This window comes from Oncorhynchus mykiss, chromosome 13 (genome assembly GCF_013265735.2).
Source record: "Oncorhynchus mykiss isolate Arlee chromosome 13, USDA_OmykA_1.1, whole genome shotgun sequence".
Taxonomy (NCBI): Eukaryota; Metazoa; Chordata; class Actinopteri; order Salmoniformes; family Salmonidae; genus Oncorhynchus; species Oncorhynchus mykiss.
This window is the reverse complement of record NC_048577.1, coordinates 42,688,682-42,809,843: the sequence shown is the minus strand read 5'-3', so window position 1 is coordinate 42,809,843 and position 121,162 is coordinate 42,688,682. Positions and strand designations below refer to the sequence as shown.

At 43.3% G+C, this 121,162-nt stretch overlaps 9 protein-coding genes across 19 annotated transcripts in view; 2 read left to right on the top strand and 7 right to left on the bottom strand.

The window, feature by feature from the left end:
- The first annotated feature begins 723 nt into the window (after positions 1 to 723).
- Positions 724 to 8,274, top strand: LOC110486438 (transcription factor Sox-10). The gene is made up of 4 exons (XM_021558042.2): positions 724 to 869; positions 4,596 to 5,455; positions 6,961 to 7,226; positions 7,348 to 8,274. Exons 2-4 carry the CDS (start codon positions 5,013 to 5,015, stop codon positions 8,127 to 8,129), a joined length of 1,491 nt encoding a protein of 496 aa, XP_021413717.1. The 5' UTR covers positions 724 to 869; positions 4,596 to 5,012; the 3' UTR covers positions 8,130 to 8,274.
- A 4,207-nt stretch (positions 8,275 to 12,481) lies between these two features.
- Positions 12,482 to 15,236, bottom strand: LOC110486436 (DNA-directed RNA polymerases I, II, and III subunit RPABC2). Its single transcript, XM_021558039.2, has 5 exons — positions 15,057 to 15,236; positions 14,674 to 14,743; positions 14,253 to 14,383; positions 13,404 to 13,475; positions 12,482 to 13,297 (listed from the first exon to the last, which is right to left on the bottom strand). Exons 1-5 carry the CDS (start codon positions 15,074 to 15,076, stop codon positions 13,207 to 13,209), a joined length of 384 nt encoding a protein of 127 aa, XP_021413714.1. The 5' UTR covers positions 15,077 to 15,236; the 3' UTR covers positions 12,482 to 13,206.
- Positions 15,237 to 15,672: 436 nt separating this feature from the next.
- LOC110486433 (MICAL-like protein 1) lies at positions 15,673 to 22,205 on the bottom strand. Of its 2 annotated transcripts, none has more exons than XM_021558033.2 (15): positions 21,550 to 22,205; positions 20,710 to 20,758; positions 20,430 to 20,571; positions 20,226 to 20,320; positions 19,938 to 20,062; positions 19,301 to 19,830; positions 19,076 to 19,118; positions 17,853 to 18,984; positions 17,436 to 17,537; positions 17,215 to 17,341; positions 16,985 to 17,075; positions 16,789 to 16,862; positions 16,537 to 16,651; positions 16,385 to 16,428; positions 15,673 to 16,222 (listed from the first exon to the last, which is right to left on the bottom strand). In XM_021558033.2, exons 1-15 carry the CDS (start codon positions 21,690 to 21,692, stop codon positions 16,101 to 16,103), a joined length of 2,934 nt encoding a protein of 977 aa, XP_021413708.2. In that variant the 5' UTR covers positions 21,693 to 22,205; the 3' UTR covers positions 15,673 to 16,100. The 2 variants fall into 2 exon arrangements, with proteins under 2 accessions (XP_021413708.2, XP_021413709.2); XM_021558034.2 differs by having other exon boundaries at positions 17,436 to 17,534.
- On the top strand, positions 22,205 to 28,323 carry LOC110486434 (ADP-ribosylation factor-binding protein GGA1). 2 transcript variants are annotated; one of them, XM_021558035.2, is made up of 17 exons: positions 22,205 to 22,493; positions 23,077 to 23,161; positions 23,754 to 23,829; positions 23,974 to 24,072; positions 24,162 to 24,285; positions 24,391 to 24,491; positions 24,638 to 24,718; positions 25,066 to 25,203; positions 25,338 to 25,419; positions 25,528 to 25,641; positions 25,779 to 25,922; positions 26,018 to 26,091; positions 26,265 to 26,455; positions 26,744 to 26,949; positions 27,039 to 27,208; positions 27,293 to 27,403; positions 27,544 to 28,323. In XM_021558035.2, exons 1-17 carry the CDS (start codon positions 22,328 to 22,330, stop codon positions 27,652 to 27,654), a joined length of 2,073 nt encoding a protein of 690 aa, XP_021413710.2. In that variant the 5' UTR covers positions 22,205 to 22,327; the 3' UTR covers positions 27,655 to 28,323. The 2 variants fall into 2 exon arrangements, with proteins under 2 accessions (XP_021413710.2, XP_021413711.2); XM_021558036.2 differs by having other exon boundaries at positions 22,211 to 22,493; positions 27,324 to 27,403.
- Positions 28,324 to 28,601: 278 nt separating this feature from the next.
- LOC110486435 (probable ATP-dependent RNA helicase DDX17) lies at positions 28,602 to 47,424 on the bottom strand. Its single transcript, XM_021558038.2, has 13 exons — positions 46,941 to 47,424; positions 43,029 to 43,185; positions 42,651 to 42,747; positions 42,328 to 42,461; positions 41,711 to 41,776; positions 41,437 to 41,578; positions 41,140 to 41,300; positions 34,320 to 34,492; positions 34,067 to 34,177; positions 33,862 to 33,923; positions 33,676 to 33,735; positions 30,347 to 30,574; positions 28,602 to 30,165 (listed from the first exon to the last, which is right to left on the bottom strand). Exons 1-13 carry the CDS (start codon positions 46,994 to 46,996, stop codon positions 29,699 to 29,701), a joined length of 1,914 nt encoding a protein of 637 aa, XP_021413713.1. The 5' UTR covers positions 46,997 to 47,424; the 3' UTR covers positions 28,602 to 29,698.
- A 12,070-nt stretch (positions 47,425 to 59,494) lies between these two features.
- On the bottom strand, positions 59,495 to 74,531 carry LOC110486431 (transmembrane protein 184B). Of its 3 annotated transcripts, XR_005035736.1 has the most exons (11): positions 74,048 to 74,531; positions 71,092 to 71,328; positions 68,826 to 68,991; positions 63,862 to 63,952; positions 63,577 to 63,652; positions 63,390 to 63,481; positions 62,849 to 63,018; positions 62,493 to 62,687; positions 61,997 to 62,023; positions 61,227 to 61,576; positions 59,495 to 60,252 (listed from the first exon to the last, which is right to left on the bottom strand). XR_005035736.1 is itself a non-coding variant. In XM_021558031.2 (10 exons), exons 2-10 carry the CDS (start codon positions 71,326 to 71,328, stop codon positions 61,350 to 61,352), a joined length of 1,281 nt encoding a protein of 426 aa, XP_021413706.1. In that variant the 5' UTR covers positions 74,048 to 74,531; the 3' UTR covers positions 60,287 to 61,349. The 3 variants fall into 3 exon arrangements, 2 of the variants coding, with proteins under 2 accessions (XP_021413706.1, XP_021413707.1); XM_021558031.2 differs by lacking the exon at positions 59,495 to 60,252 and having other exon boundaries at positions 60,287 to 61,576; XM_021558032.2 differs by lacking the exons at positions 59,495 to 60,252; positions 61,997 to 62,023 and having other exon boundaries at positions 60,287 to 61,576; positions 74,048 to 74,524.
- A 731-nt stretch (positions 74,532 to 75,262) lies between these two features.
- On the bottom strand, positions 75,263 to 84,590 carry LOC110486430 (casein kinase I). Of its 5 annotated transcripts, XM_036942458.1 has the most exons (12): positions 84,439 to 84,590; positions 83,668 to 83,935; positions 81,140 to 81,230; positions 80,794 to 80,904; positions 80,344 to 80,492; positions 79,723 to 79,951; positions 79,341 to 79,511; positions 79,051 to 79,199; positions 78,502 to 78,691; positions 77,948 to 78,087; positions 77,561 to 77,627; positions 75,263 to 77,432 (listed from the first exon to the last, which is right to left on the bottom strand). In XM_036942458.1, the coding sequence occupies exons 3-11, from the start codon at positions 81,213 to 81,215 to the stop codon at positions 77,595 to 77,597; spliced, it is 1,248 nt and encodes a 415-aa protein (XP_036798353.1). In that variant the 5' UTR covers positions 81,216 to 81,230; positions 83,668 to 83,935; positions 84,439 to 84,590; the 3' UTR covers positions 75,263 to 77,432; positions 77,561 to 77,594. The 5 variants fall into 5 exon arrangements, with proteins under 5 accessions (XP_036798353.1, XP_036798354.1, XP_021413704.2 ...); XM_036942459.1 differs by lacking the exon at positions 83,668 to 83,935 and having other exon boundaries at positions 84,439 to 84,588; XM_021558029.2 differs by lacking the exon at positions 84,439 to 84,590 and having other exon boundaries at positions 83,668 to 84,039.
- Positions 84,591 to 85,467: 877 nt separating this feature from the next.
- LOC110486429 (trinucleotide repeat-containing gene 6B protein) lies at positions 85,468 to 109,239 on the bottom strand. Of its 3 annotated transcripts, none has more exons than XM_036942433.1 (21): positions 109,054 to 109,239; positions 106,786 to 106,873; positions 106,488 to 106,509; positions 104,583 to 104,942; positions 101,764 to 104,439; positions 101,522 to 101,677; positions 101,242 to 101,426; positions 101,052 to 101,114; positions 96,564 to 96,722; positions 96,177 to 96,311; positions 95,785 to 95,934; positions 95,483 to 95,581; positions 95,089 to 95,284; positions 94,622 to 94,771; positions 94,327 to 94,491; positions 94,062 to 94,205; positions 90,126 to 90,218; positions 89,780 to 89,995; positions 87,928 to 87,998; positions 87,499 to 87,638; positions 85,468 to 87,208 (listed from the first exon to the last, which is right to left on the bottom strand). In XM_036942433.1, exons 2-21 carry the CDS (start codon positions 106,840 to 106,842, stop codon positions 86,662 to 86,664), a joined length of 5,784 nt encoding a protein of 1,927 aa, XP_036798328.1. In that variant the 5' UTR covers positions 106,843 to 106,873; positions 109,054 to 109,239; the 3' UTR covers positions 85,468 to 86,661. The 3 variants fall into 3 exon arrangements, with proteins under 3 accessions (XP_036798328.1, XP_021413703.2, XP_036798329.1); XM_021558028.2 differs by lacking the exon at positions 109,054 to 109,239 and adding an exon at positions 108,393 to 108,696; XM_036942434.1 differs by lacking the exon at positions 109,054 to 109,239 and adding an exon at positions 107,676 to 108,370.
- A 3,022-nt stretch (positions 109,240 to 112,261) lies between these two features.
- The window catches only part of LOC110486428 (caspase recruitment domain-containing protein 10), an 11,906-nt gene continuing 3,005 nt past the window's right edge, over positions 112,262 to 121,162 (bottom strand). Inside the window, exons 3-24 of the mRNA XM_036942447.1 lie at positions 120,550 to 120,687; positions 120,278 to 120,464; positions 119,821 to 119,959; positions 119,430 to 119,618; positions 119,204 to 119,323; positions 118,892 to 119,017; positions 118,382 to 118,552; positions 118,087 to 118,185; positions 117,494 to 117,530; positions 116,769 to 116,806; positions 116,406 to 116,494; positions 116,161 to 116,207; positions 115,923 to 116,043; positions 115,601 to 115,778; positions 115,378 to 115,501; positions 114,957 to 115,197; positions 114,666 to 114,732; positions 114,478 to 114,580; positions 114,212 to 114,370; positions 113,924 to 114,036; positions 112,826 to 112,941; positions 112,262 to 112,680 (exon numbers count right to left, since the gene is read on the bottom strand). Coding sequence (XP_036798342.1) covers positions 112,473 to 112,680; positions 112,826 to 112,941; positions 113,924 to 114,036; positions 114,212 to 114,370; positions 114,478 to 114,580; positions 114,666 to 114,732; positions 114,957 to 115,197; positions 115,378 to 115,501; positions 115,601 to 115,778; positions 115,923 to 116,043; positions 116,161 to 116,207; positions 116,406 to 116,494; positions 116,769 to 116,806; positions 117,494 to 117,530; positions 118,087 to 118,185; positions 118,382 to 118,552; positions 118,892 to 119,017; positions 119,204 to 119,323; positions 119,430 to 119,618; positions 119,821 to 119,959; positions 120,278 to 120,464; positions 120,550 to 120,687 — 2,810 coding nt within the window. The 3' untranslated portion in view covers positions 112,262 to 112,472. The remainder of the gene's footprint in view (positions 112,681 to 112,825; positions 112,942 to 113,923; positions 114,037 to 114,211; positions 114,371 to 114,477; positions 114,581 to 114,665; positions 114,733 to 114,956; positions 115,198 to 115,377; positions 115,502 to 115,600; positions 115,779 to 115,922; positions 116,044 to 116,160; positions 116,208 to 116,405; positions 116,495 to 116,768; positions 116,807 to 117,493; positions 117,531 to 118,086; positions 118,186 to 118,381; positions 118,553 to 118,891; positions 119,018 to 119,203; positions 119,324 to 119,429; positions 119,619 to 119,820; positions 119,960 to 120,277; positions 120,465 to 120,549; positions 120,688 to 121,162) is intronic.

The window sequence follows — 121,162 nt, the reverse complement described above, 5'->3', positions numbered from 1 at the left end:
ATCCCTCTCTAATACATTTAACATGACAAATATCATAGTCAACCTTGCTCTTTTATGATTTGAGCCTTATATTTAGTATATGCCTACATTTAGAGATGGAATCCCTAATTCTAAATCAATAATATAAAACATCAAGCACATGAAATCATTAAATCAAAATCTGCTACCCAATCTGTAATGGCTATAATGACGTATGAGAATAACATGGATCTGAAAAATCACAACTTTGACAAAATTATATTTCTTACTGAATTAATAAATGTTTATAGAAAACTGATATTTTTGTGTTCCACATTGGAATTGCCCTACTCTGATCACTACAAGAGGGTCAAAAAGTAGCGCACCCCAAATATGGACAATATCACATACATTTTCCCAACAGAAGGGATTTTCCATAGGCTAGATATTGCTTTTGAGAAGTCTGAAATACCCAAACCCAAATGCAGCATCTCATTCCACAGAATCTGATGGCACTGCAGCCTAGAAGTAGATCAGTAGCCTACATAACCAAAACAATCTATGCGTTTCCACATTATTCAGGTAGGCAAAATATTGGCATAATATTGATGCTAATTTTGTCAGCGAGATCTTGCCCTGCAGGAAACTGAGAAAAAAAATTATCGACCAATCACATTGATTGCCGGTGTTTCATGCGTGAAAGTTTGCTGCTCCTTTAAGACTTTTTCTCCACGTTTTTTCTCTTTCCTCACACAACGGAGCTCTTTAAGCACCAGCGCGACACAGAGCAGGCATTCATAGAAAGGCAGCGCGAGCGAGGGGGCTAGGGAGTGAGCGCGAGCGTCACTTTGGAAACTCGGGAACACACGGACTCTCGTGCTAAGCGGGCGACCTCATTTTTCATTACTGAAGTAAGGCGCTTAGCTTTTGAAATACTTTCCTGTCTCTGCTGTTCTCTCTCTCTTTCTTTCATTTGTCAAATAATCAAGCCATAAAGTTCATCTAAATTGTGCAGTTAGAAATGATGTATTACACCTGCATCTTTTCTAAATTATTGTTTTATTTAAATTATTAGACTATTATTATTAGGCTATTATCATATTACTATTGTTACATTTAAACTGTCTCTTCGGATAATCCTGCTAAAGTGGGCATCGCCTGTTCTGTTATAGCAGGAGATGATTATCGTGACAGGCAGGAGAAATACATGTTTAATACGCATCCCAGCAAGATTAGATAATTTTTTTTGCAAGTGTATGCTACGGACTATACAGGTTAATACAAATAGGCCTACTGACGTACAATTTCAATTATGAACCAGCTTCAAAGTTATGTATTTTGTTTAGGTTTGCCTTGTCGTTAACGGTCCTTTCGAAGTTATACAATTATTTTTAGACCAGTGAAAAATATAGTTTTAGCTATAAGGTTGAACGATTGATCGAGTTCAAGTTGAACTCAACGAAACTTTTCCCATTAACAGCAAACTTTGACTCCTTAATTACATCTATTGACTATCCCAACATTCATGACGCATGGAACTATTTTCAACGGGCATTTGACAGTATTAGGCTTATTTATTCCTGAATATTTACAGGTTGACTAATATACTCATTCATTGAGAGAAAGTTAGTCAACAAGATCATCCATTTCATAATGCGTTAAAAGCTGGACGTGTTCTCGTCATCTCTGATCAGTGGTTAGTGCCAACAACCTGTTCAATGCATACAATATTCTAGACCTGCATCAGAACACAAACTCAAAGGCCAAATTCACAAATAGGTCATAGAATTGTTACGTTTTATTCAATTGTTTAGAGACAATTGTTTTGGAATAATAAAAACAGATTCAGATAGGCTATGCCACATTTCTGGATATGTTAAATGTTTTTTATTTTATTATAATAAATGAACAGTTACAACTAACTAAGGGAAAGAGACTACAGCATCAATCATGGGAAAATATCGTAAATCAAGGGCAATTTATTGTTAGGTCAAGCGATAAGAAGGGCTTTGGAGTCCAATTCTTTCATGTAAATTAATGACGGTTGCTAAAGAAAAAGCCTAATTGATAGAAAGTTAGACATCATAAACACAATTTAAGAGGAATGTAGAGAATAATCAATATACCGTTGGCCTCACAATACAGTTAGCCTATACTGACAATACATTAGATAAAAGTTTTCAATGTGGACGAGCATAAATTGGCATTTAAACTGTTGCCACAAAGTTGGAAGAATGTAATTATATTCTGTAGCGTTAAGATTTCCCTCACTACAATTAAGGGGCCTTGCCCAAACTATGAAAAGCAGCCTCAGACCATTATTTATCCTCCACCAAACTTTACAGTTGTCACTATGCATTCGGGCATCTTCCAAACCCAGTCCATCGAACTGCCAGATGTTCAAGCGTGATTCATCACTCCAGAGAACACGTTTCCACTGCTCCAGAGTCCAATGGCGGAGATCTTTACACCACTCAAGCCTATGCTTGGCATTGTGCATGGTGATCTTAGGCTTGTGTGTGGCTGCTCGGACATGGAAACCCATTTCATGAAGCTCCCAATAAGCAGTCCTTGTGCTGACATTGCTTCATGAGGCAGTTTCGAACTCCGTAGTGAGTGTTGCAACTGAGGACAAACTATTTTTACGTGCTATGTGCTTCAGTACTTCGGTGGTCCTGTTCTGTGAGCTTGTGTGGCCTACGACTTGTTGCTCCTATATGTTTCAATTTCACAATAACAGCACTTACAGTTGATCGAGCTGGCAGAGCTGACGTTTGAGGAACTGACTTGTTGGAAAGGTGGCATCCGACGACAGTGCCACTTTGAAAGTCACTGAGCTCTTCAGTAAGACCATTCTACTTCCAATGTTTGTCTATGGAGATGGCATGGCCGTGTGCTCGATTGTATACACCTGTCAGCAACAGATGTGGCTAAAATAGCGAATCCACTAAATTGATGGGGTGTCCTCATACTTTTGTATATATAGTGTATAAAGCCTCAATATTTTATTCTAAGTAGCCCGTGTGAGTGTCCTCCTGTCATAAGAAAAGTAGGCCCATAGCCTCATATGCGGACGCGCAATTGGAGATCGTTTGTTGCGAGCGCAGTTACCCATACGGACATAGGCCTATTCAGATTAACATACGTGCCAGAGACGTATTAATAAGCTTCAACGTAACAGACATATGGTCCAGCTATTCGAGAAAATACTAGTAGGCGCTCTATTGCTGGATGAGAGCCACGAAAGGCAACGTCTAACCTGCATTTTGGTATTAATCAAAACCTTATTGACTAAAACGCACCAGTCAAATCTCTTTGCAAGATCACGGCGTTGCAATGCGATACATTAGGCCTAATACGGCTGTAATGAAACACTGTTGGGCCGTGGCAAAGGAAGCATTATCACCCCCACCCCATGCTCTTCTCCCTACTGACCAATGTAACACTATCATGGGGGCAACAGCTATGTGCGTGGACAGGATAACAAATCGGCGTACAGAAAGGATTGGGGGGGGGGGGGTGACCACCAGGTGCACAACTGGACGTGGTTGAGGTACCAGATGAGATGGCACAGTCCCGCCAATGCTCTGATAATTCACCACCATTGCAGTGTGCATGTCAGCGGCATGACATGTTACAAAGGATCAATTGGGAAGTAGAGAGACAACCATTATGAAGTTAACTTCTACAATATGACTGATTCAACGAGTAAATCAATTCCAAAACAAACAGCCTATAGTTTGTTATTACAGTTCACAAGTTCGCTTAATCAAAACGTTAAGGCCGTGTTGGCCTACACAGGCAGGCGTTGATTCTATCGACAAACTACACATTTGACCCCAATAGGTCGCATACAGACACATAGCCTGTACTTTTTCAAACAGACAGTGTCCAATTCACACACGCGCATACACACGCACCCACGCGATTTATATTTCCAGCGCCAGCCCATGTTTATCTAAGAGCTCCGAGGTATAAATCGAAGCCCTGTGCTGGTGCGGGCTCGTATTATTCCAACACTTTCTCTCTGGGGAGCTTGCAATAAGTGCCAAACCTTAAACAGTAGCTTGTTAGCAGGAGTCGAGGCCTGGGCTCGAATAACAGACCGTCTGCACTAACTGTATGGGCTTCGGATTCGCTTCTGTATGATTGCAATTTTGCACTTTTCCTAATCATTTCTATTACATCATTTATATGCTAATTCAATGAAAGTATTCCGAGCAAACAAGCTGCAGCCTAGCCCTATTAGCTACCTGCATGTCCATAGCCCAGCCTACAGGCTATAATTAAGCAATATCTTATGAGGGGCTGTGGTATATGGTGAATATCCCACAGCTAAGGGCTGTTCTTGCGCATAACGCAACGAGGAGTGCCTGGATACAGCCCTTAACGTGGTGTATTGGCCATGTACCACAAACCCCGAGGTGCCTTATTGCTATTATAAACTGGTTACCAATGTAATTAGAGCAGTACAAATACATGTTTTGTCATACCTGTGGTGGTATATGGTCTGATATACCAAGGCTGTCAGCCAATCAGTATTCAGGGCTCGAACCCCCCAGTTTAATAATATGTTCTATATTTCACTCACTAGGGTATTGTTTTCTAATACATACTCTACTTTATGTCCTTTGCAGTATTTAGCTAAAGGACTAAAGGACTACAATTTCAAAGACTGCAAGGGAGAGGACACTGTTCTACTGGAGCAAGAGGTGGGAATCAACAGGTAAACTGGGATCCACAATACGCGCTCAGCGTAAGATACCAGCAACACGGATGGAAAGAACTTTGATGAGGAATCCAAACAGAATTTTAGAACGTAGACTGAGAGTTGAGACTGACTGGGAGTTTATATAAAGGAGACCTCGAGTGACAGAAGCAATCCTTTCGTTTTAAACAGGCATAGTTTATATTCCTGAAAAAGGGTGAACTTCTTCATTAGTTCAGACATAGGCCTATGATTAGTAGTTGAACACCCATAGGCCAAGAAACTATACCCTGTACACGTTCTGTTACTCACCTGAGGGAGGAAGCTTTCTTGGAAGAGGGGAAAGATGTCGGGAGAGGAGCAGAGTTTATCTGAGTTAGAAATGAGTCCGGGGGTCTCAGACGACGGTCACTCCTTGTCACCGGGTCACTCATCCAGTGCCGCAGGCGGAGGAGACTCACCCCTGTCCGGTCCGCAGCCCCAGCTAACAGGGATCGGCGACGACGCCCTATCCGATGTAGCTGGCGGGATTTCCATCAAGTCCGATGAAGACGACGATCGCTTCCCCATTGGTATCCGCGAGGCAGTGAGCCAGGTGCTGAACGGCTACGACTGGACACTCGTGCCTATGCCTGTGCGCGTAAACTCCGGCAGCAAAAGCAAGCCGCACGTGAAAAGGCCTATGAACGCCTTCATGGTGTGGGCACAAGCAGCACGGAGAAAACTGGCAGACCAGTATCCCCACCTCCACAACGCGGAGCTCAGCAAAACCCTCGGGAAACTATGGAGGTAAGGGAAAGCGTTTATTACAGCGTCGGTCCGCTTTGATTAACAACAATAAACATCCAGGGTTACACAAGTTCAAATGCGTTCTTAGTCACAACATTCTGGGTCAAAAGTTCAAAGCACACTTCATGCTACAGTAGCCTTGAATTATGGACCCATAAAACATCAAAACAACTTAAAAAGTCACAGATCTTAGATTTTTCAAGGCAGGTTCCCTTCTTTACAGCAATGAGTTTCTCAAATTAGCTGAGGTATGTTGAAATAATATTCTACCAGCCCAGAATAAAGCTTGTTAGAGAGTTGCCCTACCAAGGAATGTTGATTAAAGTCCTACAATCTAAAAAAAATATTATAATAATTATGTTGATTATGTAGCCTACAGAAAACCAAAAACATATAGTTATGCGTTTTTTTGTAATCACATTATAGTGACTGGATATGCCCAATTTCATAACCCACTTAATTCATGGTGGTTTAGGAGGGAGATGGCTGCAGTGGGAATCACTAAGGTTTTTGTAATCCCCTCATCTATATGTTTTAAAGCACAGACCATTATGGCAGATATACACTTTTACAGCCCTCTCATTTGTAATTGAGAGTGCCATATTAAAGAACCTACTATGTAAAAAGATATCCAAGATGTTACTGGTCAACGGGTTGAATGGCTAGTTCGGTCAGCCTTTAAAACACAGATATGGAGGACTGTTGCTAGGTCAGACGAGTACGTGCTGATTGGAAGGCCCAGAGAGGCTAATTCATTAACCTTATAAGGAGGCAACATTAATTAGATAAAGACTTGACCTTGAGCCTGATTGTATAATTGGCCAAGAAACATGCTGAACTGGGAGTCTCAAAGGTCAGTGTTTTCTCATGCCAGTCCCTCTGACAGGATGCATCTTTAGCCTGTGTCTTAATTTCGTTACAGTCCAGCCGAAAATCCCCTGGTGTGGGCAGGGTTTCTGATGCAGCTGGGCAGATGGTGGATCCGATTTAGAACGAGATGAAAATCAAGTGAAGGTTTCAGAGGCAAAACGGATGGTAGAAATAATCTCCACAGTAGAAATATTGTCAATTGTTCGTTTCTAAAAATGCTTTAATGCTCAACAAGGGGAATAGCAGCATTTCCTATGAGTGTGTTGCCATTACACCAGTTAGACGTTAAAAAAAAAGTAAAATACTAGAATACTTAGTAGATTGAATATAAAAGGTGATGTGTCCTAGTTGACACAGACCACCTGGTAAATAAAATGTCATTATTCTTCTATTGGAGTTGGACAAGGTTATTGACCTCTGGGATGTGGAGGTGTCAAAGGAACCAGCACTGTGTCGCTGTTATCTTAACACACATATTATGGTCATCATGTTATCAAAATACTAATGGCTGACTGCATTAGAGTTTGACACATGCATCAAATCAGCATCACGACAACATCTCTACTTTAAGTACATCCTGGCTGAATTTAAAATGTTCTATCATTGTTATTTCAAAACTATTTTCTCCCTCATAGGCTCTTGAATGAGAGTGATAAGAAGCCTTTCATCGAGGAGGCGGAGAGGCTGAGGAAGCAGCACAAGAAGGACTACCCGGAGTACAAGTACCAGCCACGCCGCCGCAAGAATGGCAAACCCGGCTCCGGCTCTGAAGCTGACGGCCACTCTGAGGGTGAGGTCAGCCACAGCCAATCGCACTACAAGAGCCTCCACCTGGACGTGGCGGCCCACGTCAGGGGGGCGGGGTCTCCTCTGGCTGATGGACACCACCCACATACTGCAGGTATGCCACAGGGTCTGACCAGCCCTATCGATGCAGTTTGTCACACATCCCCATTCTAAATAATATACCACAAGCCAGGCTGACAATAACTCTGACATCTCTGCTTTGTGTCTCCCCACAGGCCAGAGCCACAGCCCTCCTACACCACCCACCACCCCCAAGACGGAGCTCCAGTCTGGGAAGTCGGGTGATGGGAAGCGGGAGGGCGGTGGAGCAGGGGGCTCCCGTGGGGGAATGGGGGTAGGAGCAGAGGGTGGCTCTGGATCAGGGTCAGGCAAACCACACATTGATTTCGGCAACGTGGACATCGGTGAGATCAGCCACGAGGTGATGGCCAACATGGAGCCCTTTGATGTGAACGAGTTTGACCAGTACCTGCCCCCCAATGGTCACCCAGGGATTGGACAGAGTGCTGGGTCAGCGGCAGCAGCAGGGTCCTCTGCCTCTCCCTATGCCTACGGTATCTCCTCTGCCCTGGCCGCGGCCAGTGGACACTCTGCAGCGTGGCTATCCAAGCAGCACCAGCAGCATCATGCCTCACCTCTGGGCTCCGACCCCTCCAAGGCTCAGATTAAGAGTGAGGCCGGCTCGGGGGGACACTTTGCCGAAGCATCCTCAGGGGGTTCCCATGTCACCTACACTCCCCTCAGCCTGCCCCACTACAGCTCTGCTTTCCCCTCACTGGCCTCCAGGGCCCAGTTTGCAGAGTATGCTGACCACCAGGCCTCGGGATCCTACTACGCCCACTCCAGCCAGGCCTCAGGGCTGTACTCGGCCTTCTCCTACATGGGGCCCTCGCAGAGGCCCCTGTACACAGCCATCACTGACCCGTCCAGCGTGCCACAGTCACACAGCCCCACGCACTGGGAGCAGCCGGTCTACACCACCCTGTCGCGGCCCTGACAAAGACCGGGAGCAGAGGGCTCTGGTGCAGATTTGGCCCCAACGGCAGACCCACAGAGCGGAGGAGACCTGGGTTGGAGGCAGTGGGGAGATGGAATCCCCTCCTGGTCTGGCCCAGATGCAGGAAGACCTGTAGGGTCCAAGGAGGAATGGAGATCAGATGATTTTATGGGGTAACTTGTGGTGTATAACATCATTGTTGAGTACTCAGAGGGTTGGATCCTAGTTTTTAGGGTCAGAAAGAGAGAATAAATCAAATCCGTATTTAAATCTAGAGGCTTATCTTTGAAATGGTTTTATGATGTAAAGATGTCAACAGTACAGAGTGACAAACTGTTTGGCTAGCCCATCCATCCACATCTCAGGCATGTTGAAAACAGATTAATTACATGATGTAACATAATATGTAACATAATATCCAATATATAATGATACACATATACAATGACATATTCTGTGATTGGCCCAGAGGCATATTTCTTACGGTTTCCACGTGCATACGTAAAATGTATGCTCACATGACAGTAAGTCACTTTGGATACATTTGTCTGCTAAAATGACTTACAGAATGCGCAACATAAGTTGCCTATGTTGTAATTGGAATATACTGTATAACTGTATACTGTATACTATATAACAAAGGGCATACAGTCCAGAAAATCTGTTTTATGAATTAAAATGACCAAAGTTTTGAAACCAAAACTTTAAAGAAAGAGAAAAATATTATTTAAGTTGTTTCTCTCTGTATGACACTGTATTACAGTACTACATTGATGTTGAATTAAGTACAACACATTTTTTTCTGACCTGATTTACAGCTCTTTGGTGACATACCCTCAACACTATATTGATTTATCAATCTCAATATTTTTTTTCCATGGCACTGACTATTATGTTGATTCAGCATTGTCTCTTTAACACAGAACATTTCAAAACGGTATAGCGAATAAGAAGACAATACTACACAATGATTTTATATAATCATCTTTTATGAACCAAAATTGAGGTCATTAAGTATGCATCTTCAGTAGACATAATACATTATTTTCATTGTTATAATCTTTACTATTAATGTCATTATATTGCCAATGTTTTGCCATTACTACACTGAAAGTCTGCACCACTGCCCTCACATTTTAATTCATGGTTTGACATTCAAAATGTGTCTATACACTGAGTGTACAAAACATTAGGAACACCTGCTCTTTCCATGACATAGACTGATCAGGTGAAAGCTATGATCCCTTATTGATGTCACCTGTTAAATCCACTTCAATCAGTGTAGATGAAGGTAAGGAGACAGGTTTAAGAAGGATTTTTAAGCCTTGAGACAATTGAGACACGGATTGTGTATGTGTACCATTCCGAGAGGGTGAATGGGCAAGACAAAATATTTAAGTCCCTTTGAATGGGGTATGGTAGTAGGTGCCAGGCGCCCTGGTTTGAATGTGTCAAGAACTGCAACGCTGCTGGGTTTTTCATGCTCAACAGTTTCAGTTTCCCGTGTGTATCAAGAATGGTCCACCGCCCAAAGGACATCCAGCCAACTTGACACAACTGTGGGAAGCATTGGAGTCAACATTGGACAGCATCCCTGTGGAACGCTTTTTCAACACCTTATAGTCCATGCCCCGAAGAATTGAGGCTGTTCTGAGAGAAAAAGGGTCTGCAACTTAATATTAGGAAGGTGTTCCTATTGTTTTGTACACTCAGTGTACAGTATTCAGTGTAAAATGTTAGATTTGTAGATAGTTGTTGTAACATTTTTGCTACCTGTTTATGGCTTTTCTGAAATGCCATCATAGAAACACAGTTGCCTGAGATTGAGTGATTAACAGCATGCATGAATGAGTTCTCGAGTCTACAGAGGGTAAGATCGCAAACTGGCCTTTATGTCATGAAATACCAACCCCTTGTTTGCAACAGAATAGCAACAATCCAAGGGGTTATTTTCTAAAGAGAGGTAACGAGAGACAACTCCAAAATAACAGTACCTGTAGTTAATGTTGGATGCCCCTTCATCTTGTAATGTGAAATAATACCTTGTATGTTTACTTTATTCTAATATATGTGATTTCAATATTATTATTTTAAATAATGGTAGTGCTTCCTTTTGGCCCAGAACTACTTTTGGGCCATTTTTGTACATTATGTCTTGAGTGTAAGAAGCACATGACATTTCATTTTAGATCCTACGTCTTGCTTTAGGAATTGCTTGTTCTTATGAATATTACAAGTATTATTTATATTTGCTGGTATTGTGTTTTTATGAGCTGTTAACAGGTTTTCTTCACCGTGTTGAAAAATCTGTTATTGTTGTTTTGGTGTTTTCTCAGTAAGTGTTGCCAGCAGAACAAAACAACCTGTAAATACTATCGGAAACAAGACCTTAGCGACATGATGACTAATGAATTTCTCTCACACTAAATAAAATTGTATTCTTTCTGCTTTTGTAAAAGTCTGTCTCCACTTACATAATTAGGCTAGGGTTAGGGCTTGGGCTAGGCGATGCAACAACAGCAGTAATCACAGCTTGCAGTGACTCATTCATTGTGTTGTAGACTTAACAAAAGTAATTTCAGCGAATGGATCATGGCTAATTCAGTTAGGCTGAGTATGATTACAGAATATTGAAAACCATGGCAGCCCTCATCCATGAGCTCTAGGCACAGAACACTTTTGCTGGATATTGCTGTTCTTTGCACAGGCTATACAGCACCATACAGACAACACTGAACCCCACTATGGTCCACTGCTCTGACTGGTCCCACTACACGCACCTCAGCAGTTTAAATCATGTATGTATATGCCTATGTCCGTGATTGTGTGTTGCGGGTTAAGCCTGACTCTAATTCCCTCTATTTAATCGGCTGTGTGATACTTTGGTAAGACAAAGAGAGCCATTGAGAGAGGAAGCAGGGGGTGGAGGGAAACGGGGCAATGAGGGAGCCATACCCATAACTGCCTGGCCTGTAGCTTCGCTGGGATACAAAGGGACTCTCATACTGGCTGCACAGTCTCTGCACCCCCACCCATCCCCAAACTCCCCTCCCTGCTCAGGTTGGGACTGTAATGGGATTAAAACATTCCAAAACTGGAGAGAGATAGAGATGTGGGCAAAATGCTTGTATGATGGAGGTAAAGAGGGAGGCTGCAGGAGATTCAAATGGTGTCATTTCATGGAATGGGCATAAAAATGGACAGAAGTTTCCAAGCAGAGGTGAATGGGGGGACAAGAGAACACAGAAGGAGGGTGTTAGGTAAGTGTAGGCCCAGGGCAGAGGACAGACATTATGCACGTACGCCATCATCAGAGTGGATCTACCCTAGCGATGCCCCCTTTTCTGTGGTTGAGGAAATGGTCATGTGAAGATCTTGGGTCCCATATGAAAGGAATGTCATGCCATCCTCAGGCAGGGAGTCTTCCAAATTCGTTGCGATCCAAAAAAACAAGCAAAAAGTTACCGCGAATACCATTCCCCATTGTGGACCTGTTAAATCACACAAAATATAGCTAAGAAATAAATGTGGATGGTTTCCTATAAAAAGCGTGACAGGCCAGAAACTGCACGGCAATGGTTGACTAAGGCAGAGAAGATCTATTTTCTTCCTGCTTGACCTGGGCATATCCCTCACTCTTTCCAACAGCTTTCTTTCTTTCTACTCCTTTGGCCTGTAGGAGAATGTCAGCCCACTAAGGACTAGAGTAAAACTAGACTGGGGTGTCATGGCCCTTTACACCAAATCTGCTAATTGGGCAAGGGTCCCTCTTCAGCCCCCTCTCCCAACCTTGGTTAGTGCTCGTTGCCTCAGTAACAACCCATTTCCACTAAAACAATGAACTGACTGTGCTTGTCTGTTTGAGTGTATGTAGATAGAACAAGTGAGAGGGTGAGAGCTATGTCAGTATCTGTCCATCATGGGGAGGTATGGGTACAACTTTCACAATAATATTTTAAAAAAAAGAGCTGTTTGACTGTGGAACTCGAACTGGAGAAAACAAAACACGGACTCTGTTGTGAAAACATATCCATGTGATTTGGGGTGTTGGGTTGGATAGGTGTTTTATCTGTACAATTCAGAGGAACTAGGTGCAAGAGCTTTGTACGGTAAAGGACACCCAACTGATACAGTAAAATCCAGCGCAACACACATTCCTTCAGTCTATAATTATGCTTGGGTCATGTCAGTGTGACTCAGTACTTCAGCCAGCCTCCAAGAAAAACAAATGTTGAAATCTAAGAAATATGACACAGAGCTCTTAGAAATCTTAGTTCTTGGGAGGATTATTTAAAGACGTTTTGCTCAGAGCATAGGTGAAACTGTTCCAGCAAGTTATTCACTCAAATCAATTTGTGAGTTGCACCATTTGTAACAGATATTTAATTACAGATGTTTTGCAATTAACTCTGCATGGAAAAAAAAAGCAAATATTTTTTGGCTCTAAATCTTATAAAAAAGTCACATGCATGCAAAAAGCCAATTGTGTTGGTAAGAAAAATTATACAAAAGTACTTTCTTACAAAAGAATTTAATCACAACAATAAAAGAAAGAGCTCTTCCACAGCAACTGCTCTTCCCCGTCATAAAACTATTCATAAACACAATTAAATTTTTACCTAACACAATGTAAATGTAGACATGAGTTACAGTTCTCCCTTGTGAATGACAGCTGTAATAAAAGTACATAGCTTTTAGAAGCCCTACTTTCACTTCATAGATTGTATATGCGTCAATGCTTTCATGGCGATACAGTGGGAGAGGTCACAGGCCTAAAATGTAAAAAGTCTAACACCCCAGTCTAGGACTTCACTCTGCAGGTTGCTCGTAGAGCTGGTTGGCCCAGTGCAGGGGTAGGTGATGTTATAGCAAAGGACCAGTATGTATGCAGGCTTTTGTTCCAGCCACGCAGTACCACACAAGATTTGACTAATCAATTATTCATAGTCTTAAATAGACCCTGATTAGTTGAATAAGGTGTGTTAATGCTTTGCTGGAACAAAAGCTTGCACTCACACCAGCCTAGTGGGTTGCGAGGTGGTATGGCCCTGCCTCTGCCAGTCCTGTTTGGTCTGGCTCAGTCTGTGATGATGAGCTCGTCGCAGCCCCAATCTTCATAACTGCCATCAGGAAGGTACCGCCGGATGATGATGGGGATCTTCCTGCACCTGTAACGGTCACACACTCAATCATATACTGAAGAGTAACAGGCACTCTCCAAGTATCACACTTCCACCATAAACTAGAAAAAAACTGAGATTAAGCATAGCTTACTTTAGCTCTTTCATGGCAATTTGCAGAGGGTCTGTCTCTCCCTCCAGCTCCACCATGACTGGGGCACACATGCTATATCACAGAGAAAGTTATGAATAGTGACAGAGACAACATGACAGAGATATCAGACTATACATTCCTTCACATACTCAGCAGGTTACTTGTCACCAACTAAACCAACAGTTGACACCTGAGGTAGAGAATATGGCAAGAGCACAAGGTGAGTGGTACCTGTACTAGTGGCAAAAATAAACATCTGTTGTAATATGCTGGGAACGCGGCATTCCCCTGGGAGGAAATGTATGTTCCGTCTCCACTGCTGTCATTTCTTCCCTTTGTTGTACATCTTGTCAGACATGCTGTAGACACTGAGCTCCTTCAAACATTACGGTGTAATGTGATTCACGTTGGCTTTGGAATGTTTTGTTGTAATTCTTTACCAAAACAGCTAGCTTTATCTTCATATTTGATCTTTTAGAATGCAGTCAGTTGTCATGTGTATTATGGTTGTCTTTTTAGCTAGTTGAGTCCTAGTTTCTCTTTTTCTATGTTGATATTCACCTTTAGACAAATTATTGTCTTGAGTAAAGGCAAGACATGGGTGGACTCATACATATGCATTACAGCCATGTAGGCGATAAAGCGCATCTCTGTATCGTATTATAATTCACTTCCGAAAATCTCATTTGAGAAACCCATAGATGGTTACTAGCTCTCAGCTAAGAGGCTTGACATGGGCTCTTTTTAATAGACCATATTCACAGGGACTCAAGGGCAGAAAGACATTTCTGAAAAGATGCGGGAGTATCACTTCCCTAGCGTATTGCAACACTGCTGAGGTGTACTCACGCTATCTGCAGGGCACGTGTCCCCAGCACCCTGGCCCTTTCATATTTGGTCATGTATTGGGTTGTGATCCTCTTCTGGTTAGCCTGTGACCCCTCCCCTGCAGGCAGGATCTTCACATTCTCTTGGTCCTCCTAGTAACAGGTCAGGACAACAAAAAACAGACAGAGAGAGCAAAGAGGAAGCAGGTGGGAGAATTTCTATAAATTGAGTTTGAATTGGTGATGAAATCGTTGAACATTGAATAGGTGATAGACAGTAATGGATTGATTGTAGTGAAATAAAATGCATCAGACAAATATGACAGATCACAAGAGATTACTAAAACACTATAAATCTGTCCAGATACAATGAGGCTTACTTTAGATAACATTAAGAGTTAATACCTTGCTAACAAGTAAGAACAAATAGGTGGAAAACTCACATCTTCAACGTTTTCCAGGTCATCCAATCCCTCATCCTCTTCAGCGTCATCAAAGTCTCCATCATCAAAACTGCAGAGGTAACAAGAGAAGTAAAGTGTAAAGAATAATACACTAAAAGGTGAACAGTGGAGTGTTGTTCTTAACCAATCTGTGTGTCGTATGTCTTTATAGTCTCTCAACGTGGGAACCTTTCATGTTCTCCCAGTAATTTCATGTTCACACAGGAATTTCATTTTCTCCCAGTGAGAACATGAAAGGTCACAACGTTGAGCTAAAAATCACTGGGGGAACATGGAAGGTCCCCACCTCGAGTCTAAAAAGACATGCGACACACATTGTTGTACTTCATTTTTTTTTAGGTAACAATATCCTATATACTTACTCTCCTTCGTTGTCGGACATGTTCCCTTACTTTAGTTTGGTAAAAAACGAGTGTTTTCAAAAACAAAGATAGCGAACTTCAAAACGCTGTTGTTAACAGCTAGATATAATCCGTTTAACCGACTTCCGGTTGCGTGGTGCGTCGATTTGATTGATAGACTAACAACTGCACCATAATATATGGTTCCGCAAAGCGACTCAACACATGAACGAGATATTAAAAAAAATATATATATAGATAAAAAAAATATTATTTTTCCAAATGTATTATACTAACTAAACATGTATTTTTAGATCGTATAATGTAGTTTTGAGCATGATAAAATACCTATCATCAAGAAGTGGTTAATTCCCACATTGGTGAGACATAAATAACAAAGATCTGAATACAGTGTGAATCTCAATCTCACAAAGAACTTGCCCAATAAATCAGAATGTACAGGCAATGGAAAGCATCGCCACAATCTGGAGTAGCAAATACCCTGATTAGCCTGTACAATTTTTTTTTAAATATACATTAGGCATGTGAGGTATGAGGTACATTTAAAAAAAACAAAAAACCATTAATGACATTTAAAATCGAAACATTATCAAAATATTATGATCCTACAAATGCATTCTGTTCATACAAAGTACAATGTTTTATTAAATAAAATTTAACAAAGTTGAACTGCAAAACTAAATGTTTAAAGGAGTTATTTTTCATCCCATTAGTGAATGATTCTTTGCAGCAATTCATTTTAGGCTGACTAAGGCTTTACGGATTACAGGAGCAATCACATCTTGTACAAAAAGTGCAGTGTAATGGGGAGGTGTAATGGGGATAGTTTTTTTCACTTGGGAAGAAAATTCATATCCTCTGCATCAGAGGCTTCTCTTAATTCTTATCCACTCTCATCCACAGTCCAAGAGTCTCCATCTCTTACCCGTAATCTTCATTCATTTCTTTGTACAATTATGAGACATTCCATTGTGGCTCAATGTGTATTTGTTAACAAATATAGACCTATTTGTTCCTTCCTTACAGGGTGAGCCCGAGTCCAACTCAGTTCTTCTTTAGAGAGCCTTTGCTCTTAGAATCTTTATGACTCAGCATCTTCAGCATCTTCATGGACTTGAACTTTGCTCTTAACGTCTTCAGGTCTTTCCCAGACTCTTTTCTTAAATCTGAGGTGGGAGAAATAGTGATACCATGATCAAATTCTGAGAAATTAAAGAGTCTGAGGTGTAGTATTGAGGGAATAGGAATGAAAGAGAGTGTGAACAGACATGAGAAAACAGGAAAGACAACAACAAAATAAACACTCTAGGAAAATACTTTCCCCTCACCTTTCTTCTTGATCATGGAAAACAGAGCATCTTCTTCTTCTTCCCTGAAAAAGACAAACCATTGGTAGGTATGAGCAAGAGCATCATATCTGCTTTATGAAATTTGTCTGAATCAACGGCCCTTGGTATTCATCTATGAGTTTTTCATGCACCTTTGCCTGTCCTGATCCAAGCTGTTGATGATATGGTTCCTCTGTTCAATGATGGTGACAAGCTCCTCCATCAACTGCTGGTCCCTATAACGGTCATCCTTACTCCACTTACACTCTGGGTGGATGATGATTGAGGAGGAGATGAGAGACAAACAATTAGATTAGTCAAATAACAACACGTAATAGCAGACTGATAATTGCTGAGGAGTAGTAGATACTGGAGAGAGGGTCGTGTGAAGACTGGCCACTCACCTGGTTTGTTGAGGAGACATCTCAGTTCATATTCCACGTCTGCCTGTCTCTCCTCTAAATTCTGTTGCTTGGCCCTTGGAGTGCACATACAAATACATCAGGTCCATATGTTGGGAATGATAAAATAAGCAGAGATAATAAAGGTGTTATGGAGGCGCCGTCTTGCTTTGATATCATTTCAGGTCAGTGCACTTACATGTATACCAGCTCTGCGTCTCTGCGCACAAGCATGTGTTTCTCATGTATTAGAGTGAACCAGTCCACCAACATGTCCTCCTCTTCCTGGTCTGAAACAAACAGGTGGATGACACTAGTCTGATCAATAACAATTAATCTCTCACAATAACAATTTATATGATAACCGGAATAATTATTTGGATGTTAATAATAAGCACACCACAGACACGTACAACTACAGACACTCACCATTCTGGCAGTCTCTCAAGCTTCTCTCCATCTCCACCCCTCTCAGCTCCAGCCTGTCCATTTGTTTCTCCAGCTCCCCCAGCTCCCCCTGCAGCTCCTCCACTGGGGCATAGTTGTCTGTCTGCACCTGAGGAGACATGCATGTGTACTAGGGGACTGTTCTGATTTGGAGAAAACACTGGATAATGGGTTAATTCCATTACACTGAGATATCCTCTCACCTTCCTCTTGATGAGGGGGAAGCCATGTCCAGGGGCAGGCTTGGATTTGGGGAACTCAGAGGGGGAGACTTTACGATTGAAAGGGTTCTCCTTGCACACCTGCTAAATTGGAGATTGAAGACATTTCTGTGAAATCCATAATTGTAATATTCAAGCACACACAGTCCAAGCAGCTATCTCGAGTAGGCTATAACCTACAGTATAGGGACGATGTTGTTATGCAGGAATATTAGAAAAACATGTTGTCTTTTATGTTAAACATATTGGAAAATAGTTTCAGTCTGAAACTCACTTAACCTGATATCTTTGCATAATACTTATGTGTTGTGTAATACAAGCCCAAATGTTCTGTATTTTGGGCAGGTTGAGCTGTGACATAGATATCAGTGGAGACTAAAGAGCAGCATTATACCGTACCTTACTGTAAGAGGGGGTGGGCACCTGGCCAGAGTCCCTCACTTCAGACACACTAGGGAGCGATGGGGGTCTGAGCAGGGAGGGACTGGCTGCTGCTCCATTGGTTGACAAGGTTGGTGGGGGGTGACTTTGAGTACAGATTGCGGGCACAGACACACTTTTGGGCAAAGAGAGGCTCTGGGCTATATCTGATTTGCCAAGAGCCTTTGGTGCTCCAGTTACACTGCATATGCTATCAGCTCCAGCTAAATTAGACACACTAAGTGAACCGGCAGAAGCTTCAGAAACACCATATGAACTAGCTTCTTCAGTTAAATTAGATATGTTAGGTGCACTAACTGCTCCAACTAAACCTCCGAACCCACTAGCTCCAGCTAGACTAGATACACCAAGTGATCTGGCTACTTCAGCTAGATTAGATACATCAAGGGAACTAGCAGCCTCAGCCAAGTAAGATGAACTTGTGGTTTTAGCTTCAGTCAAATTAGACAAACAAAGTGAACTAGCTGCTTTGGACAAGTTGGTTGATTTTCCAACTCCAACATCTGCTAAATTACATACATCAAGTGCGCCAGCTGTTTCAGCCATGTTAGCTATCCCACCAACATCAGCTGACTCAGATATACCAATTGAACAAGGTTCTTCAGCTAAATTAGATACAGGAAGTGAGCATCCTGCTTCAGCTAAACTTTCTTTCTCTGGTGCATTAGCAATTTCAGGTAAATTTACTGCGTCATCCGCTCCAGCAATACTAGACTTGTCAACTTCTCTGGATGTGTCCTCTAAATGAGCTTGGCAATGTGAGCTGGCTGCTTCAGCTAACTGACTGGTACCACACCATGTCTGGCTGGTTACCATTGAGGGCTGTGCTTGGCCTTCAGCACCACTCATTGTGTTCTCTTCCCCGGTGTAATCATCATCAGCCTCCTCATCCTCAAACTCCCCAAAGGGGTTGGGAGGGGGTTCTCTCGCTCTGTACCAACTCCCTCTGAGGGAGGGTATAGAGCCTGAGCGTGGGGGCTTGGGCATACTAGGGGGCGGGGCAGGGGGAAGCTTTGGCCAGGGCCCTGGCTGGACAAGCTCCAGCCACGGTGGGTCTTTGGGTTTACGGGGCCCACTGGGTTGGCCAAACCTGATGTCAAAAGTGAAATAAACAAATAGGCATTAATTGGACAATTCTACTCAAAGTTACATCATGTGTTATGTCTGATGAACAAACTTACCTGCGAGAAGGATTGGGTAAGGTTTTATTATCAACTGGGTAACCTGCAGAGAGAGGGAGATGGATAGTGAAACATTTCGTGGATATGTTTGAAATGAGGAGAAGATGGGATGTCTACACAGAATTGAGTGTACTGAAATATTCTGATAACAAGGACATACTCTTCATACAGTCGTAAAGTGAGGTCAGAATCGAGAAGCTGGAGTCGGTAGTTAGTCTTACTCACTAGAAACAAGGGGGCTGTCCATGGTTTTAGGTGGACGGGTTCTAGGTGCAGGACGAGGAGGGGTGGAGTCTAACACCCGCCTGGGTGCAGGAACTGGCCGTCCAGGGCTTGCAGAAGCCGAATCGCTGTCTGGTGTTACAATGAGTGTTCTGGTTGTTTGAATGGGCCGTGTCCGTGCTTCTTCAAGCTTTCCCTCTTCTACAGTGGGCTTTGGAGGACGGGGTGGCATTGGCTTCTTGAGTGTGTCATGCCTTGTCTTTCTCTCACCTCCCTCCGTCTCTGTCCTTCCTCTTCCAAAAATAACTGTCTCATCTGAGTCTGTTTTTCCAATAAAATGAGAGAGATCGGGGTTGTCTGTTAATCCACCCTGCTCATCAAATTTGGGCAGATTCTCTATTGATCCAGTTTGTTTACTGTAGTCGGGGTGGGCATTTTGACTGGCTGTCAAGTGGTGGGTGCAGACCAAGGAGCCAACTGCACTCCCCTCTTTGTAAGACCCTGGTAAGAGAGTGCTGCTGCACACACTGCATCTGAAAGAGAAACACAGGATGACATGAGAGGGACACAAATCACAGATTATATTTCACTGTCTGCAGATAAGGATAAACTAGCGTTGCCTTCTGAGCAGTAGTGTTACCTGAAGCAGCTGCGGTGGTAGAGTTTCCCCTCAGTGAGATGTCTCTGCACCAGGTGGACGTGCTTCATGCAGGAGGCACAAACGCTGCATGGCCTGCCACTGTTGGATCGCTCCTCTGTCCTTGACTGTTGAGCAGGGGAGGTCAGCCAATGGCAACAGTAAAGAGGAAGAAATGTGAGAATTTGGGAAGAAAGAGGAGATTGAGATAAATAACTTTGTGCACAGAGTTGAGATTAAGTAATAAAAAATTCAAATAAAAATGGCTTCATAACAACTTTATTACATTACCTTGGCGGGCTGCAAACCTCCAAGGGAGTCAGGTTGTGTCTGGGAGTGACTGGAGCACTCTGCGACATATGGCGTCTTCAAACTGGCTGGACCGGCTGCTTGGTAAAAATGAACACTTTGAATACACACATATTTGACAAACACAGGTGGAACCAACCATGTGCTGTTTTCCCAATTTGACTATGACACAATTTAGCCACACACCATGAGACTTCTTGTTGAAGCAGTGGTGGTAATGGGAGAGGTAAGTGATGACACTTAGCCGGTCTGGCACCTCTGTGGACACCATGTCCTTAGCATCCAGCAATGCAGGGATTCCCAGCTTTGACTGTGCAACCTCAAATGCCTGGTAGGAGAGGGGATCAATAATGAAATGCCAGACAGATAGGACAATATAAACAGATGTAGTGCAATGTATGAACATAAACATGCATTGAGACAGTTATGCATGCTTGCTGGTAAAACAGAATTACGTAAAACTCACCAGATGGTTGTTTTCATAAATGTTATCTTTGGAGAGGGAGTTGAAGTCTCTGGAGAAAAAGCAGAATAGTACTATGTGATACAAATGATGGGAATCAATATGTTTTGACCATGACCGTTTACAATCCAAGGTAACACCAAGTAATTGAGTCCCCTCAACTTGCTCAACAACCACATGAATCATTATCAGATTCAGCTGAGGTCTAGAATTTATGGAGTAATTGGTACCAGATACAATGCTCTTAGTTTTAGAGATGTTCAGGACTAGTTTATTACTGGTCAACCATTCTAAAACTGACTGCAAATCTCTGTTCAGCGTTCCAGCGATTTCACTATCTGCGGTTGCTGACGCATGGTATCGCATCCCCATACATAGACACACAGACTTTGTTTAATGCCAGTGACAGGTCATTAGTAAAAATATAAAAAAGTAGAGGGCCAAGAGAGCTGCCCTGCGGCACACCACACTTTACATGTTTAACATTAGAGACGTTTCCATTAAAGAATGGAGGGGGGAGAGGAAAGGATAGAGGAAGATTAAGGAGAGTTAACTTGGAGCTTAGGCCATGCTGTGGTTCTGTGTATCAGGCCAGACAAATTCACTGTGACAGGATTCAGGTCCCTGCTACAGCCACAGATTAGTTTGCCAGCCGCTCTGGATCAGCCTAAAGACAGGCAGGAACTGAGTCCTATAGGCCTACTGTCAACAATGTACTCACATACAATACACTGACTGGGGCTGTGGGAGACTGGGTGCCAGTGTTGGCCCACAGTAGTAAAGAGGATGGGGAAGCTCACAGGGGAGTTCACATTCTTATTCTAATTTATTTTATATACTTACATCAAATCAGGTCGGTGTTTGTGGATAATGGCACAAAACGCCAATCCATCTCTGAATGAAGAAGACATGTTCCTTATCTCCACATTGGGGTAATTTTCGCATTTGATGCGACACCATTCTTGTAAAGCTTTCAATGACCCCATGATAGAATTTCATTCTCCCATGTTAAATTGAGAAAGTCAACAACCACTTCAACCTCAACCTGTCAGATCCTGGATATTCAACCCTGTTTAGCACACTCACTAGCTACGTTAGCATGGCTATATTTTGTCGACCAAGTCCAAAACTTATGAGACTTCACTGTAACTTGCTTCCAATGTGTTGTTCCCCAAAAGTCTCTAATCTCAGCGAAGTAGATCCTTGAAGTAGAAAATAGCGAGCAACGTCCACTTTCGCGGGTTGATTTGCTGTAAAATGTTGACACAACAATAAATCTCTTCACTCAGGTATTTTTTTTCGTTCGAATCACTTTTGGGTTACATTTTCATAAATGTATTACGTTGTTTAGCGATCTTGGCTTTCCGAGATTAATGTACTACCCCGAAGAGTTGATCACACAGAATAAACACCAAAACAAATCCGTTACTGTACCACACGGTAACTGTACTGACTACACACATGTACAGCAGTACACCTTTGTGCCGCTAGAGGGTAGAGAAAACCGGTAGAAATCTGAAACTGCTTGCACTGTCTGCACAGGTTTGCAATAAACAACTACAGTATGATCGAGAAGGTTCATTAGAAAGTATGATAACCTTTTTTCTGTGTTTTATATTCTATGCGCCAGTGCCAGCTGCCATCGTGTCCATCATCCACCCATCACTGTCGGGGAGGTGAGAAGGGGAGCTCTCAAAGTTGTTCCTCGCGAGACACGTTCATGGTAAAGAGAATTCCGGTAGTGATGGCGGCGTCGCCTGACACGGACAGTTTGGAGGCACGTATCAGTAAGTCTTTTAAAAAGTTATTTAGGTTGTATGGAGAGCTATTGGAGCATGCATCCTTGGAAAAACAACCGTGTTGCAGTTGACCGAGATGACAGTTTAAGCAAAATCAAGGTGCAAACTGAGAGGGACTGTAACGTTAGACCTCTCATAAACAGCAAGCTAGCCAGCTGTAAAGCTAACTAGCTAGCCAGATAGATTCCCAGAACCATCTAGACTAGAGAGAATGCATCTAACTCTTGCTAGATACGGGAACCAGCAAGCCACCTATCGTGAATTCATATCCTGCCAGTGACTATACGCTTAGCTATGTGACAGTGTGCTGTCAAATGCAGGAAGCCTAGCTCACTCGGTCAGTGGGAGAACTGGAGTTGGAGTCCCTTGCAAAGTCGTGTCCAAAGTACTGCTGGAAAGCTAAAGTACTTGCTATTATCTGTTTTTAAAACAGTTCTGCAACATAGTTGATTGATGTTCATCTCCATGTTTGACAGTTCCCTGAAATAAACATGGAAATGTGTCACTATCGAAAAATATTCAGATTAACCTTAATTTCCCCTTCCCCCAATTTCCTTAATTCTCCCATTAGACAAGGCCACAAACCCACTGAACAGAGACACAGATTGGGACAGCATCCAGGCCTTCTGTGACCAGCTCAACAATGATTTGGAGGGGTATGTCAGTGTCTCATAACATGTACACATCTTAACACTATGTTTTCCCCTCCCAGGAGTAGCTGTACTGAGTACATGTTTGTTACTTAAAGCTGCAATATGGAACTTTTTGGGCTATCTCCAAATGCACATAGGAATGTGAGTTATAGATCTGTCATTCTCATTGAAAGCAAATCTAAGAAGTGGTAGATTTGTTCTGTGTGTGCTATTTCTATGCGCCCCATTCCTAAATTTTTTTGCATCTTACTTTTGGTTTTGTACACCAGCTTCATACAATATACAATATTTGTAGTTCTTGAAAATATATTTCATAGATGTTTAGATGGTATAATGATTCTCTACACTATACATCGATTGTTTTGCCACCTAAACTGAAGTTAGGTAAACTTAGAATTTTTGCAACCAGGAAATGGCAGAGCGATTTCTTCATATTCCACCTTTAAGATTTCTGACACTGACCCTGTGCTGACATCTGTGTCAATGTGTTGTCTAGAGTAGAAGGAGATGTAAAATTGCATGTCATACAATAGTCAATGGTAGATAGATCTGCTGCCAACTTCAGCCACATCAAACTCTTTATTTTCCATTTCAGACCCCAGCTGGCCACCAGGCTACTGGCTCACAAGATCCAATCACCTCAGGAGTGGGAGGCCATGCAGACACTCGTGGTGAGTTGAGTGATGGCAGTGTGTTGTAACATGAATCAGAGCCAATCCAATTGACAGCCTTCTGTGTAGTGTGTGTGTGTGTGTGCCTACATTCATATTGAAGAAACTAATTGTGTGACTCACTTGTGATGTGTGTACAACCAGGTGCTGGAGACTTGCATGAAGAGCTGTGGGGAAAGGTTCCACAGTGAGGTGGGCAAGTTTCGCTTCCTCAATGAGCTCATCAAAGTGGTCTCTCCAAAGGTAATGATTGTCTCTCTGTGCCTTTCACTGAGCAAGTCTGTTAAAATTGGATAAGCTCTCACTCAGCATGCTCCTGCTCTCTCCCTCAGTACCTCGGCACCCGGGCTCCAGAGCCAGTGAAGAAGAAGGTGTTGGAGCTCATCTATAGTTGGACACTGGGGCTGCCTGACGAGGCAAAGATTGCTGATGCCTACCAGATGCTTAAAAAACAGGGTGAGCTGCTCTATACTTAGTGACTGCAGTGTAGCTATGATGGTGATGGACGAACAGTTGTTGTTAATGTTATGTTTACCTTGGTTTGTGTTGTTTTTTATCCAGGCATTGTCAAACAGGACCCAGTTCTTCCAGCTGACAAACTCCTCCTGCTTCCACCTCCCAGACCAAAAAATGCCATATTTGAGGATGAGGAGAAGTCAAAGGTAAGGTATTGTTAAACAAAAAAAATGTATAACTTTTTTTCTCTCCAAATTTTGCATTACAAATGTGATTCACCATGCATTCTCCACTCCATTTACTACCCCTCCCCCTAACTTTAAATTCTTCCTCCTCCCTGGTGTCTTGGTAGACACTGACTCGCCTGTTGAACAGCACTCACCCTGAGGACCTGAAAGCAGCCAACAAACTGATCCAGGAAATGGTGCAGGAGGTACAGTCTCTTTTCTCAAGCTCGCCTAAATGTATGAATAATTTAGATCTATAGGCTGTTTCATTACAGTAATACGGAGATGTACATCACATCGGACAGTGTGAACTGTATTATCTGGTCTGTGTGTGTGTTAGTATGGGAGAGAAAGTGAATGCCCAAGTGCTTTAGTACTCTTCTAGTCATGTAAGGGGACTGAGTGAGAAAGTGGGCGCTCTGCCCTGAGGGGTGGTCTCCTTGTCAGAATCATTCAGTGCTTTCACGACTCCTTTAATTTAGGGACAAAGGATACTTTTCTTCCCCCTCCTCCCTCCCTGGTTTCTTCTTCCTGACCTGTGTGTGTGTCTCAGGACCAGAAGCGGGCGGAGAAGTTGTCCAAGCGTGTGAACGCCATCCAGGATGTGAATGAGAGTGTCAGCCTACTGACTCAGCTGCTGGAGGACTATGACCGGACCACCAACCCACAGAGCAATGCAGAGCTCATCCAGGTCTGTGGCACCTTTACACAAGCCAGAGACCAGAGACCCCTCCCACAGTGCCATAACAGCATCACCTATATATGATGTATACAAAGCACTGCATGCAGATACAGACATTTGATAGTGTGTACTTGTGTGTTTAGGACTTGTACCAGCGCTGTGAGAAGATGAGACCCACATTGTTCAGACTGGCCAGTGATACAGAGGACAATGATGAGGCTCTGGGTGAGGTTTCAGACACTCCTCAATGTGTTTAAGTGTATGGTAAACAGAGGGAGAAGAATATGTGGGTGACAATATACAGTATATTACAAGTGTGTGTGTGCTTGGCAGCGGAGATCCTCCAGGCCAACGACAGCCTGACTCAGGTCATCAACCTGTACAGGCAGCAGGTGAAGGGAGAGGTGGTGAACGGGAACAACTCAGCTAATACACAAAGGCTCACAGGTGAGCAACAATGGGTCAATGACACTTGCATCCATAGGGACGATAGCGTCACTTGACACAACCTTGGTAGGAGGGGACTAGAGTATATGATTACACGCATGGGTTAAAGATTTCCTCTGTACACTTATCTCTTCCAGGAAGTAGTGTGGCGCTACTTGATCTATCAGGATTGGACACGTCACCTCCTTCCTACCCAGAATTCCCCACTCCAACAGACAGCCTAAATGCTCCCTCTCAGGAGATGGGCATCAGTCTTCTTGACGATGAGCTAATGTCACTGGGTAAGGGCAGACAGCATATTACATCAAGTCTTCCAGGACCTCTGCTACTTCCATGTTGTGTGTGTTAATTGTGGGTGACTGCCTAATTTTCCCAGGTTTGAGTGAGGGGACCCACACCTCCAACCCGGCCTCCCAGCCTGAGGACTCTACCGCCTGGGACTCTTTCCAGGTGAGAACTGAGGACTCCACACAGTGAGACATGATGCATAATATTCAGTTAACACCAAATCCATTGAGTCCCTTTTAGCTTGATAGATTACCATTACTTAGGCAGGTTCATGATTATACTTCAACAAGTGTACCGTCTGTGTCTTACACGTGGTGTCGCTTTCTTTGCAACAGTCTTCCGACAGTGTGGATATTACTGATATCCCAGCAGCGCCTAGTGTACTACTGAGTCCAGATCGGCTCCCCTACACCCAGCCTCTTTCTACTGGAGCCACGTCTGGAAGCTCAGCCTTAGATGAGTTGGATCTGCTGGGGAAGAAGCTGCTACAGCAGTCCCTACCTCCAGAGGGCCTGCAGGTCAAATGGTAACTAACCCTTCACTATGGGATGGTTTTACACCGCAGGTGATGTTTGTGTCAAGTATCCGTGTTAGTCTGCCAGTTATGTTGTTGCTAAGTACAGTATTGATGGACCACTGTGTTCATTACGATTTGAAGTCACTTCAAGTGCTGTAGAAGCAAAACAATATATGAAGAAGCGAAACCATATATGAAGGATCATGAGGTGCTGACCATGCCAACTTGTTATAATAACATGACAGACACTCAGCAACATTATTCAACCTTTTATGTAGTACCTTTATCTATTTTCAGGGACAAGCCTCCGTTCAAACCTACTCTACGAGATCTCCAAAACAAATCTGGAACTAATCCAAGTCCTATCCCGGCCTTCTCCCCTGAGCACCCGGTGGCTCTCCTCGGTGATAGGTTGTTGGACACCTCTCCGGTTCACACAGTCATTCCCCCTATAGAAATGACCCTGACAGATGTTTTTGTGCCACTTGAGTCCATTAAGCCCAGTAAGTATCTATAATATTTGTATTATCTACTTGCTATGCTAATAGTGCATCACATTTGAACAGTGTTTTAAACTCTTTGTTGTATCTAGGCAGCCTGTTGCCTGTGACGGTGTTTGATAGACACAGTTTGCGGGTGCTCTTCCACTTTGCACGTGACACTCCGCCCTTTCTTGCTGATGTGCTGGTGGTGATCATCTCCATGCTCTCCTCCGCCCCGGTTCCAGTCAGCAACATCCTCTTTCAGCCCTCTGTCCCTGACGTAAGACCTCTTCTCTCTTAATCTGCCTTTTTCACCTTCAGTTCCATTGTCAGTGTAGAGTTGACATCATGACCTCTGTTGTAGACAATGAGAGTGAAGATACAACCCCCATCAGGTACAGAGCTTCCAGCCTTCAACCCAATCCTCCCACCTGCTGCCATCACACAGGTCCTGCTGCTGGCCAACCCTCACAAGGTACTAGACTGTGTAGGCACTCATTGAAGGCCTGTTATATACCTCTGTGGCATCCCCTACACCTACATGAACATTTTCTTGTAATTATAAACTATGAAGCCAAATAGATTTCTGCAACCCTCAATTCTCTTCTTTTCCAGGAGAAGGTGCAGTTGCATTACAAGCTAACCTTCACGCTAGGAGAGGAAGACCATGATGAAAGAGGAGTTGTAGCCCAGTTTCCACCTTCAGACACATGGGGCAATCTGTAACATTCAACAGATTGACAAGATGTGGCATCTCACTCACACTGCAGAAACCTTGCTTTTTAAAAATGCTTCTATTGATTGGCTAAGCACGGTCATCTCAACTGGGTGTTTGCTTTATGATTTAGAGTATTGTCCTCTGTGCAGCTTTACAGAACTTTATTTGTCTGCTTTCAAACGTACCTAGAACTATTGCACAGCAGACCGTGTGTCACAGCTATGTCTTGTTTTTAACAAATAGGTTGTCCTTCATTCATAGAATTTATACTATTTGTTTACTTTCATGCTCCGGGAGACATGCAATGGACCCTTTGGGGAAGGCTCATTTTTTATCTTTGTCTCATTCTTTTTATACAGCTGTAGGCTATCCTGCTGAATTACTGTTGAGGTTGTGTTTACCCCACCATGCTCCCAGGGTTTCTTACTGTGATAATGATAATGCATGGAGAATGGTTTGCCTGATATCCTTGTCATGTAGAATTAGACATTCTAAGTCCTATTTAATCTGCCATTTGTGCCTATTTAAGGTTTGTTTTCACTATCATGTCCATTTGGATGGTTTGTCGGTTTTATCTGTTACTCTTTTGATCCATTGCATATGTCTACTCCTTACTGCTTCATAGATGACCTGTTCCGGGAAGAAATCTGTTTTAAAGAAAGATGAATGTCTGTCAAGTTGTCTTGCTGAATCACTCTTTCCTCAAAGGCTTGAGTCTCCCAAGCACATTCCACCAGGCATCTCCAATACAACTCTGTAAATATTGGAACTTATGTACATTTGCAAAGAGAATATTATTGAAAACGTAGTAAGTTATTTTTCTTGGGGTTTAAACTGTTGTCATTAAGATGTAGGAGTCTGACAATCTTAACCAAGCTCATTCACACAATGGTAGTTTTAGGAGCACCATCAATACCTCACCTAGTGGAGTGCAGAAACAAAATGTTAGACACACTTTAAACATTCAAAAGCTTTATTGAAACCTGAAACAAAACCAGACAGTAATGTGATTTTACAGGTTGGTCTTGTCTACATACTAGAATGATTCAACTACAGGTGCAAAGGACAGATAAGCACTAACCTATACATCTCTACACTAGGAAGAAACAAGCATGTGTGACAGGTTTAGAGTTCAATAGAGAAACAATAATCCCAAGACCATGAAACTATTTTATTATATGCTCCAGCTACCGAGGGGTTTAACGATCCCACAAAATAAACCATTAAAATAACCTACATAAGTGTATATAAAGGTTTGAATGAACAAACTAAAGTCAAATTTTCCTCATGACAGGAAATGTCTCCAGATTTCAAAATACTGTCCTGGAACTGATTTACTAATCACCTTTTTCAGAGAAAGTCTAAATGGGAAAATAATCACTTATGTACAAACTAGCTAAAGCTGAAGAACAAAAAGCACATCTGAATGAGCTGAGAAAAAAAAGTTGTTGAGAAACGGTAGCACCTGCCTCGTACACCGAAAGGCAAAATAACACATTCATACACTGAAAAGACTCATTCGAAGCTCACTATACTAAGAAAGCCGGTTTGTACAATAATGAAATAACCTTTACGTTGGAGGACAATATGCTGAAAAGGTTAACTGTTGACAGCGCTGGATATGTGTTTTGTGGGAAAAGCAACATGAAACAAATTAGACGGCACATCAATGAAAATGCTTTCATCACCTACAAACTATTACATTTCAGCGTATTCCACTTCAATTGTGGTCTAACTACTCAAATGACAATCTGCATTTGTACAGCTATTTTAATGCTTAAACAAATCCTTTCAAAGCACTGATGTCAAACTGCTTGTTAGTCAGGCAAGTTAATTATTGGAATGTTGAATGTCCACAACAAATCATCTGACTTCTTATTTTTAACGCTCACCAATCTAACGAAACACTTCTGGATTTATGTCAGCTAAAGCCAAGATTTCAAGCACAGTACTCCAGAATCTCAAAACCTGACGAGCTAAATCCTAACACAACTGACTTTTCTGGTTGATGTTGGGGATTGTATGCATGTGTGGTGAGGGCTAGCCCCAGCTTTACTTCCTTTGTGAGGTTGGAGGGGGTGGGGAAGCAAACTGGAAGGGCGAGTGCCCCATTAATCCCATCATGGGCTTGGCTGGGGTAAACTTCTGGGCCATGAGGGGCTGCGGCCCTGAGGAGGGTGGAGGGGGCTTACTGGACCTGCTGACTGAACCAAACTGCCCCGCTGACTGATCTTGCCCCCCATTGCTGCTCCCGGACTTGTACTGGCTGTAGGAGGAGCTGGAGCCATAGCTGCGGCTGTCTCTCCTGTCCCTGTAGGAAGAGGACGACCTGTCCCCGGCGCGGCTGCTCCCTCCATCTCGGCTGTCGCGGCTGAAGCTGCTGCTGCTCCCCGTGCCGCTGCTGCTCCCCCGGCTGTCCTTGCTGCTTACGGTGCGCATGCGCCGGTTGCACTCATCCTGATACATCAGGTTGGGGTTGCTGGCGTTGGAGCCGTTGCCACGGAAACGTGACCTGCCTCCTGCATTCCAAAGAGAGAAGATGAAGTCAGTTATAAAATGCTGCAAATACCTGGACACACTGACACGTACTGTAAAAAACTAGCTTGTTCAACGTACAATGAAGAAACCTCAAGTCAACAGCCCACTGTCAATCACTTCAACAAATATCTAGAGGGGCAACTCTCTCCCTCATTCTCTCACCTCCTCCACGGCCAGTGTTGACCAGTTGCAGCAGCTTGGGGTTTATGGCCTGCCGGGCCTCCTCTAGAACACGGATGAGCTCACGGGCCTGACGAAGGTTGCCCGGAGTGAAGAATGTGTAGGCTGTACCCTTGTTGGTGCTACGGGCCGTACGGCCGATACGGTGGATGTAGTCCTCAGAGGAGTTTGGGTAGTCATAATTGATGACAAATTTGACATCCTCCACATCTTGGGTTAGGAGTTGGGTAGGGAGGGAGAAGAGACAAGGACAAGTTAGGAAAAGCAGCATTGATTGATAGAAACATTTCACAACAATATGCCACCTGTGGAAAGGTCAGGGAGAGGAATGGAGAGGTCATTTATTCCTATTTTAAGATATTTGCTTTGTGCACCAAGCAAAACTAGACATGTACTTGGTACAGACAATACCCATAGACAGATCTAACTCTGAAACCTCGCTTACCTGTCTAGTGAACAATGTAATCGGTACATAATGCAGAAACACAAATCCTACTTACCCCAACATAACTACAATACTTTCAATATTATTTGCTAACCAATACACTATGTTCCTCGAAAAATACAATGGGCTCCTCAGTATTCCAGTCACTATATATTTCAAATGCTTTTTGTCAAGCACTGAATATACCGCTTCTTCATGACCAAAACGTTACAATAAGAGCCAACCAATACCAGATAGACTAAATCATTTACAAATAGGGTTTGAACATCCCCATTTTGAGTGGGGCTGAAACTCCAAATAAATAAACGGGGTACATCTGTATCCATTGACAAAACGGGCAACGGGTAAGATTTCTTTAAAGGGTGGAATTTAACTTTTTTTTAAAAGTCTGTTTCTCATTACAGTTGACATAGGGCTCTGAAAACACTGCTGTGGGTTAAAAATGTCTCTTTCTTACGGACCGATGAGGTGGATGGGAACAGGGAAGGTGGGGTGAGGTACTTACCCTGTATTAGAGATGACTTACAAGGTTAGTGCCCTCTGTCCCCCCCGACCAGTCCTGGGAGGTCTGTAGGGGTAGGAGAGTGAGGAGGACAACATGGGTCCTCCCCCCTCCCATCACTCCTCCACACATCCCTCCTAACTGGAGTGGCAGAGCCAGAACCCAGGCTGGACTGGGTCTGACACCACCCCCTTGCTCTGCCTCTTCATGTCATCAGGGGCATGAATAGGGGAAATTGGGCTACTGTTTCTGTACTGTTGGGTACTTCAATGTGACTTCAGGGGTCTAAATATGGACTTCCTGTAACTACCTGTATGGTAAGCATCCTCTCCTGTTTCTAGCAAATACCTGATGTTTAATTCTAGTTTGGGGGATATTTTCTGGGGTTGTTGTTGAGATTATCCAAGGTCTTTGGTAGAAATCTGTTCAGAGGAGACAAATGGAAGAGACCCAGGGAAGTCCCCCCGAGTCCTTCCCAGACTGACAGCGTGTCCAGGAGCCCAGGGGTTCAAGTGCAGTAACAAGAAACAGACACTGGGGTGGCGATGTGGAGGTTTTGGGGAGCTAAAATACTCAACATTAAGGGGCTTTGCCAGGGAAAATGAGCATTTGTAGAGGGGCGAATATAGAGATGTTGTCAGGACATGATTCTGACTGGGGTTTGCTGAGTGCAGGTAGAACGTTTCCATTTTTCTGAATCATTTCTACAGGTCTGGGTTGTCTTTGCATGATGCACACAAAGAGTCATTTGATATTTGAAGTAAAGAGATGAAAGCATGAAAGATTTGGGAAGAAGGCCAAGGGATCACATGACCAAGGTCAGAATAAGCATAGGTTGAGGTAGAAAGAGAATGCATCTCTAAACAGTGGACTATGAACAGGTAAATGGACAGTGTAAAGTGAGATAGATTAAGGGGTGGGCAGAGAGAAGGCGGAATAGAGAGAGACAGCGAGGGGGGGGGGGGGGGGGGGGGGGGGGGGGGTACAGAGAGGCTCCTTCAGGCCAGGACTCCTGCCAGCCAGGACCAGACATGACGCCCGCAGAGGGAGAGGCCGGCACAGCCAGTGGTGGGGGTGTCAGGCTGCATAGGGGGCTGCAGGGGCAGTTTAGAGGGGAGCCTCCAGCAAAGCGACAAATGCTCCGGCCTGCCGCCTTTTACTGTCTTCTTGTAACGCACCACTGTATCTATTAACCTCTGGGGAAAGGATTTGTCTACATTTAAGACTAGCTATACTGTATGCTAGAATTACTCGAAGAATGTTTCTGGCAAACTACTTGTCAATCAATTGATCTCCAATGATGCCAAGCCTCATTTAGTATCTTCAAATATGGCTAACTAGGGCTTTTTGAAAACGCTCCATATTAGCAAAGGAAATGGAGAAATCCTCTGAAAACGTTAAAGCTGTTTAGTGAAACAAACCTGCTTAGCATTGTGTATCTATATTAGTGTCATTTATGAAAGGAACTACATATGGCGCGTTACTGTTGCAGGCTGGTGGCATAGCTTGTGGGAGGCCGCCCCCCTCTTGGCCCTCTGAGCTGACCGCCCCGCCCCAGTTTAAAATTTGGAATCCCAGCAGAACCCTTCCTCCCCCCCCTCTGTCGTCCAGGCAGTCAGTTTGCTGGAAGGGGGAGAGTTTTTTTGAGGGCTCTGTTCTGGGTTTTCGGAGAGATGTCTGTGTCTGTGATTGATAAATCAGGCCTCCTCTCCCCTGTGTTTCTCTCCGCAACCCAGGCTCGATTAGTCATGCCTAGGTCCGGCTGCAGGCTCCAGTGGGCCTGTGCGCTTCTAGTGCCGGAAGAGAGACTTGGAAACAAAACAAAAACAAAATGAAAGAAAATAAATGAACACAGAAACAAAACAAAATTTGGTTATAAAAATTGATTGCCATAAGGGGGTGCATCACTCTCCATACCCGTTATTTTAAGTTCATACTTCACACACTGACAAAAGGTATCTCAAATTACTATATGTTTTTAGATCTACTGAATGGTTGGATTTTCTCTAGCCCTGTTATTCAAGGGACCTGGCATTCCACAAAGAAAAATTAGTTCCAGAAATAAGGCATACTTCTTAAATACATACTCTGTATCTAAGAAGTACTACTGACAAGAAAGTCTCACTTCATATTAAACAAAGTGGCAACAGTACTCACAGAAATCTGCTTCAATGTGTTTTGTGGAGGCCATTTCATGAATTCAATAAATCTATACATTTCTTGGGTTTCTTACATGCAATGAGGCTAGTATACTGTACATCTAAGAACAAGTAGGTGTCCTACTCATAGCCCATTGAGGGAATATGTCTGTGTTTGTATTCATGCCGAGAGACTGTGCTTTTATTCTGAGCACACAGTACATACCCAAACCACGTGAGGCCACATCAGTAGCAATAAGAATAGGAGCCTTGCCACTACGGAACTCTATAGAAGGAGAGAGGAAATGCCAAGAGATCAGCTGAGGGACACAAAGGAAGGCGTCACGGAAACAACCAATACCAATTAGCCCTATAGTAGCCCATATAATACACCTAATAAACCACGTCTTACCTGTCAGCACCCAGTCTCTCTCTGGCTGAGTCTTGTCACCATGGATACACATCGCTGGCCACCTGAGGAGTAAACCAACCTGTCAGCTTGATGATCAGAGAACTGGGAATTGTTATGAAGTAGTACAACCCCATGACCAGAAGTATTTTATATTCAATCAATCAATTAATTACTCCCCGAGTGTGTGTTCCTTTCCCTCGCTCACCCATCACGTCTCATTCTGCGGGTCAGATCATCGCAGCGTTTCTTGGTCTCCACAAAGATGATGGTCTTGTTCTCCTTCTCAGCCATGATCTCCTCCATCAGCTGGAGCAGCCTGGGGAGAAGGAGCGCGAACATGTTAGCCAATGGAGAGTTAGTTACATCGGTCTACGACCAAGCCTCATCAGTCTACATCAACACAGTCCCATTCACTAACGCTAATGTTTCAGTGGAGTAGAGTGAAGTCTTAGCCTCACTTGTTGTCCTTCTCACTCTCCGTGCACACATCCACAATCTGCAGGATGTTGTGGTTGGCGCTCAGCTCCAGGGCTCCCACGTTGATCTGGACATAGTCCTTCAGGAAGTCCTCTGCTAGCTGCCGCACGTCCTTGGGCCAGGTGGCACTCCACATCAGGGTCTGTCTGTCAGGCTGGGATGAGAGCAGCATTAGAAACTCTTGATAAAGAACATTTTGCAGTAGCTAGCAGCAGTATCAGATGTTTTATTACAATATAGCAGCAGTTTGGGGATATAGACTAGGAACCACTAGCCATTTGGAATAAAGAATTTGTAGTAGTCCATCTACAGACATATACACTCAGTGTACAAAACATTAGGAACACCATCCTAATATTGAGTGGCAACCCCTTTTGCCCGCAGAACAACCATAATTCATCAGGGCATGGACTACAAGGTGTCGAGACCGCTCCACAGGGACTCTACTGTGTTAAGTTGGTTGGATGTCCTTTGGGTGGTGGATCATTCTTGATAGACACGGGAAACAGTTGAAAAACTTAGCAGCGTTACAGTTCTTGACACATTCAAACCGGTGCGCCAGGCACCTACTACCATACCCTGTTCAAAGGCACTTAAATATTTTGTCTTGCCCCTTGAACCTCTGAATGGTACACATACACAATCCATGTCACAATTGTCACAAGGCTTAAAAGTCCTTCTTAAACCTGTCGCCTCCCCTTCATCTACACTGATTATAGCGAATGACATCAATAAGGGGTCATAGACTGACCAGGTGAAAACTATGTCATGGAAAGAGCACAGTCCATCACTGTAAGATGTGATACTGATATTGTACATGGTTATACTATGTAAAAGATAATGGTGCAACACTAATAAATCTAATATTATTTTATAACAAATGCTCTTTCTCCCGCATTGGATACAGTCGCTGTCCGCGGTTCTGAAACAATCTTCAGTGTGCTGTAGAATTGGCAACTTTCCCTATGTTGCTATGTGCATAATAGCAAGTTAACCAGCATATTGGGATTGAGAACAATACGGCAGAGGCAGCAGCAGCAACGAGGAAACAGCCTTAACCTGATTGTCTAAGAAAATGGAGGAAACCCCAACTTAATTAGTTCTATAATCAATATCCTAACTGTTAAATGTGCCTGGCTTTATAAATCATCCGTACATAACTACAGAAATAAGACCGATCTTGCTTCTGTTGCCTGTTGGAGTGTTTGTTTCATAGCCTAATGATTCCATGAGCACCAAGCCTCATGCAATGGCAACATGTCGGATAAAGCAATTTCACAGATTCGGCTGTTTTTATTCTTTGCTATGCTACAATAAAGGCGTTACAATTGTTTTCCTGTTAGAACAGACTGGTATCACTTATTTAGTGTGGTTTACACTGTTCCAACAGGCAGAAAAATGTGATTGTAATCTCACAGCACCTGTTTGTCACACATAATATGCACACAGCTCTCGCTCCTATACCCTCCTTTTTATTGATCTCCTTCTTATTGATATTACAATTATTAGTAATGTCGTTATCATTAGTAGGCTTAACCACTATCGAGCTGTAGGCCTAAGTGTGCATACTGTTTAGTCTTAACTTACTTAACCGTAACTTACTTAGGCCTGTATTTCAATATATCAGTCAATCAATCAATCATTCATTCATGTCATCACACAGCATACAATACATTCATGTTTTGAAATGCAATCAAGCATTTTAGCTTTCAAATTAAATAACAACGGGAGCTTTCAATGATTAGTCTAAACAATAAATGAAACGCAATTTACGAATGCATGAAACCGGTTTTAGTCTGCTGTCATAAAGGCTTTATATATTTTTCCCCCGTTAGATCAGTTTCTGTTTACACAGTTCCAAATGGTCAGGAAAGGTAATAATATTGTAATCTAACAGCAACTGTTATAGCCAATTTATTGATGTGATTATGATAGGCTATAGGTCAGGCCCTATTGGTCACATGCATGCGATGCTTACATGTTTCACTTAAACTTCTTAGGGATCGGCGCCCCGTCAATAGGACAGTTGTAAATCATGCAGCGCCTTGTGTCGCCATTGCAGATTTTAGAGAAAAACAACAAATGTCGGTACATATAAGTGTCTTATATCGGCTGAAAGCTTAAATTCTTATTAATATAGTACAGTATATTACTGCGGGAAAAAATGCCATGCTATTGTTTGAGGAGAGCTCCTAACAACAAAACACTTTTTTCACCGCGATAGGTTTGATAAATTCACCTCTGAAGGTGAAATGTGTACTTCCATTCTGAAATCTTGCTCTGGTTTATCATCCAAAGGGTCCCAGTGACAACATGAAGTGTAATTTTGTTAGATAAAATCATTTTTCATATCCTAAAATGGTCCATATAGCATGTATGATTGATTTTGTATTTCCACTTGTTTAATTTGCAAAGAAAGGGATCTGTGAAAATCTCATCCTAAACGTTGTTTCAACCAGTCAAATCGCGTTAATATGTATTCCTCAGAGATCCTACAACGTAACAAGACTTCACTATATTATTAGGGGTGTAGTATATCCTATAGGACACCATATTTGGTCAGAGAGCGACACCTTCATGGCACGCCGATGACACGGGCGATCTTCACTTGAACGACTCTAACTTTGTCAAATAAGCACCAATCGGAGTCAAACAAAGCTAGCTAGATAGCCAATGAGCTGGGCTTTATGGGAGTACCATGTATCTGTCGGAAAATGTAGCTACAAACCTTGTACGACAGCATGCCTTCTCATTTTGGACAAAAATGATAAGAATATTCAGAGTTATGAAGTTATGAAAACTGGTTGTTTTGCAAATGTTGAACTTATAATATGGCTACTAATACTGGAAAAGCTATATCAAAGTCCAAGTATACAGATGTTATGATATTCTTGCAGAAAAATGTCATATGAAAGCAAATGTCTCCTTCACGATTGGCCCAAATGTACCTGGGTGAATTCACACTAAATGTCATTTAGTTTGCTCATACTTCAAGTTATCCGTCTGAAAAACTTTGCACATACACTGCTGTCATCTTGTGGACACCATCGGAATTAAAACCAGAGTGATGGCTGGAAGTGCGACCTTTCTGTTGCATTTCAAAATGGTGGTAGATTTTTTCTTTGTATTTTCTTTTACCACATCTATTGTGCTATATTCTCTTACATTCAATTCACATTTCTACAAACTTCAAGGTGTTTCCTTTCAAATGGTACCAAGAAAATGCATATCCTTGCTTCAGGGCCTGAGCTACAGACAGTTAGATTTGGGTACGTCATTTAGGCAAAAATTGAAAAAAAGGGGGCTATCCCTAAAAGAGTGAGGGTTGAGGGAATATTTTTCCTACACAAATTAGGGATTTCGGTAACAGAACTTTCGGTCAGAAACTAAATTGCTGAAATTACATTACAGCTTCAGCATGGACAGTGCAATTAACACTTGCTGTGCTGTGGTGCCTTTTTGCTACATTAGGGAGGAGAGCGAGACAATGTGCGCCAGTCATGTGTCTTAATTATTTAATCAAACAGTTTACTTAAAGCATCAGACAAGCTCAGTGCATACAGTGCCTTGCAAAAGTATTCATCCCCTCCTATTTTGTTGCATTACAACCTGTAATTTAAATGGATTTTTATTTGGATTTCATGTAATGGACATACACAAAATAGTCCAAATTGGTGAAGTGAATTGAAAAAAATTACTTATTTCAAAGAATTCAAAAGAACACAAAACAGAAAAGTGGTTTGTGCATATGCATTCACCCCCTTTGCTATGAAGCCCCTAAATAAGATCTGGTGCAACCAATTACCTACAGAAGTCACATAATTAGTTAAATAAAGTCCACCTGTGGGCAATCTAAATGTCACATGATCTCAGTATATAGTCTCCAAAGCCTACAACACCACTAAGCAAGCGGCGCCATGAAGACAAAGGAGCTCTCTAAACAGGTCAGGGACAAAGTTGTGGAGAAGTACAGATCAGGGTTGGGTTATAAAAAAATATCAGAAACTTTGAACATCCCACGGAGCACCATTAAATCTGTTATTTAAAAAATTGAAAGAATATGGCACCACAAGAGGGCCGCCCACCAAAACTCACAGACCAGGCAAGGAGGGCATTAATCAGAGACAACAAAGAGACCAAAGATAGCCCAGAAGGAGCTGCAAAGCTCCACAGCTGAGATCGGAGTATCTGTCCATAGGACAAGTTTAAGCAGTACACTCCACAGAGCTGGGCTTTATGGAAGAGTGTCCAGAAAAAAAAAATCTTAAAGAAAAAAATAAGCAAACACGTTTGGTGTTCGCCAAAAGGCATGTGGGAGACTCCCCAAACATACTCTGGTCAGATGAGACTAAAATGTAGCTTTTTGGCCATCAAGGAAAACGTTATGTCTGGCGCAAATCTCATCACCACGAGAACACCATCCACACAGTGAAGCATGGCGGTGGCAGCATCATGCTGTGGGGATCCTTGAGGGAAACCTGTTTCAGTCTTCCAGAGCTTTGAGACTGGGACGGAGGTTCACCTTCCAGCAGGACAATGACCATAAGCATACTGCTAAAGCAACACTCAAGTGGTTTAAGGGGAAACATTTAAATGTCTTGGAATGGCCTAGTCAAATGCCAGACCTCAATCCAATTGAGAATCTGTGGTAAGACTTAAAGATTGCTATACACCAGCGGAACCCATCCAACTTGAAGGAGCTAGAGCAGTTTAGCCTTGAATGGGCAAAAATCCCAGTGGCTAGATGGCCAAATCCCAGTGGCCAAGCTTATAGAGACATAAGAGACTCTGAATAGTTATGCACGCTCAAGTTCTGTTTTTTGGGGTCTTATTTCTTGTTTGTTTAACAATAAAACATATTTTGCATCTCCAAAGTGGTAGGCATGTTGTGTAAATCAAATTATACAAACCCCCTAAAAATCAATTTTAATTCCAGGTTGTAAGGCAACAAAATAGGAAAAATGCCAAGGGGGGTGAATACTGTCGCAAGCCACTGTATATAGTTGAGTTTATTCAAACACAGTGTGTGTATCTACACTGCACAAAAAAATAAAGGGAACACTTAAACAACACAATGTAACTCCAAATCAATCACACTTCTGTGAAATCAAACTGTCCACTTAGGAAGCAACACTGATTGACAATAAATTTCACATGCTGTTGTGCAAATGGAATAGACAACAGGTGGAAATTATAGGCAATTAGCAAGGGACCCCCAATAAAGGAGTGGTTCTGCAGGTGGGGACCACAGACCACTTCTTAGTTCCTATGCTTCCTGGCTGATGTTTTGGTCACTTTTGAATGCTGGCGGTGCTTTCACTCTAGTGGTAGCATGAGACGGAGTCTACAACCCACACAAGTGGCTCAGGTAGTGCAGCTCATCCAGGATGGCACATCAATGCGAGCTGTGGCATGAAGGTTTGCTGTGTCTGTCAGCGTAGTGTCCAGAGCATGGAGGTGCTACCAGGAGACAGGCCAGTACATCAGGAGACGTGGAGGAGGCCATAGGAAGGCAACAACCCAGCAGCAGGACTGCTACCTCCGCCTTTGTGCAAGGAGGAGCAGGAGGAGCACTGCCAGAGCCCTGCAAAATTACCTCCAGCAGGCCACAAATGTGCATGTGTCTGCTCAAACGGTCAGAAACAGACTCCATGAGGGTGGTATGAGGGCCCGACGTCTACAGGTGGGGGTTGTGCTTACAGCCCAACACCGTGCAGGACGTTTGGCATTTGCCAGAGAACACCAAGATTGGCAAATTCGCCACTGGCGCCCTGTGCTCTTCATAGATGAAAGCAGGTTCACACTGAGCACGTGACAGACGTGACAGTCTGGAGACGCCGTGGAGAACGTTCTGCTGCCTGCAACATCCTCCAGCATGACCGGTTTGGTGGTGGGTCAGTCATGGTGTGGGGTGGCATTTCTTTGGGGGGCCGCACAGCCCTCCATGTGCTCGCCAGAGGTAGCCCGACTGCCATTATGTACCGAGATGAGATCCTCAGACCCCTTGTGAGACCAATGCTAGACCTCATGTTGCTGGAGTGTGTCAGCAGTTCCTGCAAGAGGAAGGCATTGATGCTATGGACTGGCCCGCCCGTTCCCCAGACCTGAATCCAATTGAGCACATCTGGGACATCATGTCTCGCTCCATCCACCAACGCCACGTTGCACCACGGACTGTCCAGGAGTTGGAGGATGCTTTAGTCCAGGTCTGGGAGGAGATCCCTCAGGAGACCATCCGCCACCTCATCAGGAGCATGCCCAGGCGTTGTAGGGAGGTCATACAGGCACGTGGAGGCCACACACACTACTGAGCCTCATTTTGACTTGTTTTAAGGACATTACATCAAAGTTGGATCAGCCTGCAGTGTGGTTTTCCACTTTAATTTTGAGTGTGACTCCAAATCCAGACCTCCATGGGTTGATAAATTTGATTTCCATTGATAATTTGTGTGATTTTGTTGTCAGCACATTCAACTATGTAAAGAAAAAAGTATTTAATAAGAATAGTTTATTCATTCAGATCTAGGATGTGTTATTTTAGTGTTCCCTTTATTTTTTTGAGCAGTGTATATATGGAAAATTAAGTTAAAACATTTCAACCAATCAATTGGTCGAAGGAACACGACAACTCTCGGTCAATCAATATTTTTGATGTAGTGAGGGACAGCTCTACTCTGTGTATATGGTCTTAGGCAGGCCTGAAATGCGTCAATGTGTAGCTAATGCATTGGAAAGAGGTGAGGTAATAACAGCTGTAAAATGAGGGTCACTTTGCTTGAGTGACTAGAGAACCCTGCTCACCCTAATCTGGTCAACAATCTTGCGGATCTGAGGCTCAAAGCCCATGTCCAGCATCCTGTCAGCCTCGTCCAGCACCAAGTAGGTGCAGCGCCGTAGGTTGGTCTTCCCTGCCTCCAGGAAGTCAATGAGACGACCCGGGGTGGCGATGCAGATCTCAACACCTGGGAGGGAGAAAGAGAGCAGGGTAGATTTCTCTGGTTTAGACAGACATGCGCAATGGAAAAGAGTATGGATTTTCTTCAGCATATAGGTTATAGTGACTAGTGTGTAGGCCTTTTTCCAGAGGAGCCTCGTTACCTCTCTCCAGGTCACGGATCTGGGGTCCCTTGGGAGCTCCCCCATAGACACAGGTGCTCTTGATGCGTGACGACTTGCCGTATTCATGCGCCACTTGCTGAACCTGCTGGGCCAGCTCTCGAGTTGGTGCCAGAACCAAACACTGCACAGAGACAGGACAGGGATAGAAAAAAACACTCCCTGAATATAATACATTTTGGAAGTGGCTGATATCCATACATCTAAACAATTATAGGAAACATGCTGTAAGATTCATCCAAAATGGATTACTTACGATTGGTCCGTCTCCTCTTTCTAGGTAGGGCTGGTGGTTAATGTGCACAATGGCAGGCAGGAGATACTGAGGAGATACAACAACAAGGGTATAAACGCCCCACATCAAGCAGGAGAGATGAATAATTCCACCGTAACCAATATTCAATGAATAGGATGAAAAAAGGAACACTTGTGGACATTCTCATGATGTGCCATTACTGTCACAATGTAAGAAATCAACATTTGCAGCATATTTCTTAGACAATTACTCTTTTGGATGGCCACTTCTAAAAAGTCAGTATGGAAAATGTTCACATTCATTTGTCCACTGTAAAACAGTATATCTGCAGGTATATCATATTGGTACGTTTTGCCCCCTCAAAAAATCTTAATCGGTATCGGACCCCCAAAAACACATATCGGTCAGGCTCTAGAATGCAGACAAGATAACTGAGGATATTGTATGGCAGTCAACACAGGGGTATGTGTAAAAATGAGCAGAAAGAAATTAATAAAAATGTCTACAGATATGAACAGTGTGCATGCTACTATTGTTCCTAAGTGTTGCTGTAACTTTTTGTTCATCCTGTTCTGTTAATGTGAATGTATGATGACGGAGCTACAGCTGCACCTCACCGATAAGGTTTTCCCAGAACCTGTCTGTGCGATGCCCACCATGTCCCTGCCACTCAGGGCCAGAGGGAAGCCTTGTGCCTGGATAGCTGTGGGCTCCTTAAAGTTCTGCTGCATCAGCACATCCATCACATACTCTGGGTGAAGTGGATAAGAACATCTTATAAGCATAACTAAATAACTATAAATTGCATTGGTTAACAAATCTAAGGTTCAGTTGTCCACATCACCAGCCAGAATAGATTTTTCCCCAGAGGTGAAAACGATATGCATACTCACAATGACGCCAGGGCAGTTCAGTTGTACTGAAAAGATGTTGTACTTACGGGGAAAATGGGCCTGGGAGAAGCTACTGACAGGCTTCGGGCAGCCTGACCCCCTGATAGTGATCTCCTTCTTCCTGCGAAACTCCTCCAAGTCATACTGAAAGACAGAAAACAATATCTGTCCACCAATAGTGTCAAGGGTGGCACATCTGGCAACAACTGCAGAATAAGTCAATAAGAGCGTAGGGCAGTGCTGTTCAATCTTAGTGGAGACCAAGAGTGTGCAGACTGCCCAGCACAAATAAAACAGATTCACTAAACATCGAACCCTTGATTAGTTGAATCAGATGTCATAGTTGGCCTACTGGAATGTTCTGTAAGAAATGCACAAACACTTGTGGTTCTCCATGACTGAAGCACACTGGTGTGGGGAAATACCTGGCTCATGCGCTGGACATCTGGATGTTCATTGTAAAAGTTCTTCTCAAACTTTGGAAGCTCGTTTAGGTCCCATTTCTTCTTGCGCAAACGCTCCCCTGGGTTCCCAAACTTCTTGTTGGGAGGGGGACCTCTGCTAGACCCAAAACGAGGACTCCTAACAAGATGACAAGCACATTGATTAGTATTTGAATACCTCAAGCTAGACTCACTGTACACAACATTTGCCAAGGACAGAAAGAATTGGAGGGATCACATTTTGTCCATTGGTCCCAAAGGGTATGAAGAGGATTACATAGCAAGCTAGCTAAGTAGCTGGTCTTTATAGATTAATTGTAGCTATCCATCTTTGGTTAGATATTCTTGTTAGCTAAAGTGAATAGAGATATACAGTGCCTTGCGAAAGTATTCGGCCCCCTTGAACTTTGCGACCTTTTGCCACATTTCAGGCTTCAAACATAAAGATAGAAAACTGTATTTTTTTGTGAAGAATCAACAACAAGTGGGACACTATCATGAAGTGGAACGACATTTATTGGATATTTCAAACTTTTTTAACAAATCAAAAACTGAAAAATTGGGCGTGCAAAATTATTCAGCCCCTTTACTTTCAGTGCAGCAAACTCTCTCCAGAAGTTCAGTGAGGATCTCTGAATGATCCAATGTTGACCTAAATGACTAATGATGATAAATACAATCCACCTGTGTGTAATCAAGTCTCCGTATAAATGCACCTGCACTGTGATAGTCTCAGAGGTCCGTTAAAAGCACAGAGAGCATCATGAAGAACAAGGAACACACCAGGCAGGTCCGAGATACTGTTGTGAAGAAGTTTAAAGCTGGATTTGGATACAAAAAGATTTCCCAAGTTTTAAACATCCCAAGGAGCACTGTGCAAGCGATAATATTGAAATGGAAGGAGTATCAGACCACTGCAAATCTACCAAGACCTGGCCGTCCCTCTAAACTTTCAGCTCATACAAGGAGAAGACTGATCAGAGATGCAGCCAAGAGGCTCATGATCACTCTGGATGAACTGCAGAGATCTACAGCTGAGGTGGGAGACTCTGTCCATAGGACAACAATCAGTCGTATATTGCACAAATCTGGCCTTTATGGAAGAGTGGCAAGAAAGCCATTTCTTAAAGATATCCATAAAAAGTGTTGTTTAAAGTTTGCCACAAGCCACCTGGGAGACACACCAAACATGTGGAAGAAGGTGCTCTGGTCAGATGAAACCAAAATTGAACTTTTTGGCAACAATGCAAAACGTTATGTTTGGCGTAAAAGCAACACAGCTGAACACACCATCCCCACTGTCAAACATGGTGGTGGCAGCATCATGGTTTGGGCCTGCTTTTCTTCAGCAGGGACAGGGAAGATGGTTAAAATTGATGGGAAGATGGATGGAGCCAAATACAGGACCATTCTGGAAGAAAACCTGATGGAGTCTGCAAAAGACCTGAGACTGGGACGGAGATTTGTCTTCCAACAAGACAATGATCCAAAACATAAAGCAAAATCTACAATGGAATGGTTCAAAAATAAACATATCCAGGTGTTAGAATGGCCAAGTCAAAGTCCAGACCTGATTCCAATCGAGAATCTGTGGAAAGAACTGAAAACTGCTGTTCACAAATGCTCTCCATCCAACCTCACTGAGCTCGAGCTGTTTTGCAAGGAGGAATGGGAAAAAATGTCAGTCTCTCGATGTGCAAAACTGATAGAGACATACCCCAAGCGACTTACAGCTGTAATCGCAGCAAAAGGTGGCGCTACAAAGTATTAACTTAAGGGGGCTGAATAATTTTGCACGCCCAATTTTTCAGTTTTTGATTTGTTAAAAAAGTTTGAAATATCCAATAAATGTCGTTCCACTTCACGATTGTGTCCCACTTGTTGTTGATTCTTCACAAAAAAATACAGTTTTATATCTTTATGTTTGAAGCCTGAAATGTGGCAAAAGGTCGCAAAGTTCAAGGGGGCCGAATACTTTCACAAGGCACTGTAGCTATCTTGACTGGAAACACGATGATGAATTGTATTGAATTCTACATCGGCCAAAAATGTGTGTTTGGATCAGGAAAGTTTCCACTCACAACCTCTACAAACCAGCATGTTGAATAAAATGACATTGAAACATAATCTACCGGTTACCACTGTTGGTCCATTTTACAGTGGGAATGCAAGACAATGGAAAGTATTCAGACCCCTTGATTTTGTTACGTTACAGCCTTATTCTAAAATCAATCTACACACAATATCCCATAATGACAAAGAGAAAACTGTTTTTGAGAAATGTTTGCTAATTTAGACAAAATAAAAACAGAAATACCCTATTTATATAAGTATTTAGACCCTTTGCTAAGAGACTCGAAACTGAGCTCAGGTCAAATCAAATCAAATGTTATTTGTAACATGCACCGAATACAACAGGTATTACAGACCTCACAGTTATTATTATAGACCTTAGTGAAATTCTTACTTACAAGCCCTTAACCAACAATGCAGTTTTAAGAATACACCTAAAAAAATTAAGAGATAGGAATAACTAATAATTAAAGAGCAGCAGTAAATAACAATAGAGGAGCTATATACGGAGGTACTGGTACAGAGTCAACGCGCGGGGGCACCGGTGTCGAGGTAATTGAGGTAATATGTACATGTAGGTAGTTATTAAGGTGACAATGCATAGATAATAACAGAGTAGCAGCAGCGTAGAAGGGGGGGCAATGCAAATAGACTGGGTAGCCATTTGCATCCTGTTTCCATTGATCATCCTTGAGATGTTTCTACAACTTGATTGGAGTCCACCTGTGGTAAATTCAATTGATTGGACATGATTTGGAAAGGCACACACCTGTCTATATAAGGTCCCACAGTTAACAGTGCATGTCAGAGTAAAAAAAAACAATCATTGAGGTTGAAGGAAATGTCTGTAGAGCTCTGAGACAGACTTGTGTTGGGGCACAGATCTGGGGAAGGGTACCAAAACATTCCTGCAAAACATTCCTGCAGCATTGAAGGTCCCCAAGAACACAGTGGCCTCCATCATTCTTAAATGGATTAAGTTTGGAACCACCAAGACTGTTCCTAGAGCTGGGCGCCCAGGCCAGACTGAGCAATCGGGGGAGAAGGGCCCAATGGTCACTGACAGAGCTCCAGAGTCCCTCTGTGGAGATGGGAGAACCTTCCAGAATGACAACCATCTCTGCAGCACTCCACCAATCAGGCCTTTATGGTAGAGTGTCTGGACAGAAGCCACTCCTCAGTAAAAGGCACATGACCGCCTGCTTAGTTTGCCAAAAGGCACCTAAAGGATGCAGCCCATGGGAAACAGGATTCTCTGGTCTGATGAATCCAACATTGAACTCTTTGGCCTGAAGTCAAGCCTCGGGTCTGGATGAAACCCGGCACCATCCCTTCGGTGAAGCATGGTGGTGGCAGCATCCTGCTGCGGGAATGTTTTTCAGTGGCAGGGACTGGGACAAATCAAATCAAATCAAATTTTATTTGTCACATACACATGGTTAGCAGATGTTAATGCGAGTGTAGCGAAATGCTTGTGCTTCTAGTTCCGGATCACTAGTCAGGATCAAGAGAAAGATGAACGGAGCAAAGTACAGAGAGATCCTTGATTTAAACCTGCTCAGGTGAAAGAAATCTGAACGCACTAGCAACGCTTTGAAAAGTTAGCGTAAGCTTTCCTGTGGATATATTGTCGACTCTCACATTCCTACCTGCAAAAGAACCAACCGGTAAAGTAAGCTAAAATATCATTTCATTCAACATTCTGGCTTGCAGAGGTCGTATGAGGAAACGTTCCTGATTCAAACGCTAATTTATGCCGACGTAGAAATCAATGCAACTAATCTTCGGGTTTCCAGGTAAATAGCGAACTGCCTGACTTACCCCCTGTCGCGACCACGGTCCCTGTCTCGATCTCCATACGATGAACCGCCCCTCATTTTAGAAACCACTTGATTTCTACCTAGCTAGTTAGTTGGCTAAATATATATATAATATATTTCTCCGCTGGAACAGGGGCAAGTTTTTGCAGGCAAGCCTTAGATTCTCGCGTTCAAAATGTCAAGCGATCAACGTTACAGTAACTCTAGCTAGTTAAGGCCCTTATTGTGTTAACATTAGCTGGCTAGCTATACAAAAATGTGAAACTGAGACATTTCTTTAAATATTATTGAACGAACGTGTATAAAGTGTTATTTTTGACAAATGAACAAGTATCTAGTTTTTGTTTTTACTACAAACCAACGCAAACAGGTGATAGCTAAACGTCTCGGAAACTGCAGCCAAATATTTATATACGCTGAGGCGAGTGTTGTTGTTATTAGCTTGAGCTAGCTAGAGTTCTCCTTCTATGGTATTACGGCGGTCCACAAACAACGTTGGAGGTGCATGCCTGCACCTACTGGATGGGGTGAAAACTGATAAGCTTTAACGCAAAAATAATATGGAGAAGGGAAGGGTGAAAAAAATATACTTATAATATTCAAATGTAAATAAAACAAACTGTACTCCTTCAGTCTGATTCGAATGTATATTCAGATCCCTACAAAGGTTCAGTATATTCATTCAGTATTCCCTGTAACATTTAGGCTGTAAAGCCTTGGAGATCCAGAAATATGTTTGCCGTCATCACAATGAGGTCTAGTTTCTTCAAATTGTTTAAAAAAAAATGTATTTGTTTGTCCAGTGCAATTTATCACTTGGGAAATAAACGCAACAAAGTCCACCTTCTTCACTGTTAGTGTTTCGGGATCCTTCTCCTAAACTGCATTCACTGCAGGCTGTGGGGCATCCACTGCCATCTTATCTCCCCTCTCTCTTTCAGCTAATTTCACTGCTTCCACATAGGAGACCTCCTGGATAGCCCTGATCCTAGCTACTGCGACCTCCTTCATCCTTACAGGGCACTCCAGGAACTTGGGAACATGATTCCCATCACAATTACAGCAATGTGCTTCATCTGACTCTTCAACTACAACATATTTATTCCTTCGACAAACACTTGTCATGTGTCCATTTTTTTTTTTTTACAATTGTAACACTGTAGCAGCTTCTTCTACAGTCTCACCACATGTTTCACATACCCAAGTTTTACATGAGTCTGGAGAAACGCTTGATCAAAAGACAATAACAATAGGCTTTCCTTTCTTTCGATCTATCATCTGGGTCAGACGATGTGCATCTACCACTTCAGATGTCCTACTCGGAAAATCATAGCTTTCCACATCATACGTTGACAGTTTGTAGAGCAACAGCGCTTCCTCCCTTTGTTCTTGTGACACACACAAAATCAACCAAATCAAATGTATTTATATAGCCCTTCGTACATCAGCTGATATCTCAAAGTGCTGTACAGAAACCCAGCCTAAAACCCCAAACAGCAAGCAATGCAGGTGTAGAAGCATGGTGGCTAGGAAAAACTCCCTAGAAAGGCCAAAACCTAGGAAGAAACTTAGAGAGGAACCAGGCTATGTGGGGTGGCCAGTCCTCTTCTGGCTGTGCCGGGGGGAGATTATAACAGAACATGGCCAAGATGTTCATAAATGACCAGCACGGTCCAATAATAATAAGGCAGAACAGTTGAAACTGGAGCAGCAGCATGGCCAGGTGGACTGGGGACAGCAAGGAGTCATCATGTCAGGTAGTCCTGAGGTATGGTCCTAGGGCTCAGGTCCTCCGAGAGGGAGAAAGAAAGAGAGAATTAGAGAGAGCACACTTAAATTCACACAGGACACCGAATAGGACAGGAGAAGTACTCCAGATATAACAAAAAAAACAACATACCACTTCTGGTCACGCTGACCGACTCCACTTTTTCCAATACGTCCTTTACCATCTTTGAGACCACAAACGGGTTACCCAAAAAACATCCTTGCTGGTGAAACACACTCCAACAATAAATGTATCCAACTAGCCCTTTTAGCTCCATTCTTCTTTCTCACCGTTGTCCACCTATCATTCTCACCAACAAAATCAAACATTGCATCCGCTTCTGGCATTACACGACTAGGATAGATTGTAATTCATCCATCCACCTTCAGTATTCCTCCTCCTGTGTTTCCGCCTACTGTTCTGGAATGTGATTCATTACACTTTGTGACACGAAAAGGGAAGATAAATTGCCCTATTAACTAACCCTACTCCCATTAACTTGACCACTATTCCACTACTTGGCCCTATCTGATCCTACACTAGGCCTGCAGCATGTGTGGACGGGACACTTCTGCAGTAAAATCTCGTACACTGAAGTACTTCTCTGCAGCTGCCACCACAACATCTATTTTCTGTGATTAACGCTAAGAAACCAACCGTACTGAAGCACGGTATTCCTATCACTTTGTATAGGCCTCGGCCTACTCGCAGGGACTCTCTTAGGATCACTCGCCCCGATCCCTTTCTCTCCCCAGACACTTCTGATCTCCAGCACCATGTGTACCCTTACAGGTAACACACAGCTTTTTCCACCAATACGACACATTCCTTTGTTTCATGCCCTCCTGCACACTTTTCACATCTAGGAATCTCCATCCTACACACTGCTGCAATATGACCATGAGTTTTGCACCTAAAACACCATAATGGGTTTGGGAGAAAAGCTCTCACGGGATAACTGACACATCCTAACTTGACTTTGTCAGGTAAAGACACTGCTTTAAAACTCAGCAAGACAGACAATGTCTTCTCTGTTTCACCATGCTCTCCACTGGGGCTGTGTTGGACAAAACGGTGGCCATTACAGACACCAGGAATCTTCCATTTCAGTTGATCCTCCTCAACACTTAACGCCACCCCAGTTATCACTCTTTTCAACAGTGCCCTGCTCCGGAGAGCAAAGCAAGTCGCCGTTCTTATCCCGAGGAGCGGAACGCCCCATCCCTCTGGGCGGAAGACACACAATCATCACGAGTCCACTTCGAGTTACTTTCACCGATTTCAAGTCCCCGACCTCTTCTCCACCCAACTAGACACCACATATGGATCAGCCGGAAGGCAAGGATACATTCTCTCAAGATCTCACTTCCACTAGGCCAGAATACCCTTTACCATCATCGGACAAGGCTAGAACTTGCCGGTCTTCACTGCACCCGCCACCGCAGGTAATTCATCCTCATTCTAGTCAGGTTCAATGTCTTAGCTACCGGAGTGTTTTTAGTTTTTATACTTGACGCCAATCTTCCTCACCACACCGCTTCCCTCAGCTCTTTTTCGTCTTCCTCGCTGTCCACTTCCACATCTCCACACTCTTTCCTCTCCTTCATCTGCTGTAGTAGCAAACTGTTCAAATTATTCTTGTATCTTAAACTCCATCCTGGGGTTTTTCTGAAGAGGACTATAGACTACAACATTTTGGGGTTTCATACTGGGGGGTTTTCAACAACCTTCCTTGCTGGTGATCATACTAGACCAGCTCCATCTCTGCTTGATCTGCTGGGCACCTCCTTGGCCAGGGAGATGACCAAGAACCCAATGACCATTCTGACATAGGAGAACCTGTCAGAAGGACAACTGTCTCTACAGCACTTCACCAATCTGGACTTTATGGGAGAGTGGCCAGATTGAAGCCACTCCTGAGAAAAAGGCAAATGACAGCACACCTGGAGTTTGCAAAAAGGTACGTGAAAGACTGACAGCATAAGGAAAAAGATTCTGTGGTCTGATGAGACAAAACATTTACTTTTTGGTCTGAATGCAAAGCGGGGAGCCCAGCCAACAAAGAATTGCAGTAGTCTAGATGGGAGATTACATGATTCCTGGATTAGGACCTGCGCCGCTTCCTGTCTGAGGATAGGTCGTAGTCTACGGATGTGGTAGAGCATGAACCTGCAGGAGCGAGTCAATGTTTGCAGAGAATGACAGGGTGTTGTCCAGGGTCACGCCAATGTTCTTTGCACTCTGGGAGAGGGACATCGGGGAGTTGTCAACGTGATGGAGAGGTCTTGGAGTGGGCAGGCCTTCCCTGGGAGAAAGAGAAGCTCAGTTTTGTCGAGGTTGAAATCAACTGTAAAGTGAATTTACTTATTTTAAAAGATTGGCTTGCATGTTCTTGTTTGCTTGTACAAAGAGTCAAATACAGTGTTACAAGATGGTATATTCTCAACCACAAGGGCATTGGACTGTACAAAATGCAATAGCCCTCTGCTATCTCTGCCATTCCTCATGCCCTGCCTTATTCCCCTCTTCATAATTTTCCCTTTAACCCTCATGACTCCAATCACAGCAGATTTTGCAAAATATGTACACTCTTTTGCATCTCTACCCAACTCAACTGCTGTCTTTCCCATTAGTTTTCCTTCATCATATCCCTCCTGTTCCCCTTCCCATAGCCTACCTGATCATCCCTCTTAATAAATCTAGTTTCCCTTCCTCCTCTCCTTTCTGATACTCTTCTTATATCCCTCCATTTTACCCTCCTCTCCCTTCATAAACTCTTCCTTCTCCCCCATCTTAATTCCCTGCCCTGCCTCATTCCATCCTTTCCTCCATTCTTATACACCTCCCCCATCTCTTCTCTAGCTTTTGCAATCTCTTTTTCCAGTGGAGCACAATTATTTTTTTGCTTTCTTTCTTGCTGCTCTCTCTCTAAAATATTCAGGTCTTTTATCTAATTTTTCATGCATTTATTTTAGAGGCAAAACTTTGCTATTTCTCCTCTCTTTGTTTTCCTCATCAAACATCTGTTCTTTGAGCTCCTCTTCGAACTTTATTTTCTTCTCCTTCTCAGCGTCTCTTAGCTTCAGTATCTCCTGTTCCCTCTTTTTGAATCCAGCTCCCCTTTTCTCTCGCTCTCTCTGATTTCTCTCACTTTACCTGTTTCTGAATGGTTTCTTTCAACTTAGCAATTTCTGCCTCCTTGTTTTTGTCTCAGCTCCTTCTCTCTTTTTATATTTTCCTTCCTCTCCTTCAGTATTCTCGCTTGCTCCCTTAGGGCTGCCTGTACTTTATGGAACATCTTAATGGAATAGCAACTCCCTCCATTCACTTTCACCATGATGTTTATCTTACCCAGAAGCTCTGTGACCTGGGCGTGGTGTCTATCATTGTTGTTAAGTAAATGGTACACTACATGACCAAAAGTATGTAGACCCCTGCTTGTCAAAAGTCTCATTCCAAAATCATGGGCATTAATATGGAGTTGGTCCCCCCTTTGCTGCTATACCATCCTCCACTCTTCTGGGAAGGCTTTCCACTAGATGTTGGAACATTGCTGGGCTTCCATTCAGCCACAAGAGCATTAGTGAGGTCGGGCACTGATGTTGGGCGATTAGGCATGGCTCGCAGTCGGCATTCTAATTCATCCCAAAAGTGTTCCATGGAGTTGAGGTGAGGGCTCTGAGCAGGCCAGTCAAGTTCTTCCAAACCGAACTCGACAAAGCATTTTTGTATGGATCTTGCTTTGTGCATGGGGGCATTGTCATGCTGAAACAGGAAAGGGCCTTCCCCAAACTGTTGCCACAAAGTTGGAAGCACAGAATCGTCTAGAATGCCATTGTAGGCTGTAGCGTTAAGATTTCCCTTCACTGGAACCAAGGGGCCTAGCCCGAAAATTCAAAACAGCCCCAGACCATTATTCCTCCTCCACCAAATTGTACAGTTGGCACTATGCATTCGGGCAGGTAGCATTCTTCTGGCATCCGCCAAACCCAGATTTGTCTGTCGGACTGCCAGAGTGAAGCGTGATTCATCACTCCAGAGAACGCATTTCCACTGCTCCAGAGTCCAATGGCGGTGAACTTTAAACCCCTCCAGCTGACGTTTGGCATTGTGCATGGTGATGTTAGGAAATGTGATAAGATACAATGTTTACTAGACATGCAGTTCATACTAGCTGAAGATTATGAGATCGCTGTGGCAGAAATATTGGTAATGTTATGTCTCTTTATGGAGCAAGTTGTCTGAATTGTCTGAACTGAATTATAATAAGATGAGCCATGCAAGCTTATGACAAGTCTTACAGTCCATTTTAACCACATCATAATGATACAATATGGTCAATGAAACGTTTGCCTCTTATACAGTATATACACAGCAATGTACTTTTTGACAAACTAAGTTGATAATGATGCTGATCAATATTATCAACCAATGTATGGCCATCTATTAATAGCCTTCCTTCATAGACCCCAGATGCGCGCGACTTTTGACTGCAGTAAGAAATCCATCGCTATCTGTGCCCATTCAACATTTAAAAAATGAATTGCTCCTGAACAAAATACATTTCGTAGCAAACGCTAGCCAAAAATACACGTGTTTTTCAAGTATAATGCAGTTGATTTGCGATGAGGACGCACACAATAGATTAAGCAGGACATTCATACGAGTCTTAAAATCCAATTATAATCCAAAAGTAGTGTGAAATGCACTCATAAGCAACATGTAAATAGAGCCGTTTTTTTCTGGCGTTCTATAAGAACTTCCCCTTCTTTTGACACCAACTTGCACGCATCGCCCTCATGCGGCAATGTTTGCAAACACACAAAGGGGTCTATTGTTTGTGTGATCAAAATGTATCAGTGCTTGAAGCCCCGTACTTTGTGCTTGCCATTCCATATAGACATTTAAAATACTTACGAAAATATATAATAGTTTAAAATGTATGTATTTCTTGACATCTATTTACCTGTTGTTTTGAGCATCTCCTCCAGAGATCTGATGGTCATCCTCACATTCTCCATCTCTGTGTTACAGTAAAGTGATAGATGTTTTGGGATTTTTGGATTGTCTCCTGACTGCTCTCTTCAACATATTTTCTCTTGGCTCTCTGTTTGGTTTTGTGCTTCAACACAACCATAAAGTCATTGACCTTTGAACTCAGTATATTCTAGATAGTCTCTTTCTTTCTTTCGTCTTCATCAGTGAGTTGAGGCACTCCATACAGAACAGGCAGCTCCACCAGAGTGACTATCTACCTTACCCTGTCTCTTCATACACACTGAGCAGGAGGTTCACTCTGGGCTCGACTTTGTCTGACCCAGTTGGCTGTGTAGAAGTCTTCCAAGCTCCTCTTTTCCCACACAGCACCAAGTTCACTATTGGAGACATTGGGAAGAGAAGATAATCAGATCATATTTCTAATTTACACACTTCCTTTGGATTACTTTACATGCTACTGAAACATAACTAAGGGTACCGAATAAATATTGCTCAGACAGTCTTAGAGATTGTAGGCCCTTTTTAATAAATTGTTGGTAACCACTATTGAAGTAAATTTCCAGTGAGCGAATCTGCTGGGTTTGAATGGTAAACTTCTTCAGTTAGTTGCTCTCTAGAATGCAGATCTGGTTATGATAATACCAAAGACTTGTGCTGCAGTAAATGAGGTCATCTACATTGTGTTAAAGGCTTCTGAATGTACTGTATAAATACTTTAAGATGCATCTGTATAGCCTACTTACTGCTTGGAGGATCCAATTCCGTGCTTTTGGATTGCTTGCTTCTTTTCAAAGTTCCCTCTGTTAACAAAAGGCATCAGTTAAATAAGTAATTGTGTTAAAAAAAGACAATATGAACAATCAAGACACCATTGCTATCTGTGGAGGACAGCTCATAATAATGGCTAGAATGGAATGTCATCAAACACATGGAAACCACGTATTTGATACTATTCTGCTCCAGCCATTACCACGAGCCTGTCCTCCCCAATTAAGGTGCCACCAACCTCCTGGGATTGCTATGGCTGACTCGTGCCTGATGTCCACTGCATATGAATGCATAATGTACAACCTCATCTATAAATAGCACTGCTCAGTCCTTTGACCCAAAAGTCAGTAAATATTCCACTAATTATTTTTCCAAGATTTGAATCAACACAGCGGACATGCTTATCTTATATCAGTGGCATTCTTTCCTGTCATTACATTCGTTGTCTTCCCCTTTTGATTCTCGGTAACAACTTTCTTAGTATCATCTTCTCTGCCTGGTGTCATGGTACAGTATCTTATGTGTTTTTGTTTTAGGTAAGATATCCTCATTTGTTGTCAGTCACCATCTTTGCTAAGATCTACACTCTTTGGTGAGACAGTGCTTCACAAAGTAGGTGGGGCCATAGTATCCTTTTATCTCTCTATTGGTATGTTTTCTAAAATGTAATTTGCTGCTTTTTGGAGACTTACTGACGATGTCCCCTCTTGTGGGGTGTATATGACACTTTTAAAAGGTTTGGTTAGTGTTTTTCCAACAAGTATAGAATAGTCTACACAAACTCATAGCTATGAAGAACAGTTTCATAGCAGCCCTACTCTAGTCCAGGGGGTATGTGGATGAGGTACTGCAAGCCAGATCAAAAATAAATAAAAAAATAAAATAAAAATTACAATTTTAAATAAATATTGCTAGCAAAAACAGATGAAACGAATTTGGCCAAGGTTCTGTGGAACAAGTTCAGAGGATACAATACAATATTATTCATCTACAATATAGGCTACCCTGAGATGCACAACGTGACCTGTGAGGCTCACCAGGATCCACAGTACTCCATCAATGATAGTGTTCAACTCAATACTTATTGTATTCCTTAAAAATGTGGTTTTTCATTGTAATTTAATCTTTAAAACTGTTCAAATGTTTTTCTGCCCCATGGGAAAATGTGTAGAGTTGCAGGAAGTTAGTTTTAAACATGCAAAATGTTCTGATTTTGAGGGGGTCCCTGATGAATTTGCTTTCGCAAAGGGGGTCAACAGCTCCAAAAAGTTTGGGAATCCATGATCGAGTCTACGCAATAGATTTCTTCAGCGTCGAAAACAGAACTGAAGTACAATATCTTAACGACACATTAAAGGATTGGCATGGTTGACTGAATAAGTCCTGTATGAAATACACTCACCATGTAAAGGGCTTCGGGAGGCCATATCTTAATGTCCCCAAACTGCTATTCAACTTCTTTGCTAAAACTGAACTTGAACTTCAGTTCTTATTCCCTCGTTCTCAGTTTTTTTTTTTGGTACATCAATCCTTAATTTCATGATAGCCAGCTATAAATGCTAACCGATACACAGACAAGTTTCTTTTCAAATCAAAGTTACCAGGACCATAGGGAGAATATTTATTTCTAGCTTCCTACAGCCTTTTTTTCTGAAAAAGGAAGATATTCATAATTCAAACCACTGTTACTACTACTGTTACTTTTTTTACATAATACCATAGGAGATGAGACTTCCCTCAGGTGTTAATTTACATTATTTTCTCTGAGGCAACCGCGATGACTTACCGCCCTGTAGCACTTGCATATAAGGTGCTTTGAGAGGCTGGTTATGGCAAACATCAACTCCATCATTCCAGAAACCCTAGACACACTCAAATTTGCATACTGGCCCAACAGATCCATAGACAACGCAATCTCAACTGCATTCCACACTGCCCTCACCCACCTAGATAAGAGGAATACCTATGTGAGAATGCTGTTCATACAGCTCAGTGTTCAACATCATTGTCCCCTCCAAGCTTAGGACCCCTGGGACTGAACACCTCCCTCTGTAACTGGATCCTGGACTTCTTGAAGGGCCGACCGAAGATAGTGAGGGTAGGCAACACAACCTACACCACGCTGAACCTCAACATGGGGGACCCACGTGTGTGTGCTTAGTCCCCTTCTGTACTCGCTGTTCACCCAAAACTGTGGGCCACGCACGACTCCAACACCATCAAGTTTGCTGACGACACAACGGTGGTAGGCCTGATCACTGGCGATGATGAGACAGCCTACAGAGACGAGGTCAGTGACCTGGCAGTGTGGTGCCAGGACAACAACCTCTACATCAGTAAGACCGGGGGGGGCACACGCAGGTCAATGGCTTTTAAGTTCTTCGGGATTCAAATCGCTAAGGACTTAAAATGGTCCACACACACGCACACAGTCGTGAAGAAGGATCGACAGCTTCCCCCTTAGGAGGTTAAAAAAGTTTAGCATGGGCCCTCAAATCGTTCTACAGCTGCTCCATTGAGAGCATCTTGACTGGCTGCATCACTGCTTGGTATGGCAAGCAGTGAACAGCGTCTTTCCCCCAAGCCATAAGACTGCTAAATACCTAACAAAATGGCTGGTCAGACACAGATCTGAATTGACCATTGTATTTATTAAACATTTTGCACTGTCTCTATGCACACTCACGCGCCAACACACAGAACATGCACACACTTTTATACTGACTCTACACACACTTCCATACAATCTTAATTTACACTGCTGCTACTCTGTTTATCATACATACTGATTGATGCCTAGTCACGGTATCCCTGTGCATACAATATCTACCTCTATCACTACAGTATCCCTGTATATTGTAAATATGGTATTGGCACTGACCCTGTATATAGTTTCTTACTTTATCGTGTTCTTATTTCTATTTCTCGTGTTTTTGTTCTACCCTGTTATTTTTAGTACTACATGGATACTGATTACCGCATTGTTGGGTTTAGAGCTGGCAAGAAAGGCATTTCACTGTACTTGTGCACGTGACACAACTTGGCGTCTAAACAGAACAACTATATTGCCTGGTAGCATCATACATCTCTGAACCAGAAGACTGTAGCTTCTCTGTATAGGGAAGTGACCAGCTCCAAAAAGTAGTACTTTAAGCTTTTTATGCAGCCAACCTAAAAATGAACAAATGCAATGTCAATCAATCCCACTGACTCTCCTCTCACTCAACACACACTAAATTACCAAATTAAAATATTCAATTTGATCTGTCTTTTTATTCTGCAGTTGTTTAAACACCACAAAGACAAAACATTGCATCAGAATCTTTAAAGCAGAATAATACCAATATACAAATGAACACAAAAGTATGAAACAAAATAATATAAGGAATATGGAGCAAAGACGATACAGAAGTAAGCATTCTGTGCTTTATCATTATTATACCCACCAATAAACATATTCCATTATCTAGTTCAACTTTATATACAATATCCTGTCTTTTCAGGAATAATATATTCATTTGAATCAAGACACAGCATAGGGCACATCATTAAAACAATCACTTAAGTGTATGTAGCCTATACTTAACATTAAAACCTATGAAATTTACAGTACCAGTCAAGTTTGAACACACCTACTCATTCCAGGGTTTATCATTACTTTTACTATTTTCTAAATTGTGTAATAATAGCGAAGACATCAAAACTAATGAAATAACACATACGGAATCACGTAGTAACCAAAAAACTGTTAAACAAATCAAAATATAGCCACCCTTTGCCTTGACAGCTTTGCACACTCTTGGCATTCTCTCAACCAGCTTCATGAGGTAGTCACCTGGAATGCATTTCAATTAACAGGTGTGCCTTGTTAATTTGTGTAATTTTATTTCTTTCTTTAATGCGTTTGAGCCAATCAGTTGTGTTGTGACAAGGTATTGGTGGTATACAGAAGATATTTGGTAAAAGACCAAGTCCATATTATGGCAAAAACAGCTTGAATAAGCAAAGAGAAACGACAGTCCATCATTACTTTAAGACATGAAGGTCAGCCAATCCAGAAAATTTCAAGAACTTTGAAAGTTTCTTCAAGTGCAGTCGCAAAAACCTCTCATGAGAACCGCCACAGGAAAGGAAAACCAAGAGTTAACTCTGTTGCAGAAGATAAGTTCATTGGAGTTACCAGCCTCAGAAATTGCAGCCCAAATAAATGTAACAGACATATCAAACTCGACTGTTCAGAGGAGACTGTGTGAATTAGGCCTTCATGGTCGATTTGCTGCAAAGAAACCAATACTAAAGGACACAAATAATAAGACTTGCTTGGGCCAAGAAACACGACATTAGACTGGTGGAAATCTGTACTTTGGCTCTGATGACTCCAAATTGGAGATTTTTTGGTTCCAACCGACGTATCTTTGTGAGACGCAGAGCAGGTGAATGGATTGATCTCTGTATGTGTGGTTCCAACCGTGACGCATGGTGTGGGGGTGCTTTGCTGGTGACACTGTCAGTGATTTATTTAGAATTCAAGGCACACTTAACCAGCATGGCTACCACAGCGATACGCCATCCCATCTGGTTTGCACTTAGTGGGACTATCATTTGTTTTTTAACAGGACAATGACCCAACACACCTCCAGGCTGTGTAAGGGCTAATTGACCAAGAAGGAGAGTGATGGAGTGCTGCATCAGATGACCTGGCCTCCACAATCACCCGACCTCAAACCAATTGAGATAGTTTGGGATGAGTTGGACCGCAAACTGAAGGAAAAGCAGCCAAGTGCTCAGCATATGTGGGAAATCCTTCAAGCATTCCAGGTGAAGCTGGTTGAGAGAATTCCAAGAGTGTGCAAAGCTGTCAGAGGCAAAAGGTGGCTACTTTGAGAAATATAAAATACAAATCATGCATTCCAGGTGACTACCTCATGAAGCTGGTTGAGAGAATGACAAGTGTGCAAAGCTGTCATGGCAAAGGGTGGCTATATTTTGATTTGTTTAACTTTTTTTTGGTAACTACATGATTCCATATGTGTTATTTCATAGTTTTGATGTCTTCACTATTATTCTACAATGTAGAAAATAGTAAAAATAAAGAAAAACCCTGGAATGAGTAGGTGTCCAAACTTTTGACTGGTACTGTATTTATTGGACCCTGTAGACCAGGGTTTTTTATCCCGAAGTGGACCCTGGGCACGTGAGAGGTAGGTCGCGAGTTATGAGAATACATCTACAATAACACACTATTTCTTCTTAATTTGGGTCGTTAGAGGAAGGACGGTAAAATGTCTAATTTGGGTTTCAAGATAAACGTTTAAGAACCCCCACTGTAGAAAAACACTTCACTCAGGTATTCAAATATGGGTTGTTCCTATTTACATTTTTTGTAAAACTGCAGTTTGGGATTTTTTTGAGTAAAACGTTTCAAAATGATCTGTTTGTGTGTTGTCTTCAGCAAAAAGACCTCAAAGGAAGAAAATCAATGAGGAGGCTAGTGACACTGAGCAGCAACATAGCAACCCTAACAAGACAAGAAAACAGCCATGATGAAGAAAGCAGGTATATTCAGGCATAACTGATGTATATCAATGCTGAAGATAGCCAAGCCTTGCCTATGTATTCAAATAAACTATTTCTGCTCAACAGGCTCCTCCCAGAGGCTGGGCTGGAAATCTCTCTGCCTCTTGCCACCAGGGGGAAGAATTGCATGGTCCCCATATCCTTGACAACTTCACCGAGTTTCTAAATCCAGAGGTGCAACATTGAAGTCTTCCAGGAACACCTGCGAAACAGACCAGGCTGAGGTTTGAGATGAGAACAGTGAAATTAGTTGTTTATTTTCTCAATCTAAAGACACAACCTAGATTTGAGCCAATGTCTTAAGTAGTTGAACATGTTATTACTCCAACCTCGTGAAAGTGACAAACTGACAAGTTTTCATTTTTGTCCAAAAACTATCAAAAGACATCCTTTAAATTAGGCGTTCTGCACATGCGCAGTTTGGCGCGATATGACCATTAGACCAACGTAATGGTAAAACATGCCTGATCTGTGCCGCACATAATGCCCCAATTACGGGATTCTAATCCTGTCTGCTGCGGCCGGGTCCAGCTCTGCTAAGAAGCCCGTTCCTCTTTCATCTGAAATCCGCACCAAACCTCTGTCAACAGCTGTTCCCTCAATACGTCGTCAACAACAACCATAACATTCCGGGAGACACCCCAAATGACCCCCCAATTATATTATCCTCACTGTACCTTCCTGTTCATGCCAACACACTAACACACATCATACAATAACCTCCCTTCATAATAGATTTGTTTAAAATGAGAAGAACACCATCAGGTCAATAAACATCAAAATATACAGTGATTTCAGGATCCCTTAGTGTCTTATCCAAGTCACTCTGAAATCTTAAGTTAGAGAGGGTCCTGCTGACCAAGCGGGATCTCACTCTATTTGGCAACATTTCAGCAAGAGGCAGAGCTGGCAGGAGGGTGAGGGGGATGCTGTATAATTGACAATATTTCAATGGTACTCATGTCAATGGCATACAGGTTGGTGAGTGTTTTTCTGTGTGGTAGGCCTTTTGTAGTGTTAAAACACAGCCTGCAGACACCTGGGAATGGTCTATGCACGAGTGTGTGTATCTGTATTGATCCATATTGGCAGGGGTATGTGGCAATGGACCCCTATGTAGTACGTTGCTTGTATTGTCAATCTAGACTGAGGAATATGAGTACTATGTTCACGTACGCAATGAAGTGGATCAGCCAAAGGACTCAAGCCTGTCGATTTGGTACGGCACTATAGTAGAGTCCATAAAGCCCCTCCCGTCTCCACCTCCCAGTAGTACCACCGGTCGGTGTGTAGGGGGGCTCAGAACTCATCGTCGGAGCTGAGCAGCAGGGTCTTCTCGTTGTCGCGGGTGCTGAGGTTGCTGTGGCTGCGGGACACTGGCGCCCCTCCGCGCTGCTCAAGGGTGGACTGCTGTGTGTACTGCTGGTAGGCCGGGGAGAAGTTGTGGATGGCGTCCTGCACCATGTCTCCGGGGTTCATGGTCTCCTTCAGACTGCTGGAGATGCTCTTCATTGGGGCGCAGCGACCTGCCGGGAGAGGATGGAAATAAAGGGAGGATGAGGGATAATGGAAGAAAGAGTGGAACCCTACAGTGAGCAACCTGAATGCCATGAGTAAACAAAGTGGAGGATCACATAATACTACTGAACCAAACAGACAGAAACAGCCAGTGGAGCTCCTAGTGCATTGCAAGTGGAGAACTCATACACACCACAAAATAATACATTGATAAAAGCAGCACATACTGTACAACAATGGCAATACAAATGTATGACAGCACTGAGGATGCTCAAAATAAATTGTTTGTACAAAATTAAACTCTATATCTCAGAAACAGTTAATAAATAATAGAATAACAAAATATGAGCACATCACAGAAATGGAGACAACCAGAAAGTACTGTGGCAGTGAGAAGCCAAACACAGCTGAGCTAGTGGTAGACCTACCGTACTGTCCAAAAATAGGAAAGGACCCTTATAGTGCAGCACAAAGAGAGACAGATAAAGAGAGAGAGGAGGGACATAAGAAAATATAAAAGGATGAATATTGAACAGTAAAAAAAGAGAAGGGCGAGAGAACAGAACAGGAGAATAAGGAAGAGATGGAAGATAAATGAGGAGAAAAAGGGATTCAACAAAATAAAAATTGAGTAAAATACCGAGGGAGAGGAGGGAGGAGAGAGAGGGAGAATAAAAGAGAGGATGAAACATTTAGAGACAGACAGAGCAGGTCAGTGGAACAAAGTCACTGAAATAGACTTGAAGAGCAACCATGGAGAACCAGTGTCCTGAATCCTCATTGAACACAGTTCCAGAAACATAAGCAACTGCTTGTGTCATTTAGTCAGGGACACACTAATATGCTAGTGATGACTTGATTTCTTTTTACTTAAACAGTTCTCTCTCTAAACTGCATGGATAGTCCCTCCCTCTGTATCCTTACCGTAGGAGTCCAGCCTCTTGTCCATGTAGACCTTGTAGGTGAAGGCGTGGCGCAGGGCCACAGCGGCAAAGAACATCTCAATGCAGATGATAAAGTTCTGGTAGCCGGCGGCGACCGTGCCCTCCCCAACTGACACTTCGGGAGAGTTGATTTTAGGGATGGCTCCACACTTCTCCAGGATGGCCAGCAGCATACCTTATCCCCCAGAGAGAGAGGGAGAGAGAAATCGAGGAAGGAGGATCAGAGTACTGTCAAATCACATTGTGTGTATTATCTGGAAGAGAGGGTCAGCACACTTGGATGCAGCATTATCTATGATACATTGCGTGTGTGTGTCGATCGAGACATTTCCTTACCCTGCCAGAAAGAGAGGAAGATGACAGACTTGACCATGAGGAACTTGAGCATGGGGCTGTAGGGGACCAGCAGGTTGCGGGTGGCGAAGTAGAAGAGGAAGAGGGCGTAGAGAGACAGGCTGACAGAGAAGTTATAGATGATGGTCACATACAGGTACCCACTGGCCACACTGGAGAGAGAGAGAGAGGCACAGCCAGCTATCAGAACAGTGTCAACACATAGGAATGTCTTAGCACAGTCTTGTCTTAGAGATTAAGTAATATAATTCCTACTCTGAGATGCTTGACAACTACAACCCTGACATTGATGAAAACAGATTTACAGCCAGAATAGTGCAAATGTAAAAAAAACACCTGTGGGAACAAACAAATAACATTTAAACTGTTCATGCAGAAAAGTACAGACAAGTAAAGATATTATAGACAAACATGAATCCTCTGTGGCTTTTGAAACAATTAACTTTTGAGGTCAACACAGGTTAAGCAAATACTCTGATATAGTCTAGAGTAGAATGAGTGAGTGTCCCATAGCCCTACGTACTTGAAGTCTCCATCTCTGTACTTCCCAAAGGCCTGCAGGATGACTGTGATCATGGCCATCAGAGGCTTCACCACACAGAACTGTAGAGTGGCCTGAGAGAGAGAGAATATGTAGTGCTGTAACAACTCTGTGTTCATATGTAAGGGTTTCTCACAAATAATGTGTGAGAAGAAGGCTTTCACTATACCTGTTTGCAGAATCGGAGAAACCCAATGGAGTAAGTCCTTCCCCAGAGACAGCAGGTGCCGTACACACAGCTGGACCTGTAGACAGCCAAGACACAAGCATTTGGTAGTCTGTGATCTCAAGATCCAAATGGCATGAAGAGGTTCAAACCATACAATAAAGTATTGATACACATGACTATTCTGCAGTTGTGGGATGTTTGAATGACATTATTGGATTGTACATGAATTGTCTTTTTAACATTTTTATAAGAGAGGACAAAGAGTGATAATAGAGAAAGACTCACTCAATGGGCTTTCCTCTGATCTCAGCCATGATGGCGCTCTCCCCTCCAAGGTACTCATAACACAGGCTGAGGAAGTTGTAGATCACAAACGCTACAGAGTAAACACACAAAAACACATGTAAGCAGTGTCAGAGAGTTGAGAGAATATGGGGGTAGTTGCCTCTATGTAACTCCAGCAGTCTTTCGGTTAAGCTTTCATATCCAAAAATCAATCTGTCTGTCTGTGTGTATTTGGTCTGTTTGGACTCTGGGCCTCCCCTTGAGAACCCAGAAACATTTACGAGAAAGAACACTAACAAACACCGAAGTAAACATGTTCTATCTAGAGGCATTGGCCATGTTCCTCTCTACAGTATTAAGGCCTTGGTCCCTATTTCCCACGAGCAGAATGCTGATGTGCTGTGTCAGTGCATGGGCCAGTGCAGAAAGCAAAACAAGATGAGACAGTCATTGTCCCCAATGGCCTCTGGCTAAACCGCCCTCCATTCTAGCTTGGATCAACATCACTCTGTCCCCCTGTGTGCACACAAAGCTACCCTCCCCCACTGTGTGTATGTGTGTGAGACAACGGGTTTTCCAGAGATGACCAAATATTGATATCCATCCAGCTGAATGTTTAGTCCAAAACTATTCAGTTACCATCCTATTTAACAACACATGTACAGTACTGGTATAATCTAATTACGCGCCTGTTTATTTGAATCCACTCATTAGCATAAATTATTTAGCTAAGAGATTTGAATGGTTCATAGAGATTTCAATTGATTTGGAAATTAAATAAATTGTTTCAAATTAACAGAGCACAGTTGTGGGTCCCGACTCCTTGGGACAGACGGAGAGTTGAGAGAAAATCCTCTCGTCAGACTGAATCACTTCCAGTTCATCGGGGCAGAAGAGGCACTAGGACATCTGTCTCTCCTTTGACTATGAACACTGTTATTGGTGTCATTGACTGGGAAGAATGTGGTTTCAGCTGCTGTTCCAGGTGTTCAGGACATGCTAATTTGAGGGTGGTGAAGCAACTACAGGACGAATCAATCCTGAAGCTTTGCTGCTCTTTCTCCTGTTCTGTCTCTTTTCTGGCATGGGAAACTCCAGCCATAAAAGACCCCTGCCTATTCCATTTGATTTCCTTGTATATTGTATTTTCACACATAGCTGCATTGAGGTCTGAGCAGACAATAATGGGAATCCCAGTGGCATCCTTACAGTATTGACTCCTGCTATTCGAATGTTTGCAAGCATGCATGTATAAATACACAACATCTGTGTGTGAGTGTGTGTGTGTGTGTGTGTGTGAGTGAGTGAGTGAGAGTGAGTAACTTTGACAGCACTGGGGCCCTCTATATTTAGCAGTGTGGAGCCCTGGGGCCACAGCTGCTGCCCGTGCGGTGTGCTGGCAGGGAGAGACCACTGTGTGTAGCCTGGCTGAGCTGTCCGCTCCCCTGCCGTCAATCCATGCGCTCCAAGCACTCACACACATCGTACAGTACACACACACACAGCATTCTCTCACGCATCGTAGACTCAGAACTCTCTTTGACACAAGGTAGACAAAATGTGCAGCGCAAAGCACTCGTTCATGCATTGAGCACACCTTCGCACTGAGGTCCCCTTTTCCCCACAGACATAGGGTTGTACATTGTACGTACAATAGAGTTGTCAGGAATAATATGATGGCAGAGTCCGGTAAGCAAGTGGCACACCTGTCTGTATTATGTAACCACTGTAACAAAATGCTAATGCCAATTTCTGTTGATGTTACTTCTGTTGAGATACAGCTGGCTGATACAGAACAGACAGACAATTTATCTGTTCATAAGTGAGTGGTTTCTAAAACTCTTCAACGCTTCAGTCGTTTGCATACTGTTGCTAGGGAACAGGCTTCCCCTCCCCAGCAATCCCAGCAGGCCTTGGAAACAACAAGAGAACAAAGATGGCCACTCTCGTAAAGGCAGAGAGATCGCAAAGGCCATCTGTCACTAGGCACAGAACAGATTCCCATACACTCGATACTACGGACCAGGGGCTGGAACCGGTTCAGAGAACAGAACTAAAAACCGTAAAATAACTACATTTTTCTATGAACAAAATCAGAACCAGGAACGAAAGTGATCTATTCTTCTCCGGAACAGAACCATTACTTTAAAAGCATGGGGACCGGTTAATAATGTTCCGGGCATTTACATTTTTTTTTTTAAAGTCCCACAAAATAAACAAAGCGCCTATGCAAAGCCCTCCCTCTGTCAATCAGAAACTTCTTCCAGTGTCGTCCTGCTAGAGGTGTGCCGAGTAGTCGGACAAAACAAGTATTGTAACAGATATGGGCAATTTTTGGGAAACGACTTGATCAGAGTATTTTTTGTAATTATCTTCCTCATGTCAGTCAAGTGAGATGCTACATGGTCTAAATTACTTAAATGGTCAGTTTGCCTGTGTGTCAAGAAAAGGATGGGCTGTACATTGATCCTGCTACTCTGATTGGATAGAGTGAAGCTGTATTTCTTTGTGCACTTGCTTCATAATTTCACCCGATCACTTTCACTTCTCTGTTTCGGTCTGATCATTCAGACTGCTGCTGCCTCCTGTTAGCCTGCTACTATGATAAATCAAATGGCAAAGGCGTTTGGTATCAAGCTATCAATGTGCATAATATCTAACAAGAGGGTAGGGAAAAAGATTAAATGGAGTCTTATATCTCCCTCTCTAACTTTAAGCATCAGCTGTCAGAGCAGCTTACCGATCACTGTACCTGTACACAACCAATCTGTAAATAGCACACCCAACTACCTCATCCCCATATTGTTATTTATCTTGCTCTTTTGCAACCCAGTATCTCTACTTGCACATCATCATCTGCACATCTATCACTCCTGTGTTAATGCTAAATTGTAATTACTTCGCCTATATGGCCTATTTATTGCCTTACCTCCCTAATCTTCTACATTTGCAAACACTGTACATAGATTTTTCTATTGTGTTATTGACTGTACTTTTATGTGTAACTTTGTTGTTTTTGTCGCACTGCTTTGCTTTATCTTGGCCAGGTCGCAGTTGTAAATTAGAACTTGTTCTCAACTGGCCAACCTGGTTAGTTAAATAAAGGTAAAATAAAAAATGCTGACGTGCATTCTGATTGATAGCAAACTTGTCTGCCCGCTACAAATTGAAGACACACAGGCACACCGCTCCTAATCTGCAACTTATTTGGTCTATAAACGTGCAGGGAGATAAGTAGATGTTGGCAAAATACCTAAGCATATTAAAACCTCTACGTTTTTTCCGATCACTAGTATCATCCGATTCGACTATCAACTGTCAATTTATGGATACAAATATGAGTATGGCCATGTCGGCACACACATAATGCCTGCCAGCTGAAGATGTTTGCCAGTGTGCATGTAGACAATTTGCCCCTCCCCTCCAAAGCATCGCTGTAGTCTACTGAAGTTACAAGTGTGATTCAGAATTTTGTGAGAAAGATTTTTTAATTAGAGAGGAACGGATCAACTTCAATGTTAGTTAGGGATACTATAGTTATAAAATTTCACATTGGATTTATTAACTACAAAAAGGTAAGACGTGTTTTTCATTCTGGTGCCGCTCAGTAGACACAAGCTTGTTAGCTAGCTCTAAGCCAACTCTGAAGTTCAAAGAAAAAAAAAGTTCCTCCAGCCGCTCCTCCGTTGTTATAATTCTGTGGGTCTAATTCAGATAATGCATGTCATCACAAGATGCTCAGCGCTTCTAGCCAAGTCTCTAACCACCCACAGTTGCACCTTGTGTCCTACACTAGTATTTTACATCACGCATGTAAACAACTCACTGAGCTATAGCTTGCCAGTTCCATAGAAAGCTGCTCTATCCATACTGCACACTTGGTGAAGTAATTTAATGTAAAAAAAATAATTTAATCTAAAAAGTTAGATGTAAAAAATATATATATATTATTTCAGAGGTTTAAAAAGGAACAGAAAGGAACGATATAAACATGTCATCTTTTGGGGTCGAACCGGTTAAGAACTTTATTTGGCAGGTCGAAAAAGTGGAATGGAACGAAAAAAAAACAATGGTTCTATTCAGAACAAAAGGATTGTGAAATTATTTTGTTTCCAACTCCTGCTACGGGACACAAAACAAGTGCACATGCAAAAACACAATCATTGAAGAAAATGTGTTGAGTACTTGTGCATCTCCGATGGAGTAGAACGTACGTGTGTGATATTGCTTTAAAAAACACAGAACATGTAGTAGCACAGCAGAAAGGTTTCGGCCTTAACAGTGTACTGCAAACAATGGAATGCACCTGTGCTTAGCGCAAATACATTCTTCCATTGCAACATCAAACCATAGACAAGCAGGATGAGCAACAGACCACAAACCATGTCGATCACAGCTCTATTTGAATGTATAAAGAACAAAAATATAAACACAACACGCAACAATTTCAAAGATTTTACTGAGTTACAGTTCATTTAAGGAAATCAGTCAACTGAAATAAATTAGGCCCTAATCTATGACTGTTGGTTACAGATACCTTTAAAACAATGGGCCCCAGGATCTCGTCACGGTGTCTCTGTACATTCAAATTGCCATCGATAAAATGCAATTGGGTTTGTTGTCCATAGCTTATGCCTGCCCATACAATAACACCTCCTCTGCCATGGAGCACTCTGTTTACATCAGCAAACCGCTCGCCCACACACGTGGTCTGCGGTTGTGAGACCGGTTGGACGTAGTGCTAAATTCCCTAAAACAACGTAGGAGACGGCTTATGGTAGAGAAATGAACATTCAACTCTCTGGCAACGGCTGTCGTGGATATTCCTCCAGTCACCATGCCAATTGCAAGCACATTATCTCTTCTCTCTAAAACTTGTATGTACTTGTATGTATTTTATGTTTCTCAAGGCATTCTATTCAGGTAAGAGTCATACACCATTGACAGGGTGGGAAGGTTCTCACCTTCGTAGCAGTCGCGGACCGTGTCAAAGTAGACGTAGTACTCTTCGTTAGTGAAGAAGAGGAGGCTGAGCCACGAGTCAAAGGCGTAGATGGGAACGATGAAGAGGATGCGAACTATGTGCCTCTGCTCATTGGGAGAGCTGTAGTAGCGCAGGTGCATGTAGATCTGTCAAAGGGAGAAAATTAAATCAATGTGTTTTCACTAGGGCTCAGTGACTGATTTATGGTCCTGCCCACATCCTGGGGAGAGCAGTCGACATCGTGCGTGTGTGTGATGAGTGGAGCTGTGTTGTGTTTCCATTTGGATGAGCAGGCTCTGTCATCAGTACCTTTTGTCTAATTCATCCTGTCCCAGGTTCCACTTACACAAATCTACACCTATCACCTTTCCTGACCTGGGCACACACACCTTTGGTAAAATAACAAACAGTAGGGCGCTCGCACACAGAGAGCACTGTACCCAGCTTTGTTACTAGGCAACAGCCCCCGCTCTCTGATGTCACTGCAGAGCTAGGTACACCTGTTGTCAGAGCGACGGCTCATCTTTAACCCTTTGTGTGTGCAGCAACACACAATGGAGAGGAATCATTAACCTGGGCCTTTCAGTAGCTCTGAACCTACAGGAGGTTAGTGGTCTGCAGGCAACATGACTACATATTTGAAGACCTGCCACAACTACTTTATCATGGCTGAACAGCCTGAGGTGTTTCAGAGTGCATAATCAACCTGGACTTGGCAGGCGTGAGGAATCTGAAGGGATGCCTTGATATGCTTCTGCAGTTTCTATCTGCAATTTGATTTGTTCATACTGAGATTACTACTGTAGGCACTAGGCATCCATCTTATGCAGCAGTGAGACCACACTAACATATGATTTAAGAACACACAGTTGAAGCATATGTTAGATGCAGCATGCAGAAAAACATAGGAGCGTGTGTGTGTATGTATTAGAGGTCGACCGATTATGATTTTTCAACGCCGATACTGATTATTGGAAGACCAAAAAAAGCAGATACCGATTAATCGGCCGATTTAAAAATAAATGTATTTGTAATAATGACAATTACAACAATACTGAATGAACACTTATTTTAACTTAATATAATACATCAATAAAATCAATTTAGCCTCAAGTAGATAATGAAACATGTTCAATTTGGTTTAAATAACGCAAAAACAAAGTGTTGGAGAAGAACGTAAAAGTGCAATATGCGCTATGTAAGAAAGCTAACGTTTCAGTTCCTTGCTCAGAACATGAACATATGAAAGCTGGTGGTTCCTTTTAACATGAGTCTTCAATATTCCCAGGTAAGAAGTTTTAGGTTGTAGTTATTATGGGACTATTTCCCTCTATACCATTTGTATTTCATTAACCTTTGACTATTGGATGTTCTCACTTTAGTATTGCCAGTGTAACAGTATAGCTTCGGTCCCTCTCCTCGCTCCTCCCTGGGCTCAAACCAGCAACACAACAGCCACCACATCAAAGCAGCGTTACCCATGCAGAGCAAGCGAAACAACCACCCCAAGGCTCAGAGCGAATGAAGTTTGAAACGCTATTAGCGCGCGCTAACTAGCCAGCCATTTCACTTCGGTCACACCAGCCTCATCTCGGGAGTTGATAGGTTTGAAGTCATAAACAGCGCAATGCTTGACGCACAACGAAGAGCTGCTGGCAAAACGCACGAAAGTGCTGTTTAAATTAATGTTTATGCGCCTGCTTCTGCCTACTACCGCTCAGTCAGATACTTAGATACTTGTATGCTCAGTCAGATTATATGCAACACAGGACACGCTAGATAATATCTAGTAATATCATCAACCATGTGTAGTTAACTAGTGATTATGATTGATTGTTTTTTATAAGATAAGTTTAATGCTAGCTAGCAACTTACCTTGGACAGGCAGTCTCCTTGTGGAGTGCAACAAGAGAGGCAGGTCATTATTGCGTTGGACTGTAAGGTTGCAAGATTGGGTCCCCCGAGCTGACAAGGTGAAAATATGTCATTCTGCCCCTGAACGAGGCAGTTAACCCACCGTTCCTAGGCCGTCATTGAAAATAAGAATGTGTTCTTAACTGACTTGCCAAGTTAAATAAAGATTAAATAAAAGGTGTAAAAAAAATTAATAAAAATAAATTGCCGCCCAAAAATACCGATTTCCCATTGTTATGAAAACTTGAAATCGGCCCTAATTAATCGGCCATTCCTATTAATCGGTCGACCTCTAGTATGTATGTGTGAGAAAGAGTTCACTAGCCCCTTACCTGGTGGCAGGTTATTAGCAGGGCTGTCCAGACAAAGAACCCTGACACGGTCTGGGCAGTGGAGGTCATGAGGAAGTATGGTTCCTCAGGGGTCACCAGGGGGGTGTCTGGCACCCAGGAGGCATTGGAGCCCGACGGGGCCGCTGTGGTCGTGGACCCTGGGGCCATATCGGCTGGGGGGTCATTTTCCATTCGATCTGACAGGGGCATGCCACGTCTCCACAGCTCCTCCATCATCTGGAGGGAGACAACAGGGGGAAATGGTGGGTTTTTGGGTCTTCCGGATATTCACAATCACACATTAACAGAAGTAGCTAAATATGTAGAAAAGGTAGAGCTCCATTAAGGAACAGTGTGCCTCCCAAGGGACCAATACCCTAGTTTCTTTCAAGGTTATCGAACACATCACACATGGATGGTTGTCTCGGGCATACCAATAAAAACCTACTACTTTATTCAATTGAACAATTGAAGCTGAAACTAACATCCTAGTGGACAGAGAAAATCTAAATAAGATATGGAGAGGAGAGAGAAAGAGGGGAACCAGAAGGAGCTGAGTGAGGAAGAGAGAGGGGGACCAGAAGGAGCTGAGTGAGGAAGAGAAAGGGGAACCAGAACGAGCTGAGTGAGGGAGAGAAAGGGGAATCAGAAGCAACTGAGCGAGGGGAACCAGAAGGAGCTGAATGAGGGAGAGAGGGGGGAACCAGAAGGAGATGAGTGAGGGAGAGGGGAACCAGGAGGAGCTGAGTGAGGGAGAAAGAGAGAGGGGGGAACCAGAAGGAGCTGAGTGAGGAAGAGAGAGAGAGAGGAGAACCAGAAGGAACTGAGTGAGGGAGAGAGAGGGGAACCAGAAGGAACTGAGTGAGGGAGAGATAGGGGAACCAGAAGGAGCTGAGTGAGGGAGAGAGAGGGGAACCAGAAGGAGCTGAGTGAGGGAGAGAGAGAGAGAGGGGAACCAGAAGGAACTGAGTGAGGGAGAGAGAGAGGGGAACCAGAAGAAACTGAGTGAGGGAGAGAGAGAGAGGGGAACCAGAAGGAACTGAGTGAGGGAGAGAGAGAGAGGGGAACCAGAAGGAACTGAGTGAGGGAGAGAGAGAGAGAGGGGAACCAGAAGGAACTGAGTGAGGGAGAGAGAGAGAGGGGAACCAGAAGGAACTTAGTGAGGGAGAGAGAGGGGAACCAGAAGGAGCTGAGTGAGGAAGAGATAGGGGAACCAGAAGGAGCTGAGTGAGGAAGAGAGAGAGAGGGGAACCAGAAGGAACTGAGTGAGGGAGAGAGAGGGGAAACAGAAGGAGCTGAGTGAGGAAGAGATAGGGGAACCAGAAGGAGCTGAGTGAGGGAGAGAGAGGGGAACCAGAAGGAGCTGAGTGAGGGAGAGAGGGGGGAACCAGGAGGAGCTGAGCGAGGGGAACCAGAAGGATGCTGAGTGAGGGAGAGGGAGTTGGAAGTTGAGAGAGAACACAGGGACAGAGTGAATCAGTCAGACAGAGCGAATTGGTGTGACATGGGCTGAGGGCCCACTGACCCAAATTCTCCTTCTCCTCTCCTCCTGGTTTGAGAGCAGGGGCGAGCGTAGTAGAGCCACAAATACACCAAATAAATCTCTATGGAGCACACTGAAGGACAGACTGGGTATATCAGTGCCAGTGGGACATATAGCTAATGAGAGGAATTTATTGAATGACAGAAAAATTGTAAACATTTATGATGTTGGTTTGAGTCTTTTAGCTGTCAGCAGCACATGATCAATTCTCAAAGTGAGCAAGGTAACAGATTGCTCATTAGGTCTGTATTGCAGAGTAGCCAGATATCAGTTTTCTAATGGGAAACTGTAGGCTAAGTGACCATTAGAAAGATGGACAGTAGATACTCCACATCCTTGTACTCAATCTTGGCATTAGTGATACTCACTAGGTAATGTGATTGCTAGACGCATCAGTCTGGAGTCCAATGATGGCAAATAACCTAATCATTCAGAATAAAACTACTAATTTAAAAATGGGGATTCAATTAATATGCATGGCTAAATATAGGCAGGCCATGGCCATGGGTGACTCACGCTGCTGGACGAAGCCTGCTTTATGCTTTAATTTTGAGGGGACAGTTACATTTGAATGTCACACTCGTTTCCCTCAAGTTGGGTTTCTCAAGTAACTATTGGTTCGTGATAAGCATAGACTATTGACTGATGACTATTGAGGTTGAATATCAGCAATACGAAGGCCTATTCTGTATAGGCCTAGAGAATGAATGCCTATTCGGTTTATAATGTGATTTTCCCATGACACAAATGCTTAAGTATTAAAGAAAAAGGGGAAGGGTTGAGACAGTAGTAAAGAATGAAAGTATTGGTCAATATTGATGGCTTCTAAAAACAGAAAACATGTTATATTGATAAGGTATACTGCTGTTCAGTTGTAATTGAGAGCCATGTCTGGTGCATTTCGTTTGGTTCAAAGACCACATAATTCATATAGACACGACAGGGGAGACTCCATCAATCCCTGCTTGACTGAGACGGAGGGTGTATTTCATACCATATATTGTACTTTGACCTAAATCCTATCAGTCATGCAACATAGGCTTTTTGACATTGATGCCAAAATAAAACGAGATACATTTCTGCAGTTTTCCTCTCCAGATATACTAAAGGCATAACATACTAAGGAGAATATAGGGCGTTGTACTGAGAATAAATGAACAGCAACATCATTTCCATGCAAAGACTTCAATAAAAAAACATTAGCAGCTGCCCATTTTCATATGAGAAAAATAGGCAACCAAAACCTCTTTATGGATGGTTTCATTATGAAAATTGTCATTGTACAACAAAGTGAAAACAGGAGCTGAAATTACAGCTGTGTCATCAAAGCGAAAGCTACATTCGTCGTTCGTTTGGAAACAGTTTCTTTCCATCCATTCTGAACACAAAAACACAGCGCGAGCGGTGGCTTACCTGCCTCTGCTGCAGTTGTTTGATTTGTGTACACACTGCGGCTGTTTGAATCCAAGCATAAATGTATCCTAAATACGTTATTAGCTACGACAGACACACATTCATAACATAATTCAGTCAATTAAAATTTCTGCAATATAACGTCAAGTGAGCAACCAATTTAAACCATGTTTACAGTTGTATCTAGCTCGCTAGCTAACGTTAGCATAGCTAGTTAGGTAGCTGCTCGCAAACTCTTCAAAGCCTAGGCAAATAAACTTTTGTCTGTACTAATTGTCCATCTCATGTAGAAAAACTTTATTCGGTCACTATCATTTCAAAATAGCATTATCGGGGAACGCTCGTAAATTCGGCTACGTTCTTCCCCTGTATCTCTCCTAGCGATTCACTACCCTAAGATTTTACAGTAGCGAAACTCCTCCACCGTTCCTGCTTTCACGCAGGCGCAGTAGCTTCTTCTCCTTGAGCCACTTTCCCATGATGGAGCTCGTACATGCCAGCTGGTCGGTCTTGCAGTGTTGTCCAAACCCAAATTTCTAATATTTGTGTATGAAGAATTTACCAGGTAGTATGAAGTTTATTCATTCAGTAGCTTTGTTTTCATTCGAATAATATGACACATTTTATTGTAAATACATACGTCTTAATGAAATAAACGCAATTACTTAGCTCGCTCCAAAATAACTTGTCACAAAACATTTGGAAATAGTTTCCCCATTTTAAAGTTAATTTCTTTCACTTTGATATACAAATCAAGGGGCAACCAAGCTTTTTTCCATTCAATTTCAGTAATATATCCGTTCCAGAAGAATTGAACTTATTTATTAAAATCTATAAAATTAGACAATGACGAGAACAATATTTTCTTACATAATTTCACAAATGTTAACCCTGATCCTTTTAAAATTTGTATCTGCAAATGAAATGTACAAATGTTGATTATTCCTCACATCTTCACGTATTCAAGTGTAGTGACTTACTTGATTGTATGTTTAGATTGAAAAATATGTACTGAGATGTTTCTCATTACTGTATTGAGAATGTAATTTGAATTTGGAAAAAAAGCATTTCAAACCCAGTCACTCCTCCATAGTCCCCTGAAATGGTCCTCTTTTAGATACAATAACATGCAATTTCCCAAATGCAGAGTACAGCTACAGTACACAAGTGCACAGAACTGAAGTAGAATAGAGCCATTTCAACAAATTACTAAAAAAAGTGTGGACGTTTTATTTTTTATTAGGTCATAAAATATACACAAATACTGTTTGTAAATAAAGTTAAAGTGTGTTAAAGAACTGTACAAGATATCAGTACATACATAAAGTGTATACTCCCCATAACCTGACCAGCGCTATCCTTCCCCGTAGTTACATTGCCACTGTGTCACACTGGCTTGCCAAAGGGACATGTCGCAAACACAGGTCATTACCAGAATCTGTGACATCACTGTGACTGCATCCGAGTCCCAGTTATCATCAATGACATCAAGGGTGCTGGTAAATGACATCCAGGGCCCTCTTATTTTGCAATAGAAGACGCCAACCCCTGTCAGCATCCCCTTTTTCAAGAGTGCTTTTTTGTTTTAAAGGAAAAGTAGACAGCCCTATATCAGGTCCTTGGTGGAGAACATGGACAGCCTCCAGGAAAGGCTTTGAGTGGAGTGATGGGGAGAGTAGTGACAAATTCTCAACAGGCTATGAACAAACTGCTGGGAATAAAATAAACGGGACAAAAAGAGGAAAAACAAAGTGCAATACTTCAAGAGTTTCCTCATACACAAGAGAAACAAAATGGAGTTTCAAAAAAATAACAGTGAGATGGACAATCTCAAATAATGAGGCATGAGAAATGTATAGCCTGCAGTTTGTCCCTAGCAGCTCTGTGATCTTAACAGGGGACCTATGGAATTCTGAGAGTCCATGCACCAGACCTACACTTCTGACGACACACACACACACAAACCAGTTGGCGATGTAAAAGTTTCTAAAATTCCTCCCAATTTAGTACTTAATATTTTCAAAAATTCTGATCCCCAGCCACAATTTATGCATTTAACATGTATTTTTCTACATTACACCTTAAAAACAACCAATCACATTTTGGCTTTACACAGAAATAAAAATATTAAAAAGCCATTCCACTTCATGCGCACCCCCCCCCCCCCCCCCCCAGTCAAGTACAGAGTGCATCCATTCCCATCAGACCAACAAAAATAAAATAATTAAAATAAAAGTTGACGTTAAGAACAATCGTGAAAATCATAGCCATCATCATTTGTCAACTTGTTCATCGCAGTCTCTGGTCAAATACAATAGGCTTGTGATTCTCCCATGTCTTAAGAGTGTTGCAGTCTTAAAATAAGCATGGTTGCTTTGACCTTACCAACCTTCCAAATATTATGACCAAAGAACACAGATCAAAAAGGAGACCTAAGTGGGTAAAAAGGGAGGATTTAAAAAAACAAGTGTGGATGAGATGGTGAATAAATGAGAGCGGGAGAAGGGTAGAAAATGCATTTTCACCTCAATCATTGTGTGAGGTGTTGGCTTTTGGGCAACATCAGTTCCAAAGAGGGCTAAAGTAGAGAATTAGCAATTCAGTAAGAGGTAAAGTAGGGGAAAAGAACCCAACACTATTTCTACACCATTACAGCTAATAATCACTTGCTCTTTCTTTCTCATTGCTTCATCTACCACCCACCCATCTCTCTCACCATTCCTTCTCTTCAGCTGTACCTTTCCTTTTCGAATTAAAACATCAAATAAGAAACTAAAATTGCCCAAACCTCAACAGGACCCCCACCAAATGAATATGATCTATTCACAAAATATTCACAGTAAATTATACTAATGGAGTACAGCCCCTTACTATTCTATAAATGAACTGGTTAAAACATACATGGTTACATTTGTGTGTGTGTGTGGTCTTTGCAGTGTAACAGAAATGGCTAAATCCACACAAGCCCAAATTTCGAGTTGACCTTTCCTTGGAACGCGTTTGTGCCCGCAACTATATTTGGCAAAGGAGCACCTGCTTGGCTTTTTCAACCCCCAAATCAGTCTTCTACCTCTGCCAGCCGCCCAGAGAATAGTGGGGGAGGGACAAAGGTGTGTGGCAAGGGGTGCATGATCCAAGCTACCATGGGGTAAATAGGTCAGTGGAGAGGAGGGTGTTATTCACTATCTTATCCTCGTACTATTACAGGCCAGGTTTATCCCATCAAAGTTAGGGTGGAGGGGAGAAATTCCTGCAGTCCTTGACCAACTGCCATCCTTTCATCAGTTTATGATTCTCTGTCCTTTCCTCCAAGATCCACATATTTGTCCAATTAGCAAAAATTCACAAAAATAAACAAAATTGGGACAAAGGATCTCTTGAAGCCCTGCAATGGAAGATTGCGTATTTAGTCAGATGTGTAGATAGTGTTTTTTTGTTGTCATTTATCATCTGTCTGACAAACTAGGTACATTTAAGTCCTGTGTGTCAACTTAGGGAAAGAGACATCCTCACCTGTCAGGATCCAGTGAATGTGGCGCTGAAGGTTTCACTTCCCCAGGTGCTCAAATGGCATGCTGACCTGAAGAGAGAGAGAGAAGAGTGGAGAGAACAAATGACTCAGAAAATTGGAGTGCAAATGAGAGGGCGAACGAGTGCTTCAAATCTGGCACAATATAAAAATAATAAATCAACCCACTGCATGCTACATAATATAGAAGCTAAACACTAATAAGAAGTTCTCTGAAACTTTGACAAGAAATGTCATCTTGTTCTGGAAGGGTGGACCTTTTTCTAGTTGATATTCCCCCTCAAAAAGTTGGTCATAGGAGTTGGGCTCAGGTGCATGACACCTGGGTTTTAGGGTTTGTGATGACGTATGATGGGGTAGCGTTAGCGTACCTGCGATGTGGAAATTCGGGATTGGTCAAGACGGGCTGTGAGGTCAGAGGATGACACGTTTGCGGGGGCTCCCCGGTGTAGCCGCATGCTCACCTTCCGCTCACGCTCAGCGCGAGAGATAGCCCGCGGCGACGTGTTCCCTGAAAGAGGAAGAATACAAGGGAGGCCGTTTAGAAATATAACTGTTGACTTTGCAAACTGTCATTCCTGTCAATGTGTTTACAAAAGTATTTATCTATATCAAAAGCTATTTCATTGTCCCCAGCGATGAAATCGGGGAGTGGTCTGCGGCTTGGTCTCCGTTCATTCGTAAATTAGTCACACGCAATCTCTGACAGCACTGGGACGATTTTGACGAAACTTGGATGAATGTCTTGTCATAGGGATCCGGCATTTACAAAATTACACTGATTGGCAGAAGGAGGGAGCTATAGTAATTAACTGAAATGTGTTAGACACACACACTCTCTCTCTGCCCTTTTTGGATCATTTCCTAAATGTTTCTATTCCATTCAACTATAGCTCTAGTTAAAAGAGCACAGGTGTGTGCTCACCAGACTGCTGCACCCGTGATGCAGGGTTAGAGATGGCCTGCTCAGCTCCATTCCTAACTCTGTTGGCGGCTGGTGGGTTTGGCCCTGGCGGGAGACCCCGTGCAGCGGATCCCCGAGGGCCTCCTACGATACGCTCGTCCCTTTCTTCAGCTCCCCTCCTCTCACCGTCTTCTGCTGTCCTACTGGCACCCTGAGAGGAGACCACACAGGTTTCAGCAAACCCATAACTACATAGAACTACATCCAAATCTTTCAGAATCATTCTGGTTATGTGGAAACACTGAATAGTGTATACATACCACTGCTTTACAACCCTGTTTTTGGAGAGCTACCCTCCTGTAGGTTTTCGCTCCAACCCCTTGTAACTAACCGGATTCAGCTTATCAACTAGCTAATTATTAGAAATCAGGTGTGCAAGATTAGGGTTGGAGTGAAAACCTACAGGACAGTAGCTCTCCAGGAACAGGGTTGGAGAGCCCTGGTGTAGACAGACAGAATGTAGCACTTAGTTCCTGGTAAAGAATAAGAGCTTTGGTGTGGCAAACTCACAAATTTGAGCATGTTCCAGTCGAATACGTAGTCATAGGAGAAGCCTTGTCTGTGGAACAGATTCCTGAAGAGCTGACGAAGGTATGAGTAGTCTGGCTTGTCATCAAAGCGCAGCGAGCGGCAGAAATTCAGGTAGGTGGAGAACTCGGCTGCAGACAAGCAATGCCAATAAAAGGGAAGGGTGAGCAAAAACCCAGGATTGAGAGACTATGGTATATGCAAACATTTGTTACAACACAATGGGGAAGGAAAATAGTTGTCCACACAGACAGATACTAGCAGTCACTTACAGGGGTATCCTTTGCAGAGCACCTCGATGGGGGTGGACATCTTTTTCTCGCTGATGCGTTCGTACTTCTGCCCCTTTGTGGCGGCTTTGAGGCCTTGCCAGGGCAGAGAGCCCAGGTTGAAGTACATGAGGACATATCCCAGAGACTCCAGGTCGTCACGCCGAGACTGCTCTGAAGAACGGTAGACAGGTTTGAATGATTTGCTATTTAGGACATAGACAGGATTGAGTGGTATCAAAATATGTAAGCTAAGAACAAGGGGACAATAGTCACTACATCTCAACACTAGGCATGAGCATTGGAGGGTAAAATGAAATCACATTCATGAAGACATTTAGATACTTCAGCCAAACAGGAGGTGGTGATTTAAAAAGTTCCTTACCGATGCCCATGTGGGTGTTGATGGACGCGTAGCGTGCAGTGCCCGTCAGGTTCTTGTTCTCCCTGTAGGGGATGTGCTGGTGTGTGCGGGCGTCTCTGTACTTCTTGGCCAGGCCAAAGTCGATGATGTACACCAGGTTGCCCTTCTTCCCCAGCCCCATGAGGAAGTTGTCGGGCTTGACGTCGCGATGGATGAAGTTCTTGGAGTGAATGTACTCGATGCGACTGATCTGGGGAGGACAGAGGGGGATTCAGAAGAAAAGAAAAGCGAGACAACAAAGCTCTGCTGGCATAGTCTGTAAAAACCTTGAAACGTTACTGTAAGCTAACCGTAATTTGAACCCTCCAACAGCCAATGCCTTTCGGGGGCACAACATTGGTAAAAACAGCAACAATAAGTAACAGAACAAATCTGAGCAAAAGGAAGAACAATGAGGAGGACAGGAAGTAGAGAAAGGAGAGCCGAAGACCATAGAAGAGTAATACACAGCAAAGTTAAGAGAAAAGGGTGACACAGCAGCAGAAGCAAAGTTAGGACAGAAGACAGAGAGGTGAAGGGTATAGAGGACAAACAGTACAATGAAAGTTGAGGGGAAAAGATGACACCATAAGAGTTCTGTACCATCTGGTCTGCCAACAGTAGCACCGTTTTGAGGCTGAACTTGCGGGAACAGAAGTTGAAGAGGTCTTCCAGACTGGGGCCCAGGAGCTCCATCACCATGACGTTGTAGTCTCCCTCTGCCCCGCACCACTTTATCGAGGGAATCCCCACTGTCAGGCAGGCACAAATAATTAGCTTTTAGTGTACGTCTAACCATAGTTACATGCGCATACATCCTTTATGACTAATGTCATACAACAACTTCAGCAAAAGAGTGTTTCAGTGCTCAACACATTGTTTTTGGTGAACATGATACTTCTGAAATAAAATAAATGGGTACATTTGACCATTTATGATTCAGTCACTACTTACTGATCCCAATACACTCAGATGTGTCAATATGGCATTTGCTAGGAATTTACTAATGTTCCTTCTCAGTCACCCCCCCCCCCCCCCCCCAATTCTCCTCACCTCCTCCCTGCATCATCTTGTAGAACTTGCTCTCGATGTGCAGCTGTGGGTGTTTGGTCTTCACACATTCTAGCTTAATGGCCACCTCCTCGCCCGTGGCAATGTTGGCACCTGAGGAAGTGCGTGCACACACACACACACACACATTAGGGCTAGACTCAGGAACAACTTGGGAACCGTGAACATGGAAAGAAACTCCAGTTGAACACAGAGGGAATGGAAAGTCTAAGGCTAAGGGGAGGAAAAAATACAATATGGGGACTAGGCCAGTAGACAGAGGCAAATGGAGAAAAGGACAAGGAAGAAGAGAAATGCCAACAGAGGGAGATGGAGCACTTCCACTTACCAAGGTAAATGTCTCCAAAGGACCCACTCCCTATTTTCCGTCCCAGTCGGTACTTGTTCCCCACTCTCAGATCCATGGTGTTGACAGTTCACTATAGACACAGAACAAACAGACGAGAAGAGGCCAAGATGTTACGAGGCAATCCTGACCACACAGTCTTATATTTTACACTTGGCATAGGCTAATTTAAAACAAATGATACAAATACAACATAATCCACTAGACCTCGAATCGAAGGCATACTGACTAGTGGAACATTACTTCCCCAATCAGCGGTAGGCCATCTTACAATCACTTTGCACATTCCAACACAGGATGACCATTAACTGCAAACACCTAAATGAAGTGTGTAGCTTGAGCGGGTTGATTAGCAGACAGATGTCTGGATTCCAGCGATAGGCTACATGATTACATTTGTAGGGCTGCTGAGGAGGTGGTACAGAGAAAGTGGGAAATACAGTGGGAAATTTGGAAGATGAGGCCTGAAAGAGAGACAAGAGAAAGAGCAACAACATATCTCCCTGGAAGGGCCCGGGAGAGCTCCCCAGAGTCAGCTGGGGCCTGGATAGTAGAAATTGTCAGACACGAGGGAGGTAAGGAAGCGAGTCTTCTGAGCCAAACTGCACGTGACACTGGAGCAGGATCATCATTTATTTAGCACCCTCAACCACATTCTGCAGCCACTGCAAAGGCGCTGCTGCGTGGACTGTATGCGTGTCAAAGCCCAGAAACGACTTGGACCTGGAGAAGGATATATGAGGCATAATTTATAGAGTGCCACACCAATTTAGGTGGCCTAAGAAAAGCTTATTCTATCTCTCAGTTGACAATGTAGTACATACAGATGGGAAGCATGATTCAGTCAGTTCTCATTACTAAACTACTATAGAGCTTTTCATTGTGTGTATGACCTTGTCATGTTTTTCCTATGATTAGGCCTAGGCCATCCTACAACACTGACCACATTATACCTCACCATGATTACGGGTCTACTTCCTCGCAACATAATACTTTGGAAATGGAAGTAGCTCACGCCAGAGCAGAACGAGGAAGAACGAGAAGAAGCATTCTCAGTCAACCTCAGTTTTGTGGGCAATGGACATACCAATTCGGGAATGGAAAAAAGTCATCAATTGCGCAGGACTAGTTGTGCATATTTAAACTACCAAGGGGAACCAAATACCTTTCCTGAAATTATTTTTAAAAAATGGGCATGAGGTTCTCTCCATTGCCTGTGGTGTTGTCAGAAGAGGCATCAGCTGACAGAAATACAGATGTGATGGTAGTAGATGGATTAGGGTTCATAAAGGGTTAGGTTTCATTACAACATGAGGGTTTTAACTGTAGAGACCCAGCTCAGGCCTAACATTAATCAGGGCCTATGTATTAAACACCATAGATGAATTGCTTTGTCAGAAATAGTGACATTGCTTTATATCACACATTGCTCCCCCGGGCATGACATTCAGCTATGGAATACTGTCAACTATAGTTTGTCACAGTGCAGAAAATCGCAATGGTCTACCGCTGGTTATTCAGTTTGTAACATGGGACTTGTGATAATTATTTTAGCAGTTGATTAATTCTACTGGGTCATGTGAGAGGTTTTATCAACAGATCACAGTTCAGAGCCAGGCTTTATATTTTTGGTAGGAAACGATCAGGACCTGGTAACTACAGTGTAAACCATACACTCCGGCACCATGTATTGCAATATTCAACCATTACCACTACTCCCATGAAACACTACATACAGTATTTATTGACTTGAATCATTTCATCAGTGTGGGCCTGTAACCTACATAGAATTACAATGCGTTCTCTTTAAGAGGAATTCTGTCTTAACAAAAAGCTAGGAGGATTTCACAACCACATGAAAAGAGGCTGTCTTTTTTCAGAAACAATACAACTAGGTCTACATAATGCCAGTCTATTTCACCTAGTGTTAATGTATTAACTAGGTACGGCAACGTTAAATTTAACATTTGCATGGACAAAATCCTTTTACGGATTTGAGTATCATCAACCCAACTAAACATCTTCTTACGTCACCTTTTAGAAAGCTGTCGCTGCGTTGGTAACAATCAAAAGGGAAGCACCTCAACTAGGTTGAATAGTTGTGACACGATCACTCAAGTCGAACTGGTTACAATAATAATAATAATAACAACAACATCTACCGTACACTTCAAACAAAAGGTTGCTACTGTGACAATACCAACTGACCGTATACAGCAGTGGTTGTGCCTAGCTAGTAAGTAGCCTGAGAATACGCTTGCGCTTCAACCATGTACCAGGCATTCACACCATTTTAAATGCCTTCAAGCTTCACAAATAGTTGACAGTGTATACGATCATGTAACATTTTGACTTTATTCTAGCCGCACCCTTACACCGGGGTACCTACCCTATGTTCTCCAGTGCTAGCCATCTATTCGCCCCTCCCCCTCTGAATACAAGACTCCGGTTCGGTCGAATCAAGTTCCCTTTCCCCCCTGGTATCGTCGGTTCCCCAGTACACTACTCACACGATATTAGGTTTATTCGAGAGGTGGTTCAGTGGCGGTGCTGATCCGAAAGATGTCAGTCAGACTGGGCCCCGGGCAGCGAAGGATGGGAACGGATTCTGGTGGCTCTCATACCCCAATTTTCCTTTTGCATCGGTTGTACTCCCTGTTGATAGTCCCCGTGAAGCTTCAATACGAATGGCCGTCTCTATCAGAGTTCTGTCTCCCCCTCTCGTTATTTGCAACGCACCATTGACAACATCTATGATGTCAGAAGCACCCGGATTGCCTTAAAGAAATAGAACAGCTACAACTGTAGACATTCTTAAATGTTACACATTTGAGGAATAGGCAGCCTCAGAAAATAAATGCAACTGAATTAGTGGAAATAGGCTGCATTTACACAGACAGCCCAATTCTGATATTTTTTCTCTCACTTATTGGTCTTTTGACCAATCAGATCAGCACTGAAAAGAGCTGATATGAAAAGATTAGTGTAAAGAAGATCAGAATTGGGCTGCTTGTGTAAACACGACCATAGAGAGTTGGCTTTTGTTCAGTTATTCAGAGAATAGGTATTTGCAGGATGATTAGATTCTTATGAACATTGTTCTGAAGGATAATAGAGTGAAGACAAGAGCCATCAAAACAAATAGCAATGGTTCTGGTTTAGAGATAGTGAAGATTCCATCCAGACATTAGTCCTCATGCACATTACCAAAGGGTTTTGCACCCTGGAGTTTGGACACAAGCAGCAGAAGTGAAAGAACAGCGGAGGTCCCCATAAAGTACCTCTGGACCCTGATGGTTTTGCACAGTGATGGGAAACTGGCAGGCCTCCCTTTTTGTGGAACCCAGTTGGGGTCTCAACTTGATGTTGAAAGTCAGAATAGGAGAACACACTGGGTGCAATTTCCAAATTTGGTTGTGCATCAACAGTTTTTTTTCTTGTTATAGGGTGGCAGGGTAGCCTAGTGGTGAACTAGCAACCGGAAGGTTGCAAGTTCAAACCCCAGAGCTGACAAGTTACAAATCTGTCGTTCTGCCCCTGAACGAGGCAGTTGACCCACTGTTCCTAGGCCATCATTGAAAATAAGAATTTGTTCTTAGCTGACTTCTCTAGTTAAAAAATAAATAAAATAATCACTAGTCACTCAATTAGGCCAATTAATCAGCTAAACATTTTTAGATTGGTAAATTAGTCTAGCCAGCCATCTAAACTTCTAGTAATCATGGTCAAATTACCAACCAGGGGTTCCCCATTGATTTTGTTAATCACACTCACTCATACTCAACTACAAACATTTCTCTCCACCCTATGGCAAAATTAGTAGAATTGCAGGAAATGCTATGAAATTGCTAAATCTTCTCCCCGCCCCATTGCAAAATGTTTTGTTCGCAAGGTGGGGTGCCCAACAAATTCCCCAATTGGCTAGGGCTGGCTCCGACTGCACATGTGGTTATGGATATCGGTATTCAGACCCGCAAGCCACTGCAGCCACGCGTTCAGATTTTTTTGTGGCCCCCACACCCATCAAAGTGGTCCATCTGTTTTTTCACATAAAGGCTTTAATACTCAATACTGTCATACTAATTGCACCGCAAATGATAGATCACTGGAGAAGCACATGCTTCTTACAGGCTGTGTGGCTTGTACAGTAAATAGGATTGGTTAAGATGGCATAGCAGATGGACACAGGCTTATTTGAGTGCATGTGACGTGGAGTAGACACAGGAACCCGTGTGAACGGTGTTGGGACACCTGAGGATAAGAGGCCATTCTGTATAGATGGACAATTCTCAATGACCACAAGACAAGTAGAAGCCAATACTTTAATCTTTATTATTAATCTTGTTCTCTTTTTAAATAAATTTCTTTGTAAAATCTCAAAACGAAACACTGAACAGGAGTGTTAAAGCCTGTCTTAATTTAAAACGATACACAAAACATATAAACACACGGTAACTCTTTACTGTGTCTTGTAAACAACCCCCCACCACTCCACAGTTTGATAAGATTTGGCATGTCCTTTTTTCAATACATATGCCTTCAGCTCTTTGTCATTAAAATTAAAATGTTTATTATTGCAGTTCGGACAATAAAAAAAGACAGTCTGCAAAAATAATATTAAAATGAGAAAATAAAACTAAGCATTAGTGCCAATGTTCTTGAACACAGTCAGCAGTATACCAATGCACTCAAAACAGATTTATAGACCTTCTGTAAGCAGCCTCGCACACTAATCATGACAGGCAGTAACATGCACACTACATTATCCTCACATTCACACACAGGGGTTTATCACTTGGTCTCATTCATACACACTGAGTATTCCACACACAGTATCCCACTCTGAGAAATGCAATGTTGCCTCATACTGCCAGAGTTTCAACAATTATCATAGTAACAGTAACAAACGTGATTGAGAGAAAACAGTAGGAGGTCAGCATTTGAAAGGAACAATCACATTTCAGTATTCCACTGTTCAAAATAAAAACCTTACAAAACAGACACTAACATACACAATAAGACACAGTTCTGTCATCAATCAGAGCAGTGTGTTTGCACGTGTTTTGATTCAGTCTCCATAAGGTACATGAATGGAAACTGCAGGTTGTCCTGCATCACGTAGTTTTCCTATATGACGCGAGTAATGCTGTTACAGTGCCCATCTGTCCGAAGGCTAGTTTGTATTTGGTGTGTGCATGTGTATATAAGTCTGTCATCAAATCACCTACTAAGCACAATGCAATCCAGCCAGTCTCTCAGACCGACAGACTTTAATTTCAGGTTCAAGTCTAGCAGTTGTAGTCTTCATCTGTGGAAAAAGGCCTTAAACATCTAACAGTCCCTGCATATGTTTATAGAATAGCTTAAGTCTGGCCATGAGAATGTGTGTAAGCATGTCTCACATTTCTGCGTGTGTGTTTACGTAGTTATATTTAGTCATTTATATGTATTTGTGTTTCCCAGTGTATGTCGTGTGTCTAAATATATTCTTATGTGAAGGTGTGTCAGATGGAGTCAGCCCCTCCTCCCAGCAGGTCACCAGGCAACAGGGCAGCTGGGCTGCCCATTTGGTGCCTGTCCTCCATTTGGGGTGCACCCCACAAGCTGCTGCTGGAGTAACCTGGAGTCACACCACCCCAGAGCCCAGACCTCCCTCCCTCTACCCGTCCCACCCCACCCCCTACCCCTTTCCCAGCCCCGTTGGCACTCCACTGAGCAAAAATACCAAGCCCAGGACCTTGGGCTGAGGTGGCCTCTGGAGAGCTGCCAGTTCCATCCAAACTCTGCCAGCCGGAAGGCCCCACACTACCCAGAACCACTCCTCCCCCGCTGTTCCCACCCAAATTGTTTCCTGCTCCTATTGCTGCTCGTTCACTCCCCGGGGAGCCCCCTCTGTTGCCCACCGCTGTGCGCGTTCCTGACGAGCCCTGGGCTGCCCCTGCCACTGGGCTGGCCCCCTCCGCTCCTCCAACCTGGGAATGTGCAAAATAGCGAGCCACTTCCTCCTCACTCACAAATTCCGCTAGGATTGTGGTGTTTCCCAGAACACACCTGGAGAAAACAAAATAGGGCAGTGTCCTTTAGTAAAACAGGTGAAGTAGTAGAACATTTACTAACTGAATGGTCATCAGGCTCTGATTCAGCATTATAATCTGAATGCTGAATGCTCAAGATTGCAATGATTAATATATTTTTTGCAATGATATAAATCAAGCAATAACTGATTTTTAAAACATGCTGCATGGAGCTAACATTAGGGCAAATTTGTAAATCTTTCATTACAGGCATTACACTAGTCAGCAGCCCAGTGTTTGTTGGTGTGTAGAGGGGTAGTAGCCTACATGTGCAGTGCACCCTGAGCCTTGGCTGCTTCCTGACGTGTGCTGTAGCGAATCAGGGCGCTGCCCTGGGTCAGGCCGAGGTGAAAGGTCAGCAGGGGGCCATGCTGCATACAGATAGTCCGTAGTGTGGAACCATCGATCTGTAGGGGAACAGAAAACTTAGTGGGATACCAGTGTGTCTGTGGTGGGCAAGTGTGAGACTGTTTAATTATACTGCCTGCCCTTTTACATTCTCCCATTCTGTTTTTCCCTTAGCAGCCCTTTCATGCCAATGCCATTCATGCAATCCTTAATTGATTAAATGGATCAGCCAACTTCACAATCCAATTACACTTTGGTCACGCATGACACTGGGTCATTTGATAGAATATTGGTGCTCCCTGCTCATTGGTGCTAGTGCTAACATCTTTATCAATTCTCTGTCTGTACCTGAGGGGTGAGGTTGCTGAGCAGTAGCCAGCAGCTGCCTCTGGAGGCCACACCATCACTCCACGCTGAGCCTACGGAAGAGAGAAAGAGGGTAGTCTTCCAATCTTTTTTGTCTGTTGTAAAGCCAGTATATAATAAATATCTTACTACAATGAGTTCTGAAAACCCAACAGCTATACATTATTTTGTATCAAGTTGGCCAGGAAACAGTTAAAATCGCTACAGGGTTGATCCAGATATACAGTGCCTTGCGAAAGTATTCGGCCCCCTTGAACTTTGCGACCTTTTGCCACATTTCAGGCTTCAAACAAAGATATAAAACTGTATTTTTTTGTGAAGAATCAACAACAAGTGGGACACAATCATGAAGTGGAACGACATTTATTGGATATTTCAAACTTTTTAACAAATCAAAAACTGAAAAATTGGGCGTGCAAAATTATTCAGCCCCTTTACTTTCAGTGCAGCAAACTCTCTCCATTAGTTCAGTGAGGATCTCTGAATGATCCAATGTTGACCTAAATGACTAATGATAAATACAATCCACTTGTGTGTAATCAAGTCTCCGTATAAATGCACCTGCACTGTGAGAGTCTCAGAGGTCCGTTAAAAGCGCAGAGCATCATGAAGAACAAGGAACACACCAGGCAGGTCCGAGATACTGTTGTGAAGAAGTTTAAAGCCGGATTTGGATACAAAAAGATTTCCCAAGCTTTAAACATCCCAAGGAGCACTGTGCAAGCGATAATATTGAAATGGAAGGAGTATCAGACCACTGCAAATCTACCAAGACCTGGCCGTCCCTCTAAACTTTCAGCTCATACAAGGAGAAGACTGATCAGAGATGCAGCCAAGAGGCCCATGATCACTCTGGATGAACTGCAGAGATCTACAGCTGAGGTGGGAGACTCTGTTCATAGGACAACAATCAGTCGTATATTGCACAAATCTGGCCTTTATGGAAGAGTGGCAAGAAGAAAGCCATTTCTTAAAGATATCCATAAAAAGTGTTGTTTAAAGTTTGCCACAAGCCACCTGGGAGACACACCAAACATGTGGAAGAAGGTGCTCTGGTCAGATGAAACCAAAATTGAACTTTTTGGCGACAATGCAAAACGTTACGTTTGGCGTAAAAGCAACACACCATTCCCACTGTCAAACATGGTGGTGGCAGCATCATGGTTTGGGCCTGCTTTTCTTCAGCAGGGACAGGGAAGATGGTTAAAATTGATGGGAAGATGGATGGAGCCAAATACAGGACCATTCTGGAAGAAAACCTGATGGAGTCTGCAAAAGACCTGAGACTGGGACGGAGATTTGTCTTCCAACAAGACAATGATCCAAAACATAAAGCAAAATCTACAATGGAATGGTTCAAAAATAAACATATCCAGGTGTTAGAATGGCCAAGTCAAAGTCCAGACCTGAATCCAATCGAGAATCTGTGGAAAGAACTGAAAACTGCTGTTCACAAATGCTCTCCATCCAACCTCACTGAGCTCGAGCTGTTTTGCAAGGAGGAATGGGAAAAAATGTCAGTCTCTCGATGTGCAAAACTGATAGAGACATACCCCAAGCGACTTACAGCTGTAATCGCAGCAAAAGGTGGCGCTACAAAGTATTAACTTAAGGGGGCTGAATAATTTTGCACGCCCAATTTTTCAGTTTTTGATTTGTTAAAAAAGTTTGAAATATCCAATAAATGTCGTTCCACTTCATGATTGTGTCCCACTTGTTGTTGATTCTTCACAAAAAAATACAGTTTTATATCTTTATGTTTGAAGCCTGAAATGTGGCAAAAGGTCGCAAAGTTCAAGGGGGCCGAATACTTTCGCAAGGCACTGTATATTACCTGTCCCAAATCTTGAATCCTGACTGCCCCCGCCCTCTCCCCAGCCCCTGGCCAAACGCGGGGCTCCGCTGCTCCATGGGGAAGTCGAGGCCTGTTTCTGACTGGTCAGTCCAGGAGGGGGGCGTGGCAGCTGGGAACTGACGTGACTGGTCTTCCACGGCTTATTGTGTCCGATGGGCTCTGGGGGCCAGCTGGGTTTGTACTCCGAGTACTTTGCTGAAGAAACAAGCACGACCAAGGGAAACATAACTAATTTCAATATATCATCAATTTACAGAGCTTTGGTTAGCAGCTCATGCTGTCAAATATGAGACTTTAAAGTTGTTCATATATTAGAGAATGTCACCTGTGCTGTGTGCATTGCCAAGGGGGCTGTCTGAGGCACTGTAGGGCCAGGCACCTGGTGAAGGCAGCAAGGTGTTGAGGGAGGGGTTTGGCCCTGCAACAGAGAGATAGGATGTGTCAAGAAATCCTGCAATACAACATATGTTGTGCCGAGGGCTGTGGCAAGTCATGAAACTGTCAGTTGGTGACTTACAATCAAGTAACTGTCACAGTAATTGATCGTAAATTAACAAACACATTTGGTATCTCCTGGCTTCCACACAGCCTACAAGCCACTGCTGTGCACGTTTCTGATGAGCCCTGGGCCGCCCCTGGGTTGGCCCCATCCGCACCTCTAACCTGGGAATGTGCAAAATAGCAAGCCACTTCCTCCTCACTCACCACCAGGATTGTGGTGTTCCCCAGAACACAAGGGAAACATAGCTAATTTCAATAAATTATCAATTTACACAGCTTTAGTTAGCAGCTCAGTCTCAACTATTGGACTGGATCTTAAAGTTGTTCATATTAGAGAATGCCCCTACCTGTGCTGTTGCATCCCCAGTTGTGGGATGCAATAGATCCCAAATTAATACGACCACCAGTATAAACTTTTATTTACGCAATGTGGCTGACGCAACAGATCAGAACATTAAGGCTATTTCTTCACATTATAAGCAGAGCAATGAGCACAGCTATAAGCGCAAATGTTCCATTAGTAGAAAACACCATTATCAAAAGTAAGTGAATGCAAATATGCACGTAATGAATGCTTTGATTATAAAAAAGGTGCATTTTCAGGGTGAAAATTATCCCCAAAATTGAAAACGCACTCACTGCTCATGTATGCTATTAAGGCTCTACACCCTTAAAACTGATTGTGCTTAAATTTTAAGAAGTTATTTGGCCACTTTAGTTGCTAATATTGCCACAAAGGTTGCACATTTTTGAGAATATATGCAAATGAATATTAATAGCATTTAAATGTGTTTTTTTGCATTGGATACATTTACCATATGGTGACAAACTTTTTACCTTATAAGTAGACAATTGCAAATTATTAAATACTTCCAATAGAACAAATATTTGTTACGAGTTGAAGTTTAATTCAATGAATTGTGATGTTCTCACTGAACAAAAAAAAGGAATATTGAATGATACATCGCATCTCCCAAAAACATTTTCAACATATCTGTAAAATGATAGTCTAGAAACTAAAGCATTGGTTGTCTTCCTCTCAGGCTTCCATGTCTTCTCCCTGAACATCCTCAATGTCCACCTCTTGAACATCAGACTCTGAGGCCTCATCTTCACTGTTACTTTCCAACCCTGTTGAGGATGGCTCATAGTTAGGCTCAAAAAGCCTCAAATTTGCCCGGATATAACCACCAAATTTTCAACCCTTGTATTGGTCAGCCTGTTGCGTGCTTTGGTGTGTGTGTTCCCAAACAAGGACCAGTTGCGCTCTGAGGCGGCTGATGTTGGTGGGATTTGGAGGATAATGGAGGCAACATGGGAAAGCGCCTCAGATCCACAAAATCCCTTCCACCAGGTGGCTGATGAGATATGTTGGCACGACTGCAATATTGCATCTCCATCCCAAAGCCCTTGCTTGGAAGTGTACTTCACCAGACTGCCAAGAACCTTGCCCTCATCCAGGCCAAGGTGCCGAGACACAGTGATGACACCATAGGCCTTGTTGATCTCTGCACCAGACAGGATGCTCTTGCCAAGCATACTTGGGGTCCAACATGTACGCTGCAGCATGTATGGGCTTCTGGCAGAAGTCTTCACACTTTTTGATGTATTTCAAAACTGCAGTTTCCTCTGCTTGGAGCAACAGTGAAGTGGGCAGGGCAATACGGATTTCTTCTCATACATCTGCAAGCAGAGTTTCAACATCAGACAGGATGGCAATGTCTCCCTCAATCCGTGCAATGGCTAATGCTATAGGTTTCAGGAGTTTCAGGCTGCTTACCACTCTCTCCCAAAATACATCATCCAGGAGGATCCTCTTGATGGGGCTGTCTGTATCGGCAGCCTGTGATATGGATGTTTCTTGGAGACTCCTTCCCCTCCAGGAGACTATCAAACATGATGACAACACCACCCCAATGTGTATTGCTGGGCAGCTTCAATGTGGTGCTCTTATTCTTCTCACTTCGCTTGGTGAGGTAGATTGCTGCAATAACTTGATGACTCTTCACATACCTAACCATTTCCTTGGCTTTCTTGTAGAGTGTATCATTGTTTTCAGTGCCATGATGTCCTTGAGGATCAGATTCAAATGCATGAGCAGCACAGCCAGTGGGTGTGATATGAGGGTAGGACTCCTCCACTTTAGACCAAGCAGCCTTCATGTTCGCAGCATTGTCTGTCACCAGTGCAAAGACCTTCTGTTGTCTAAGGTCATTGATGACTGCCTTCAGCTCATCTGCAATGTAGAGACCGGTGTGTCTGCTGTCCCTTGTGTCTGTGCTCTTGTAGAATACTGGTTGAGAGGTGGAGATGTAGTTAATTATTCCTTGCCCACGAACATTCAACCACCCATCAGAGATGATTACAATACAGTCTGCTTTCTCTATGATTTGCTTGACCTTCACTTGAACTCTGCATCCAGAAAATTAGTAGATAAAGCATGTCTGGTTGGAGGGGTGTATGCTGGGCGAAGAACATTCAGAAACCTCTTCCAATACACATTTCCTGTGAGCATCAGAGGTGAACCAGTTGCATACACAGCTCGAGCAAGACATTCATCAGCATTTCTCTGACTACGTTCCTACATTGAGTCAAAAAAAGTCTGATTCCAGGAGGACCATGAGCCGTTGCTATCGATAAGGTGTCTGATTCATAATTTTCACCTCGACTAGAAGTTGTCAGAGGTTGCTTGTTGTGAGCGCTGAGGGAACTTTATGCACTTGGCCAGATGATTCTGCATCTTTGTTGTATTCTTCACATATGATTTGGCACAATACTTGCAAATGTACACAGCTTTTCCTTCTACATTAGCTGCAGTGAAATGTCTCCACACATCAGATAGTGCCTGTGGCATTTTCCTGTAAAGATTAGGGGGATATGTATTAAAAAAAATAAAAAAATACAATTCCATGTACAGATAAATAGTTAAGCAGTTAGATTAAACAACTCCTTCCTAAGATAAATGTTTTAAAATGAAATATGTATGGAAACAGGTGGATTAACACTCCTCAGTTAGCAGGCTCATGCAAACTAAAACCCACATGGTATCAAAAAACTAACTAGCAGAAATTGTTAAGTTAGAAATGATTTAAACATTTTGCTGTAGGCTCCTAATTACTAGTTAACAAAAAAATAATGTCATACAATATATTCACCCCACCCAGTGTTGTAATCAAAACTTACCAGAAAGCATGTAGTCCTTGGCTCAGACAATGTAGTAGTGTGGGCTCAACAGCATCTCATTAGTGTGCAAGATCTTGAGAATCAGCTGTACATGTGATGGAAGAGTGTGCATGCAGAGGATTGCAATTCCATTGAATTGGGGATAGTTTAACCAAAATATGCCACAAGACCTAGAATTGCCTTATATGTATCCTACAAAAAAAAGGTTCACACGCTTTGAATTTAAGCAAAATGCCCCAAATTCCAGGGCTCAACTTCCCATGGGAAATTTCCAGACATTTACCGACCCTTTGCAACCCTAATTGTCACCCATCAGACTAAATATATATGTGAAATTTGTTTTGATTTAATACGGACCATTGTCGTGCACCTGTACCAAAACAGAGGCAGCAGGATTTAAAAAAATGTAATCTTTGCACTTAAATAGTGAATGGAGGATGCTTTTCCCACCAGGCAGTCGACTGCCTTTGTGACCACCAGTGTGATAGTAATACGGTCCCTGCAACAGCCCAAGGTGTGCAAATAGGTTTAATCTCATCCAATACTTACACAGAAGCAGTGATTAAACAGTGAGTACCTGTGTTGTCTCGCAGTAACTGGTGGTCAGAGTCACTGAGGCTGGAGGGTCCATGGGAGCCCAGAACACTGCCAGGGGTCATGTAAGGGTCAGACTCCGGGTCGGCACTCTGGATGCCTTTCCAGGGCACTCCAGGCTGGAACTCTGTCACCACAGAAACCACAGGGAAGACTACTGAGCTTGGCAATATTGACATTTATTAGAACTGCAATGTTTCATACGTCCATTTCAAAATTGTGCATTAGGGGTACTGAAAGCAACTTACCTGGGGGCCAGCTGGATGTCCCAGCCATGCCCATCTTGCTTCCAGGGGTACGGTGCCAGTTGTCAGAAGGGCCCTGAGGGGGCATTCCCAAATCATCAACCCCGAGCAACTCATACTGTGAATATGGGGAGCCCTCTCGAACTTTCATGGCCATGGGTAAAGGACCTGCAATAGCACACAAAACAAAAACAGAAATACAAATAATTTGTCCGTTTGACATGGCATTTCCTTTTATGGCTTTATATTGGTATGATTATTCGTGTCATTTGCTAGATATTGGACTTTAATGACTCACCATTCTTGTGATGGGCTGTATCTGGGGGAGAAGGGGCCGGAGAGTGACCTTCCATCATCCATTTGAAGCGGGACTGCTGCCCTCCATCCTTCACCCCCCCCACCATGGAGCCCAGCTCCAGCCCAGACAGGTTGCCTCCGGGAGCAAGCCCTGAGATACCGGGGGAAAAAATGATCATATGATTCATTCAATGCAGTCATGAGCAAAGATGATGGCTGTGTTGGTAAAACTTGGGCCAGTGTAATCCCCCTGAAATCAAACATCACGGAATAGCTGCTAGGGGATTTAAATGAAAGACTTGGGTCACGGCAACAGTGATATACGAGCTACGGTTTACACAAATTAGTTGGATATGATTCAGTAATGGTTTGCCTTTGAAATCATACTGAGTAGACTGCTCTAAACTGACAGATTGGACTGAGATGTGTTAGAGAGATAATAACAAAGACCAAACCTAAGCAACTTACCAGAGTACATCCCCTGAGTTTTGGCATGAAGATCTGACAAGGGGCCACCCATACCAGGGTGGGGCATCGAGTCTGCCATCGGCTGTTTTGGTGCCCCTCCAAGAGATGGGGACAGTTTGGAGCTCCCACTGCCTCCGCCCACCACTTCCTGTTGTTGCTGTCTCTGTTGTTGCAGAATAGCCATGATTCTAGCCAGCTATGAAGACATCGGGTAAGAGAAAAGATTGAAAACTATGTACATAAACAAAACATTGCATCAAGAGACTAAAGACAAGCTGGCTAGAAACCTACTACACACTGAAAGTGTAGCACAACTATTGAATCTAATATTTAAATTAGTTCGAACTGCTATATGTAGTGATAAGGCACTACACTACTATGGGACGTTCAGTACCTGCTGTGGATCAGGCTGCTGGCGTATAGGCTGGGGCAACTTCCTCTGGTTCTGCAGGAGCTGCTGCTGCTGTTGCTGCTGCAGAAGAAGCTGACAAGCCTGGGGGGGTATGGAGTTGACAGGCACAAAGTAGTTTTACTATTCTATTCCACTGATAGAGCCAGTGTAGTAGCAGTTTTACAGTGGCAATTACTTGATATCCAATCAGTAGAAGATTATTTGAATTACTGAGCAAATTTGAAAATTGTGATAAATGGTTCAGACGGCCTGAACCACAACATCGAGGCGGAGACGATACTTACCAGGTGGAACTGCTGCACATGGGGGTAAATGTTACTAAGCACGGCAAGTTGCTGTGGGGAGAGCTGAGGTGGGAACACCCCTCCTCCGACACCAACTCCTCCAACACTGCTGCCAGGAGAGGGTATCTGCTTTAGCATCGGGCCCGGCACCTGTGAGGTGAAATAAGATAAAAATGAAGCATCACCATGTGTATTAGGACTGTGGATGCTGGAGAAAGAAAAATGCTCTTAGATAAAGAACGTAAAGCTTTGTTAGATAACCTGGCCAATATTCCAAAATGGTAATCTAAAGACAAGATGGAAAATATATTGTTATTGAATGTTAGAGCACCTGCTCATACCCCACGTGGAGCAACTTTCTAAATAAAAACATTACAACACAGGCAACGTACCTGCGCAGACAAGAATTGATGAGGGACTTGTCCGCGTAACCCTTGGGAGGGGTTCATGGGATGCATCCCAGGCTGGTGCATTCCCCGAGACGGAGGCATCCCACCGCTGCCACCAAATAAACCATGACCACCCATCTGGAACGATGGATATATAGAAGAGTAGTTAAATATGAAATGATAAAAAGTTAAAGTGAGAGCTGCTAAAAGGAAAAAAATCTATAAAGTAAGTTGACAAAAAAAAAGCTAGTTGATGTTAGCTGGCTAGCTAATGATAGGGTCAACATATCTAGCCTCCTCCACCTAGGCCAATCGACGGATCACGCAAACTTTGCTAAGCATAGCTTCAAGGACACCTTGAACCCTTTGACAGGAGTATGACTCACTTACCTTGTCACTGTAAGGCCCCATGTCTCCAGGCCCCATGTCTTTGGAACTGGGCATACGGTAGCCTCCGCCACCTCTTCCTCCTCTCCGCATTTCACCGCTGTAGTCGTTCATCCCTCTCTTATCTCCTTCCAACTTTTTATCAAGACTCAAGTCTTCGCCCTATTAAAAATAAGACACTTGAGTTTTTACTCAAAGTAACAGTGTGATCAAAGACTTAGTAACTTAGTTGTCACGATCTGGTTAACCATCACTATAAACACTTATGTTTCAGCATTTTTTAAACATTTACTAACTTAAAGATATATCTTCAGAACTACCCATTTCTCAACATCTTGAGAATTGATGCTACTTAGCTAGTTCCAGTTGGCTAACGTTAGCTACTAGCCATGCTAGCATGTAATTACATTCCAATTCATAGTGAGATACTATGTGCATCCACAAATAATAAACTATATAAATTAATGCAAAAAACTGCAACGCCTCTACTCCTGTGTGTTTGGTGGAGTATGGGAACCGGGTGCACATCTACTGTATGCGGTGCTCATTTCACCCCGGAGGACTTCGATGGCTTAGTATAACCAGTGGAAGGCAGGATTCATAATGAAACCAGGTGTTGTGCCGAGCGTTATTTGTGAAGACTGCAAGCTCTATTTCAGGGTTCCCCAACTGGTGGCCTTATTTGGGTCAAGTTGTGTGCAAAAACAATTATAATAATCTATATAAAAATTAAAACAAATGGTATGGTTCATTGGACATAAGACTGTAAAAACAGCAATAAATCAGTTCCAAGTGAGTTTTATTTTGGAAATCTGTTCCAACTATTCCCAAGCATAATAAAGAGACAATCGTATAAAAATGTAAGCACGGTTTTAAATTATTATGTTGTAGTCAAATATATCTGTTGTTTGGGCTTGCCGTGGATCATTTGCAGACTACGAATGATTTGTAATTATGTTCCGGTCCCCCAGATCGTCCACTCACAAAAAAAAAAAAAAAAATGTAATAGTCCTGCTAAATCCAGTTGACGATCCCTGCTCGATTTCCAACTGGTACATCGAGTGTCAGCAGTGATGAGAAACCATGTAAATTCAATGTGGATTTACTAAATGCATGCTCTTCAACCGATTGCTGCCTGCACCTGCCCGCCCGTCCAGCATCACTAGTCTGGATGGTTCTGACCTAGAATATGTGGACAACTACAAATACCTAGGTGTCTGGTTAGACTGTAAACTCTCCTTCCAAACCCACATTAAGCATATCCAATCCAAAATTAAATCTAGAATCAGCTTGCTACTTCGCAATAAAGCATCCTTCACTCATGCTGCCAAACATACCCTCGTAAAACTGACCATCCTACCGGTCCTCGACTTCAGCGATGTAATTTACAAAATTGCCTCCAACACTCAAATTGGATGCAGTCTATCACAGTGCCATCCGTTTTGTCACCAAAGCCCCATATACTACCTGTTAACTCGAAATGACAAGGTTCCAGTTTAACAAAGTTTACTATACCATATATACCCACTACAAGGTTGCCATTCCACTCAAGGCTAGGTCCATCAACAACCAAACTTCCCACGCAGGCGCACTCGACAGAGTGATAGCCCAGTAATAACAGAAATATAGGGAAACTTAAAACATGAACTTAACACTACCCACCACTGCGACCTAAACACTCTCGTTGGCTGGCCCTCGCTTCATATTCGTCGCCAAACCCATTAGCTCCAGGTCATCTACATGTCTTTGCTAAGTAAAACACCGCCTTATCTCAGTTCACTGGTTACCATAGCAGCACCCACCCGCAGCACACACTCCAGCAGGTATATTTCACTGGTCACCCACCAAGCCAATTCCTTCTTTCGGCGACCTTTCCTTCCAGTTCTCTGCTGCCAATGACTGGAACGTACAGCAAAAATCGCTGAAGCTGGAGACTCATATCTCCCACACTAACTTTAAGCACCAGCTGTCAGAGCAGCTCACAGATCACTGCACCTGTAAATAGCCCATCCAACTAACTCATCCCCATACTGTATTTATTAATTTAGCTCCTTTACACCCCAGTATCTCTACTTGCACAGTCATCTTCTGCACATCTATCACTCCGGTGTTTAATTGCTATATTGCAAGTTCAAATCCCCGAGCTGACAAGGTACAAAATCTGTCGTTCTGCCCCTGAACAGGCAGACCCACTGTTCCTAGGCCGTCATTGAAAATAAGAATTCGTTCTTAACTGACTTGCCTAGTTAAATAAAGGTAAAATAAATAAAATAGAAAATAGCGTAATTACCTCGCCACTATGGCCCATTTTATTGCCTTAACTCCCTTCTCTTACCTCATTTGCACACACTGTATAAATACTTTTTCCCCCTACAGTTTATTGACTGCATGTTTGTTTATTCCACGTGTAACTCTGTTGTATGTGTCGAACTGCTTTGCTTTATCTTGGCCAGGTCGCAGTTGTAAATGAAAACTTGGTTAAATACCTGGTTTAAATGTTTATTTATTTTTTAATTAAATTCACCTTTAACTCACTATTGGATTAGCATGCAGACTATCCCTCTGAAGTCCTCTCCTTGGCTCTTTGACTTTGGTAGCTAACTCAGCCGTCAATTGTTAAGTCTCCCCTCTTCACTTTATATCTGCTGTCTTTTGTTTTGTTCTCTGGCTTACTACTTAGCCATGTCGACAGTGGTGATTGGATAGCTAGACTAGTTAGCTGGCAGGCAAAAATAACAAAATTAGCTGGCTTGCTAAGATAACTGGTAACATTATTTGATAACGGGACATTATGTATTTCTAAAACTTTGGTTTACTTTAACATAGCTGTAAGCTAAGTGTTGACAGCAACTGGCTGACTCAAGCAGTGCTAACCAAATGTTCCCTCTAAGCTGCGCGCATGCCGCACAGCTCCCTGGGACTGCCGCGCAGAAATATCAGCCCACAGAGATGCACAAGATATAACTTCACTGCTCTACAAAGTTGAGTGGTCACCAACTGGTCAATCATGATCGACCGGTTGATCGTGTTGGCATTGCTAGTCGATTGCCAAATAAAAACCTAATGATAAAGCATTGAGTTACTACTTTTACCGCTGTTGCCAGTAAGCGAACCAGATTCAGCTGCCCTGTGCGCCAGGTAGGAGAACTGTTGCCATTTTGAACTATTTTATGTGTCTTAAGGCACAATCTCTGCCTTCCCGGTGGGCCCAGAGAGCAAATCAAGTGCACTATAGGTCTACCGTTGGCCAATCAGATGGCTCAGATGACTGTCTGCAGAAACGTAGCAGGCATAAAAGGAAACTACAGCAAAGTTGATACTGAGTTTTCAAAACCATGACGAGACTCGGCGAATACAGCAAAGATATTTTTTTATGAGTGGGTTCAAGTTTAAGTCAGCGCTGTCAACACTTTGTATTCAATACTTTTAAAAGCCATAAAATGAGCATTCTTCCCATTTCCACTCAGTGCTACAACAGGCACTGCACCAGTAATGAATGACCACTGTCCTAGAGTTTTCCTTGTTAACACTATCAATGTTTCCCTTTACTGTGGTAATTGTGATCGAATCAATGAAATATACCAAAACAAGATTTATGTATGCAGAACGCATCGGAGTAGAATACTATTGCATTGACACTCACTAGTCAGCCCGTACACTACACAGCCCGGGGCGGCATAAACAAATCAGAGCTGCAGTAGCTCTATTTGCAAATAGACCATTGCCATATATGGGTCTGTGCCATTTACTTTAAACTGGACTGTGTTTACGGCATGAGCAGTCATGAGTAGATGGAGTTGTTTTGAGATCAAAGAGTTGCATGTAGCCAGGTGCACATTTTGTTCATATTTGTTTTATCCTTTATTTAACTAGGCAAGTCAGTTAAGAACAAATGCTTAATTACAATGACGGCCTACTCCGGCCAAACCCCCCTATGGGACTCCCAATCACGGCCGGATGTGATACAGCCTGGATTCAAACCAGGGACTGTAGTGAAGCCTCTTGCACTGAGATTAAGTGCCTTAGACCGCTCGGGAGCTCCTTTGCTAGTTAGTAAGTTATTAGCCCAGTTATAGATAATTTATAGTCAGTAATAGGGGAGTGATTGCTTCCTACAAGAGAACAAAACATGTACATTTCTAGACACCAGAGATGTTTTTGTCTTAAAGGGGTAGTGTTGTATTTTGAGACAGGCTTGAATAAGCTAAATAGCCAATAGGCAGAGGGCTTGCATTATAGGGAATAGACTGGCTTGCCGGGTCCTCCATATTATGTCACACCCGCAAATGTTTTTCCGACATGACTTCGGCATTCTGATCAGTTCTATGTAATAACTCGAGAAATTGAAAAGTGAGGTAGGTGTAACTTTGTATTGGGACTTTTGATGAGTATTCTAATGCAAATCCATGTCCTTTATTTATGCGACCTATCCTTCAACAGAAAATGCATCGTCACCATCCTTTCTTCCGAGACATAATTAATAGGGCTTACCATGAGTCCCATATTTTGGAATTGTCGTGTCATTGGGTTCATCCAATTGTCTCCACCTCCACCCTTTAGGGAACAAACACACAAACATGCAATGTAGCTAAACATAATCCCTCAGAGAGATGTCTTTCATAGTTCCACAGATTAGGATATAAAAACAAAATTTAGCAAACAGACCCTAATCACAACATACCTTGCTGTTCCCTCTCTTTCCCCCAGGGCCTTGCCCCCAGCCACCAGAGTTGTAGTTGCTGCTGGTCTGTGAGCCTGTGCTGTTCCAAACTCCACCAACGTCCTCCTCCTCATCCCAACTGGAGTGTCGAGAGGCTGGAACTGGGCCCTCTCCTTTGCCCCAGCTCTCTTGCACTGACTTTGAGCCTATGGGATATGCAAAAAGGGATCATGCAATGTCCTAAGGAGTAACAACCAACAACACATTTGCCTTACAATGAAAACTACTTGAAGTGTCTTACCTGAGTTGGATGAGGGGTTTCCCCAACCAGCAGCTTTGCTTGAGTTATCTGGGTCTCCCCAGCCAGATGGTGCAGCAGAAGTTTGACCCCAGGAAGCAGTGCCATTATCCACAGATTGTCCAACAAGGTTGCCACCCCCTCCCCACATACCTGGGCCTGGTAATACAGAGAAGACCATATTAAAGAATCTGCCAGAAATGCACGTTGTTGGCCTTCGAAGGAATAAGTTGGGCATAGCTTACCCATTCCAGGTGCATTGCCAGGGTTTGAGTCACGGTTAGCTGGGATCGCAGGCTGTCTCCTTGGTGGTGGCTGTTGTACAGATGTAGGGGGAGCCTGTTGAGTTTGGCCTTGAAGTGTCGGTGGAGGACCAGAGGGGGCATTATTTTTGTCCCACAGGTTCACATTCTTGCTGTTGTAGCAGGTGGGATCTCCCCAAGCTGAAGTGCCATCATCAATCTCCATCTTGCGGCTGATGGACTGAGGGGAGGGCTCCTCCCACCCGCTTGGTTCAGGGGACTCAGCAGGCTCAACAGGGTTCTGAGGGATGGGGTCAGCAGTCCAGCCCGAGCTTTGGTTCTGATTCTGGGTGGGAGGACCTCCTGACCTGCCCAAGCCTCCTGGTGGCTGTTGGGTCTGCGATTGGTGTTGCTGTTGATTTGGGGCTTTCAGTTTTGCATCTTGGCTGTTTGGTATCTGTGCTGAATGTGGCTTCATGCACCAGTCCTGGTGCGGTTTGCCGCCCATGTCACCTCCACTTCCCCAACTCCTCTGTGGGCCTCCGTCATCGATGTTACCCCAAAATCCCTTGTCTGTGTTGCCTCCACTTCTGCCCCTACCTTCCCCCCATCCCCCACTGACTGTCTTGGGTTCACGCTGCGCCCAGTTGCCTCCCCCTCTTTGTTCCCATCCACCTCCCTCCCTACCCATCTCTTTCCAACCCCCTGCAGTCCCCTTCTCCTCCTGACCACTTCCCCAGCCACTCCCTCTTCCACCACCCCGTTCTCCGAAATCTCTCCAGTTACTTCCTCCGCCCCCTCTGCGGTCTCTCCCCTCCCGCTCCTCACTGCCCCAGCCTTTGCCATGGCTCTCTGAAGTACCAACGTCGCCCCAGGCTCCACTTGTCTTTCCCTGGCTGCCATTAATATCTTCCACTGGCATCCTGGAGGAAGCAGAATTCTGCATGTTGGATGATGGAGCACAATTTGACTCGTCATCCCAGCCACCCTTTGAAGGTACAGGGCCAGGACCAGTGTTCATAGTAGGCATGTGGGCCCCAGCAGATGGTTCAGTAGTCATTGTGCTGTTGCTTGCGGGGTAAGTAGAAGATCGACCAGTAGAATTAACGGCTTGAGATGGAAATGCAGGGGAACTGCTTCCCTCATTTTGACTGGCTGATCCTGTATCCAGGTCCCAGGCCACATTCTGCTGTACCTGGATCTGCCCCCATCCGGTGTTGGACAGCACCCTAGGATCCAGGTCCGACCGGCTGAGCATGCTCTGTAAGGCCACTTCAGGGTTGGGGGGTGGGTTGCTGGAGCAGTGGCGGGAATGCTCCTGGTGCCGATTGTGACTCCCAGCCCTGGACCCTCCTCCACTAGAGCATGAGGGGCCTCCACTTCCTCTGCCACCTTGACCTGCCCATTCCCCCACAGCACCAACCCCTTTCTGATTGTCCCAAGCTGTTGTCATAGTAGCAAATGTTGGTGAGGCAGAATCCTGGGATATGCCGCCATCACCACCACCTCCACTGCTGCTGCTGCTCTCGCCTCCACCGCTACTTCCTATTGCTGGGTTGCTGGAACCCCTGACACCTGTCGACCCCTGTGTACCGCCCCAATCCTCCTCTGTAGCCCCATCCCATGCTCCCTGAGATACCACTGGGGTATTTGAGCTAACATCACTTCCCCTGACCCATGCCTCATCTCCTGCCAACCCAGCTTTCTCAGCTTGGCTGCCAAAGCCCCACATGTTGGCCTCCTCCCCCTGAGCTGCATCTCCACTTAATCTGTCCCACCCGTCAGTCTTAGAGGCACCTGTGTTGAGGTTAGAGGGGGGAGGCAAGGCTCGCCATGAAGAGGAAGAGGTTGTGGAGGAGGATGACGAAGCAGAGAGATTCCCGCTCCCTCCAACAACCCCACTGTCCACAAGTACTCTGCCTCCTTGATTTGGTCCTTCTCCAAGCTCCGGCCCCAAGCCCCCCCAGTCCCCATGGAGATGTGCTCCATCCCTGGCAGGCATTTCATGGAGTTGGTGCTGATGGCTAGCTTGATTCGCAAAGGAGAGTGGATGAGTATGGGTGGTACTGGCAGAGAAGGATGTTGTGATGGATGAGGGCACAGCTTCAGTGGTAGCTGCACCAACCCCTGTCGTTCCATCCTGCACAAGGGCAGGCCAGGCTGAAGGGTTGGCATTAGGGTTGAAGTTGGCACCAGGAATTCCACTGAGAGGGCTCTCCTGAGCCCCAGGAAGAAAAGAGACTTTGGAATTGTTGAGCACTAGCCCCTCTGTTGCTGCAGCTGCCACTCCAATTCCAGGCTGACTGGAAGAGCCCCACACGACACCAGACAGGACACATTCAGTGAGTGACGAAGGGGAAGAGTGGGGTGGGGAGGGACTATCTGAACTCCCAGCTCCTGCCCTCAGATGCTGTTGGGTGCATTTGTCAGTCCGTGAGGCACTGCTGTTGTTGGGGCCATCCAGCTCTGCTCCCTCAGTACCCACTCTATCCCCACCCACGATGCTGGGCCACTCTTCAAGGTCACTCCCATCCACGATCACCTTCTCCCAGCCCTGAAAAGGGGGCTGGCTGCCAGAGCCCACCCCCCATGTGGAATTTGCATAAGTTGAAGAAGCAGCGACTGAAGATGAGGGTGAAGAGTGGGGGGGTGAAGGAGAAGGTGAACCCAGATTGGGATCTGTAGATAATGAGCAAACATACTTTGTTAACTTGAGGACCGTGTTAAGGTTAAAACAGCATGTTAATTACACTTGGACGAATATTCCTTTTACTGCTAACTTCAGATCCAAACCACATCCTTTCATTTCAATGTTGACCCACCTGTGGATCCAGATGTGGTTGCACTGGGGGCATCTCCCTGTGAAAGAGGGGGTGTGTCTCCCCTACAGCTGCCTCCCCCCAGCAGCATGCAGGACAGTGGTGGCTGGCCCCTCTTCAGAAGCACTTTGTGGTCCTGCTGACAGCGGAATCGTGGGGGCACCTCTCTGGGCATATAGCGCTGAGTTCCGGTGGGGGGCTGTCCGTTGGCCACAGCCGCCCGGTTTGCATTGTTCCCGCCCGTAGGAACAGCGAACCCAGTTGCAGGGCAGGGGGACGATGGTGGAGTGGGGCCAGGGCTGGGAGACACAGAGCCAGGAGTGGCTAGTGACTGCGTGGAGGTGGCCTTGGTTAATTCTGGCACTTAAAGAAAATGAAATGAATGAACGTCAATAAAGTCAAAGCTGGAATGCATCCTAATGCTATGTAACATATAAACTTGACTATTTCCTCCCTCATCCTTATCTTGTTTGATGAATGGAAGGGGTGTTACAGATGTACAGTACCAGTCAAAAGTTTAGAGGGTTTTTCTAGATTTTTACATTGTAGAATAACAGTGAAGACATCAAAACTATGAAATAAACCCATGGAATCACAGATACAAAAATACATTTTATATTTTTACATTTCAGATTCTTCAAAGAAGCCACCCTTTGCGCAAAGCTATCATGGCATTCTCTCAACCAGCTTCATGAGGTAGTGACCTGGAATCAATGAATGAAAAGTTAATTTGTGGAATTTCTTTCCTTCTTAATATATTTGAGCCAATCAGTTGTGTTGTGACACAGAAGATAGCCCTATTTGGTAAAAGACCAAGACCAAAGACCAAGAACAGTTCAAATAAGCAAACAGAAATGAAAGTCCACTGTTACTTTTAGACATGGTCAGTCAATACAGAACACTAAGAACATTTAAGTGCAGTCAAAAACCATCAAGATCTATGATGAAACTGGCTCTCATGAGGACCACCAGAGTTACCTCTGCTGCAGAGAAAAAGTTCAGAGTTAACTGCACCCCAGATTTCAGCCCAAATAGGAGACTGCGTGAAACAGGCCTTCATGTTCGATTTCCTGCAAAGAAACAGGCGCACAATTGGCCCAGCGTTGCCCGGGTTAGGCAGTCATTGTAAATAAGAATTTGTTCAAAACTGACTTGCCCAGTTAACTAAAATAAGATATATAAAAACACTACTGAAGGACACCAATAAGAAGAAAGTTGCTTGGGCCAAGAAACACGAGCAATAGACATTAGACAGGTGGAAATCTGTCCTTTGGTCTGGAGTCCAAATTTGAGATATTTGGTTCTAACCGCCGTGACTTCATGAGACGCAGAGTAGGTGAATGGATGATCTCCACATGCGTGGTTCCCACCATGCAGCATGGAGGTGGTGGTGCTTTGCTGGTGACAGATGTATTTAGAATTCAAGGCACACCACAGCAATACGCCATCCCATCTGGTTTGCGCTTAGAGGGACTCTGTTTTTCAACAGGACAATGACTCAAAACACACCTCCAGGCTGCGTGATTGAGTGCTGCATCAGCTCACCTGGCCTCAAACCAATTGGGATGGGTCGCACAGTGAAGGAAAAGCAGCCAACAAGTGCTCAGCATGTGGGAACTCCTTCAAGACTGTTGGAAAAGCATTTCAGGTGAAGCTGGTTGAGAGAATGTCAAGTGTGCAAAGCTCTGAGGCAAAGGGTGACTACTTTGAAGAATCTAAAATATAAATTATATATTTTGATTTGTTTAACACTGATTGCTACATGATTCCATGAGTTATTTTAGAGTTTTGACATCTTCACTATTATTCTACAATTTACAAAAATAAATAAAAACCCTTGAATGAGTAGGCGTATCTAAACTTTTGACTGGTACTGTATACACAGGACTACAACAACAAAAAACATACCTTTGACCTTTTGTTCAGTCACCTGAAAGTATAGAAGACCGTCAGTGCCATGAAACAGCCCACATATGATTGTAATGAATGTCAAGCGCTAATACCACAAGCAACTATGGAGCGCAGGTCAAGTAACTCATTATTGCCGTCACGACTACAACTAAAACACAGCCGGAACAGTGTGGCTCTGACTTTCAATGGGCCATGAAACTGGATCAAACACCAGACAATTCTGTTTTGAGGAACATACCAGAGCACTCTGAATTATGTAGGGCTAATTTCCTGATGAAAAGTGGTTATTATATACCTTCTGGGAAGCTTCCCTTTTCTTTTTATCCTCTTTCTTCTTTTTCTTGTCTTCCATGAACTGCTGTTCCCTTTCCTGATTCTCTTATCTGGACACATTTAAATGGATGTGGGCATTGATATTGGGCGACAGGCATCAACATCAAGTTACATACAATTGCTGCAACTTGCCTAAAAACGTTTAAGCAAAAGTTTATCAAAAGTAACTCTTACACAATTAGTTAAGGTTGTCAGAACTATAGTATTAAGCAGACACAACCTTGGCAATAGTCTGTGGTAGCCACCCTGAATTATTCATTTTCAAGCAAACAATTACAACTCCAAACATGCAACACATGCACACCAACAGAGGAAATTGCTGGTAGAAATATTTAATTGTCACGTAGGTCAAGGCCTAGCGAGCTAGTAGAGATGGCGAGAAGGTGAGTGTGCAGGATAGAGCGAGCTAGTTGGCTAGATGGGTCAGGTATCACGGGGTGGCATTTAGTTTTAGTCCCCCTGTTTGACTCAGCTTTACAAATGCGCTCCAATGAAAACGCTAGTAAGCTGAAAAATGTGGTCTTTTGAGTGCATGTATGGGAAACAAAAACAATGCAAGTTTGCGCTATGGGAGGCATTTTGGCAATTTGGACAAGAGCTTGTCCAAATTGTATAGTGGTAGTCTCGTCTGTAAATACAATTTAAGGACAGCAGTCAAATTAAGCCGCTCAAATTTGTCAGAGGTAAAGAACTAGCTAGCAAGCAATCTAATGTTGGAGTACAAAAAAAACTATTTATACTGTGTTATGTGGATCTATACGCGGCATTAAATAAAAAACAATTCCCATAATAGTTAACGTTACATTATGCTAGCTAGTGCCACTTAATACAAATCAGCTAGCAGAAGCTTGCCTGGTGGTATCGCGCTGACGTTTGCCAAGGCCTATTCCAGCCTCGAGCTCGAGTACAGAGTAGCCCCAAGCTGGACACCCGGTGGCGTTGGACTTCGAAAAAAACGGACGAAACAGACTCCGCGAGAACAAAGTCACGCAACGACACAAACGTGTGTTAACCTAGCTAGCTAAATTGTTAAAATAGTATTGACACTAACTAGCTGTAAGATAGCCCTTTCGTGCGAGCGACTGACGTCGTTAACTGCCGCTCAAAAGGTAAAGCCTAGTAGGGAACACGACGTACAGCTGCCGGCTTGCTAACCAGCTCCCAAAGCTAAGCTCCATACATAGTTTAAAAATAAATACAAATTTAAAAAAACACCCATACATATCGGCTACACAGATATACTGTTGATTAGCTGAGTATTCCGTGCCTATCAAAATAGTTAATAGCAATGTTAATTGAATTGTGTGTTTCTCAATTACACACACACACACACACACACACACACACGTCTGTACAATCAACTGTCGTTTTTGGACTGAAGTGACTGACAAGGCCAAGGAAGCTACGATAAAACTTCAGTGACGTTCTCTGTAGCTAACTTAGCTGACTGACGTTAACTAGCTATCGCTTATAACTTAACATGGATAGAAAAAAAATAGCACACACATTTTACAACATTGTAATGAACAACCTAACGTTACATCGTGTGAAATAATGTTTGTTACTCACCTCAGGAATCAAACAAAGTACTTTGTGAAATTCTTGCAGACCTATTTAGCTAAAGCTAGTTTAGCAATCTAACGGTAGTTCAAGGCTAAACCAAATAAGAAATAACATCCCCAAAAGGCGAAATGTTAACAATCGCGAAATTCAGTTAACGTATATCCTTTCGTACGAATGTAGTTTTCGCTGTAAACTACACATGTATAACCTCTTGGTGGTTGCAAAGCGCTGTGAGGTCGGTTAGTTTACTATCGGCCATTTTGCTTCTCTGTGCAGCTTGTGTTGTTGACCAGAGGGAGGGGGGCTGGATGGATATCTGCACTCTGCAGCAAGGGGGCGTATTCTCGCCTAAGCGTGACGTCATTTACATCCAATTAGCCAGAGTGTTATCAGAGATGACACTTCTCGAGTTTGGTAGAAAAAGTTGTAAGCCAAAGCAACAGTCCAGGACCATAACTAGACAGTGGAAACTGAACAACCTCTGCCATAACTCAGTGAACTTAGATATTGCAAAACAAAAACTCATCAATGATTTAGTCATTTCTCATCTTTGGTTTACAGTCAGCTCCCGAATGAGATAATAATACGTATAATCAATGCATTCACTCTCTTCTCTTCATCATACATTTTCCAGAACACAAAGTATATACTGTATCATGAGACTGACCTCAAAATACCAGCCTCATTTGACTGCTTATTTATACCCTCTTGTTATGTGACGTTTCCTCGTGTTGTTGCTTTTCTCTTTTGTTGCCTAGTGGCGTCCGCATGCTTCCCAGACGGAACAGTTAGTGCATATATTATGATGACATTTTGTGACGTTTTTGTTTGTTCTGGACCTCGGCATGTTTTTTTTCAGCAGTTCAGGCACACCATTATTTTCTCTCGAGGCAAGCGGAAGTCGGTCGATGTATTCTACGCCCCCTCATCGGCGATTGGTCAACAGTAGGGATACTTCAATGATGTACCTAACGTCTCAAAGAGAAACGACTCGTGCTCATGCATGTTTATTCCCTTTTTAGTTTTTTTTTATTTAACCTTTATTTAACTTGGCAAGTCACTGGAGGAATAATGCACCAAATATCCTAGTCAAATGCAAAATTGCGCGACTAAAATATCCTTAGCAAAAACGTCAACATGAATGCGGTGTTCAAAACTGGTAACTCGGAAATCTCCTATTTCCGACTTCAGTCGGTTGGAAACAACTGGGAACTCGAAAAAAAACGAGCCAAACGGGGAAAATAGATTTGGACGGTTCCCAGTTGTTTTGACCTCGGCATTATTAATTCAATTCAATTCAAGGGGCTTTATTGGCATGGAAAACACGTGTTAACATTGCCAAAGCAAATGAGGTAGATAATATACAAAAATGAAAGAAACAATAAATATTAACAGTAAACATTACACATACAGAAGTTTCAAAACAATAAAGACATTACAAATGTCATATTATATATATATACATATACAGTATTTTAGCAATGTACAAATGGTTAAAGGACAAAATATCAAAATAAATAAGCATACAAATGGGTTGTAATTTACACTGGTTGCCCTTTTCTTGTGGCAACAGGCCACAAATATTGTTGCTGTGATGGCACACTGTGGAATTTCAACCAGTAGATATGGGAGTTTATCAAAATTGGATTTGTTTTCGCATTCTTTGTGGATCTGTGTAATCTGAGGGAAATATGTCTCTCTAATATGGTCATACATTGGGCAGGAGGTTAGGAAGTGCAGCTCAGTTTCCACCTCATTTTGTGGGCAGTGAGCACATAGCCTGTCTTCTCTTGAGAGCCATGTCTGCCTACGGCGGCCTTTCTCAATAGCAAGGCTATGCTCACTGAGTCTGTACATAGTCAAAGCTTTCCTTAAGTTTGGGTCAGTTACAGTGGTCAGGTATTCTGCCGCTGTGTACTCTCTGTTTAGGGCCAAATAGCATTCTAGTTTGCTCTGTTTTTTTGTTAATTCTTTCCATTGTGTCAAGTAATTATCTTTTTGTTTTCTCATTATTTGGTTGGGTCTAATTGTGCTGCTGTCCTGGGGTTTGTGAACAGAGCCCCAGGACCAGCTTGCTTAGGGGACTCTTCTCCAGGTTCATCTCTCTGTAGGTGATGGCTTTGTTATGGAAGGTTTGGGAATTGCTTCCTTTTAGGTGGTTGTAGAATTTAACGGCTCTTTTCTGGATTTTGATAATTAGTGGGTATCAGCATAATTCTGCTCTGCATACATTATTTGGTGTTCTACGTTGTACACGGAGGATATTTTTTGCAGAATTCGGCATGCAGAGTCTCAATTTGGTGTTTGTCCCATTTTGTGAAGTCTTGGTTGGTGAGCGGACCCCAGACCTCACAACCATAAAGGGCAATGGGCTCTATGACTGATTCAAGTATTTTTAGCCAGATCCTAATTGGTATGTTGAAATTTATGTTCCTTTTGATGGCATAGAATGCCCTCCTTGCCTTGTCTCTCAGATCGTTCACAGCTGTGTGGAAGTTACCTGTGGCACTGATGTTTAGGCCAAGGTATGTATAGTTTTTTTGTGTGCTCTAGGGCAACAGTGTTTAGATGAAATTTGTATTTGTGGTCCTGGTGACTGGACCTTTTTTGGAACACCATTCTCTTACTGATATTTACTGTCAGGGCCCAGGTCTGACATAATCTGTGCAGAAGATCTAGGTGCTGCTGTAGGCCCTCCTTGGTTGGTGACAGAAGCACCAGAACATCAGCAAACAGTAGACATTTGACTTCGGATTCTAGTAGGGTGAGGCCGGGTGCTGCAGACTTTTCTAGTGCCCGCGGCAATTTGTTGATATGAATGTTGAAGAGGGTGGGGCTTAAGCTGCATCCCTGTCTCACCCCACTACCCTGTGTGAAGAAATGTGTGTGTTTTTTGCCAATTTTAACCGCACACTTGTTTGTGTACATGGATTTTATAATGTCGTATGTTTTACCCCCAACACCACTTTCCATCAATTTGTATAGTAGACCCTCATGCCAAATTGAGTCGAAGGCTTTTTTGAAATCAACAAAACATGAGAAGACTTTGCCTTTGTTTTGGTTTGTTTGGTTGTCAATTAGGGTGTGCAGGGTGAATACATGGTCTGCTGTACGGTAATTTGGTAAAAAGCCAATTTGACATTTGCTCAGTACATTGTTTTCATTGAGGAAATGTACGAGTCTGCTGTTAATGATAATGCAGAGGATTTTCCCAAGGTTACTGTTGACGCATATTCCACGGTAGTTATTGGTGTCAAATTTGTCTCCACTTTTGTGGATTGGGGTGATCAGTCCTTGGTTCCAAATATTGGGGATTATTATACCTCTGCTGTATCATCATGCTTGATCCTAAATGTGGTCTAAGTATGGATGGTGTGACGCAATTTCGGAGTCTCCAGAGGCATGCAGAGGTCAAAGTGAGTGGAGGGTTGATTGGTTGACAGTAGATGGGGGAGTTCCTAGATATACACAAACGCACTTTCTTGACAACTACCTTCATAACAGCTCTGGGCTGCTCTGCAAAGCGCCCAAAAATATGTTTGCGCTGACTTTTGCGGATACCGCATTGCAGTAAATGCTGTATGGTCAATGCAGACGACGTATTGACATGCAGCGCCTTTAAGCTCTAGTTTTTTCCGAGTTTCCAGTTGTATTGAAAGCAACATTCTAAAGGCCAAAGTTTTTCCTAACCATAAAGCAGTTTATGCACTTTATTTTTAGAATAACTTTCAAAAGCTATTGTATTGTGACTAGTGACCAAAGGCAAATGTAGGCAAACCCTAACTACTAATATTATTGTCTTTGGGTGTTAGAAAAGCGCTATACAAATTCCATGTATTATTATAAATTATTCAAGAATGAAAAAATATGCTCTGTTAACTAATGAAGGTTGTTTAATGCTGATGTTTAGCATAGGTAGACAAGAAATACAACATTAAAACATAAAGACACGTTACTACTGAGCTTGTAAGGTTAAATTCATCATGTGAACATGAAACTTCACATTTACAGTGGTAGAACTAGGTATCTATAATTGTATCAAATTTAGCTAAGTACAACAATAAAACTGGGCGATAACATTGGGATCTATTGGAGCCTTTCCAACTCAACCCACAGCAGTGCCTTCTGCTGGCTGTGGATGACATTGCGTATGGCGAGAAGCAGATCCTCGGTGCAGCTCCAGGTGCTGGATTCCAAAGTGTGGTAGAGCAGGGGCAGGGTCTCCAGCTGCTGCTCGTCCGCCTGACACACCTCCTGCATCACGCCATCCTCCCCTCGCCCGGTCAGCAACTTCCTGTCAATGGGGCAAAATAGATAGACTTTGTAACTACTGTTTATAAATTGGATTAGAGAACATACACCTACAAAAATAGAATAACTTATGATCTAAAAGTGTCTTGTAAACACACACAAATACAGATAGTCAGTCAGGCACCTACTTTAGCTTCTTGTGTTTTTTGTTCTTGGGTCGGATATTAATGACGATAGGGTAGATCCCCTGCCTCAGAAGGCCCTCCACACTACTCAGGCCCAGCTCCAACAGACAGTGCTTGTCCTGAGAGACAAGACACAGACACCGATATGGGAGAGGTAACCCACTGGGCACAGACATCAGTTCAACATCTAGTTTTGATTTACATTAGGTGTAGTTGTCAACTAACATGAATTCAATGTGAAATCAACAAAAAATGTCACCATGTCATTGGATTTAGATAAAATCTTTTGCACGTCAATTAAACATCATTACATAACGCAAAAAAGAGACGCAAACTCGGTCTCAACCTTTAAGTCTTTACTGAAAACCCATCTCTTCAGTGGGTCATATGATTGAGTGTAGTCTGGCCGTGCTGCTGCTCCAGTTTCAACTGTTCTGCCTGTGATTATTATTATTTGACCATGCTGGTCATTTATGAACATTTGAACATCTTGGCCATGTTCTGTTATAATCTCCACCCGGCACAGCCAGAAGAGGACTGGCCACCCCTCATAGCCTGGTTCCTCTCTAGGTTTCTTCCTAGGGAGTTTTTCCTAGCCACCTTGCTTCTACACCTGCATTGCTTGCTGTTTGGGGTTTTAGGCGGGATTTCTGTACAGCATTTTGAGATATTAGCTGATGTACGAAGGGCTATATAAATACATTTGATTACATTTTTTCATTGAAATATCGTGGAAGCAACATTGTGGGTCTCCCAAGTGCCACAGCGGACTAAGGCACTGCATCTCAGTGCTAGAGACGTCACTACAGACCCTGGTTACAGGCTGTATAACAACCGGCTGTGATCGGGAGTCCCATAGGGTGGTGCACAATTGGCCCAGCGTCGTCCGGGTTAGAGGAGGGTTTGGCCGGGGTAGGCCGCCATTGTAAATAGGAATTTATTCTTGACTGACTTGCCTAGTTAAATAAAGGTTAAATAAAAAATACAAATTGACTCAACCAGTTTTTGCCCCATGGGAAGTGTTTGTTTGTTTGTTTGTTTGTTTGTTTGTTTGTGTGTGAAAGAGAGAGAGAGAGAGAGAATGAATGAAAGAGTGTATACCTGGCTTATTACATCCTGAATAGACTGCAGACTGATTCCAAGAGCCTGCTCTGGGGTGGAAGCATCTAGCAGGAAAACACTCTTATCATTTCTCTCTGTGGCCTGGATTGGCTCTGAAATACATCACTCCATGAGAAGCGGTAGAGAGACAACATATCTACAAGTAATTACTTTTAAACACAGCCGACCATGCAAGAAGGACAACAAGCATAGTGCTTCTGAAATTTGAGTGTGTAGTGACAGTGTGTAAATAAACATGTGCGTGTCTGCATGTGTGTGTGTGTGTACCTGGTTGGCAGGTGTTGAAGTCCAGTCCAGACTTTGCTGGCTGAAGCAGTCTCTCTATGAGGCCACGAGAGAGTAGGGAGGGGGAGAAGATGACAGGCCGTTTGGTCTTGACCTGTATTGGCTGGACCATACTGTAAGGAATCAGGTGCTCCTCGTGACCTGAGCAAAGACACATACACACACATTTAAGTTCATGCATTTTTATCTTACTATAGTCTTCAAATTACAAACAAAAATATCAATAAAGTCATATGGGAGGAGCTTACGGTTGCTGAGTGTGTAAAGGACCTGTGGGGTGGAACCAATCCCACGACAGCTGGGGGACACAGCCTTGACCAATCGCACACGCTCAGAGCCCTTCTTGGATACCTACAGTGAGGAATGGAGGAATCAGTAGTCTGGTTACCCTTGGTTACCAGAGATTCACACACAGTAGGGACAAGAGGAGACTTACTTTCTTCTTGAAATCCTTCTGCTCCAGGGCTATGGTACGTAACCTCACCAATAACAGCTGCTGGGCTCTGAGATAGAGAAAGATTTAGGGGATACACATTTATCACTACGTGTCCCATGCAGTCTATGAGTGCAGTCTAACAAAGCTAAACATTTGCACAACTGTCTGTTATAGATTAATGGAACGTTTCATCTTCTTCTCATGCTTATTAAAATGTCTTGCATTATATAACCCATTAATTTGAACTCTGTCACAAAGGTATTATTACAGTACATGGCACCTCTCCCTTACCTGTTGTAATTGGGCATGACCCCTGCCTGCAAGGGCTTGGCTGTGCGGGGGTTCACCAGGGTGCAGCGCCACTGGTACTTCCCATTGTAACGGGTGTCAGTGACGTGTATTATGTCATCACAGCGCACCCCCAGACAGGGCATGTCGCTATGAGGGTCCAGGTCCAGGTTGACGCGCACGTAGAAGGAGTCAGCACCGTGGAAGGTAGGAGAAGGGAGCTGGGCACATAACTTGGAGTAGGCTGAGAAGAGGAAAAGGGGTGGGCAGTTAGTTACACACACTCTATTGTTTTATCTTTTTTTGTTCTATAAACAGTCTGACGCCTGGATAAAGGCCAAGACCATACACTATAAAGGTGTCCTGTACTGAAAAAGCACATCAGTCAAGGAAAACAACTGTAAAAGCTGTCTCAGAACTTTACCCTCTGTGTTGGTCTGGTGTTTGAGAGAAGAGGGCTCTGTCCACCACTGCAGAGAGAAGTGGGCCACCTCTCCAGTGCACTGGCCCATCAGCACACTGCCCCCACCAAACAGAACCTTCTCCAGCTGGGCAGGGAGAAGAGAGACAGCTATACTCAGGCCTGTGTGGCTGTTTTTCTACTATCTGTTTGCCTGTCCAACTGTCTGTATGCCTCTGTTTCTCACCTCCAGTAACTCACTGCCCTCCTTCAGACCACACTGCTCAGCAGGAGAACCAGCTCTGACGCTGCTAACAAAGATGCCTGTGCGGTTGCCCCCAATGATGGTGATGTCATCTGCCAGGCTGCCTCTTCCTCTTTTGGGCGTAGTGGGGGGACTAGGTACGGGGGACAGGGGCACGAAACTGAAAGAGAAAGTGGAGAGATTGTAATTACACTTATCAGTATACAGTTAATATTATATCTCACACCATGAATGGTTAGTATGTGTACCTACACTACGTTGGATTAGCTGCCCTGATGTAGGCAGCACAGAGATGGAGACCTACCCGAGACTGCTGTAGTTGGGTTTGTGTGGCGGGACAGGGGGCAGGTTGACGAGGTCAGGGGGAAAGAGGTGAGAATGCAGGGAGCTACAGGAGTTCGACAGGGAGACCTCACTCTGGACTCCTGAAACACAACATAATGAGACATCACTGCACACATCTAAACTTAGCCGGAGTTACAGGTATTACAGGTAGCTCCAGACTTAGACAGACAGGAGGGATGTACTGAGCTGAACCAAACCTGTGAGGTTCTCATTCTCATCACTGCCCCAGGAGTCCAGGTCAAACCTGTAAAGGGATAAGAAAACAGAGGAGTTTATCATCATTTATTTAGTTTTAAATGCATGTACAGCATAACATGGGATTTAAGAGAGTGATATATCCATATCAGAAAACAATGTAAAAGTTGATCTGCTATGGTATGACCATAGATATCCTATTAAATTAATAATAATTATATTTCCTAATTCTATGGGTATGACATACTCTATGTTGACCCTGCGGTTGATGGAGTTCATGCAGGGAGGGAAGGGGAAGATGGAGAGCCTGTTAACATCCCTTTCACTGTCCACTGTCTGTAAAACACACAGGACACAAACAAGAAGGGAAATAGAGAATGACTAAAGCATCGATGCAGGCCCACAATTTAAACCTATTCATTGTCTCCTTGACAACTTGAAAAAGTGAATTAATTATTCAACAATCCACATATACTGCGTGTATTCACAGCTACACTGTTCAGTGAGAAAAATACATTTGTTAATATAATACAGATGAATGCTAGATGAGACATGATGCTTTGATATGTTGGCATGTCACAAAGTGTTGTGGAGTAATGTAACAACTCACTGGTGTCAAGAGATTCTCCTCTGAGTTTGAACGGGAACCTGCAGACAAAAGAAAGGATTTAGAAGTCTAAGCCTGTAAAGCCTCAAAGTTGTAAAAAATGTAAAAAAAAAACATTTGTTTTGGCCATGCCTATTTCTACCATGTCTTATTCAAACAGTAGGTCAAATACATGGGTTATCCTTCGTCAGCTACCGTGGTGTAAAAAATGTAGAATAAATAAAGCAAACATCAACTCAGGAATGCTCTTTTCTTCAATGCTATCCTTGCAAAACCCCAATCCCCTAATCCAGTTGTTCCCAAACTTTTTCCGTTACTGTACCACCAAGTATATTTTGCTCTGCCCAGAGTACCCTTAAAGTACCCCTCGTGTGCATTTACCAGTAAGCCTATGGTCTTATGAGTCTTCTCAAGTAACCCCTTTGGATAGGCCAAGTACCCCTGGTTGGGAACCACTGCATTCATCTCAACTCTACCCCCTGTATTTATTATTATTATTATTATTATTATTATTATTATTATTATTATTATTATTATTATTATTATTATTATTATTATTTTACTGCTGCTCTTTAATTATTTGTTACTTTTATTTCTTATTTTTGTTGGTATTTTTCTTAAAACTGCATTGTTAGTTAAGGGCTTGTAAGTAATAATTTTACTGCAGGTCTGTTGTATTAGGTGCATGTGACAAATAACGTTTGATTTGAATTGAAATACAGGCTTACCTTCGGAGTGATCATGGGTTTGGTCTGTAGAGGGAGACTGTGACACAGAAATGAAAACAGAGACATCATCAACATCTGTTCACTGAAAGGTATCCTACAGGTACCAACATGCTGACAGTTCCACAAATTCCTCTCTGGCAACATCAATTCAGTTCAAGGGGCTTTATTGTCATGGGAAACATATATTAACATTGCCAAAGAAGTGAAGTAGGTAAAAAACAAAAGTGAAATAAACAATACATAAAACATCATATTTCTAACTCCATGTAAAACAACGTGACCTAATTAGCACACATGAGTTGCTTCACCCTGATCTAAAAAATAATATTCTCTGTAAGTAGACCATGAATAAACATGCCAAGTAAAATTATCATTATTATTATGGGGATCAGCTCAATGGTACCTACTTAACTCTGTGAATGAGTCAAATGAAAAGACAGGTTGGACAGCAACACTGCCACACTCCTCAAGGACTATCTATCACATGATTACGAAGAGATAAATGTTGTGGGTGCTGTTGATGGTAACACTATAACGTTGCTAATATTCTAGCTGCTGCCAATGAAGATGATAAGATGGCGATGAACTCTGACCTTGCAGAGCAGCTGGTGAGTGCCGTTGGGCAGAGGGCTGAGGTCTAGGGAGCAGCAGGGCCCGTAGCACTGGTCTTCGCTGCACAGCGACAGGTGAGACTAGGAGAGGGACAGAGAGACAATCACATTAGAAGAGTACAGGAGAAGGCTAACAGGTCCACACTGTAATTTGATTTTCATATTTTTGTGAGTGTGTGAAACTGACAGAATAGGGAAAACACACTTGTGTTGTGCAAGTATAATAAAAAGTGTGTATGTACACAGTATGTGTGTACATACAGTAGCTGAGACTCACACAGTGCATACAGGGCGAACTCTGCTCCCTGCTCCTGTCCTTCTCTTTCTCCAGCTCTCTCTGCTGCTGCTCTAGATTGGCCTGAAGCTCTGCGATGCGTTTACGCAGGCGGTTCTTGTCCAATAGGCAGTCAGTATACTCCAACTGCAGGCTGTCTCGACTGCGCAGAGCCTGAAGGATTTACAGTATCAGAGGGAGGAGGAGAGAAGGTGCCAGAGAGATGAGTTATGAGGAGACAGACAGACACTGAGTGGGAGAGACACTGAGTAGTGGAAACACCTGCGCGACTAGACAAAAATGATGTATTACGGTGAGTAATGGTGCAACTATACAGAGAAAGGCCTTATATTATCCTGCAAAAAGGCCTCAAACACTACGACCTCAACATTCCTCTGTGCATGTGCATTCAGTGTCCAAACAGCCATGAACTATTTAAACCAACAGAAACAAAAACCTTACCGTACATTGATTTGTTGATTCTAACCCGTATCCCTACTCAGACCTACTGACCTGGTCCCTCTCCTTCTCCAGCTCCATAATCTGGTTGAAGTAGGAAATGCTCCTTTTCTGTTCCGTCTCCCAGTCCAGCTGCAGAGTCCTCACCTTCAGCTGCAGCTGCTCACACTGAGACTCCAGCTTCACAACACAACACACCATACCATCAAAGACAGAATAATACAATTGTGTTGATATACAAGAGGTGTGTTTTAACACTTTATGAAGCCTGAACAAAGACAACTTGAAAAACTGTCACCAGCTCAGTGACTTCTGAGAGTGAATAATGGGACAGAATGGTGTGAATAGGCCCTTTCTCTCTCTCACCTTGTCCCTGAAATCCTCAGAGCTCTCCAGCTCTCCCTGTAGTCTGGCGATGTGGCCACACAGCTCGTGTCTCTGCTCTGCTGCCTCCCTGCGGTCCTGCTTCAGGATGTCCAACAGAGCCTGAGGTCAAAACGGAACAATACAAGAGTTAGAGCAGCACCGTCAGAGTGGGAAAACATCACAAACTCAGGGGGTGAATCAGATTCACTCTGAGTGGTGGCTCTACCTGTGTTTCAATGTGACCTGACTTCTGAATGTCAATGTGCTGCAGTGGCTTCTCCCTCTTCTCGGGAACAGCGGGGGCGTCGTTCGTCCGATGGGTGACACTCCTGTTCCTTCTGACTGGCGCAATAGAGACAGGACTACTGTCAGTCTCTTTCTCTGCCTCCATCAGTCTGGTCTTCAGCTGCTCCATCTGTAGAAAAGGTTGAGTAAGAGTATTACAAGGGAATCCTACCAGGGAAAAGGCTTCCTATAAAGGCATGTCCCAACAGCTCTTTCAAAAAATGTATTCCATCCATCCTTTTATCTTTCTCCAGCTGCTTTCTTCTGTCCCAGTCACACTCCCTCTCCTTCAACAACCCATCAGACCCCTTGTCCCCCTCTCCTCTCTATACCTGTTCCAGTAGCTCTCTCTCACGTACGGAGGCCTTGGCCTGATCCTCCAGGGCACGAGAGTATTTCACAGCCTGTTCCAGGTGTCTGTCCTTCAGCCGGCCCAGCTCCCTGCTGCCTGCCTCCCAGTCCTGACGCAGCCTGTGGGAGACACATTCAGCCAGCTCTCAGTACACTGGACATAGAAACTGTACATCCCTATTAAAGAAATGTATGACAGCCATCATCATGGCTCATCATGAATGTAGTTTATGTATATCATTCTCGATGTTTCAAATTCCGGTCTAAATACTGTCATTCACCTTGGGTGTAGTGCACATTGTTGGGCCCTGTGGATAACAACCAGATGTTTGTGTGGTTTTACCTGTGAAGTTCAATGAATCAAACTTTAATGCTTCTCATACTGTAATTTGTCTCACAGTGCTTTAAGCCCTGTATATGTGGTTCCGTGTGATGTACCTCTCCATCTGCAGCCGGTCATGTCGTAGGTCCAGTGTCTTGCGTTCAGCCCGGCTGCGCTCCTCCTCGGCCACACGGCAACGCTGGGACAGGCGGCGCTCACACACTTGGCTCCCCCGCAGCTGCTCCCTCAGCTTACGCACCTCAAGCAGCAGGAACTGAGTCAGGCCCTCTGGACCCTCCTCATCTGGTGGGGAAACAGCAGTGGAGGTAAATGGGGGAACACAGGTCATACAGGAGTGGAAGGGGGATATTTGGGGACAAATCCTCACCCAAGATGATGGAGCAGCGCTGGGTGGGCTGTTGTCCAGTGAGCTGAGTGTATTGCTCGGGGTGGTAGAACTCCAAAGACTCCATGAAGGCCTGGAGGCCACGCTGGCCCCGCCCATGCAGGATGTCAATCAAACGTCCTGATTAACAGTGATGACATCATTAAAGTTTATAAGATGAAGACGACAATACATCCTGAAGATGGAGACACTGTAAGTACTGTACTGATACAAGTGTGAAAGCTACTCACGTTCCAGGTAATCCCTTTGTCATTTTTTGTCACCTCTCTAACCTCATCTCTCTGTTTCTTCTTCTCGTCCCGTCTTTTTCACTCCCCATCTGTCTACCTCCTCCTTTATCTCTCCCTCTCCTTTACCTAGCTAGTGGCCACTCCTTCATTCCTTTCATCTTGATCTCCTGCCTCGTTACTCATACCCGTCTCCCCTCCCTCTGTCTCTCACTCCCCTCTTGCTATCCTTATAAAAACAAATTTTTCTCACACGGCACAAACCCCTACTTACCTCATTCTGGCCGACCTACCCCCTCTCTCCCTGCCTCTTCTCATTCCCTTCCATCATTTCTCTCTCATTCTCCCTCTCTTTTTCGCTCCCAACA

Coding starts and splice junctions, on each gene's coding strand:
- LOC110486438 (XM_021558042.2), top strand. CDS start 5,013: ATGTCGGGAGAGGAGCAGAGTTTATCTGAGTTAGAAATGAGTCCGGGG. Junction 5,456..6,960: donor ACCCTCGGGAAACTATGGAG/GTAAGGGAAAGC, acceptor TCTCCCTCATAG/GCTCTTGAATGAGAGTGATA. Junction 7,227..7,347: donor ACACCACCCACATACTGCAG/GTATGCCACAGG, acceptor GTCTCCCCACAG/GCCAGAGCCACAGCCCTCCT.
- LOC110486436 (XM_021558039.2), bottom strand. CDS start 15,076: ATGTCCGACAACGAAGGAGA. Junction 14,744..15,056: donor ATGTCCGACAACGAAGGAGA/GTAAGTATATAG, acceptor TTACCTCTGCAG/TTTTGATGATGGAGACTTTG. Junction 14,384..14,673: donor ACCTGGAAAACGTTGAAGAT/GTGAGTTTTCCA, acceptor ACCTGTTACTAG/GAGGACCAAGAGAATGTGAA.
- LOC110486433 (XM_021558033.2), bottom strand. CDS start 21,692: ATGGGGTCATTGAAAGCTTTACAAGAATGGTGTCGCATCAAATGCGAA. Junction 20,759..21,549: donor AAACACCGACCTGATTTGAT/GTAAGTATATAA, acceptor CTTTTTCTCCAG/AGACTTCAACTCCCTCTCCA. Junction 16,223..16,384: donor TTCCATGATCAAGAAGAAAG/GTGAGGGGAAAG, acceptor CTCCCACCTCAG/ATTTAAGAAAAGAGTCTGGG.
- LOC110486434 (XM_021558035.2), top strand. CDS start 22,328: ATGCGCCAGTGCCAGCTGCCATCGTGTCCATCATCCACCCATCACTGT. Junction 22,494..23,076: donor CAGTTTGGAGGCACGTATCA/GTAAGTCTTTTA, acceptor TTCTCCCATTAG/ACAAGGCCACAAACCCACTG. Junction 23,830..23,973: donor AGGCCATGCAGACACTCGTG/GTGAGTTGAGTG, acceptor GTGTACAACCAG/GTGCTGGAGACTTGCATGAA.
- LOC110486435 (XM_021558038.2), bottom strand. CDS start 46,996: ATGAGGGGCGGTTCATCGTATGGAGATCGAGACAGGGACCGTGGTCGC. Junction 33,924..34,066: donor CGCAGAATGAGACGTGATGG/GTGAGCGAGGGA, acceptor TTTACTCCTCAG/GTGGCCAGCGATGTGTATCC. Junction 30,166..30,346: donor CAACACTGGCCGTGGAGGAG/GTGAGAGAATGA, acceptor TTTGGAATGCAG/GAGGCAGGTCACGTTTCCGT.
- LOC110486431 (XM_021558031.2), bottom strand. CDS start 71,328: ATGATGGAGGAGCTGTGGAGACGTGGCATGCCCCTGTCAGATCGAATG. Junction 62,024..62,492: donor CAAGAGGCTGGACTCCTACG/GTAAGGATACAG, acceptor CTGCACTATAAG/GGTCCTTTCCTATTTTTGGA. Junction 61,577..61,996: donor TCCTATTTTTGGACAGTACG/GTAGGTCTACCA, acceptor CTCTCCCGGCAG/GTCGCTGCGCCCCAATGAAG.
- LOC110486430 (XM_036942458.1), bottom strand. CDS start 81,215: ATGGATCTGAGAGTGGGGAACAAGTACCGACTGGGACGGAAAATAGGG. Junction 80,905..81,139: donor CTTTGGAGACATTTACCTTG/GTAAGTGGAAGT, acceptor GCACTTCCTCAG/GTGCCAACATTGCCACGGGC. Junction 79,952..80,343: donor TACTGTTGGCAGACCAGATG/GTACAGAACTCT, acceptor TGTCCTCCCCAG/ATCAGTCGCATCGAGTACAT.
- LOC110486429 (XM_036942433.1), bottom strand. CDS start 106,842: ATGGAAGACAAGAAAAAGAAGAAAGAGGATAAAAAGAAAAGGGAAGCT. Junction 104,943..106,487: donor GACTGAACAAAAGGTCAAAG/GTATGTTTTTTG, acceptor ATTTTCTTTAAG/TGCCAGAATTAACCAAGGCC. Junction 104,440..104,582: donor AACCACATCTGGATCCACAG/GTGGGTCAACAT, acceptor CATTATCTACAG/ATCCCAATCTGGGTTCACCT.